General features: G+C 40.1%; 7 protein-coding genes across 11 annotated transcripts; 1 reads left to right on the top strand and 6 right to left on the bottom strand.

Annotated features, from left to right (window-relative positions):
• Positions 1–8,047: 8,047 nt before the first annotated feature.
• On the bottom strand, positions 8,048–20,731 carry LOC146670905 (SWI/SNF-related matrix-associated actin-dependent regulator of chromatin subfamily E member 1-like). Of its 2 annotated transcripts, none has more exons than XM_085403013.1 (11): positions 20,662–20,731; positions 20,079–20,136; positions 19,098–19,141; positions 18,353–18,451; positions 16,902–16,994; positions 16,186–16,317; positions 15,110–15,281; positions 14,802–14,974; positions 14,441–14,542; positions 13,988–14,225; positions 8,048–10,283 (listed from the first exon to the last, which is right to left on the bottom strand). In XM_085403013.1, the coding sequence occupies exons 2-11, from the start codon at positions 20,083–20,085 to the stop codon at positions 9,901–9,903; spliced, it is 1,443 nt and encodes a 480-aa protein (XP_085259139.1). In that variant the 5' UTR covers positions 20,086–20,136; positions 20,662–20,731; the 3' UTR covers positions 8,048–9,900. The 2 variants fall into 2 exon arrangements, with proteins under 2 accessions (XP_085259139.1, XP_085259140.1); XM_085403014.1 differs by having other exon boundaries at positions 16,914–16,994.
• Positions 20,732–33,006: 12,275 nt separating this feature from the next.
• LOC146670904 (all-trans-retinol 13,14-reductase-like) lies at positions 33,007–48,111 on the bottom strand. Its single transcript, XM_085405084.1, has 12 exons — positions 47,946–48,111; positions 47,073–47,255; positions 39,397–39,535; positions 39,138–39,240; positions 38,215–38,410; positions 37,931–38,128; positions 36,810–36,929; positions 36,560–36,698; positions 35,332–35,441; positions 35,057–35,223; positions 34,270–34,429; positions 33,007–33,366 (listed from the first exon to the last, which is right to left on the bottom strand). Exons 1-12 carry the CDS (start codon positions 48,109–48,111, stop codon positions 33,215–33,217), a joined length of 1,833 nt encoding a protein of 610 aa, XP_085261210.1. The 3' UTR covers positions 33,007–33,214.
• A 6,356-nt stretch (positions 48,112–54,467) lies between these two features.
• Positions 54,468–55,480, top strand: LOC146670903 (macrophage mannose receptor 1-like). The gene is made up of 3 exons (XM_085405083.1): positions 54,468–54,741; positions 54,923–55,206; positions 55,292–55,480. Exons 1-3 carry the CDS (start codon positions 54,468–54,470, stop codon positions 55,478–55,480), a joined length of 747 nt encoding a protein of 248 aa, XP_085261209.1.
• Positions 55,481–58,358: 2,878 nt separating this feature from the next.
• On the bottom strand, positions 58,359–74,861 carry mpp2a (MAGUK p55 scaffold protein 2a). Its single transcript, XM_085403012.1, has 14 exons — positions 74,782–74,861; positions 71,123–71,171; positions 69,751–69,851; positions 69,463–69,618; positions 69,173–69,340; positions 68,890–68,997; positions 67,450–67,569; positions 66,218–66,349; positions 66,015–66,117; positions 64,575–64,643; positions 64,321–64,482; positions 63,440–63,642; positions 62,249–62,377; positions 58,359–62,117 (listed from the first exon to the last, which is right to left on the bottom strand). Exons 2-14 carry the CDS (start codon positions 71,151–71,153, stop codon positions 61,941–61,943), a joined length of 1,659 nt encoding a protein of 552 aa, XP_085259138.1. The 5' UTR covers positions 71,154–71,171; positions 74,782–74,861; the 3' UTR covers positions 58,359–61,940.
• A 2,207-nt stretch (positions 74,862–77,068) lies between these two features.
• On the bottom strand, positions 77,069–85,536 carry pyya (peptide YYa). Its single transcript, XM_085405082.1, has 4 exons — positions 85,422–85,536; positions 82,982–83,169; positions 77,575–77,655; positions 77,069–77,472 (listed from the first exon to the last, which is right to left on the bottom strand). Exons 2-4 carry the CDS (start codon positions 83,167–83,169, stop codon positions 77,448–77,450), a joined length of 294 nt encoding a protein of 97 aa, XP_085261208.1. The 5' UTR covers positions 85,422–85,536; the 3' UTR covers positions 77,069–77,447.
• Positions 85,537–114,660: 29,124 nt separating this feature from the next.
• Positions 114,661–116,890, bottom strand: hspb9 (heat shock protein, alpha-crystallin-related, 9). The gene is made up of 2 exons (XM_085405081.1): positions 116,573–116,890; positions 114,661–116,038 (listed from the first exon to the last, which is right to left on the bottom strand). Exons 1-2 carry the CDS (start codon positions 116,791–116,793, stop codon positions 115,576–115,578), a joined length of 684 nt encoding a protein of 227 aa, XP_085261207.1. The 5' UTR covers positions 116,794–116,890; the 3' UTR covers positions 114,661–115,575.
• A 4,374-nt stretch (positions 116,891–121,264) lies between these two features.
• LOC146670899 (uncharacterized) lies at positions 121,265–132,576 on the bottom strand. Of its 4 annotated transcripts, none has more exons than XM_085403002.1 (9): positions 131,579–132,576; positions 131,374–131,412; positions 130,964–131,275; positions 130,364–130,678; positions 127,497–127,784; positions 127,093–127,380; positions 125,440–125,757; positions 124,583–124,717; positions 121,265–124,498 (listed from the first exon to the last, which is right to left on the bottom strand). In XM_085403002.1, the coding sequence occupies exons 1-9, from the start codon at positions 131,619–131,621 to the stop codon at positions 124,182–124,184; spliced, it is 2,055 nt and encodes a 684-aa protein (XP_085259128.1). In that variant the 5' UTR covers positions 131,622–132,576; the 3' UTR covers positions 121,265–124,181. The 4 variants fall into 4 exon arrangements, with proteins under 4 accessions (XP_085259128.1, XP_085259129.1, XP_085259127.1 ...); XM_085403003.1 differs by having other exon boundaries at positions 131,374–131,409; XM_085403001.1 differs by lacking the exon at positions 131,579–132,576 and having other exon boundaries at positions 131,374–131,556.
• Positions 132,577–144,179: the final 11,603 nt, after the last annotated feature.

Here is a 144,179-nt window from a genome sequence, read left to right as displayed (position 1 = left end):
GGCAGTGTGTAGTGTCAGGGCTATGGCATCATCAGTGGACCTGTTGTGGCGATATGCGAACTGTAGAGGGTCCAGTGAGTCGGGTAGTGCAGAGCAGATGAAGTCCCTGACCAGCTTCTCGAAGCATTTGCTTACGATGGGGGTCAGGGCTACAGGTCGCCAGTCGTTCATTGAGGAGATGGTGGAGGATTTGGGTACAGGGACGATGGTGGCCATTTTGAAGCAGGCTGGGACTACAGACAGAGAGAGGGAAAGGTTGAAGATAAACACTCCAGCCAGCCACGCATGACTTGAGGACGCAGCCGGGAATCCCGTCCGGACCAGTAGCTTTGCGTGCGTTCACCTTCTTGAAGCACCTCCACTCATCCTCCTCAGACACAGTGTGCGCACTGACGTCATCCACGGTGCGCCTAACAGCTTCCAGATCATTTACTCTGGCAATATGGCAAGAAGGCCATCACTGCTTCAAGCACTGCCTATATGATCTGGTCAGAGAGCAAGGACAGCAAGCAGTCCTCTGCCCTTGAAGAAAAGACATCTGCCCAAGATGAAGAAACTTCCTCTCCAGAAGATGAGGGGACAATCTCCAAAGAGGCTGACTGTATCACCACTGATGATGAGTACTAGCCAGTGCCTGAATCCTCTTCTTTGGGGGAGGACTGGGGTTGGGGGGCATGGAGGTGGAGGCCGAGCAGCTGATGGAAAAGAACATAGGAGCATTTTCTGAGACCGAGGAGCCGGTGACTGAGTGGATCCCTCATGAAAGGAAAACCATGTGGGTCCCACCACTGAAGAGAGACTGCTCTACAATCCAGTGCCCACTGGTATCAAACCAGGGCTCAGCCTGTATGCAGTTTCCTGCATTAGCAGCCTGAGATCTACTTTTTGATTTTTTATAACAAAGGAGATCTTTTAGCTGCTGTGCACCCTTACAAACCTGCACGGGAGGCGAAGGTGTGATGATTGGAGGATTATAGATGAAGTGGAGATGTGAGCCTAAACCAGAATAAAGCAATACATAGCATGTTGGATGACAACACTGGACGTTCTCAGGAAGTAAAAAAAGGCATGGGGTTCAGACTCCAACTGACGGAGGAGCTCCGAGGACGACGTCTTTCCTTTGGTCACCTTGGCAGAGGAACCCCTCAGATGAAAACTGGCACAGGGAAAACAACCCAGAGCTTCCTCCCCAGCTCCTCCAGTTGCAACAGAGGAAGATTTTGTTGTCTGTCTTTGGCTTCACCAAAACTACCACAGAAATATCCCACATCCCAAAGCAACGGAGGAATGTGCTTCTTTTGACAGCAACACACAAGGAACCAGCAGTCAGTGATGGGGAATAAAGGATGTGTGAAAGCAAGAAGCAATCCTGGACTACAATAGGCACAAATACAGCTTGGATAACTTAGAGGATGTTGGCACCTCGAGTTGTTGAAGGAAAACTAACTGATGGCTGATGGCTCTTTTCTCCAATTTCCTGGATGTTTTGGGATACGATGCTTTGTCCCGCCGGAAACAACTTCACTGAAGTGGGGGAGTCATCTACAACCTACAAATGAAGAGTGATGCTGGGAGAGTTGGGGCACATGCTGGTGACCTCAACAACTGCAAGACACCCTTCTCCTTAATTCTCAGCCACTTCTGCCATTGATCTCAAGATACAGTAGTCTGAACCAGAGTGTGACCCACACCCCACCAACGAAACGAGAAAGTGCAAAAGGTGCACCTCCAGGATTGGAACAGAAGCCCCTTGCACCAGGTGTAGAAAGTGTGCCTACAAAAACCACTCTAATGTGGTTACTACATCTTGCTGCTAATGAGGATGCACACAGAAGCACACACTGGAATATAAATTTCAATCATTTTATTGGTCATTTCAATGGTTATTGGGTCATTAAATTGCCTTTCTTGCCACTAACACACCATGTGTGATATTCTTTTTGGCCATTCATTCCCCCCCCCCCCCAAAGAAAAAATAAATAAATAAATAAATAAAGTGAAAATAAATCATTGTTACAGTTACTGTTACTGACCTGCAATGATGATAAAAAAAATATTAGGTTTCATCATTCATATGCTAAAAAATGTGAACTTTATTACTATTTTCCCCCAAAAGCGTAGTAATAATACATAATCTGACTGGTATTCAAAGGGTATAATATCTGAATTTGAATTATATTTTGGCTTTCATGACTAGGAGCGGTGCTAATTTAAAAAATCAAGTCAATGAAAGTTGAAAAATGTTTTAATATATATTAATTTTATAGCATTTTTAAACGTAAACAAGGGGGTGGCCATTTTTGGCCACGAACAAGCTGAGAGGGAGTTTTTATGTTTTTGCTCTCCCTGCACAAAAATAACAATGCATTATAATCAGTGTTGATGTGAATCAATTACTTATCCCAGACTCTACTATTAATAATACAAGAAATTTCAGTAGCAATGCAATTATATAAAATTGCGAGATTTGAGGTTGTCTTCCAGATAGTGCAGTGGACAAACAAACTGGTGTTTAAAGGGTTAAAAATTTAAAAAGTAATAATTATTTTATATTTATGAAAAGAACTGAACTTACTTAAAAGCTTTATGCAGAAAAAAATGGCAAAAAAACATAAAAATAATAAAAATTACAAACCTAATCTGTTGGTGGCCACTTTTGGCCACGAACAAGCTGAAAGGGTAGTGATTTTGAACAAGCCCAGATTAAATGACTTGGCAATATCAAGTAATTCTGTGACAGTACAGTTAGAAGGATCGCCAGTGTGTAAAGAACACTACCAAAATGATGTTGAATTTAACAGCAAAGAGCAGATTGAATTTATTACATGATTCAGGTAGAGTCATCATGTGCTAGAATTTAAGGTTCAATATCAATACCCAGGAAAATACCATCAATACCACAAGGCAAGGCAAGGCAAGGCAAATTTATTTGTATAGCACAATTCAACAACAAGGTGATTCAAAGTGCTTTACAGAGACATTAGAAACAAAAACAAATAAAAAGCATGATTTAAAATTGATTAAAACAAGCAAACAAACAAACTAACTAAACACACACATTTCACACCTGTTCGCGCGATCTGAACCCTTATCGTAAGGGGAGCTACCAGTCCTTCTGTGGACGAGCTACTTTCTATTTTAAATTCCCTGAATTTAAAATACTCTCTAGACCCAGTCTAGACCCAGCTGGGGAGCTACCCAGAGCTCTAAACCCACTTAACAAACAAACAAACAAACAAACAAACAAAACAGTATATAAAATCAAAACAGATAAAATCAGAACAGTAGATAAAATCAGTAGTTAATGTAAGTTTTGAAATTTAAGCTTAACAAACAAACAAAACAGTATATAAAATCAAAACAGATAAAATCAGAAATAGATAAGATCAGTAGTTAGTGTAAGTTTTGAAATTTAAGCTTAAAAGTGTGGATTTGGTGCTTTATTCAAATGCAGCTGAGAACAGGTGAGTCTTCAACCTGGATTTAAATAAACTGAGTGTTTCAGCTGATCTGAGGCTTTCTGGGAGTTTGTTCCAGATATAAGGAGCATAAAAGCTGAATGCAGCTTCTCCGTGTCTGGTTCTGACTCTGGGAACTGATAAAAGACCGGATCCAGATGACCTGAGGGATCTGGAAGGTTCATACTGGGTCAGGAGGTCACTGATGTATTTTGGTCCTAAACCATTCAGAGCTTTATAGACCAGCATCAGAACTAAAGTCTATCCTCTGACGGACAGGCAGCCAGTGTAAAGACCTCAGAGCTGGACTGATGTGGTCCACTTTTTTGGTCTTAGTGAGGACTCGAGCAGCAGAGTTCTGAATGAGCTGTAGTTGTCTGACTGATTTTTTAGGTAGACCTGTAAAGATGCTGTTACAGTAATCAAGCCTACTAAAAATGAATGCATGGACTAGTTTTTCCAGGTCCTGTTGAGACATCAGGTCTTTTATCCTTGAAATATTCTTGAGGTGATAGTAAGCTGACTTTGTTATTGTCTTAATGTGTTTTTCTAAGTTTAGGTCTGCATCCATCACTACACCCAAATTTCTCGCCTGGTTTGTGGTTTTTAGATGTATAGATTGAAGTTCTCTGGTGACCTGTAATCGTTTTTCTTTGGCGCCAAAGACTATTACCTCAGTTTTGTTTTTGTTTAGTTGGAGAAAATTGTGGCACAGCCAGTCATTAATTTCCTCAATGCATTTACCAAGAGCCTGTACAGGGCCTCGGGCTCCTGGTGACATTGTGATATATATTTGTGTGTCATCTGCATAGCTGTGGTAGTTTATTTTGTTGTTCTTTATAATCTGTGCCAGTGGGAGCATGTAAATGTTAAACAGAAGGGGTCCCAAGATGGAACCTTGGGGAACTCCACATGTGATACTTGTCTGCTCGGATGTGAAGTTACCTATTGATACAAAGTATTTCCTGTTTTCTAAGTATGTTTTGAACCAGTTTAGTACAGTTCCTGAAAGACATGCCCAGTTCTCCAGTCGTTTGAGTAATATGTTGTGGTCAACTGTATCAAATGCTGCACTGAGATCCAGTAAAACTAGGACTGACATTTTTCCACTGTCTGTATTCAGACATATGTCATTAAACACTTTTGTCAGAGCGGTTTCAGTGCTGTGGTTCTGTCTAAAACCTGACTGGAAGGCATCATAGCAGTTATTCTGTTTTAAGAAGTAATTGAGCTGTTGAGAAACTGCTTTTTCAATGATCTTACTTAAAAATGGGAGATTTGAGATCGGCCTGTAGTTTTTCATTTGTGTCTTGTCAAGATTGTCCTTTTTCAGTATAGGTTTGATTACAGCAGTTTTAGTGGTTCTGGAAACACACCTGACATTAAGGAAAAGTTGACGATCTGTAACAGGTCTGACTCTAAAGTCTTTGAGACCTTTTTGAAAAAACTTGTTGGCAGGACATCTAAACAGCAGGAGGAGGAGTTCAGTTGACCTAAGATGTCCTCCAGGTCTTTGCTGTTAATAGGGTGAAACTGTTTGATGGTGTTTAAACAGTTTTTCGGTGGACACAGTACATATCCTGAATCTGCTGTTGATGTACCAACTGCTTGTCTAATCTTTTGGATTTTGTCTGTGAAGAATTTGGCAAAGTCATTGCAGGCCATGGTTGAATGAAGTTCGGCTGCCACTGGCACAGGAGGGTTTGTTAGCCTGTCAACTGTAGAAAATAAGACCCGAGCATTATGGCTGTTTTTAGTGATGATGTCAGAGAAGTAGGACCTCCTTGCACTCCTCAGTTGTAAATTATAATTGTAAAGTTTCTCTTTATAAATGTCATAATGAACCTGGAGGTTTGTTTTTCTCCATCTGCGCTCAGCTTTCCTACACTCTCTTTTTTCATTTTTCACCAGTGTGGAGTTTCTCCATGGAGACTTTTTCCTTCCAGAGATAACCTTCACCTTAATGGGGGCAATAGTGTCCATTACATTTAACATGTTAGCATTGAAGCTATTGACGAGCTCATTGACTGACCCTCTGGGCAGGTCAGGTGTTAATGGGAAGACCTGGTTAAAGATCTCACTACTGTCTTCAGTTATACACCGTTTTGTGATCACTGCTGTTGATATATTTGTGTGGGCTGAGATTTTACTTTCAAAGAAAACACAGTAATGATCAGACAGGCCCACATCAGACACAGTAACCTTTGAAATGCTCAGGCCTTTGGAGATCAGTAGGTCGAGAGTGTGTCCTCTATTATGTGTGGCCTCTGTTACATGCTGAGTCAGCCCAAAGTTGCCCAGAGTGTTACTCAGGTCTTTAGTCCCTTTGTCCTGAGGGTTGTCCACATGGATGTTAAAATCCCCAACAATAATTACACAGTCGAAATCAACACAGATCACAGACAGCAGTTCACTGAGGTCATTAAAAAAGTCTGTGCAGTATTTGGGAGGCCTGTAAACATTAAGAAACACAACTTTGGATGGGGCCTTCAGCTGTAAAGCCACATATTCAAAAGACTGAAAACTTCCAGGAGATAGCTGCTTACATTGAAATGATTCATTAAATAAGACCGCAACCCCTCCTCCTCTCCTGCTCACCCTGGCCTCACTGATAAAACTGTAGTTAGGAGGGGTCGTCTCGATGAGAACAGCTCCACTGTTATTTTGGTCCAACCAAGTTTCAGTTAAAAACATAAAATCAAGGCTGTGCTCAGTGATTAAATCATTAATTAAAAATGTTTTCCCAGCTAAAGATCTAACGTTTAATAAAGCCAACTTAAGTGTTTTAGAGGCATTACTTGTCCCCTCGTGTTTGGGAGCAGTCTGTGGCACACAAGGTATGTTTACTATGTTTAAAGATCTTTTAGAGTGCAGCTCTCTGTGTTTTGACCAGGCCATATGTCTCCTTCTGTCACCTAAAAGTACAGAAATTTTAAAACCTTCTAGTAAACAGGGTCCCAGCTTCTCCTGGGAAAAGTCACCACTGCCATAATCCTCGCAGCCCGGACCCTCCACACATCACACATCAGACTGCGGAGACAAAGCATGAAGGTGGTAAGGAGGAACTAAGTGGGGCGAGGCTGGGCAATGTGACTTCGATTGCTCTGTTGAGGGTGGGGCTCGGTGGCGAACCTTTGGCTGCTTTGGTGGGGGGTTTATGGGGGACAAAGAGGGATTGGGCCGGGGGGTAGATCTGAGCCCAGCATTGACCCGCTCCATCATCTCTTCAGTGAATTTCAGGTGTGGGGAGGAGGGAGAAAGGGAGGGGGAGGAGGGTGATGGGGGTGATGGCCTGTCAGGGGTTTGGGGGACTGGGGAAGATCCTGGTCCTGGTCGTTGGTGTTCAGTTGTTTTGAAGGTTTGTTGTTAACCTTCCTATTCACGGTTGTCCAGTCCTGTTTCCTCTCGTATACAGGGGTAGAAGAGCTTCTCTGTCTCGTAGGAAGTGAAGGCCAGTTGGTTTCAGAGATTTCAGCTCGCTGTGCCCTGCCTGTGGTACGTCCTCCCCCTTCCAGGAGACATGATTTATGTCTTGGTTTTGCACCAAGACAGTCCAAGGGGGGATTATCGCTTGAGGAGCGAAGATCTCATCCTCCAACAGCTGAATGTGAGACTGGGAAGCTTGACATATAGATGGTATAACAGGTAAATGGTTAATTTGCAGTAAATGTAAGAAAACAGCTGTATGGAGTGTGAACTGAAAGATTTCTGGAGCATCATTCTATACATACATGTCTTGCAAGAGTAAGGTTATTTCAGTGGGCCTCATTTACTAACAGTGCATACACATAAATCTGTAATTTATCAATATTTTACTACTTTAGGATTACATTTACAATTCCTTCTTATGAACAAATGACAAAAATGACTTTGACCATCACTTGCAGTATAATTCCTTGGAAACTTTGGCAGTGGGTTTCTCACCTGAGGCTGACAGCTCCTTGTCCTCCACCTGTTTTCTTCTTTTTTCTTGTAATCTGACTTTTTTTTTTCACATCAGACTTTCTGATTCCAGGCTTTTAAAATGTTTGTCACTCCGTGGAAACTCTTTGGAAAGTTGAGCCTCAACAGTCAGACTTCCCCCTTATTTCCTGCGGTGGAGCTGCAGGCTTTGCTCTTATAAGTCTGTCCCCAATTTCTGTGCTTCAGCTGGAGATATTATATAATGTTTATTTATATAGCGAAATTGGGGGGAAATCCTCTTGCTTGAGGGTGTCAATGATGGCCTTCTGGAGAGCAGTCAGGTCGGCATGATTACCCATGATTGCGGTTTTGAGTAATGAACCAGGCTAGGAGTTTTTAAAAGCCTCCGGAATCTTTTGCAGGTGTTTAGAGTTAATTCGTTGATTCAGAGGATTAGGTTAATAGCACGTTTAGAGAACCTTTTCATGATATGCTAATTATTTGAGAAGGACCTGTATATGCTTTCGGTACCAGATTATATCAGTTGCTGAGCCCTCCTCTTAGCAAAACCCACTGGCTCACTCTTAACATCTTTCTCCGAGAGTGAAATTGTCACTAACCTCCTTATCCAGTCTTACTTTCGGGAGACAAACAAAAAAAACAAAAATACAAAAAAAAACCAGGTGTAGCAGAAAGACAAATCATCTTTATTTGGGTCAACAAGTTCAGACAGTAGAAAAGAAAAATGCAAAAAAAAAAGAAAAAAAAGACAGGCATACTACCAAAAAACAGTCCAAGTAAGAAAACAGTCCTTTGAATGCATAAGTGAGGTTACCTGTGCATTTCTCTGGTGAAGTTAGATGCATGTAGTGCCAGCAGGAATCTGTGGTCTAAACAAAAGCCTCGCCTCACAGAGAAGCTTTTACAGGTTAAATGAGCAAAAATTAAATTAACTGAGTACAAGTGTCAGTTCTTTCTACTTAGACTTCAATACAGGGGAACAAATATCCAAGTTAATGTTTTACACTCAAAGCAAGACATGTTATTCAGATTTTTTAAAAATACCCTGGAGATGATCCCATCATTATTTATTTGCTGGGATCTTCATGCGTTTTGTATTGAACTTTAATTTTCCTCATCTCCAGCTATACAAGACCTGCACTCAGATTCATACATGGGTAAGGTTAGTACATAGCCAAACATGCAGAATATGGAAAAATCAATTGATGCTGACTTTACAAGGGTGTGTGTTAAAATGGCATCTGATTCAAGAGTACAAATTACCAAGGTTGCCCTGGATTACACTCGTTTAATAAGGTTCACTAAATCACAAAAGACAAAAAAGTAACAGTAGTAGTTCTGCAAATGAAATTTATCTAGAAAATTGAGGTTTTTCAATAAGTGAGAGCCGAAAATATTGAGGTCCTTTTGTCAGAGCTGGCCCTTTAACATATGTCAGGTTTCTCAAAATGAATCGCAAAATAAAACTCTGCAGTGGTCCAAAAAATAAACAAACAAACATGGAGCGTAACAGCCACAGCATTGAAACCTCTGATGATCATCACAGTTGTGCTGGGAAAACTTGGCTACCAGCCTTCATCTGGTTGTTGAGATTCACCTACTCGCTGCTGCATACCAACAAGCTCAGCCGCTGCAGCACCACAACATCATAGATACACTCACACTGCAGTAATGAAGTGGACAACAGCAGGGAGGTGGTTTCAATGTTGTGACTGGTTGTTAATGTGCTTAATGCATGCAGATGTGTGTGTTTCAACCACATCCTGTCTATACAGTAAGCCTCATCTCAGGTGTTTATTTGAACCATAAGGGGCACGTGGCTGCTTTTTCTCGTTCATCTGAAGCCGTTTCACTCTGAAGTCAGTCGTGATTCAGGTTTGTTTTTGTTAAACCTTTTTATAGTCTTAAAAAAAAAAAAGAGAGAAAAAAAAGAAGAAGAAAACAGTCTCACTAACAGATTGATTCACTTCTGACCTCAGTGCTGGGGATACAAACCCTGATGATAAAAGTAAACGGACTTTCAGACTCGGTGGTGCGGTTTGTGCTGAGCAGTTGTTTCACAGCCCTGTGTTATCCTATTTCTGAGTGTGTATCTGATTACTTTAAAAAAAAATAACATCAAGTGACCTGATTAGAAAAGAGGAAATGCTCTCACAGTGCCTGGAGCACAAACTCAAAGAGGGCCAGGTGTTGTACTCTTTGGTGACGTTTCAATTAAGTCAGATTATCAGACCAGGCATGCTGAGTAAAGTTACAGGAGGCATACAGAGCTTTAAAGGAAATCCTACTTTCCCTGCGTTTGGTGCAGCTACATGAAGCTGGATGATGAAAATCTACGTCACTCTCGCACTATTTTTTTTTGTATTGACTTTACTTTTACACCTCTCAACCAATCAGTATTTCTCAGCTGTTACAGAGCCACTTCTTCTGCATCACTACAACACTGCTGCTCCATCCAGAGAGGGAGAGCTGCAGCACCAGGAGGACATCTACACCCATCACTGTACAGGCAGCACTACTACATATCGTACTGCTGGCTGCTCTGACTGGGGGTCAGTAGTGGTGGTGGTGGTGGTGGTGGAGGGGTTGCTTCTTCTGAGGGAGGGGCTGGTGCTGCGGCCTCATTAGGATTAGCTGTACTGAGGTTGGCTTCTTGGCCTACAGGTGGGTCTGGGAATGAGCCTGATGCTGCTGCTCCAGGTGGGATGTCTGAGGGTGGAGGAGGCATGCTGTTGCTGCTGCCCCCATCATCACTGGGGGCACTGCTGTTGGGAGTACTGCTCTCCCTGGGGAGCTCAGGGGGAGGTGTTGCTTTATCAGAGGAAGACGATGAAGTATCAGATGGTGGTGGTGGTGGAGCCACCTGGGGGTCTGAAAGCGGCTCTGCAGGTGCGGCCTCATCTAAAGAAAGGAATGGATGCAGATTTGGTATAAACACATCTGATTTAAAAAATAAGCCGTCTTTAAAGACACATGTCATTGACATTTAAAACCTGAATAATGAAGAATAGAATTAAACCACTCTTAAAAGTGCAATATTTGTATAAACGATGTTTAATGCTGTGTCCACTAAACTCTGCTCAGTTTTGATTAATTTTACTTGAGATGTTGCTAAAACTCAACTAAAACTAAAGTAATAGTAGCTGTACCTGACATTTACAGCAGTTTCAATCCAATCCAGTTTTATCGAAATCGAAAACAACAGTCACCTCAAAGCACTGTACAAGCACTAAAGCACTTTGAGAGGTCAGTAGAAGTATTGTGTCAACAACATCTACGTACTAAACAGTTTTCATAAATGTTAACCTATCATGCAGCACATTAGCTAGCTGTTTAACTATTAGTAATAAGCTGACAGCCATGTTAGCCATTAGCAACATTTACAATTTGGAGTAATTAAAAAAGCCTTTTCATTCATTCTGTTGGTCCCACAATTCAGTCAATACAAATAATGAAGGCATTATAGTACACATCAAAGGTGCGGAGTCATAACTGGGTAACGTCCCAGTAAATCTGATTTAAATGTTCATTGCTACTTGTGAGCTCTGCAAAATTAATAAAACAGTTAAAGAAAAAAATTAACTCCACTGACCAAACCTATCTACAGTGGGGCAAAAAAGTATTTAGTCAGCCAGCGATTGTGCAAGTTCCCCCACCTAAAATGATGACAGGGGTCAGTAATTTGCACCAGAGGTACACTTCAACTGTGAGAGACAGAATGTGAAAAAAAAAAAAAAAAATCCATGAATCCACATGGTAGGATTTGTAAAGAATTTATTCGTAAATTAGGGTGGAAAATAAGTATTTGGTCAATAACAAAAATACAACTCAATACTTTGTAACATAACCTTTGTTGGCAATAACAGAGGTCAAACGTTTACTATAGGTCTTTACCAGGTTTGCACACACAGTAGGGCTGCTCAATTAATCGAATTTTAATCACGATTACGATCTGGGCTTTCAACGATCATTAAAAATGACTGAGCCGATTATTAGCCCCTCCCTCATTTATCCGCGACACCTTAAAGGCCGGTCCGTGAAAATATTGTCGGGCATAAACCGGTCCGTGGCGCAAAAAAGGTTGAAGACCGCTGATTAAGAGGACCCGAGGGAAGCTTCAGTGAACTTCAGTGGTGTTGCACACTATTTTATATTATTTTTTTAAAGTCATTGTTAACCCTTTAAAGCCGGTCAGAGCAGCACGCTCCGTTTTGCGTAACTATTGTTAAATCCCTGTAGAACCTGAACCGTGTAAGCTAGCGCAATAATTTGTTTTGCATATGAAACCGGAGGAGTTGTACTTACATCTTATGCCATCAGCTTGTCCTCGGTCACGGTTTCGTTCCACATATAGCTTTGCAAAAATTGCATAAAAAGCGCTTGCAGGAACAAAAACATAATATTCCAGAAACACGCTTTGCCGATCCTATCAGCTGTTCATAACACTTCCCACAGTGAAATGATGCACATGCTGTTTTCTTTGCAAATTTGCATCATAGGATTGTTTTTTGTTTTTCCTGCAGTATATAAAAATTGCTGTATCTCCAAAATAAAACTATGAAGACACTCAAAATAAATTTCCTGTGGTGGGAAACTATTTTTTGCAACTTTATTGTATTTAAAGTTTTGAGGGATAAACCTCTTAAATTTCTCCAAGTAGAAATATATGTAAACAAAACAAAAGCGATTTTCAATTTTTTTTGTAGTTTATTGCACTTTTTTGCAATTTATGTAATTACTATGGACTTAATGCATACATATTATTAAAATATGGGCTATAACAGTTGTATTGATGTATAGCAACTTGAAATGCTCCCACAAATGGCACTACAGCATGTAAAAAAATAATATAAGCTCTGGTGGACTTGGTTCTATAGTAGGTCTTAAAGGGTTAAATAAATATCGTCAAATAATCAAGATCTCAATTTCAGTGAAAATAATCGTGATTATCATTTTTGCCATAATCGAGCAGCCCTAACACACAGTAGCTGGTATTTTGGCCCATTCCTCCATGCAGATCTTCTCGAGAGCAGTGATGTTTTGGGGCTGTCGCCGAGCAACACGGACTTTCAACTCCCGCCACAGATTTTCTATGGGGTTGAGGTCTGGAGACTGGCTAGGCCACTCCAGGACTTTCAAATGCTTCTTACGGAGCCACTCCTTTGTTGCCCGGGCGGTGTGCTTTGGATCATTGTCATGTTGGAAGACCCAGCCTCGTTTCATCTTCAAAGCTCTCACTGATGGAAGGAGGTTTTGGCTCAAAATCTCACGATACATGGCCCCATTCATTCTGTCCTTAACACGGATCAGTCGTCCTGTCCCCTTGGCAGAAAAACAGCCCCATAGCATGATGTTTCCACCCCCATGCTTCACAGTAGGTATGGTGTTCTTGGGATGCAACTCAGTATTCGTCTTCCTCCAAACACGACGAGTTGAGTTTATACCAAAAAGTTCTACTTTGGTTTCATCTGACCACATGACATTCTCCCAATCCTCTGCTGTATCATCCATGTGCTCTCTGGCAAACTTCAAATGGGCCTGGACATGCACTGGCTTCAGCAGCGGAACACGTCTGGCACTGCGGGATTTGATTCCCTGCCGTTGTAGTGTGTTACTGATGGTGACCTTTGTTACTTTGGTCCCAGCTCTCTGCAGGTCATTCACCAGGTCCCCCCGTGTGGTTCTGGGATCTTTGCTCACCGTTCTCATGATCATTTTGACCCCACGGGATGAGATCTTGCGTGGAGCCCCAGATCGAGGGAGATTATCAGTGGTCTTGTATGTCTTCCATTTTCTGATGATTGCTCCCACAGTTGATTTTTTCACACCAAGCTGCTTGCCTATTGTAGATTCACTCTTCCCAGTCTGGTGCAGGTCTACAATACTTTTCCTGGTGTCCTTCGAAAGCTCTTTGGTCTTGGCCATGGCGGAGTTTGGAGTCTGACTGTTTGAGGCTGTGGACAGGTGTCTTTTATACAGATGATGAGTTCAAACAGGTGCCATTCATACAGGTAACAAGTGGGGGACAGAAAAGCTTCTTACAGAAGACGTTACAGGTCTGTGAGAGCCAGAGATTTTCCTTGTTTGAGGTGACCAAATACTTATTTTCCACCCTAATTTACGAATAAATTCTTTACAAATCCTACCATGTGGATTCATGGATTTTTTTTTTTTCACATTCTGTCTCTCACAGTTGAAGTGTACCTCTGGTGCAAATTACTGACCTCTGTCATCATTTTAGGTGGGGGAACTTGCACAATCGGTGGCTGACTAAATACTTTTTTGCCCCACTGTATATACAGTGAAACTGCTTTGAACGACTCCTCCATCAACCCAGTGGCTATCAGGTGGATTATGATTGTACTTAAATCCAAACAAGTTTTAAGATTTAAAGCGTTTTATCCAACATGCCTTATTCACACAAGCACTTTCCATCTATATTTAAATATTTTCAAAAATTCTCACACATTGATGGATGAATCTTGGGGATTGTATTTTTCCCAAGGATATTTGGCTTGCAGAATGAAGCACCCAAGGATAGACTCACCAACCAGACACCCTCCCCACCCCCCTGTGTATGTCTTTGTGTCCCCCCCTACTGGTACCTGTCTCCATTGGTGTAGGTTTGTCCTCCTCCTTGGTCCCTGAGGTGGGGCTAGCATTAGTGCTGCTCTTCTCTGCAGCTTTGTTTCCAGCAGCCTCCTGTTGCTGTTGAGCAGCTTTCTCTGCCTGCTCAGCGGCCTCCCGCTCCCGCTCCTCTGCCCGGCGCCTTGCTGCCTCTTCAGCGGCAGCCATCTCTGCTGCTAGTTTCTCCATATCCACTTCCACCTTCTGACTGCACAGCTGGAAACACACAAGACTCAATTAAACAAAATGAATTTAAAAAGTTGCAAATGTCATAAGACTGAAGGCAAAGGGAAAGTAGTAGGCCTACACTTACAACACAACAGTCTGTGGTGACAAATTTCTATCTAAAGGGATATTTAGTCATCTAGAAATAAAGCTCTTCCTTCCTACACACTCAGCTCTCTCTAGGTAAATAAACAGTGCTGCTTTACCCGCTTCAGCTCAGTATTGAATGAGTCAGTGGTCTCCAGAAAACGTCTTTTCTTGTCTTGATGGCGGTCCTCGATCTGAAGAAGTTCAGCTTCAAGTTTCCTCTGAAATCACAAGCAATCAATCAGCAGGAATAGATCCTTCCTTTTAAATGTGAAACAGTTTATAAAACTAGTGCAACTACTTTTGGTTGTAAGCAAAAATCTTGTCACAAGGAAGCCAATCCCATTTGAGGAATGCACATTTATATTAAAGTGTAAACAATGCTTTTGAAGTCAGTTTGAGTAATATTAACACCACATTAGCTTTACAAGCTAAAAAACAAAGTAACAAAATGGAAGCAAAAATGTCCTGCTAACATACCTGGTGCACCATAAGAGACTGAACCTGCCTCTTGAGGACCTGCATGCGGGCTGTGGTGACCACAGAGCGGACGTCGGGCACCACAATCTCACTGAGGATGTCACTAATGAGCCGGTGGTTTCTCTGGAAGCGAGCTGCTGCTGTGTGCTTCACTGAGAAACCATCATCATAATCTAGGTGGAGCGAAAAGACAAGATGGGCAGAACCATGACGAGGACAGACAGACAGGTCAGTGTTTATTTTAAGCGCATTACATTACATTGTGAAGCCATGATTAAAAATCATAGATAGCTTCATAATTAACCTACCATCAGGATCTTCAGCAGGCTGAATGCTCATGTACGGCTCTCCTTTGTCCATACGTGACTGCCTCTGCCTGCTCTCCTCCTCCATTGCCGCCTCAGCCCGGTTCTTGGCGTTGATGTAGGCCAAGTAGGCAGGTGAGTTGTGGTAGGCCTTCAAAGAATCATTGTACTCAATCTAAGAGGAAGAGGGACAGGAAAAGAAAACAAGCCCTTTAAAACAACTCTGATCATTTCTTATTTTTCAATGCAGGGATTCTTTAGTTGTCACTTCTACAACTGCTGTTGAACTGCCAACATGTAAAGAAGGTATCCAAGAGCAACGGGTTACTTACAAAAGAAATTTAGGCTACGTTCACACTGCAGGTCTTAATGCTCAGTTCCGATTTTCTTGTCTGCTTGTTCACACTACAAATAAAATGTGACAGCAAACGTGCTCTAGTGTGAACCCTCAAAGCGGCCCGCATGCGCAAAAGAAGATGTCACACACAACGCGCGCTGTTTAGACCCAGACCAAACAGTATTGTTTGACTGATGGCCCTTAACATAAAGACTTGCTTCGGACTTTACGTTTCCCAATTTTGCTTTAAGTTATAAAGTTATTTTGTTATTTACATATGGCCTAATGATGACCCTTATTGCTGTTTTAGAGAGGAGCGGTGCTTCAAAGGATAGTTGCAGATTTCTGTCAGAATCTGCAGATTATACAGTACAAACAAAATGTTCAAGTTTCTCCAACGTTGACTTCCAAACAGTTTCACTAACATCTACACTGGATGACCAGGAAGCATTCACGATGTCTTCTCGGGCACGTCTCCGGCGCTGATAATTGGCGTCTGTCTTGTGTCAGTGATGCAAAAGGCGGATTTAATGTGACATGACCATTCAAACAACAGTCGCTTTCTAAAACATCAGATATGTATCGGATTCAGTACCACATACGAAAGTGACCCAGATCGGATTTGTGCTGTTCACGCTAGCATACCATGATAGGATATGGGTTGCATAGGGTCAAAAAAGTCGGATTTGATGCGCTTTCGCCTGCAGTGTGAACGTAGCCTTAGACTCTTGCTCCTCCTTACCTTCTCAGCCTCGTACTCATTAAGGTAGTCCTGCTTCTCTTCATCACTCAGGTCCCTCCACATGCCCCCAATAATCTTTCCAATCTCCCACAGCTTTAGGTCTGGGTTGGAGGCCTTTACTTGGTCCCATACCTTTCATATTCACATCAAAACACACACACACACACACACACACACACACACACACACAGAGGCAGGATCAAATGACATTGACTGTTACAATACAAAGGAAATACGGGAAGCAAAGTACAGAGGTAAGAAACAGTGGATGAAATTATTAGTAAGGAAAAGCATAACTACTTAAGTGCTGCAAGAAGGCATGATGGAAAATATTCACTTATATATGGAATTCAATTTTTTTCTAAATGCAGGATCCTTTAGATCACATTTTGTTTTTGAGCATACAGTGTTAAAATTACAGCTCTGAAACTAGAGAAAAGCAGGCAAGAGATGAGCCTATAAGGGGGAAAAATAGAGTGCCAGGGACAGATTATCCCCGTAAGAGGAAACATATGGAGATGTAGCAATTTTGCATGTTGACAAACACAGAAGGCTACTGTGAGTCAACGGAAACAAAGTGGAGAGCCTCCACTAGGTGGCTGAGGTGGTGGTGAGGCGTCATGGCTTGGCTGTTTCCCACCCTCAAACCCCTGCCAGCTTTTCAGGGGGATGGGAGGACAAGCAGTAAAAGCAGACACCGTGGATGGGTGTCTTACCTTCCTGCTTACCTTCCGGCTGTACCGCATGTATGGCATCAGTGGCTTGTCTGGTGGTTTGGGAGGCTTTGGGACGGTGATGCCCGAGGAGTTCTGTGGAAAGAAGGAGAGAGGGGGCACAAAGAAGAAGGAGGAAAAAGTATGAATGGAGAGATGGAAGGTATGAAGCCAAAGGGAAACAAACAAACAAGGGCCAGGTTTAGAGAGTGAACAGAAAAAACAAAAACTATCATAAAACATCTGCTGATTATGATCTGATATGGTTTGTGGAAAAGGTAAAACAACAGATGTGAATGTAAACATGACAATACACAATACTGAAATGTTCCTTAATGCTTTCATACAGTCAGATAAAAACAATTTTGATGTGTTAAGATGTTCTACAAGCCAAAGAATGGCTTTAAGTGTTTCAGAGCATCTCTGTAAGGCAAATGATGTTTAGATGTTTCACAGGCTGCTCATTTACATTACTATCACCCCCTAACTGGTGATGCAGAAAATGTTTTTTTTTGTTTTGGCTGTTCACTTTGGTTTTGTTACAAAAAAAATGAAATTCCAACATTGTCTTTATTTTGGGATTGGAATTCTAGAGGATTACGTGTGAACAAATCAAGCTGCCAGCTCTGATGTGTGTTAATGTTAGAAAACAGCACCACTGACTGAGTGCACAATGAGTGGGAAAATAAATAAATTTTCAAAGTGAACAGTTTCCTGTAGCATTGCTTTCTCGGTGTTTTGTTCTGCTGTAATATATCTTGTTTTATGCAAGTGCACTCAGAGCCTGAAGGAAAAAACCTTGTTTAACAAAAGGTTGGCAACTACTGTTGTGATACAAGTTATCTCAGATTCGGTTTTAGGTTGTGCTGAAAGAACTAGCAACGTTTGGCTAATTTGGCAAGGGCAAAACATCTTTTGAAGATAATTCAAACAATAAAGGAACACATTCACCACAAAGGTAGTGTTTTGCCTATGCCACCATGCACACCCACAGGAAGGCTTGTGTTCTAGTCCGACAAGAGCAGATCTACTTTCTATCTGACTTGATTACTGCTAACTGCAGTGCAGAAACTGTTGAGGCCGGATTGGTCACATTGAAAACGTTTTATTCCCCCCCCACAGGTCAATATGAAAATAAATCTTATTCCGTTTATATTTTTTTCCAAAAGCAGAGCTGTCATCAAATGTTACGTTCCAACTGACATCACATCTTACTTTTTTTTTTAATGCATTAATTTGTTTTTTCAACACACATTTATGCACGCAACTGAAGCTCTTTAAAGCTGCAAGTCATATATTCAGTTTCCCCACTTCAATATACAGTCTAAGCCTTTCTTACAATCCTATCATTCTTCTCATACCTGGGCCCTTTATTCAATCCAAAACATTTACTTGTGCTTTACACTTTCTGTTACATTTAATTTGTTTTTCAAATCGCTCCATCAATTCATTACCCTGCTGGAGCCTCCGGAGCTCCCTCCCAGTCGGAGGTTGTTGTAGGCCAGATGGCTGTAAGGGTTGTAGCCCACAAACCCTGGGGTGGAAGGCATTTGCTGATGGAAGACAAATGAGACAAAACACGAATGAGAAATGGCTCACACACAAGAGGAGGAAGAGGGATAAACATAAATAAGTGAAAAGGAGGGGGAAACATGAAAATACATGTATATATAGATATATATATGTTGACTTTTTGATTTGTTTGTTCCATGATCTTATCATGCAAGGCAAAAAAGGCAACTGGATGGCATTAAGAATTAGTGCACAACAAAAACTTATTTAACTGAGTGTGTATCAGCAGATTTCAGCTCTACACAGTGCTTTGCACTGCATCTGAATGTAAGGAAATGAAAAGCATCAAAACAAGCATGTATTCTGTTACTTCACATATGTCTACTAATAACATCAGCCAAGGTAGATTCTGCAAAGCTCTTCAGTCAAATAACAAACTAACTTGATCCCCATCAGTAATCTCAAACACCTTTGGTGCAAGACCTAAAAAAAAAAACGTGTGGCATGACAGGAAAAAGGGGTGAAAGCGATGATAGAGAACTGAAGAACAAGGTTTGTGGCAACCTTGGCACGTTCACACATTAAAGATTTAAAGGAAAGTAACAAAGAAAAGAAGCAAAAAAATAACATGGCCCTTGGCTGCTAAACCATGAACACTAAGACTGGTGCTAAAAGTGGGACACTTACTGTTGTTGGGGCAGGGGGAGGGGGAGGAGCGTAGGATGGTCGTTCTGTTCAAAGTTTAAAAAAAAAAAAAAAGAGAAAAAGAAAAAAATGTTAGTCAATCCTTGCATACCTGCTCTGTACAAATGACATGTTTTCCCTGCTGTTTACTTTTGCCTGACAATAATACCACTTGAGTGTGAACAGTGAGGGTTCTTCCTAACTGTCTACTGTGAAAGTACTTCAGCCCCATTTTTCACTCCTCTGCATCATGAATGTCTGAAAAGAGATGCACTTCTATATGAGGTAATCCAACTGACTGCTGCTGTCACCCAGGTACATTTTGCAATTCAGTATTACTTTCAGTTTTCAGCCATAGACAATTCCTTATTTTTACATTTCCATTAATGCCAAAAAACTAGATCTGTAGCATTTCACTTTATCGACCAGCCTGTGCTGGTCCTGAGTGTTACTCTGATGCTCTTCTGGGTCTTAACTGTCAGTTGTACATTTTCAAACTCCACCACTGTGTTCTGCATCTCAAGTCCAGAGTCCTCATTTCACTGCAACGTCAAACTCAATGTGACCGCAGAGCAGAACAAAGGCTACCATCACTATCTCCAGTTTGAATCAGTTGACTTTGAGTCTATACAAAACACGAGGAACTGACTAAAGAGGCAGATAGTACATATAGGACACAAATCTGATTCTATGAGAAATAGTGCAACTGTACACACTCTTCAATATTGTTTTTATTGAAAAGTCCACCGATCTAGACAGCATGACACTATGAAGCATGGCAACCTAAAGCTTAAAATTCTGCATGACGGCATCCTATGTGCAAAAACAGCACAAAAATGTGCTTTATGTTATCTGAGTCCCTTACTTAATGAAATAGTATTCCTACATATTTTCCCCAGTGTACTGGTCGCATATATATATGAACCATAGAATGAGACAGGTGTTGGCATATAAAGGATATCAATGACTGATTTATTTACTTACTTGACATCGCAGCTGAGGAGCGGCCTATGGAATGGAGGCTATTTTCATGCTGGTTAAGCTGAAGAGGGAAACATAAAGAGAAAGGAACTCAACTACAGTCCACTTTGTAGTTTTGGCGTAGAACGAGGAAGAAGAAAAAAGCACCGGTAAATGAGCGGATAACAACAACAATGGCTGACTGGGTTAGCATTAGCTTACAAGGCCTACTAGCTAAACTCGCCGACACCAAAACCTCTTTGTCCCATATTCGTACGAGTTATCCATCGAATTTAATGGCTCTAGGTCCAAACAATAAAAGTAAGCAAACACGAATATGCTTTCATTCAAAACTATGTGACACTTTTAAAGAGCAAAACGCTTAAGCGACGTCAGTATAAGCCTTGCTGTTAAAGCTAGGTTAACGAAGAAGTCACCAGCTCCCGCTATCAACCAACATCAATTAATCAACCAGCCCAAGTTTCCTCTGGCACATGAAAATGTTTTCCCGCTTCTTCCCCGAAGTTACAAAATGCAACAGTGACACTTTTAAAAATATAAATACGTGCATATATTTATATATACACGCATGCTGGGAACAACATACAGCAATTCACTTAACCGTCCTTTGTTCCCTCTGTAGGGCCGCTTGTTCCGCCTCTCACGCACACACCGGAAATGATATTTTTCAAGCAGGTCGTCCGACGGATAAGAAATGAGCATTTCATAATAAAAGTATATTTGTGTTAAAATACTTTTTTTTCATGTATTTAAAATATCCCAACATCCAAACTATTAATTTTTGTATTCCAAACCACTTAAAAGTATGTGTAAACCGTGGAAGATATTGATGTATCTTCTTGCCAGAAAAGCGAAACCATCAAATGCCTTAAGCCAGGATAAAGGCCAGCAGGGGGAGATTCCTGTGGTTGTAAGACAGAAGGATTTATTAGTCAATCCTTTAACCAGTGAGTCTGTGTTTAAAAGAGTTCTGTCATCCCTGTGATATTACCCTAAGTTGGGGAAGTCCTGTTGTGAAGCTAGTTGGTTTTCTGAAAATGGACTTGATCTCAGTGTGACACCTCATGCTCTTTGTTCTTCATGGCTGACAAGCCATTAGAGAGATAAGATAAGATAAGATAGAACTTTATTAATCCCTCGGGTGGGTTCCTCTGGGAAATTCGATTTCCAAAAAAAGCACAGCAACGACCGAAGTTACAGTTACAGAATTGTTATATATATATATATATATATATATACACACACACACACACACACACACACACACACACACACACACACACACACACACACACACACACACACACACACACACACACACATATAAATACAGAAACAAATATAAATAAAATATACAAAGGGGATAAATAGAATAAATAGGAATAAAAAATAAAAATACAAGTGAATTGCACATTTCAAGTATTGAGTCTATTGCACTGTTGACTATTTACAAAAAGTATTGCACAAGGTATTGTACAGTGAGGTGAAGAGGCACTACAGCTTAGTTGTTCCCCCCTCCTTTGTCCTCCTGTTTCCCCTCCCTCTCCCCTCCAGAGAGGAGTTAAACAGTTTGATGGCGTGTGGGACAAAGGAGTTTTTAAGTCTGTTAGTTCTTGTCTTTGGGAGAAGCAACCTGTCACTGAACAGACTCTTCTGGTTGTTTATGGCCGTGTGCAGAGGATGCCCAGCATTGTTCATAATGTCCATCAGTTTCTTTAGTGTCCTTTTCTCTGCCACTGTCACCAGAGTGTCCAGCTTCATGCCGACCACAGAGCTAGCCCTCCTGATCAGTTTCTCCAGCCTGGATGAGTCCTTCTTTGCTGTGCTGCTCCCCCAGCACACCACAGCATAGAAAAGTACTCCAGCAACCACCGACTGGTAAAACATCCTCAGGAGCTTCCTGCAGATGTTAAAAGACCTCAGCCTCCTGAGGAAGTACAGTCGGCTTTGGGCTTTTTTATACAGGTGCTCTGTGTTGCATGACCAGTCCAGTTTATTGTCCACCCACAGCCCGAGGTACTTGTACTTGTTGACCACCATTAGCCAGTGAATGTACTCTGGTTTAGCCATCTTTGTGACATCAAATAAATATTATAATTTACAAAATAAAATTAATGTCCCATTCAATAAGAGGTAACACCAGCAACAGAGCCAGTTATCAGGAAACTATCTCTTGACGTCATACAGTACACAACCTGCGAAACCAGAATCGATGCCCACTGTTGGTCATTAGAAAAAAACACATTCACTATTCAGATCTGGAAGCTACATCCATCCATTGAGTTCTGGTTACTGACTTTCCTGTTGCTTACCTAGATTTTTATGGCTCTTTCTTTGGCATTATATTTCACAGTAGTAAAACCTACAGACTTCATACTATGCTATTCTTAAAACGAAATAATTTTCCATGTTTGTTACAGTGGTCAGTTCCTCCCCATTTTTATTTCTCATACTCTCAGTCTGAAGTACGCTTTTCATACCAAATCATATTGGTCAGTTTTTAAAAAAGACATTTGTTGCCCTCTTTTGCTACTTTGATGACATGGTAGGGTTAAAAGAAATTCCATTGGCGCCATTTTTAGTGTTAATTCTGGTTGCAAAGACAATAGCAAGCCACAAGATGGCAGTAATGTAAAGGATGGATGCTAAGATATGAGCTCTTTGAAAACAACCTTATATCTTTCAATGTCTTTCACAATTCCACTGATATTTGTAAAAACCGCCAGTGTAGAAAAAATATCTACACTGTAATTCAACTGACATACAATTAGACATAGCTCTGGATTCCTCATCATGTTAACGTTCATTTAATAATAATAATACAAGTCTTGTAATCATTACAATCTTTTACTGGAATTTAACTTGCAGTGCAGGAAACACAGAAACACGAGAGAAATTGTTCTGCACTGCAGTGACTCTGAAAAATAAAATGACTGAAGTACAATGAAAAACTTTTGTAAAACTTTGAGCACATACTCGGAAGATGCCGGACATAAATATTCCAATAGATATTCCAAACGTTGTTCTGGAAAAATCATTTTATGATGTTATCAATGCACTTACTTTATGTGCACATGCAGTGTGCACATAAAGAATGAGTGTTCCACTTATTCCCTGTGTGACCCCTGGTGAGTTGTTAAAATTATAAAAAGTGCTGTACTTCAAATATTGTACTATTATTAAAACATGTTCTCATGGAGATGCATTTTCCCGTGTAGTGTGCGCAACAAAGAGTGCGCAACAAACACAAAAGTGTTCCATCATGGCCACAATATCAGACTGCAGCACACCTTGCATTAAGCACACAAACCATCATTGTGTGGTTTTAAAAAATGTATTCTGTTATAATAATTATGTTTCTCTTTCTTTAAGTAACCGATTTGGGGAGGTGGCTGTTTCTCATTTCACGCAAAAGGTGTGGCCGAGGGCTGAGAAAAACACAATAATGCCTGCTCAGCTGTACCAACCAAGTGCTTGTCAGAAACAGGGGTATTTTTGGTTTTGTTACGTTATTTTTTGTTTAGTTAGTAGTGGTGTTTCTTTCCCCCCCCCCCCCCCCCCTATTGTGTGTAAATGGTTTGGCCAAACCACTATAAAGGTTGTGCCTTTGTCTTTAGATCAGTTTGTGAGTTAAGTTGTGTCTGCTTTGTTTGGTTAAGTTTCTGTACTGTTTACATGTTGTCATGTAGATCTAATAAACAAGAATACCTTTATTATCGAAAAGTATAGGTTAATGTTATTGTAGTTACTATTCATTAGAAATATCAGTAGATATATGACTGTAAACTTTTTTAATTCAATTCACTTCACTTTTATTTATATAGTGCCAAATCACAACAGCGGTCAACTTAAAGTTCTTTATATTGTATTGTACTGAAACCCAACAATATTGCAAAGATAATTCGAACAGTCACACTTTATAACAATCAACAGTCTTAGAATGAACTGGCTTGAGATGACCAGCTCAGATTGAAGTCCTTTTTACTCACTGTGGTGCGGTTGAGCTGAGGTGGAGAAGGATGAGAGTCCTTGAACACATTTTTATTTTACTGATGAATTCATTGAAAGTCAGTGTCGGGTGTGTTATCAATACTGCCTGTCCCCACTTTAGTGCTCTCCCATGAAGCAAGGTCATCATGAAGCCAATCTTAGACCCTAGCTGAGACTCTGCTGAAGGAACACCAAAGAACATTGCATTAGGAAACCAACAGTTTTATTCAACTCATCTTAAAAAACTTCTGGTATAGGGAGTGACCTCTCCAGCGTCTTGGAAGGTTGTAACGAGTTGTCCAAGCCAAAAGTTTGTACCAGGTTCTGTGGAACAGGTGGGTTAAGCAGTGTGACTGGAGCTGGAGTGGGGACTGTATCTTTTATCTCAGCCGGGCATTAAAATACCAGCCCTAACTATATGCTTTAGCAAAAAGGAAAGTTTTCTTGAAAGTAGAGATAGTGTCTGTCTCCTGAATCCAAACTGGAAGCTGTTTCCACAGAAGAGGGGCCTGAAAACTGAAGGCTCTCCCTCCCATTCTACTTTTAAATACTCTAGGAACAACAAGTAAGCCTGCAGAGCGAGAGCGAAGTGCTCTAATAGGGTGATATGGTACTCTAAAAGTGCTCTAATAGACTTTAAGACCTTGTATGTGAGGAGCAGGATTTTGAATTCAATTCTGGATTTAACAGGAAGCCAATGAAGGGAACCCAAAACAGGAGAAATCTGCTCTCTCTTTCTAGTCCCCGTCAGGACTCTTGCTGCAGCATTTTGGATTAATTGAAGGCTTTTCAGGGAGTTTTTAGGACATCCTGATAATAATGAATTACAGTCGTCCAGCCTGGAAGTAATAAATTCAAATTCAAATTCAAATTTTATTTGTCACACACACACAACCATACACAGTATGACATGGGGGTGAAATGCTTGTAGCTGTACAATGCCCGACCATTAAATGACAGAAGAAAAGTTTTACAATATTTACAATTTACTACAAAAATTTACAAATTAACTTAAGAATTTACAGTAAAGAATGTGCAAATAGCAGAAGAGATTATAAAGATAAGGATTATAAATTATAGGAATTATAGGATTATAGGAAATGTGTGGTGGTGCGTGTGGTGACGTGTGTGAGAGTCCAGTCTTATAGTGACGTGTGTGGGAGAGTCCAGTCCTACACCTGGTTCAGGCCCCGAATAGCCTGGGGGAAGAAGCTCCTCTTCATTCTCTCTGTTTTGGCCTTAAGGGAGCGGAAGCGCTTCCCAGACCTCAACAGTGAGAAGAGTCCATTGTTGGGATGGGAGAGGTCCATCATAATCTTCCTAGCTTTGGACTTGCACCGCTTGGTGTAGATGGACAGCAGGTCAGGGAGCTCTGATTGAATGATGCGTTCGGCCGAGCGCACCACTCTTTGCAGATCTCGTCTGTCCTGCTTGGTGCTGTTCCCAAACCAGGTGCAGATGTTTGACGTCAGGACGCTCTCGATGGTGCAGGAGTAGAAGTTCTTGAGCACCTTCAGTGGCAGATGGAAGTCTCTAAGTCTTCTGAGGAAGAAGAGACGCTGACGGGCTTTCTTAACCAGGGTGTTGATGTGGCAGGACCATGACAGGTCCTGAGTGATGTGGACACCCAGGTATCGGAAACTGTCCACTCTCTCCACTGGCGTGCCACTGATGATGAGGGGTTTGTAATTCCTCGCCTGCTTTGTAGTGAAGTCCACGATCAGCTCCTTAGTCTTGCTGATGTTTAGGAGGAGGTTATTCTCCTGGCACCAGGTCTCCAGGTTCCTAATCTCCTCCAGGTAGGCCGTCTCGATGTTGTCGGAGATCAGGCCCACAACAGCAGTGTCGTCAGCAAACTTGACAATGGAGGTGGTGTCGGATGTGGCTACACAGTCATAAGTGTACAGTGAGTACAGCAGGGGGCTTAAAACACAGCCCTGAGGCACTCCAGTGCTGAGTGAGATGGAGGGGGAGACTTGTTTTCCTACCCTCACTGATTGGGGTCTGTCTGTGAGGAAGTTGAGGATCCACTGACACAGTGATGAGGTGAGTCCTAGATCCGTCAACTTGGTGAAAAGCTTAGAGGGAATTATTGTGTTGAATGCTGAACTGTAGTCCACGAACAGCATCCTAACATAATTCCCTCTGCCAGTGTCCAGGTGACACTGCATGAACTAGTTTTTCAGCGTCACTCTGAGACAGGATATTTCTAACGTTAGAGATGTTGCGCAAATGGAAGAACGCAGTCTTACATATTTGTTTAATCTGTGCGTTGAAGGACATGTCCTGGTCAAAAAAGATTCCAAGGTTCCTCACAGTGTTACTGGAGGCCAAGGTAATGCCATCCAGAGTAAGAGTGGTACATAGCCGATTATTAGAGATAAGTTGATCATATTTAAGATTGAAGCATTAATTAATGGCAGGACTGAACATCAATGGTACTAAGAGTAGCTGTAGATAATATTACATCTGTGGGATGATTATTGGTAATTTTTTCTCTAATGATTAAAATTTTATTTGTGAAGAAGTTCATGAAGTCATAACTAGTTAACATTAAAGGGATGGTTGGCTCAAAAGAGCTCTGACTTTTTGTCAGCCTGGCTACAGTGCTGAAGAGAAACCTGGGGTTGTTCTTATTTTCTTCAATCAGTGATGAATAGTAAGATGTTCTGGCTTTGCGGAGGGCTTTCTTATAAAGCAGCAAACTATTTCTCCAGGCTAAATGATGATCCTTTAAATTTGTGACACGCCATTTCCTCTCCAGATTACGAGTCATCTGCTTTAGGCTACGTGTTTGAGAATTATACCACAGAGTCAGTGCTTCTGATTTGAGACCTTAGTTTTCACAGGAGCTACAGTATCCAGAGTCGTACGTAGTGAGGAGGTAAAATTATAAACAAGATAATCGACCTCTGATGGTGTAGTGTTCAGGTAGCTGCTCTGCTCTATGGTACAGGGCATTGAAGATGATAACAGTGGGTGGATTATATTCTTAAACTTAGTTACAGCGCTTTCAGAAAGACATCTACTGTGATAAAGTCTACTCCCCACTGCTGTGTAATAATGTCAATAAAAACAAGACAGTGCTTCAGGAGCACTGTGTCGAGGCTTGGTTCATCTGGTCAGAGTCACGTGATCAGGCACATCCGAGCTTCATTCAGTACATCATTGCTTCAGTACCTGTTCAGTGGTTCATACAGAAGTAAATCACTGCCAGGATTTGTGGCGTGATGCGCGAAAATAGTGAACCAGTGTGCGATATAATGAGTCATGGAGCCCGTGAGGAAGAGAGGATGCTCTGCCTATTCCTAAATAAAAAACAAATACAATAATTTATGTGTAATGTTTTTATTTTATCTGTTTATAAGCAATTCTACCCCAGGGTAAAATCATACCTATAAGCTATAATATATTATATATAAATGAACATGTCCACTGATCAGTTACACAGCATGTAAGCATAAGCATTACTCCCAGCCTTTTAAAACAGCGTCTTATATATTTTTATATATAATGTATTTTTATCTATGAAGTTTATAAATGTTCAGAAGTCACAAGCAAAGGGAGCACACACTATGGCACATGTGTAAACAAGGATGGTTTATTCATCAAAATTCCAATCACACAGACATAACATTGCTTTTCTTCACCCCTACAAATACACATTCAAAGAACCACAATTGTAGCCTAATTTCACACAAAATCGTCACATGACATTAATGATAATAAAGCCGTTCATTTTAATTTGTAGAATTTAGCTGCTTTTCAGTTTTTAGCCAACAAAAGAGGACTGCGTTTAAATGTAATGAATGACTAATGATCCCTTTTTTTGATACATGCTTCAGTGCTTCAGAAAGCTTCATTTGGCCTTTACTAGTGAAAACGCAGTTGTTGTTTTTTTAGCTAAAACAAAAATGTCAAAGCAGCTGGAAGTTCAAGTCTCCGCAAAACTTTGCAATAAATGCAAACAATAAGAAAAGTAGGAGGAGCGCCTCTGCTTCCTTATGAAGCTGCCCAAATGAGATTATCCAGAACAGGCGTGTCATTCTCAGCACGTGTGTTAGCCTGAAGGTGGGAAACTCCACTGTTCCCAACAATGTGCATAGGCCAGCACATACACGTCCGCACACAAAGAGGGAAAATGGGAGAATGAAGACACAGACCAGTCCAGAACAACAGCTCAAAATCATCATCAATTTTAATTAGGTTACTGTGTCCATACTGTGTATAGTAAATAGCCTATATGACTATGGCTACTACTACTCCTACAACCGTCACCAAACAGTTATGTGTTATCTGAAAGTTGTGATATTTAAAAATTCTTATATTTTATACATAAAATAATAAAAAAGACTTTGAACATGCATACAGCTATTTATTAATCATTTTATACTGTTCAACTTTATCACCATTGTTTCTGTATTTTGCAAATATGTAAATCTCATATTTAACATGTTAGAAAAAAGATGGTTAAAAATATTTATATTTTAGGTATAGGTATAGATTAATATGTATTTTATATTTCTCACTAATTTTCTACTACCTCAGTTATTGTGCTGAAGTGTGGGAGAATACATATGCGAGTAATATAAAACCCCTATGCTTGCTACAGTAGAAAATGGTATGAATGGTTCATAATGTTAAATATAGAGAACATACAAATGATCTGTTTATAAAATTGAAATTGTTGCAATTAGAAGATTTAGTGACATTACAGATAATTACTCATGTTCAAGGCAAAAAAAAAATGCATTACCTCTTAAGCAGAGGTGGGACCAAGTCATTGTTTTGCAAGTCTCAAGTAAGTCTCAAGTCTTTATCCTCAAGTCTCAAGTCAAGTCTCAAGTAATGTCAGGCAAGTCAGAGTCGAGTCTCAAGTCACTGGTGTAAAAGTCCGAGTCAAGTCACAAGTCTGAAACTTTGAATTTCAAGTCCTTTCGAGTCTTTAAAAAAAAAACAACGAAAAAATAATGTTGCAGTTATATGCTAAATGTAAATATTAGACCATGTAATTTTAAAATCTGTGTTTTTCTCAACACATGACAAAATAGTGAACTTAGAAAATATACACAAATTGTGAAATTGCACCTCTATAAAATGCAGCTCAATTAAACCTAGCTCCAAGAATAATTTTCACCGACAGTTCTGAGATAAGCTGCATGTTATTCTTGGATGCGGTTGTAGGACCAGCTTTAAAATCGCATGACAAAAATATACACATTAAAAAAAACTGTATCACCAACGTAGCCTGGACAACATTTGCTAGTTAGATGAAGTCAGCTATCTCATCTTAGCATATTTATATGCATATTTATAATTATACGCTTCTTGGAGTGAGTGCATACACTCATGAAGTTTAGTAACTTCAGGTCACTGCAACAAGCCCAGGTACAGTTTACCGCCGGATGGGTGCAGGACCTTGAAATGCACCGTGTAGAACGAAAGACCATCGTACGTATCATAAGTTTACCAGTCTCACAAATTGTCGTCATAAATACACATTCCTTAACCGTTTATTAATAGGACCTTTGAGCTCAACGGTAATTAATTAGTAGTGGAAATAATTTCTGGTAGCATCACAGAAATGTAGCAGTGACAACAATATTGTATGCTGTAATCGTACTGGGCAATTAGTGATACAAAAAACCTGTTTTATCCTGTGAATAAAAGTATATGTTTTTGTCAATGTACCATAATAACAGAAGCGAAACGCAATATTGTGTCAGGACAATTCACTATTTATGCACAATAAATAAAGGAGCATAGCGCGACAATTTCTGTTCAGCGCCAGACTTGCTTGTAACCTATATCACCAATTATGTTATGAAAATGACGTATTAACTACTAAAAAACACTGACCTTCGTGTAAATGCTTGGAGCAGACTAACCTGTGAGCTGGAGTGTTCTGGGATGTTATATTTGATCTTTGAATGGCTGCAATCCAGGCCATCCGTCACGTCTTTGTTACTTCGGAAACATGGCTTGAACAATTTCTCTTCAACGACGTAATCCGATAACAACCGATCTCTTTACCCGTCGGCTTCCCGTGGCTGTCATGCGACCGGCTATTGCAGTTAATAATACAACGGCTTCTTGACATTTTTGTGTTTCTTTTTATCGCTGTATAACTGATTTTAATTGAAAGCCTGCGTGCGCTAGTACCGCTTGCCACGAGTTCCCAGAATCCTTTGCGGTTCTACCCGTGAATGACGTCACATTTTCAATCTCTATATAATATGCATGTTAGATTTTATATTTGGGGTAAAATATCAAGTCTTTTCAAGTAAACCGGTTCAAGTCCAATTCAAGTCCCAGGTCATTGGTGTAAAAGTCCAAGTCAAGTCACAAGTCTTAGAACATTTTTTCAAGTCAAGTCTAAAGTCATAAAATTAATGACTCGAGTCTGACTCGAGTCCAAGTCATGTGACTCGAGTCCACACCTCTGCTCTTAAGTTATAAAGGTTATTTGTCATGTGTTTAGGATGTGGGCATTGTAAAAGGAAATTTTACTTGTACTTGTACAGTATTATGTACTGGAATTTAACAAACACATTTTTCTTGCAGGAAACAGAAAAACATTTACCTAAAAATAAAAATGATGTGCAAGATAGAAATTTTTCTGTATGAGTTCAAGTTCCTGCAGATTACATATTAAATCAATGAATAAGTTCTCAGTAAGCTTTGATTCATTTTGCAGACCTTCTATTGTTTATCCATATGTTGACAGTTGGCTTTGCTCCAGATGGTGAATCATGTTACTGCTATAACTCGCCTTGCAGGCTTTTTCCGTGTCCTTATTTATTAGATGGTAGTCATTGTTTTGTCCTGTCAAATGGTATGCTACCAGGTAGCTCACATGCAAGCTAAACATCACTGCTTAAAGTATGTGCTAATAATAATGCAGTAATTATCTCTGATTATTGACAAACAATCAGAGATTATTACTGGAAGTGCCAAGGATGTTATAAGCTTGCTGGATGCTCGCACTCTCTCGCAGTACAAAGTGTAAAATGACATAAATATATTCATTAACACTCATCTAAAGTCATCATCTGCTTAAAGTAGTGTATTAAAGGCAATGGACTATGAACTCAGTCTTACACTGTCAATTAGGAAGAAAATAATAAGTGAAGGATTTTTTTTTTGACCAGGTAAACTGCAGAGATGGAAAATGTCGTAGATGCACCAGATATTATTGGGAATGTGTTTGGCATTGGTCAAGGTATTGCCGGGGCACTGCCAACAGATCGTGCATACACTGTACAGATAAAGAATGAGTGTTCCACTTATTCTCTTTGTAACCCCTGGTGAGTTGTTAAAAAGTGCTGGACTTCAAATATTGCCCTATTTTTAAAACATGTTCTCATGGAGATGTATTTTCCTGTGTAGTGTGCACACAAAGAGTGGATGCTACGCCATTCCCTTCCCACCTACCATTCAACTATCTGCTGAAGGGGAGGCTCAGTTTGTCAAGCGTCCATCCAGACTTAAAGGAGCAGTGAGCATCATCACTTATGATCTTTGCAATAGTTCTTCCAAAGAGGCAGCTGCAAAAATTGCCATCATGTCCAAGGTGCCATTAAAACAGAAGCCAAATCAATGTGGATTGGGAGTCTTTGATATTGGCACAGAGTGTAACCGAGATCTCTTTCATGAGATGTCCAAAAACTCAGGCACAACATTTGTCAGAGGCCCAGCCAAAGGCCCCAATCTCACATACAAAAGTGAAAGTGTTACCATCATGGCCACAATGTCAAAAGGCATCACAGCTTCAGTTAAGGTGCAAGTAAAGAAAAACTGCAAATAACTTTCCAGTGGTAAATCTACTTTTTCAGAGTGATTTTGTGCTAGTTGTCTAAGCTAGTTTGATTGTTCAGCTTCATGTGGTTAATCACTGATATTTGCTTTGAATGATGCTTCTCTGGCTTCTTGGAAAACCTGCACTGAACACAGATCTGTAAAATGTTAAATAAATTGGTAAAACCAGCAATTTATGCATCTCTCTGTGTGTTTGCTTGTACCCTTTACGCATTGTCATGTAGCTGTATTAACAGCTGTGCCCTTATTATAGAAAATCATCGGTTAATGTGCTTGTTGTATTTTACAAATATTAGTAGATATATGTAATATGACTGCAAGCTCTTTCAGTTTAAATCAATTCACTTTTATATAGCTCCAACAGCAATCCCCTCAAGATCCCAGGATGTTTTAGGGTTTTCTACACTCTGACATTGATAATTGAGGTACATTACAAACCTGAATTGCTAATAATTAATTCAATATCCTTTTAATGGTGCCACATGGGGGCATGTGGCACCATTAAAATGTGGTTCTAATAACATGTGGTGCTAATAACTTGATTAATGGCTCTGTGGCATTAATGTTCTTATTGCCATCAACCTTATTGTGTTTTTTACCCCTTCCAATTCAAGTACATAAACTTATAGTGCGGGCTGTAGATTTGATTTGTCCCACGAGGATAATATGATGAGTGACCAGGATGGATAAAAAATGAGTATTGAAGGAGCAGCTCTAGTTTTGTGGTTTGGAGATAAAGTTGGAGAGGAGAGGTTGCGATAGTCTGGACAACAGATTCTGAATGTGAAGTTTTCAGGTAAAGACCACAGAGAAGATTCATGGGTGTAGTAAAGGAGGACATGCAGAAGATTAATGTTTCAGAAGAGGATGTTAGAATAGATCAACTGTGGTGACCCCTAAAGGGAGCGGTCGGAAGAATCTGGTGATTCCTGGGAAGCTGCAGCATGTCAATAAAAAGACTTGTAAATGAATAGCTTAACTGTTTATTAAAGGTATCACTGTAATGGTTTATTGCAGGCATCTCACATGCAACTGGTGAGGTTTTCTTTAAATGAAAGCTCAATGAAAAGTGAATGAAGGTGACATTTGGCAGCAGGTTTAAAATGTCTTTATCACTTTTAAAGAATCCAAGAACAGCTACAGCAGAAGCAGTTATGGTGGTGGACGTGCAGATTTGTATTCATCACTCACACATTTGTTTACACATTTAATTCAGCTGACCTTACAGCATGACTGGAAACTATCCAAAGATATATATCATAAAAAGCATTAAATCTTATCTCGAGACGTGAAATTTTATGTACTCGAGAAGAACACAGACTCCACCACAGCTACCAGGTTAATTTGTGACTACTCTGATTACGTTTGAGGCGGGTCTTCAGGGCTAGAAGGTCAATGTAGAGGATCTGATTGAGGACAGCTGACGCACAAAGCAGTCCACCGTGAAGAGCTCCAGCCATGCCATTGCAAAATACGTCCTGACCTGAACACACACAGAAACATCAGGAAATCATTGCACTCAGAGTTTGCATATACTCAAAGAACTAGTTTGTAGTTGCCCATATGGAAAAGATATATATAAATCTTATAAAGTTTGTATCTGTCTTGTGTGAAACTTGTATGAAAAGCATACAAGAGTGAAAACAGATATAAGATCCCTTGAAAAATTATATAATGAAACTTGTATGTTTTGGATACTTACTAAAACAATGTATGAAAGTAATGGGAAAGTGGCCACTTTCATGAGTAAATCATATAAGTTTTTACTATTTCTTTTCCATATGGGTGAGTTTGTAGAGTAAGATTGTTGGGGCCATTTTTGTTAAATTCTTGGGAATCATACTTTTTTAGCCATTATTGTTATAGTAAGAATATACTTAAGCTAGTTTGCTTTTTAAATCTGTAATTACATTTTTAATTTTGGAAAAATTTTCATTACTGTGGTAACTTTTGGAACCTCCCATTAATTAAGAGCTTAAGAGAACACTGTGGGGTGCGGTGGAAATCTATTTTGTTTATCAAAGGTCCAGTAAGACGACAGGAGGGTTTTAAACGGCCTTTTTTTAACCACTTTTTGAACTTGTGGAATTATATTAAATAATTATATATATTAAAAGTGTAATTATAATAAACTTTCATTTACATCTAAGTTGTAAGAAATTATTTGGTTGATTTTTGGTTCATATTTATATAAGAAATAAACAACATATGTTTTTCAAAGAATCAAGGAAGTGCATTCAGAAACAAACTACCGGTTACCACCCATGGCCTTTTCTTGGAGTATTTTTCTTTTGTTTCTTAAAAGGCTGTGACAAAGATGAATTATTGTCACTGTGTGAGTGAGAATCTTAGTAAGTGTAGATATGGCTGGGGGAATGAGAATCACCTGTTAAATAGAGACCGCTGATGGGAGTCTGTGGTCGTGTCTTAGCAATCACTTCTGGCTTGAAGCGCTCCAGGTTGTGTTCAGCTCCATACATCTCACCTCTTGGAGCACCCAAATAGTGGACGTTTGTTAGAGGGGTTGCAGCATCTACCATTACTACCTGAAAAACATACACGTGTAAATTAATAGAGGATTTATCAATAGAGTTTGGGACTGTGAAATTTCAACTAGTTGTTGTACAAGTTGAGCGGATAATGAAATATACAGAGATGTTAGTGTTGCTTTTTGACAGTTAAATTGTGGACATTAAAAAAACTCAGAGCAGTTCTGTTGTAAAACGACAAAAGCATACATATGACAAGTGATGGAAGCCGGAACATTTTTGGACTTTCCAGCTTGAAAGGGATGACAATGAGCTGAGAACATGGAGCTAACAATGACAAAGTCTTTTTTTTTCTTTAAATTTCTTCAAAGCATAGATGAGAATTCTCCCATGAGGGGTTAGATGTCACAGGGTTCAAATTCAAGCCTTTTCAGTGATTTTCAGCACCTCTACAAGTCCATTTTTAACCCTAAACAGTTAAAAAAAAAAAAAACTAACCCTGACTAAAAAGCAACTTTTGAACAGAAAACTGTTGAGTAATGCACGTTAGCTTAGTTTGCAAACAGATTAAGTTAATTGCATAATTTGACTAAATGTGATAAATCAAATTTAGATCATTAATGAATCAATCAGAATACATTGTCTGTGCAGACCATGAACACATTCACAAGTATCTACACACACCTTGTCTCGCAGATGAGGGAAGATGGTTAGTGCCCATTCCAGCAGCTCTTGGGCCATACTGTTCTTCAGATCCACGTAGTCCTGTCCCCGTTTCCCAAGCTTGGTCCCCTCCCATTCCTCAAACCATTCATAGCGTGCCATGGTTAACAAAGTCATACAGGACTTACCTGTGAAGAGATAGGAAGAAGAATAAAGGGTACTGTACTACTGTCAAACAGTCAGAGTGGTGCATCAAAGATGCACAGGTGAATTTTGTCCATGCAAATGTGCATTACCTGGATGTCTGATGCTGGCTGTTGGATCTTTAGCAGACGGAAAAGTGATAAACATCATGGGAATGTTTCCCAAAACCTGCTCTCTGCTTAGAGATGAATACTGCTCCATGCTTCTCACACAATGTTTTGTACAAAGACACAAAAGAAAATTTGTTAATTCAATCCATTAAATGTTAAATACACTGCAATGGTGATAAGATAGGGTTGAATTATTATTATTATTATTATTATTATTATTATAAAACACATAAACATGGAAATATTTAGATGGAACACTAGAATGACAAAAAAGTATAGACCCAGATACAATTTTTGACTAGATTTTAGAAGAAATCGGATATGTCTGTGAAGGTTCTCAGTCATCCAGGTCATCGTAGTCAAAGGAGCTTGCAAAGAAAAGCGTCTGGACTTACAGCATACACCACATTGTTATGTTTGTGTTTTGGCGTTTTGTCTTTCGGGTGAACCAGTTTCTGTCTGAGCGTGTTGCTGGGTCTGAAACAATGTGGTGTATGCTGTACAGTGCAGCGAGGAATGCCCAGACCTCTACATTGGAGAGACCAAACAGCCACTTCACAAGCGCATGGCACAACACAGAAGAGCCACCTCCACAGGACAAGACTCAGCAGTCCATCTGCATCTTAAGGATAAAGGACACTCTTTCGAGGATGCCAATGTTCACATTTTGGACAGAGAGGACAGATGGTTTGAAAGAGGAGTGAAAGAAGCCATCTATGTCCACTGTGAGCGACCATCTTTGAACAGAGGCGGGGGTTTACGACACCAACTCTCTGCCATCTATAATCCAGTTTTGAGATCCCTTCCCAGACGCCTTAACGCCCACTCACATCCTGGGCCATCTGACCTCAGGAATTCGCATGATAAGGTGGGGCCAGGTTTCACAATGAACACACCCGAAACTCTGGCTGATTGGGACCCACACCCAGTTTCACACCTTGGCTCAGGCGATTAGAGGATCATCAGGGGGTCCTTTTGTCCCTCTGTGGGGGGTTACTCCCACTAGGTTTATATCTGGGACTCTCCACCATTTGACCTTAGAACTGAAGAAGCTTCTCGGATGAGAGGTGAAACGTCTTCAAGCAACTTAAAGAAGTCCAGACGCTTTTCTTTGCGAGCTCCTTTGACAAGAAATCAGATAGAAGTTACAAGTAGAAATAAAGATAAACTACAAAGAGATGAAGGAATGAAAGAAGAGAGGAAAACCTACAGTGAGTCCAAGTCATTGTCGTTATACATCCAGAAGTTATTGGAAACAATGCCTAGCTCCTCTTTGGTTCCATCCAGACCAACAAAGACCAAAAAGGAACCCATGCCATGATGTACCATACTCAACAATGACTGGATCTCTATACAACAGAAAACATATAGAATCTTTAGAGGGCAAAAGACACTTCAGGAAATGCATGACACTCATATCAAATTAAAATCAAAAACAAGTGCAACACATCGACTGTTACCTGGTTTTTCTTGTATATTGTGAGGTAGAAACTTCTGGAAGGTGTTGAAGATTCCAGCATTTGAAATTACAGCAGGGGCAAGAACCTCTATCTCTTCTTGTCCTTTAAGAACCACCACACCTGAAAGATACAAAGTGTTATCCTGATATTATTACTTGGTGGAGATATCGTTTTTGGACATTGGATCACACTTGCTCCTGTTTCTCAGATAATGTAGAGTTGCTTTGGAAAAACAGTAAATCCAAACTTCAGATAACCTGAGACATTAATTTCAAGACAAAGAAATTTCTCAATAAAGTTATCCAGTCTAAAACCATCATGACATTACAAATTTACTACCAATGACCTAATATCTAAGGTGACTAAAATTCTACCAGCAAAACATTTGCCACTAATTGCCACCTCATTTTACTATCTGTAACCACTAAGTAAACAGAGATAACTGCCTTACTTTTAATAATCTGGTCTGACAAATAAGTTTGTCTCACTGGTTGTTGCGGTTTTGTGCAGTAGGATTAAGAATGTGTTGTTCTGAAGAGCTCAGTGAATTAGAGCATGGTACTGTAATGGGATGCCAAGCCATTTCATGAAATTTCTTTCCTCCTAGATATTCCACAATCAACTGTACTTGGGATTTTTGCAAAGTGGAGGAGTTTTGGAACTACAGTAACTAAGCTATGAAGTGACCATATAAATTGTAGAGTATGGTCACTGAGATGTATAATAATGCATAAAACTCTGCTGAATTAGTCACTGCAAAGTTCTTCTGGCATTACAATCAACTCAGAAACTGTGCTTCAGGAGCTTCATGGCTTGAGTTTCCATAGGTGAGCTGCTGTGGGTTTAATGTGTAGATATCCCAGTACTTTTGCCCATATAGCATATACTGACAGGTTGACATTTAATATTGCAAAAGATCTGCTGTAGTTTGCAACAGAAAACATTCAGCAAACTTAGTATACTTTGAGTACATTGTGCAGTCATACAAGTTAGTAATTCAAGCTGTGTCCATTTGGACACTCGGCTAGACCCACAACAAGCCATCAGACTGTCCTCAAAGAATTTGTCAAGAAATTAAACATGAAATATGAAGTTATTTTCTCTCCCCCTGTCCCACTCACCATACGCCTTCCCCTGTTCGTTGACAAGGATGCGTTGCACTGGAGCCCTGACTAGGACTGCACCACCTGCTTGCTGAATGACTGGGATGATGTGAAAGGCAAATTCACTTGCGCCCCCGCGTGGATAGTATGCACCACGCTTGTAGTGGTGAAGGAGGAGGGCATTAATGAGAAAGCTGGAGTCTTTAGGAGGGACGCCTTCAAGAGAAGAAGATGAAACAGAACCATGAAGACAATGTACCGTCTGATCTGAGTGGCAATATGCCTTTGTGTGTGTCCAGCACCATAGAACAGGTATGCAGAAAGTGCCTGCAAGTCCTTGCTCTGTGTGAGGTGGGATATTAATTCTGAATGGCTGGTTGTTGCAAGACGAAACACTGAAGATATCCAATGTAATAGGCCAGTCCGGATGAGAAAGTTAACCAACCAGTACGGAACGATCTTCAACATGGCAATAAGTGGCGTCCTCTGTGAACCAAGCTGTAAGAGAGCACACAGTCATATTTATTAATGAGAGCCCTATCTACGCTTTACTTATCTGGCACCATTTATAATACAAGTGCAGTTCAACGGTTTTACTGTTAAGGTGCCAAAATCTATTGAGCAATTCTTCCAAGTTCATCTGGGAAGAGCAGAACTGGTCATCTGATAACAGATTGCTATACTGATTGTATTTCTGGAACTGGATCAGTTAATTGGTGATTTTTGGCTTCTAATAAGTATCCACTATTTTAAGCTACAACCCATTCTGTTTAGCTGATTCATCACATTGTTGGACATGTATACAGTTGCATGTGTGTAAACAAGTAAGTACTGCAAACAAAATAGAGCTCAATGGAAAAAACTCATGCTGGATTTTTGTATTGATATGGACAGGGTAAGTTGTTAGGAACTGAATGAAACAGATAAAACAGAAAAAATAGTAGTTTGAATTAGATTTCCTAGAGTCTCTTGTTCCTTTTTTGAGAAGTACATATCCAGTGGACAAGCAAGCATTTGATCCTCCTTGAAGCGGTGCCTGTAAAACAAGGTGATAGTCTTGATATCACAAGGAAAGCTAAAATTCCTGCTGCAAGATGTTTGAGGGTTTTTTTATTTTTTGCTTATGCCTTACATTTTAATATACTAGTCCATTGCATAATCCCTGCACCCTTCTTTTTGAGGCATCCACTTCCTTATGATTACCCTTGCTTCTGTCCCTTTTTACCTTCATCAGTCTCATTAATTCATCAATGGCTTCTTCTTCTCCTGGAAACTGATTCTTCAGGCTGACTGCCATTTCAGTCTTCCCTGCATGGACATGGTACTCCCTGAGAATGATGGGAGATTGGAAGATTTATGATGAAAGTGAGGAAAGATGTGGCACTAAAGGTGGGAAATCCAGTTTGTTTCATTTGCAATAGAAAGTTGGCAAAAAAGTTAACGAAAGTCAGGGATACTGAAACAAGTAACAAAATCTGATCTACCTGCGCTGGTCATGCTGACCTAGGATCACTGTATCAAAGTGCTGCTCCAGCCTTGCAAACTGCAGCTGTCCCTCTGTGATCTGATCCAAAGCAACCTTCAACAAGCTGTTCTCATGAAGCTGACCCAGGTAATGGATACCTGGTGGTAACATAATGGGTTTAAATTCACTTGTGCATTTTTTCAAAAATGTAAACAAACAAAAAAGAAAGAAAGCACAAGCAGTGAAACCAAATTAATCTCTCACATTTAGATGAACCAGTTTTTAAGGGTTTCTTAAGAATTTCACGATAAAGGAATCAAGTAACTGTGCAGTCATAAAATGGATAGTACTGCATAATGGGTTACATCACCCATACACAGTGTTGGGGAGTAACTTAATACATGTACCGCCGTTACGTATTTAAAATACAAAATATGAGTAACTGTATTCTGTTACAGTTAACGTTTAAAAAGGTGGTATTCAGAATACAGTTACTTTGTTGAAATAAATGGATTACACGGCGGTATTTTCCTGTTTCATATTGTCGCGGGTCAGGACTGTTTGGGTTTTGTTTGACAGCTATGTTCTGTTGTTCCAGGGGCAGTGTTACAGTTGCCATGGTTACAGGATGACACGCTCTCTCTGCAACTGTGTGTTTCCTGGGTGAGAGAGCGCCTTTTTGTTGTTGTTGTTGTTGTTGTTGTGCTAAGCCAGTGGTTCCCAAACTTTTTTTTGCTGGGCCCCCCTTGTTTTACAAGAAAAATGTTCGCGCCCCCCCCCTTCTCGCGCGCGCGCGCGCACGCACAAACACATCCTCCAACCACACACACCCATATTTAGCTCCATTTCGGTTTATTTCACACCTCAAACATTTCGTAAACAATTAAGCAAATACAAGTAATCTGCAAAAAATTACAGGTAGTAATAAAATAAACTACTAACTCTTTTACGCTACGTCCACACCTACATGGATATTTTTGAAAACGCAGCTGTTTCGTCCACACGTAAACGGCGTTTCGAATCACCGAAAACGGAGATTTTTTTAAACTCATTTTTTGCATTTACGTGTGGACGAGGAATACAGAGTTGGTCACTTAATGTCAAAGGTATGTGCCTTTCTCACGTCACGCTGTATGCACGTTATTTTTTTTACATGAGATAAATTGCAGAATAACAGATAGAGACAAACGACTGTTAATCTGACTATCTGCAGGTTTTACACGCTTACATACAGACGGCATGTTACTGTCCCTTCATTTAGAAAGGCAGAGGCCTCACGTGTAATTATTTTACATGTAGTTTTTTTTTTCATGTGTAATAATATTCAACATTGCTATCAATACATTTTTCAAAAAATGCCTCTCTGTGCAAAATGGGTTTAAAAACATAAACAACTGTAGGATCCTGTTTGTCCGCGATTTGAACAGCCCAGCGCTGCTGACACAGGGAAAACCAATTCTGCAGGGGAGACCTACCTTGGCACTTGTGCAGGTGAAACCAAAGGGCAGATATGCTTCACCATATTTTCTAGTCTTTGGCTTAGAATGAAGTTGGTTTGGAAACATATTCAGCGATGCTTCATCTCCTGCTTTGTGTTTCTGTGGGCACCCTGTGCTAGCAGTGTCTAAGCGTTTTGTTTTTTTCTCCCCCCTTTTCATTCTGCGCCCCCCCCTGCAATGGCTCTGCGCGCCCCCCCGGGGGCGGGCCCCACACTTTGGGAAGGTCTGTGCTAAGCCATGCCGAGCAGTTGGGTTATCGGCCGTGCGTTTCTGTTGGAAAATGAACGGCTGTGCTCCCTGGCAACTCGGGGAAGCAAGACTAAATGACACCTCTGTCTCCTCCTTGTCTGAGCTAGCCACAACATGTATAATACACAGAGGTATTTTCCTGTTTCATATGTTGGGCTACACCCTCTCTATTTTTGGTAATTCCACGCCAGTGGAAACCCCCAAAAAACACGCATTAAGAGGCTCTAATGCCTTTGTCTCAATCTTGTGTCTCATAATGATGTGAAGAAATATTTTTAAAAATGATTTAATATGAAGGCAATAGGCAGAACGCTACCCTAAAGAATGTAGCCTCAGTGTAGTCCGTGCTGCAGGGACTGCCATACCTGTTATTTGTCTGTGAGCCCGAGGAGGGAGAAAAATGAGAGTGGAAAAGTATGAGCTGTCACCGAGAAACAGGAGATGGAAGCATGTAAATATAATAATAACCACTGCAGCCAAGAAGAGTGCCTGACGAGCCTAGTTGTAAGTACGCTATTAAGACTCGACTGTACCCGTGTTCATGTTTTCTCCGAAACAATAAGTTCCGTTGGAGCAGTCTTTCAACGCCTCTCGCCGTCTCTCACCTCTCTCTGTCTCTCGCAAGCAAACTTGACCCAGACAACAAAGTAAAGATATTTTTCGGCTACGAGCCCGACACGGAACCCGACGTATTAGCCAGAGGTCCCTTTACTACGGTTCGGAGCTGTGGACCTTAAGTAACAGTAATAAATCACATTCATGTAGTTGTAAAAAGCATGACAATATATTAAGTAATCCAAAGTATTCAGAATACGTTACTCTCATTGAGTAACGTAACGGAATACGTTACAGAATACATTTAGGGGCATGTATTCTGTAATCTGTAATGGAATACATTTTAAAAGTAACCTTTCCCAACACTGCCCATACATTAAATAAACATGTTTAATCTACTTGGACTGAATTATGTGTCATGAATGTTTAAAGCAATTAAATATATTTTGACTAGTGCTGTCAGCGATAATCTCGTTAAAATGACGTTAACTCCATAACCATTAAAGCGGGGGCTGCACAGCGTTAACACGTGTAGAATGTTTAGCTTATTTTAGAGTTTAGAAATGTGTTAACCTAGAATGTAGAACTATTGTAGAGACACTGCCCTTAATATAATAAAGGCCTCACTGTGTCGTGAACTTAGGAGTAGATTGTAGGAGACCCCTCCCCTACTTGAACTGTGAAAGTAAAACAGAGAGGAGTTAATGCTGAGTGGAATTTCCCCAGAGGATGTTTGGGTGGGGGTCTCAACATTTGTAACTGGATAACTGTGGTCTGGAAGGGAGATGGGTTTTATGACCTCTAGGGAGTCACCTAAACCCACAGTGTTTTAACTGTCACGCACACACATCCACACGCACACTCACTCATGTGCACACACATACACACAGGTATGCGTACACAGTCACACACGAGCACTCACATAGACACGCGGGAACGCGCACATGTAGGCATTCATGTGCTCGTGCACATAGACACAGACACAGAGTTTGCAGCACACCGTGGGGGGTTTTATGATAGGGTCGCCCCTACAAAACTGTATTTCACAGACAAAGGAGTGTAGATTTTGCAGAGGGGCACTGGCCTGGCAAGTCTTCCCTTCTAGAAGATGCATGCTTAAATGAGGGTAAATGAAGATGAGTAAAGATGAGTAAAGATGAATAAAGATGAATAAAGGTTTTGTGAAAATGACTACTGAGTCCGGTGCCATCTCTGGATGCTCGAGGAATAAAAAGAACCGGGGTAAAACTGATTACGCAACACACATTAACAAGCTAACTGTGCTAACGCGTTGACGCAGTGCAGCTCCATGCACGGGGCGATCCGCGTTAACTAGCTAACGGAGATTTGCAGCATTAATGCAGTTATGGCATTAATGTCATTTTAACCAGATTAACGCTGACAGCACTAGTTTTGACATTTTTGGTCTCTATAACAAGATGAATTCTCAAATTGGGATCTCTATTATTATTTATTTCCATTCATTCACAACATGTAACAAGTTTCAGATAAATAATATTAAATTATGTAAACATCCCTGTGTGCATAATATACTTGGAAATTGTCAGGGTCCTGGGTGTGACCCAGTGTTTTGTGTGTTTGTAATCTATCCCAGTATTTATTGTTGTCTGTGTGTAGAAAAGCCTGTGTTAGTGTGAACTACATTACCCAGCAGCCTCTGGGCAGTGATGGGATTCATGGGACTTCTGAGCTAGATGGTCTTCGTTTGTTCCTGGGCTAACGATTGAGGAGAGAGCTGCTTGGAAGGGAAGCAAATAGCCCATCCTGTATTTGTTGGGAATGGTGTGCGTCACATAAACGTGAGTTAATGTTCCATGCTTAAGATGGTTACACTGCTACTTGTGTGTATTGGTTTTAGTTACCTTTAGTATATGTGCTAGTTAGTGTTAGCTATGGCAGCCCAGTTATTTGATTGTTTTGGGCTTGTTACAGCTTTGTTTGTTCCCTCTGTCAATTTATGTGAATTTGTATACTGTAATATCACTGTATTATGTAGTGGCTAAGTAGGGGCTGTTTACTAAGTGCATCAGTGTAAATAGGTCATCTCTTGTGTTGGAGTGCCCTCTTGTGGCGCCTTTTGGGTAGTGCCTTAGTAAACCTGAACCCTGTAAGAAGTGGTATCAGACTGATTTGTAGTGGAGGAATTTGTTGCCAGTTTTCTTAATCTTTAATCTGTATTCATGTTGTAATGCATACCCTGTTCTTAATCATAGAAACCACACCACATCACCTCTCCACATCCTCCTACTGTATGCCATACCTCCCTGTACCATCCATCTGACCGCCAATAAACTCCACCTGTGGTAATCTAATCCCTGGATGTCAGCCTCTCCTTCTGACCGAGGATAGTTACTATTGCAGCACCACCCAGCATTAAACTGACGTACACCATTCTGTACTAATCCCTGAACGATTACCGGCCAGTTGCACTGACCTCGGTAGTAATGAAGGTGTTTGAGAGGCTGCTGAAGAACATCATCTCCTCCTCCATCCCAGACACCACAGATCCGCTGCAGTTCGCCTACAGATCCAACAGATCCACAGAGGATGCCATCGCCCACGTCCTACACACCACTCTCAGCCACGTGGACAAGAAACAGGGTAACTATGTGCGAATGCTGTTTGTTGATTACAGTTCAGCGTTTAACACAATAGTGCCCTGCAGACTGTTCACAAAGCTCAGGGATCTGGGACTTAACAGCCGTCTGTGTGCATGGGTGTTGGACTTCCTCACTGGCAGAACTCAGGTGGTGAGGGTGGGCAGGTGCTTCTCCAACAGCATCACCATCAACACAGGAGCACCTCAGGGATGTGTCCTCTCGCCACTGCTCTACTCCCTCTACACTTCAGACTGTGTGGCCACCCATGGCTCCAACGCCATTGTGAAGTTTGCTGACGACACAGTGGTGTTGGGTGCCATCTCCAACAACGATGAGGCGGCCTACATGGATGAAGTGAAGAATCTGGCATTGTGGTGCCAGGACAACCACCTCCAGCTGAACGTCAGCAAGACCAAGGAGCTGGTGGTGGACTTCAGAAGGGGTCAGCACAGAGACTACAAGCCCATCATCATCAATGGAGCTCCAGTGGAGAGGGTGCAGTCCTTCAAGTATCTTGGTATCCACATCTCCTCAGACCTGACATGGGCTGCCCACATTCAGGTCCAGACCAAAAAGGCTAGGCAGCGCCTGTATCACCTACGACAACTGAAGAAGTTCAGGGTCTCTCCAAAGATCCTCAGGATTTTCTATACAGGCGCTGTGGAGAGCATCCTCACACAGAACATGACATCGTGGTTTGGGAACAGCTGTGTGAAGGACCAAAAAGCTCTCCAGAGAGTGATCCGTACAGCAGAACGCTGCTGCAGGATTGCTCTCCCCCCGCTTCAGGACACCTACACCAGGAGATGCCGGACTAGAGCAGCGCAGATACTGAAGGACCCGTCCCATCCTGGCAACAAACTGTTCCAACTTCTGCAACCTGGTAGAAGGTTCCGCATCTTCCGGGCAAGGACAGAGAGACTCAAGAGGAGCTTCTATCCCCAAGCCATCCGTGCCCTAAACACACACACCCGCCCTCTCACATCATCTATAATTGACTGAGTCAGGACTCTTCCAGACACTAAACCAAGGAACAATGTACATTTCAATTCCTTTAATTTTAAATATGTTTATATTGTCTATCCTGTAAAATAGTCAGATGTCTATTCATATTAATGTACAGAATTCACCTGCTTGCTGCTACTACTGCACATTCACCCAGTGTATATACTATATGTCTGTATATATATATATATATATATATATAATGTTCTTCCTCTACACCCCCCCCCCCCAATTTTTGCACATGTCGAGGAGCGTGTCAGGCTACATTTCACTGTGTGTTATACTTGTATAACTATGCATGTGACAAATAAAGAACCTTGAACCTTGAACCTTGTACGCTGTGCCTCCCTTATGTTTGGTCTCTGTGCTTCTCAGTTGCTCTGTCTCCCCTGTCAGTTGTATCCCCTAGTCAAGTCCGCATCTCATTGTTACAGTTCCTCTTTTACTTTGAAGGTCTGTGTCCTACATGAATGTATTGAATTTCACTTCTTGTCATGTCTGATTTCTCAAAGCTGTGCTCTCCTCCTGTGTCTCATTCCCCTCATTATTCCCCAGTGTATTTAAGCCCTGTGTTTCGCTGTGTCAGTGTTGCTTTTTCCCCTCATGGCTGTGTTTCTCTGTGTGTTTCCCGGCGAGTTTAGTTTATTCTTTCTCAGTTTAGTTTAGTTTTGTGTTGTATGCCTTTTCGTTTGCCTGCAATAAAGCTGTGGTTTTTGAGTTCATCCTTCATATCTGAGATTGCATTTTGGGTCTAACTCCTGCCTGCACACAGCCGAATGTTGACAGAAATATTCACCACTGACAAGTTCATGCCATAAACCCTGTTCTTGAAAAACATCCTATTAATGGTAATGTACTTAACTGAATAACAATCCTCATGGTTCTGATAGTAAATAAAATTTAATTTTTATAATCATTTTAAATTTGGATTTAAAAAAAATATATAAATGAATGTGAAATTTGACCATAGCTAATTTTAAGATGTGTTGAACTCAACAAGAGAGCATATGAGATTAGGCTTAAAACTCCAGCTATAAATTTGAGCATTTTAGCAGTTTGTCTTGTTGGTTTTTGTTAGGTGCGGCTGTGTGCAGACAGGAAAAGGACCCAAGGTGCAGACTCCAGAGACAGATGTAAACTCAAAAACCGTTTTAATGTTAAACTCAAATATAACATAACTGGAAACGATCAAAAAAATAAACTAATACCGGAGGACAGACAAAACACACAGCAAAGAAAACGGTAGATCGCGACACAGAGAAACACTGGGCTTAAATACACAGAGGGAGCAATCAGGAAATGAGTAACAGGAGGGAAACACAGCTGGGGCAAATCAGAACTGACGAGACCAAAGAAGCGTAACCTGAACACACTGAGAAAAGACGGAGACCTTCAAAGTAAAACAGGAAACACATAACACAGACTGAACAAAGACACAGACTCACATGCAGGCACTACAGAGGGAACAGAGACGTGGGAACAGGGCAGACACAAACACTGACTGAACACGGGGATATAGGAACTTAAGATACACATAGATGCGAACTAGACAAGGGGATGCAGGTGATAGGGGACACAGAGCAACTAAAGAAGACAGAGACATAAGCCATAAGACAGAACTCAAAGAAACCAAAAACTAGACAGTATAAATAATATCGTAAACTCAAAAACCCTGGGTCAACGACCCAGGCATCCTAACAGTTTTAAAGATATATTGTTGTGAGTTTTATTTTGTGGACTGGTGTGTGTTTCCTTCAGCAGCTTACCCACATCAAACTCAAATCCTTTATTTTGGAAGGTGTGTGTGCACCCTCCTGCTTGGTCATGCTGCTCCAGAACTACAACCTTCTTCCCAGCTTTGGACAAAAGTGCTGCTGCCGTCAAACCTCCTATGCCACTGCCAATCACCACTGCGTCCAGATCAGCAGGAACACGGTCCACACGAAATCCTGTGGGGAAAACATTTCAAATCAGCCTGATGGAGGATTGTGAGGGTTTCTAGACACACGAGACAGAAACAGAGGTTTCTGATGGCAATGCAACCTCCACAGAAAGATCCACTTCAGATGTTTGTATAGCTAGATCTAGAAAAACAAATAGGGGTTGACACAAAATTTCAATTTACATGTAAATATGAAATTCTTTATGAATAACAGCTATGAAGTTGTGTGTATTAAATTATTTATTTTCTATTCTAAAAATACATTTTCTTCAGAAGCTAAAAAATGACAAGAAAATGTAAGAAAACACTGGTGATTTGAGCTGTGGTAACTAAACGAAAAGCTTAATGTTTAGTGTAATTAACACTACAGCTGAGGTCAAAGGGAATGGCATTGTACTTGAGCTGTGGTAACGCACAAATTTCCTCGTCTTTGTTGATCCCACGATCAACAAAGTCTTATCTTAAATTTGCAGGTGTTGCTCATAAACCAAAATACTGACAAACTGATCCATTGACTATCAACATTAATAGGAAAATTAGTACTTCTTCTCAGTTTTAAGGATTTATTATGACTAGCACAAGTAAGAAGTCTTGATTAGCAGAGTTTTACAAATTCCTCATTCCTTAAATAAAAACTGAGTAAAAACTAAGCATCAAGTAGTCACCAAATTGAGCACTGCTCCCATGCATACATTACCTCTCTTCAGCCTGGCATCCCTGAGTTTGCTGTCAGTGACAAGGGGTCCGGGTGGTCTCAGGCACGACTCACTAAATACCTTGTAGCGTTGCCCCACTATCAAAAAGAAAATGACAATAACCGCCAGCAGCACGCAGCTGAATAGACCAAGCAGCCACCACCACATACTAGCTGAAGGGAGCTTTGCACCTTCTACACTGACAACAGGAGAGAGATCAGAGGTAAGAACGAAGCAGTGAGGAGATCAAATGGGAAGCTTTCCAACCGGGCTGTAGAGGAGAAGACCCAATGAAAAATGAAAACTTTGTTGTTTCTTATAGTCATGAAGTAACAAGCACATAACATGTGACATTATGTGAAATCATACCACAGAATTACAGGAGTGGGAAATGAATTTTCCACAGTAGGCGAGCACTGGCACAGAATAGAGGGCTGGTTGTATGTGTGTGATATCCACATCCAAAAAAGGACTTTTATTTACAGCTATGTGACTGTTTAGCTTAGATCACTGCAGTTCTGCTTTATGATTGTGAACAAAAACGCTTTGAGAGATAAAATGCAGTGACTGAAGTTCTTAGTCCTCTGGGAAATATGTAAAGGTTACAAATTCAGAGGGCAATATTATACACTGTGAATAGACCGCTGAGCAGCAAAGTTGCTCATACAGCAAAGTATGATACATGTGATGAACAAAATTGGAATTAGAAAACCAGTTATAATGTAACCAGGCAGAAATATAATTCATATATTAGATTTGTGTGCAGACTTTATTCCAGGATATTTTATTATTTGGAAGATTTTTTTATTTTGAAGGCTCTGCTGAGAAGTTCTGTTCTGGTTTCTTGTGACATTCTTGTATCTTTGGTTTCACTTTTTACTGAAAGTGGAGATAATTTATCTGAATTTCAGGAACAGGACCACACCTCATAAACTACTCTCACGGCTCTGCATCGATGCATGCCTCCTGAACCTTCATAACGCTCAATCATTACTACTTCACAAGGATCCCTTCTTTGAAGATCTACTCGGCCTCGGATCTGCTCCCAGGCCCCTCTGAGGCCTTCCTCAAACCACAGCATCAGTTTATGATTCTTCATTCACTATTGTCAAAACTAAATGTGGATGTGGTCCCAGCTAATGAAAGAGCAACACGTTTCTGTTTTGTGATTCTGTGTTTTGGTACTTGTTGGCTAAGTGCACAGTGGGGTTTTCCCTGACTGTTCTTTGTGCCAAAAGGCAGAAACACAGTTCAGAGTACTCACCTGGCCTTTTTGGAATCACTGGATGGGATGTGTGTGTGTGTGTATATGTGTGTGTGTGTGTGTGTGTGTGTGTGTGTGTGTGTGTATGTATGTATGTATGTATATATATATATACATATATATATATATATATATATATATATATATATATATATATATATGGAGCTTGGAACGCCATAACCAAGTGGCTGGCATAGTGTACAGGAACATCTGTGCCGAGTATAATCTGGAAGTCCCGAGGTCAAAATGGGAGATGCCCCCAAGCGTGGTGGAGAGTGACCGAGCTAAGATCCTGTGGGACTTCCAGATACAGACGAACAAAATGGTGGTGGCTAACCAACCGGACATAGTGGTGGTAGACAAACATGAGAAGACGGCCGTAGTGATCGATGTAGCGGTTCCGAATGACAGCAACATCAGGAAGAAGGAACACGAGAAGCTGGAGAAATACCAAGGGCTCAGAGAAGAGCTCGAGAGGATGTGGAGGGTGAAGGTGACTGTGGTCCCCGTGGTAATCAGAGCACTAGGTGCAGTGACTCCCAAGCTAGGCGAGTGGCTCCAGCAGATCCCGGGAACAACATCGGAGATCTCTGTCCAGAAGAGCGCAGTCCTGGGAACAGCTAAGATACTGCGCAGGACCTTCAAGCTCCCGGGCCTCTGGTAGAGGACCCGAGCTTGAAGGATAAACCGCCCACAGGGGCGAGCGGGGAATTTTTATTTTAATAAATACATGTGGCATTATAATGAATATCAAAGTCCAGACCATATTGAGAAAAGGCCTTCGGGCCAGCACTATATGGGGAGAAGCTCGCTAATTCATCTGCATATATCAAATGGTTAAATATGGTCTTATCAACTACACAACCTGTCACACAGTAATCTAACAGCTTTGAGAAATTATCCATATAAACATTAAAAAAAATAAAGATAAATACTCCCCTGTCTAACCCCATTCCCTGCATAAAATTTGGCAGACATGCAGTTACCTCATTTTATGCGCATAGACTGATGAGCATACCAGAAGGACAGAATTCTTACCCAAGATTTAGGAACCCCTCTGCTGTATAACTTATAAACTAGCTTTTCATGATTTACACCAGGGGTGTCAAACTCAAATACACAGTGGGCCAAAATTCAAAACTGGAACAAAGTCGCGGGCTAACGTTAATACTTATTGAAATATATTTATTCCTTCAGATATAAGAATGAATCTTTTCTTATGGACTCAAACACGTTTTGCTGAAAAACTGAATATGGAACAAGCAAAGCTTAATACTAAACAATATATATATTAGCTGTATAATACCAGTAGGCCAGCTCTAATAGTAATTTGGTATGGCTTCACGGGCCAAATGTAATTAGGCTGCGGGCCAGAGTTTGACACCTATGATTTACACGATCAATCACTTTACACGTCAATCACTAGGGGCATCAACTAAGCACATAATTATGTTCCCTCTAAGCAGTGCGCGTGAGCAATCACGCACTGCTGACACTGTCTCCCCACACAGAAAATCTGCGCTGCGCACACACACACACACACACACACACACACACACACACACACACACACACACACACACACACACACACAAAATCCAGCCTGAATTGGAATTAAAGTAAATACAAGTATTTATTTTATTTCGCTAATTTTCTGTGTGCAGCGACTGTGTCAGCAGTGCACGATTGCTCACACGCTCAGCTTGGAAGGAACAGATCCAGGATTTCCTTCAGGGCAAAAATACACATATCTGTACTTAGATTTAAACCCAAACTGTTATCGGACAAACTTTTACTTGTGTTTAAAATGATATTTTCAAGGACTTTGGATAACATGCTAGATAACGCTGTAGCTCGATAATTATTCTTGCTGTTTATTTTTCTAACATGACAGCAATAATTGAATCTGGGAGAATCACACGAACTATGAACCCTGTGAAACAAATAGCAAGCAAATGTTTCAAATGTTCAGCAGATATCTTGTCCACCCCACGTGCTTTACTGTCTTTTAATGTTCTAATTGCATCATAAATTTCTATTCATGACATTACATCTTCCTTATTATCGATTTCATCCACGGCAGAGATTGAACTTTTGGTTAATTAGAAAGAAGAGTTAAATAGATCACCGTAATGTTTCTGCCACATTCAAGTAATTTTCTCAGACCACCAACACCATCAATATTAGCTGGTAAGGAAGTCTTAACACTATTCATTGTTTTCATGTCTTTCCAGAATTCCTTTACCAAACGTATCTCCAATTTCTTAGCAAGGGAGTCTGCCCTCATTGTATCTTTATTCATTTTAATAAAACATAGCACATACTTAAATTTAGCATTTTCGCATTTCTTATGGTTAAATTTGAGGGCCAGAATGTTGCAGTCCTGACTCCATCCAAACTTTAGAGGACCTTACCTCAGCATGAAGCTCCTCACATCATAACTTGTATTATAATAATTTTTAGTGATTTTATCACTGAACTGTTTTCAGTTTGTCATTTATGGCATATTTGTTGTTGTTACTGAAATATAAGGAAAACAAATAGTTAGGAAAGCAGAATCAGTAGGAGCTTTTACCTTTTAAAAGCTGGCTTACAAAATTTAACTTTGCTTTTACAAGCCTCTACCAGCCAGTTTTGCACGTTGATGTATCCATATAGTCAAATACATCCATGCCTCAGTGACAGGCAAAACATGTGCTGCATCCTGTCATTCAGGATCAGTGACCTTCGAAAAAAATATTTTCATTTGAGTTTGTTTGTGAGATAATTAAATAAATAAATAAGATTTATTTAATAAATAATTAAGCTAATAAATAAGAAGGCTATTCCGTCAAGTAAAAACTGGAAATTTATTACATCATTTTAGATTTTATTAAATATGTTTTTAAAGAGTGGGCTTTATATTTAGACTGTAATGACCATCCTGGAACGTCAGCACCTGTTCTCTGGGAAGGAGGAAAAGCTGTGATGAGAGGTAAAATAACTATATTCTCACCAAAAAAGCCAGAACAAATGTATTCAGGAATTAGAAGGAACCATCAAAACCCTAGAAGCAGCCAACCAGCTGGCTGGAAATACTATTCCGAATTTCTGCTTCTACCCCACTGTAATATGGAAATATTAAATATTTAGGCATTAATGTTTGTCCTAGGCTTCCAGATTTAATTTAATTAAACCACATCCCACTTTTAAAGACAGTAGAAGATGATCTGGCAAGATGGAAGTCTCCATCCATATCACTGATGTCGCTTCAGTAAAATTGATGGTTTTACCAAGAATCAATTATTTATTCTCAATGATCCCGAGTAAAATATCACCGGACTGGTTTATGCTCCTAGGACCTGGTGTCCACATATGTGGACATCACATTTTGGGTTATGTCTTTCCAGAATTCCTTTACCAAACATATCTCCAATTTCTTAGCAAGGGAGTCTGCCCTCATTGTATCTTTATTCATTTTAATAAAACATAGCACATACTTAAATTTAGCATTTTCGCATTTCTTATGGTTAAATTTGAGGGCCAGAATGTTGCAGTCCTGACTCCATCCAAACTTTAGAGGACCTTACCTCAGCATGAAGCTCCTCACATCATAACTTGTATTATAATAATTTTTAGTGATTTTATCACTGAACTGTTTTCAGTTTGTCATTTATGGCATATTTGTTGTTGTTACTGAAATATAAGGAAAACAAATAGTTAGGAAAGCAGAATCAGTAGGAGCTTTTACCTTTTAAAAGCTGGCTTACAAAATTTAACTTTGCTTTTACAAGCCTCTACCAGCCAGTTTTGCATGTTGATGTATCCATATAGTCAAATACATCCATGCCTCAGTGACAGGCAAAACATGTGCTGCATCCTGTCATTCAGGATCAGTGACCTTTGATGAAAAGCCTTGATACAGCCTCTGCTGCCACAACAGATCAATCTCTCTGGGCTCCTTTGATCAGCTCCATCACCTAGTTGGGGTGGGGGTTGCCGCGGTTTTGTTCTGCTTGTTCATTGTTGTTGATGAGTGTTTTTTTTTTCTGTTGGTTGTTGCTGTGGTTTCTCTGCTGTGTTATTGTTTTTTTCAGCAGTGTTTGAAGCAGATTTTCAGTGTTTTTTTTTTCTCTCCCTTTCTGTATCCATCTCCTTCTGTTAACTTTCTCCCCAACTTCTGTTTCTTTCTTCTTTTTCTTTTCCATCCCCCGGTCTCGTCCACCGTGATTGTAATAACTCAGAATAAAATAAAAGTTCTAAATTGACTATCAAGTGGGGAAAGTAAATTTGTTGGGGATTAAATCTATGACAATTACCAGGAAATCACATACCAGCAATAACAACTTTTCAATATATTCTATTTTTTAAATGAGTTTAGCTGCTGCAGGTGGAGAAAACCAATGAAAGAGCGAAGTGAGTATAATAAGATTTGACAGGTTGGTTGGAACTTAGCAGAAAAGAGTGTTCTATAAACATAAATGTTTTTATAAATCCTTACATTACAGAGATGCAAAACGATTATTTCTCAAAGGATTGACAGCAAAAAGAGAAGTAGAAAGGACGAAGATCCCCAACACAAAACCACATTTGAATGCTGCTTAGCATCTTTTTGGAAATTCAGAAAGATTTAAATGAAATTGAGGATAGAAAGCCAGAGCTATTCAAATGCTTCAAACAAAGGCGGAGTCTATGCTAAAGAAAAGCTTTGACAAGTATCACAGTCCATGAGTATCTCACAGACTTGATAAAAAAAAAAGCATCATCAGGAGACCCTGAGCTTCAAAGGTTCCCCATTATCTGCTGTCAAGGTGAGTTCTGCTGTAGAAGCTGACACACAGTGCAATGAATGGTTTAACCTGCTGAGAGTATATAACCTATGCATGCCCCACTTCACTAGAAAAGACTGTTCAAGTTGTTAGCCATTTTTTTTTCTTTAAGTTAAAAGTTTACAAGATTTACAAAGTTTACTGTTTTAGTTATTTGTACCATACATGATTAATGTGAAAGTCTCGTAGGATGACATCAAACAAGTACATTAGGTAAAATATTGAGTTGATTAAGTAATATTACTGTGACTAAATGTCAGTTACATTTATACAGTTCTTGTTTAATCCAAGACTCATCCACATTTCCTAATGTCATCATCTGTCCTACATTGTCATTGCTCAGAGAGACATTTGACTACTTCATCGGTGAAACATGGCTGCGCAAAAAACTCCAATCTTCTTCTCTGCGACCCTTTTCCTTTTTGTTACAGTGTCAATGCATCCTAAGGAAGATGTGCCTTCTCATCCCTCTGCTGCTTTTTATTTCTCCTGTCTGTGGGGATCTGTTAAACTTTAAACGTTACTCTGGGTCTTACATTACAACTTGGACAAATGCCCAGACCTTCTGCAGGAAGTACCACACTGACCTGATCACAATCAGAAATGAACAAGAGAACACATTTTTCAAATCTGGAGGCTGGATCGGATTATATCGAGCTAATACAAATACATGGAAATGGTCCCGAGGAGATGAGATAGCTAGCTTCATCAAGTGGGATAGTTCTCGTAAGTAACATGTTTTAAAGCTCAAGTATTAATCTTAGAATAACACCTGGTGTGAGAGCAAATTATTGGTTCTTATTAGATTGTGCAAGATCACATTTGTTGATATTAACATTAGCGTGTTATTTGCTGTTGGGAACAGTAAATAACACAAATAACAGTGTCTCTTTGCTTCTTCTTTCAGAGCCAAGTCAAAATGGAGACTGTGTATATAAGCATGATGGTGTATGGTGGACTCACGGTTGCCATTACAATCGTTCTTTCATGTGTTATGATGAGAAACTGGTTTTGGTGAAGGAGAATAAGACGTGGGAGGAGGCATTAAACCACTGCAGGTCTCTGGGTGCAGTGGACACAAATGATCCCAACTCTCCCTACAGGAACCATCGCTACGACCTGGCCACACTGATCACTACTGATGACCACACCTATGCACGGGAGAGAGCACAACAAGCTAGCACTGATGAGGTTGGACAGTTTCCTACAGCTTATTCGTGTTGCTGAGAAACTCATACACCATGTTTACAATTGTCTCTCTGTTCAATGTTGTCAGGTGTGGACGGGCCTGTGTAACCTGGCTGGTGAGTGGCTGTGGGTGGGTGGAGGACAGATGCAATATGAAAATATTCCAAGCTGCCCGACTAATGGCTTCTGTGGCGTCCTCGAGAAGAGTGGGACTGCATCCTATGGCATAAGAAACTGTCAGCAGAGAAGGAACTTCTTCTGTTACATAAAGCCATAAAGCCACTTACTCAAGTTCTGTATGTTTGTATATAAGGATTTTCTTTGCAATGGCTCTTACTTAATTTTGACTACTTGTTTAAAGATATTTCTAAATTACTTCAAACTTTTGATCACTATTATATGCACTATTTTACTGGGAATGTTATACTAGTTACTGCAAGATGTGTGTTTATTATGTCATTACAATTTATTAGAAAGTTTAGCCAAGCAGCATTTCATCTGTAAACCTAATACATGTTGTGTAAACAATAAATTGTGTAAAAGTCTTGTGATTCTCTTTAATTGTATTGAGCTTATGACAGGTGATGGATAAATGGTGGACTACAAAAAATATATATTAGTTGTTTAGCGTGTCTGTACTTAGGAAGGTAAAGCTAGTGATCTTTTAATTAGAAGGTTGGTAGTACAGTGGACTGGTTCTAGACAGGCGTATGTGAGGTGGCAGACAGAAATGTAATGGGGGCACATGGTGGCAGATGGACAAAGGATTTTCTACTCACTGCCAAATACAGGTGATACTTTCGCCTCTCCTGTTACTGCCCTAGTATGGGCTCAAATTGTGGTCATAAATATTTTGTACTTGTAAATCAAGATATAAGATAAGATAAGATAAAAACTTTATTAATCCCTCGGGTGGGTCCTCTGGGAAATTCGGTTTCCAAAAGCACAGCACCGACAGAAGTTACAGAGTTACAGAATATTATATATATATACACACACACACACACACACACATATAAATACAGAGACATATATAAATAAAATATACGAAGGGGATAAATAGGAATAAAAATAAAAATACAAGTGAATTGCACATTTCAAGTATTGTATATGTATGTGTAAAAAGAATTTGTGTGTGGACTTAGCCAAAAAATAGGTGTGAAACTCTACACTCAAGTTTTAAGTTACAAGTACAAATTCTGACCCTATTTTTCTTCCTTTCATCTGATTGGCCAATGTCATGTCAATCACAAATTTAACTATCCAATCCGAGAACAGACTATGGTTATACATAGTTCTGCTATACGTCACACACAGTTTACTTAGTTCCACTTTTTCTGTTTGGTTTCCTGTGTTTTATTAATATGCTATGCAGCTCTGCACTAACTTCCTGTTCTCTGCACAAGACATGCAGTCTCCTAGTACTCTGTGACTTTTGGCACATATTCTAACTCACAAGGGCGATTTTCTACACTGGCCTCTATAAAACAATATAAACAGAAAATAAGGATTAATTATATATATATTGTAACAATATATATTGTCTTGTAACAATCCTTTAACCAAATGCCCTAGTCTAAACTTTTTCACTTGGCCGACAGCACACAATTACATTAAACACAGCACATCAACTTTAAACACACAACACATCAACTTTAAAATTCCCCCAACCCTGACAGGAATAAACTTTCATCAAATATTCCCCAGACTTTACTTTTTATTTGTCACAAATTACCCAAAATCACCATGGACATGTCACCAGAAATCTACTTAACAGATTTTCACCACTACTGAGCCAATTTAATGGTCAAGCTCATCAACTCGGCCAACAGATAATTTAGAATTCATCCAATCTGCACAATTTGCCTTTTTGAACAGGCTGTGCCTACCTTTAAATCTTTTTAGACCGGTCTCCTGTCCACCTCATTTCAGATCCGACCTTCGGCCACATTTGTCCTCTCAGCCGCAAAAGAATCGGGGTTCATGGCACCAATTATCAAAAAATGAATAATATACATATATATATATATATATATATATATATATATATATATATATATATATATAATCTCCAATTAACCTTTCAGAACACTGCACCGCTCTCTGGAGAGCTATCCAGTTGTAGGTGGTGCTGTTGCCATGCCAAGAAGTAATGCATCCGGTGAGGATGCTCTCAATGGCACAGCGGTAGAAGGTCCTGAGGATGTTGGGGCTCATGCCGAATCTCTTCAGTCTCCTGAGAAAGAAGACGCACTGCTGCACCTTCTTCACTGTTTTGTTCGTGTGAACTGACCATGTGAAATCCTACACCAGATGTGCACCTAGGAAACAGAGGCTGCTCACTCTCTCCACAGGAGCACTGTTGATGGTGATGGGGGTGTGTGTTCTTCTCTGCACCTCTGGAAGTAAATGCTAAATGGACTGGTTCTTATATAGCGCTTTTCTACTCTTCTGAGCACTCAAAGCACTTTACACAACTTGTGCACTCACCCATTCACACCCATTCGCACAAGCACATTTTTCTAGGTGCTTTCTAAGTAATATTCACACACACTCATACTCTTATGGATGCATCGGAGAGCAATTTGGGGTTAGTATCTTGCCCACGGATATTTGGCATGCAGCCTAGGGGAAACCAGAAATCGAACCACCAACCTTCCGATCAGTAGATGACCTGCTCTACCGCCTGAGCTACAGCCACGGTGGAAAAATGCTTTTCTTGGTTGAATGTTTTCAGAATGTCTGTGGTAAATAAAAATAAACACTGGCTTGCAGTGTCAAAGGTCGGTGCCATTATCCCCTTTATGATGTCAGACTGTGCAATAAATTGCTGGTAGGCTTCTAGTTGGCCAACATTTCTACATGGTTAGGGTTGACTTGGCGTGCTCTTGACAGTGCTGGACATTGTTTTTATGTTTTCATCTCTATGTGGAGGAAATGAGGAGCCAGAGAGACAAAAAAAAAGTAATGGTTTACACACGTTACATTAATTACCAATATCATTGGCTGGTTCCTGTTTAACTGTTTTGAGGGAAAAATGCCTTGCATCCATCATGCCACTCCAAAGTGTCTTTTATAATACTTAACTTATCAAATATAAAATTATTAAATATAAAAGTGCACATGAATAATTGAGGCAAAATAATCACAAATAATTATAATTGAATCATTTATTCTGTAGAGACAGAAGCATCACTAATAGCAGCCTTACAAAATAATTCCAAGGTTCAACACTGATTCACCGTCTAATTCAATGCATGACTGCAAAGATTTTGTTGTTTTGCCTTCAGGAAAGTCTATTATCGCAAGATCATCAAATCTTTTTGTGATTTGATGATCGTTACCGTTGCATTCATGACATTTCATTGAAAAAAGCACACAGTGAGGTTTTGGAATGTCCTCAAGAGTAATGATGGTTTTATTCCAGCATATTCAGACGTCACATGTATAGCTGCCAGGCAAAAATCTGCTTTTCTGAAGCCATCTTTAAAAACTAGAGCATAAATATAAATGTTATTTACAAAGACTGACTAAAAACTGCTCCCCTAACACAGCCTAAAGAACCAGACTCTGTTCACTGTTAAACACCAAATTTTCTTATATCGCTAAGCGATTGTGCATCAAAATACTGAGTAGCTGCCACAAAAAACACATGAAATTAAAAAATAAATACAATGATTTGTTTTACTTCAGTTGGCACTGTGGAAACTGTGACAAGTACGGTGGCCTGAGAGTGACACTACAACTGAAGGGCAAAAACAAAAAACAGACAAAAGACAACACACTGTGTTGACATCAAAATGGTGAAAATACTGTTTTACATTTATTTTGATGTAGGTCAGCTGCTGTGGTCTTCACTCTGAGGCTACCACTGACATGTCTCATACTGTAAATACGAGGGGGGAGCATCATTCCTTCTATATGATTGTGTATCTACATTCTATCTACAACCTTTTTACAGCTCACGCAAGAAATACAAAAAACAAAAACAAAAAAATCACAGACACATCAAAATGAAAAGTGCTAACTGAGAATGACAGGATGAGTGAAACAGAATAACTCATTCTGGTGAAAGAAAGCTTTGTACAATGACTTCAATGTACGGTTTCACAGCTTGTGTTTGTTTGATTTCTTCCTGATGTGTGCACTTTTATTCCATATTCTTGACACTCTGTATGTTTAGTTGAACTCTAGGTCTAGATCCACCTATAACAACCAAACATATTTGGTCCTAGAAGTTATCAGCATAAATGATGCACAGTTAAATATCAGTCATTCAGGACACAAGCATATCACTACATGTTCACTATATGTTGTACTGTGTATGTGACAAATAAAATTTGTATTTGTTTATCTCTATGACCAATAATTTCTATCATAGTTTTCCTAAAACATGATGACAACTAAATAAAAAAGAATGCTCGAGGAGAAAAACTATGACAAAGTGTATTGACACTGTTGTCATTGAATATATACTGGGCAGAAAGGAGGCGATCCAATTAGAAATAATCTCTCTCTTTTTTGGTCAGGTTAGTTGTGCGTATTTCATCTGCTGCTGACTAACAGGGTAAGTTGGAGGGAAGCTCCCTGTTTGTCATGAAAACAAAACAAAATGTCAACACTTGAGTAGAAGAGAAGATGAGACATAGACATAAAGTGGATATTGAGGAAAATAAGATGCTTTGTAACCATTTGGAGCAACTCTTACTGGTAAAATACTTTTACACTTTATATTTAAATGAAGTCACTCAACTTCAGGATTAGCCTACTGTACTCTTATGATACTTAGTCAACTAAAACTACACTAAAATTAAAAGAGGTTAGAAGCTTAAAATACATCTACAACTAAATGGTTAAAAGACTGAAACTCAAAATTAGCTGTCAAAATGTTACGGAGTGAGTTGACTGAATTCTTACAGGAATTTTTCAGTGTCTGCGAACAAATATTAAATTTGGAATATGATGAGAAACCTATACAGAAATCAAATAGAAAATCATCAAGTAAATGGTGATGTTTTAAATCAGGCCTGTAGGGTTTTAGACAACACCCTGGGTCAGCACACCTGAATCAAACGATTAGTTCATTACCAGGCCTCTGGAGAACTTCAAGACATGTTGATTTTAGCCATTTAAATCAGCGGTGTTGGATCAAGGACATCTAAAACCTGCAGGATACCGGCTCTTGAGGCCTGGAGTTCTGTTTTAAATGAACAGTGTATCTCCTAAGACTCATTCTATGATTTGCTCTTAATAGTGGCCACATTCACATTTAGACATGGAACTGAATTAAAGAGGCTTCAGGTTTAGTAACAGAACCATGAGAAGAGGCCAGCATTATGAGTAAATCATGATTTAAGAAAAACAGTTAACAGCTGAATGCAGAGCTCCAGACTTCTCATTTATTTCTTTGTCCTATTTTTTTCAGCACCTGCTCCATAGGATGAAGAGGATATTCGTTGATTCTTTTTTGTTCTCTAAATCATAGTTTAATCCATGTGACCCACCCAGTATGCTACTTATTGAAAAACTGTTAATGAAGCGACTGTGCCGCACACTGAAACAAAGTTAAAATGAGATTATAGTGAAATGTGACGAGCTGTTTTTTTATGATAGGTGAAGATATCTAGAAAAAATGTTTCTTTCTGTTTAAACCTGGCTGAGAGGTTTCATGCTAGGTTTTGATTGAGATCAGGGGTCTCAAACTCTAGTCCTTGAGGACTGAAGTGGCTATTCAGCTATTTGATTCACGTTACAGCAGCTCATGAGTGAATGAACATGGAGCAATAAAAGTACTTTTAGAAGTACATTTTTCCAAACAACATTACTCAAATTTAGTAGGGTTAGGGGTTGCATGCAGTCAAGTTCTATAGTCAAGTGCTATACTCTTGCTAATGACCTACTAATTGTATTCAGTTGTGTTGCAACAGGTATACGTGGTTCAGGACACCGGCCCTCGAGGACTGGAGTTTGAGACCCCTGGTCTGGATGTGATGTTAACTTTGACTTTTCAAACAAATTGAATCTGTTATTGCCACTGATGGTCATGTACCATTTAGATGCTATTGCTCAGTGATTAGTGTCTCTAACCAATAAAAGTTGAAATCAAATCTTTTTAAAAGCCTGAAAGAGATGTCCTTTCACTTTTCAACCAACTCCAGAACAAGAGACATTTTTTAAAGATTATGACGGCCTCACCAGACTTAACCTGAAAAAAGCTTTACCCATGGGTGTGAGGGGATTGATAGGAAACCTTATACAACTTAACCTTTATGCAAAACATCCACATTTACTGTAGAAGGCAGTGGGAAACTATTTTTGATTTCATGATGAGAAACTGTACACTTACAAAAGTGAAAGATGGAGCTTGCTTGTTCCTAATGGCACTGAGTTGCACTGAGATGGCACTGATTAAATGCAAAAAATGTAAACAATGACAATGTCTGATGATAATCATCAGTAATGGCACATGTCTTTGCTCTGAAGTCTCTATGTAAACAGGAACACACATGCATATGCACACTTTTTGAAATGAAGGGTTTTTTTCCACCTCCTCGTTCATCTCTTTCCTTCTTCAATTCCACGCTTTCTTTGCAGCACGGAAAATATATCCTGTTTAAATTATGGAAATTTGAGAAGTTATCCTGTAAAGTTATTACCCATCATTTATACTCAGTGGAATATTTTCAGTGCCTGCTTCCTTTCTTGTTCCCTCCCTCCTCAGTCCAGCACGTCTCTTTCTAGAACACCCAGGTGACCGGGACCCACTGGGGGTTTTTGGAAACCGTTTCCAGCGCTGCTTTGACGGTGCGGTATGTCTCGTCGAGGTTGTCGTTGACAATGCTGAGGTCAAAGTAGTGACCATAAGCTGTCTGGATTTTAGCACTCTCATCGCACGTCCTCTGCAGCTCTTCATCCTGTGAAGGAAAACAGATAGCAGGGCTGTTAATCACAGGACTTCTGCTTTGACTGATTTCTCATTATTTACTGCTTCCTGAGTTATTCATCTTCTTTATGTGCATATGGTTGTACTGTGAGCAATTCCTACCATCAGCGTCTTGGTGACGACCCCTGCCTCTGCAGCTGACTGATTTAGGGCCTTGAGCACCTCGAACTCTGGAGCTTGAAGGAACACGATGTAGGGCAAGAACTCAGAGGTCCGCAGAACTTTGAGAGACTAAAATTAAGACACGCAAGCAAAATCAACACAAGTACATTAGACTGAAAGAGTCTCTTGCAGGCTCTAAACTTTTTGACCCACTGGGCTAATCCACCACAAGTTACCGACTGACGAGAGTGAAAGACTGTTTTCTCTTATCAGTACTCTTAATAAGATGCCCTTGAGTGAGGCACATGACACTATGCTGACTGAATGGGACTGACTGTGTCAAACAGATTTAAGATAAAGTAGAGAAGTTGTCATGGGATTACGATGTGAGGAATGTGGAGGGTTTTATTTTGTGGACCCAAATGGATGCAGGAGATCAAAGTCTCTCTCCCACCCCATGCAGGAGACTCTGACAGCACTGAGCAGCTGCTTCAGTGGCTGCAGCACCCACCATGTGGGACAGAGAGATTTCACAGGTCTTTCCTTCCAACTGCTGTCAGATTCTACAACATGGTCTCTTCAGATGACACACACGCACACACACACACACACACACACACACACACACACACACACACACACACACACACACACACACACACACACACACACACATCCAATACACTGTGTTAACCTTCGCCCAGTCTCCCTTGTATGCAATATTATGCACAATGCTTATGTGCAATACCACGTGCAAATTTTTCTACTTTAAGGCCATGTACTGGTTAGTGATCACCATGTTTTATGTGGACGGAGCGGCCTTGACTTGATGGCGGGATCAGAAAAGCAGAGAAGATGAAGAAGAAGCGAAAAGCAAAGTCACAGAAAAAGATGAAAACTATCTAAAGTTTGTGACCATTTCAAACAAAGGAAAACCAAAAATGCTGTACAGTGTGTTCATGGTAAAACTGAATCAGCTTACCACAATAGCACAACGACATTGATTCAGCATCTCAAGCACAACGTAAGTTAGAGCATTTCACTTTAATAAACTGGCAATAGAAACTATTAGAAGCATGTGTGTAATGTATACAGGATTCTGCCAAATTAGCCCCTAATTTTCACACAAGACAGTAAAGGTGCTGCTGCTTATGATTACTGCTAAAACAGAAAAGTCTTGTATGTGCACACCTGAGGGTTGGCGTCCAGTATGCAGACCCGCCCTGCCTCCACCACCTCATGTATGGAGTCGATCTTCAAGCCGTACAGGTTGCCCTCATACTCTCCATGTTCTAGATAGCGCCCGTTCTTGATGTCTGTTTCCATTTTGCTGCGGGTAGTGAAAGCAAACATCCGACTCTCTCGCTCTCCCTTTTTGGGTTTTCTGGAGGTGTCTGCGCAAATACAAGGAAGGGAAGTTACTATGATCAGTTTATTAGCTCAAGCCAGCTAACATAGCTCTCCAACCCAAAATGTAAAAATTTTTAGATGGATGGTGGACATTTTAGTCAGTTTGTCTGCCACATTTGGTAGCAGACCCCACTCTGAAAAGTTGTTTTAATAAAATCTTCTGCTATTAAAGTCTAAACTGTGGCCATTCCTTTTTCAACCCTTTGAGAAACATTAAAGGTGAGTATTGATCTATATTAGTCCAAATAGCTCTAATAGGTTGCTCTAGCCTTTCCCAGTAATATCTTCCCTTGGGGCCTATTGTACAGGCCTCTGAAACCATCCCAGGATAACAAGTGCCACAACAGGTGCAATCAAAAAGGTTTGACCTGCAAAGTTAGTCAGCTTTTTTCCTATCAGGGGAAGCAGGGAAGACATCTGGACATGAAGGCAGTCAGGTTGAGCGAGTCCCCTCTGCACCATCTACTGGCTGAGACTCAGATGATGCAGAGGGGACTGATCAGAGGATCAGGGATCAAGATGTTTTTTAATCAGAGAGCCGAAATCAACTTCCTGCATAGGGGTTTGTGGGCCTACCGATCGACTCAATATAATAAAAAAACAATTCTAGCTACTTTAGCAATAAGAAGCAATAAGGCAATGGAATATATCAGACTTCATACATGGAATTATGGTCCCAAAGAGCTGTGGATCCCTCAGTAGAAGCTTATTCTTTAGTCTCCGCCTCCCCACACCTTGAGCACCTATCAGAATCAGAGTCTTCCTCTTGAAAGGTGGGACCTTGGCCACCTCCTCATAGAGCAGTATCTCATGTCTGTCAAACTCTGAGGGTGAACAAAGAGCAGAAAGTAAGGACAAAGCAGTAGGAATATTTTACCCCAGCAGAGCTAAACTGATCCTGGCCCTGTTTTATTACCTGCATTTTTGGTGGTCACATACATCATCTTCTTCTTCTTCTTTCCTCCAACACCAGTACACAGATTTCCTGTTGCATTGTTGGAGCACAGCATTAGTGTAGGCAGAGAACTGAAGCCAAACTTCAAACTAAAGTAATTTATGAGCATCAGTCATGTTTCACAACTACTAACTTGTACTCATTTGCCCACAAGCTGGCTTGTAATGATCAGTCATGTTCATGCATGTGTCTCTGCCAGATATTATGTCTCATACACATTTAATTTTTCCTCTTTAAGTTCTAATATTCATGTTTGTGCTTCTAAAAGGGGAATTAGATCTACTGGATCTACTGATAAGAGCTCCCTTACAGAACAAAACCCTTTCTGTGAACTCGAACTGAATTAGCAGTTGTTCGAATGCTTATGCAAATCTCACATTTACAGAAGTGTAAAAAATGACACATCATTGACTGGTAACGTTTAGCAAAGAAAACCTTTTTTCTTTTACAAAGGTTGGACATCAGAGAGCGATGGTTCTTATATGCCATAATAACTGGGGTAACTCCCACATATGAAAGTGGGAGTATGTTCAAACTTCTTTTCTTGTAATCTAATACAGGTTCATGCTATAATGCTCAATGTTATATTGAAAATATTTCTTATAAAAAGTTAAGTCTAAATATTCTTAAAACATTGTAGACCAGTGCACTGGCACATTGTGAAATTTAAACATGTGAGCAAACTTCATGTACCTGGCGTGTTTGTGCACCACCACACGGCAGTGACAAATAATCAATAAACCATGGGCTGCAGCAACACACACCAGACATGTGAACATAATGCCCTTCCTTAATGAACACCTACTTAATACTTAACACTTTCAGAAGTCTTTTTTTTTTTGCTGCCATATGTTTATTAACGATTTATATTTCTGTTTACAGTATAACATGCTAATATAGTTCAATACAAATGGGTCATATTCTGTTGTGTTCATGAAACATTTTTGGCTTTTACCCCAAAGCTGTAAAAGGCTGATGGAGTACTGTCGTCACCCTGCAGGGCAGCAGCTTGGACACTCACGTTTGTGAATGCTATAACTTCAAAATGTGCCAATGTGGGATTTTGAAATGTTTTGGATTTTGAAGGTGCAGCTACTAAAATTTCAGATGAGTTTGAATCTCAGCGACACTGACCTCAAGGTTTCTTCAAGTTTCCTGAAAATCTTGTGATGCAATAATTCAAGGAGGAAGTCACCTATGATTATCTAACTGATACCATCCACTAGGAGGCTGCAGAGCAACACTGGCAACCACCAGTATTTTAATAATATTTTACATCCATAGTGAGATGATTTCATTAAGGCCCAAAACACACACTGCGTCCATGCTTTGATTAGAATCCAGGCCCTCTGTTAAAATAAAGTCACCATCATCACAACCTTATTCGTTCTTTCATATTACCTGCAGGTGCCAGCTCCACATCTCTCTTGACAAAAGCTTTCCTTTTTTCCTCAAGCATCTGACTAGGGATTAACCCAGCACTCCCACCTTCCACATGACGTGCCTGCACAACAAATGAAGAAAAAATTAGCAAAGCAATCCAAAGATATGAAAATGTGCACACAGGAAGCTATAACATGTTCACATAAATACTATTCTGTCACCTGCCACCAGTTGACATCATCCTGATTGACTATTTGCAGGATATCCCCGGTCTCAAACCTTAACCCCGCCTCCTTGCAAGGAATCAGGTTGTCGTTGGCTGGGTCATAATCATAGTGACACTTAAAGAATACCTGGAGAAATACATAGAGGTACACATCTTTATTTCAGTGGTGCATCCCAAGTTAAAATCCCTTTAAGACTAGAACTGCTAGGAGGGGTTCATGTTACCACAGGTGCCATTACTGAGGTGCTGCTTGCAGTAATGGCAAAGATGCCATTTTTTAAGTTCACTTAAGTTGTTTATTTCATCAAATTTTTCTAATTTTAAGTCAGATTTGGCAAAACAAGGATTTAAGGTGAATTTTGAGGGATTTGAATGGTTTCATCAATGAGTTTTAAAATTTAATTGCAGGTTGTAAAGTTTAAAACACACTTTAGAATAAATAAACAAAGACTGGACAAAACTACCACAACAGCTTACACACTTAAAAAATATAATTAAGACCAAACCTGCACACTACCCTGCCTCAGTCCGCAGCTTCACCTGCTGAGGTGCTGCTCAGGCCTGAAAGTGAGCAGGGCGCTGTTCTCTTGATTTCACTCTTTAGTTATTTGGATTAGTTCCCCACACTCTGGAGTCTCTGTTCATTTCAGTTCCCTATGCTGCCCTACACAGCAAGTTACATACCTGGTTCTCCATGCCTTCGGTCCCACAGTCTGCCCAGCTCAATATCCCACCCTGAGCCCAGCAGCAATTACTCATGTTTCATCTAACTACATTCCCCTACATATTTATTTATCAATCACATATAGCTAGCTCTGACTCATGTAACAGCAGCATTTAAGTCAAAATGTGTGTAAACAATCGTATTGCTAGGCAGCCCAATGTGGCACAACAGTGATTTTACATCAGTTTCTATGCGGTCGAAATAACATCCTTGGTGGTTCTATGTAAAAATGGTTATACTTTCTTTTCTCTTTTGATCCCAAACACCCCAAAATTCAGTATTTGATGAAGAAATCCATTTTTAAAACGGCATGAAATATGAGATCACGTGGTTTTAATTTAACAGAGGTCAAAACAAGGTTCTAGTGTTAATGAAAATAAGTTTCTAACAATGAAATTCAGTTAATAACCAAAAAATAGATAAATAAATAGAAACCCTGACAAATAAGGAGAATAGATTTAGCCCCATGTGTCTATTCTGTGTGTGGTGTGTTTATGTGTCACCTGTACAGGTGGTATGGATTCATGATAACTTGGCAGTATCTTCAGAACCACAATTCCACTAGCTGCTTGCAGCTCTTCCTGTAAAACCCTGGGGTCCCTGCCCACTTCTCGTCCATTCGCCTGTCAGTAAAGTAGACAACAAGAGTAATGACAAAAAAGATTCCTTACATGTCTTAAAGGTTAAGCGAAAGGGTTTTAAACAGCTGACTAGAGTTTTACATTTAAATTTGCAAATTCGATCAGTTGGCTTAAATATTTACAGAACTTTGAAGCATGTAAAAATTAAAAGCCTCTTGTGGACTATGCAGATGACGGACAAATTGAACAACTGAAAATGTACTCTTAAGGTGTTAGCCCACTACAGAGCACCAGAACAGGTCCCAATAGCCCTGTCAGGAGGGATAGACCTGCCCAGTGCAAGCAAGCTACACCACAGAGTATTTAAACACAGGTAAGTATCTGCTCAAACATCCACTCAAATGAATAAAGTTCCACAGATTCCAGGAGTGAAACTCCAATAACTGCAGCACCAAAAACCCCTGAATAAAATGTCAAAAAAACAAACTTTCACTAGCAAATGATCCTTACTTTTGCTATTTTTTCCTGATCTATTCATTTGCACAGTATTGGGATTGAACTGCTGTGGGTTTCTGCCCCATGCTTTCATAAGAACACATAGTTTACCTCGCCATCTAGTGGTTAAACAATAGTATGGACACAGATTTATGCATTTAGACTTTCAGAATGCCGTGATCAATAAACAGCCGATAAACAACAGATTTTTTCTTATGGTAGTTGTGGAGGTACGCAAATAATCCGGGGCATTTCATGCTTGAGCCTGACCTTGAGTCATAGCGGTTAACAAGTTGACACTCAAGAAGAAATAAACACAAGAGAACAAGAGTCGATAAGTAAATGCTTAACGAGACGATTGATACGGTAATACGGTAATATCGGTAAGCTTCATATGTAAATCAGGCGGGAACTCAGAACAGCATAAAAAAAACTGGAGACATGTGAAACAGCTACTGCTGTAAAAATAGCTTCACTCCCAAGAATCACAGGGACAGTGGGCCAGGTGCACTGATTTCCTGGAGTCTCAGCTGGTCTCCTGTTAACCTCACAGTGAGACACATTTTAATGTAGATGAAACAATGGAAATATAATGCTTTACAAAGTGAGCTTTGGAGACGTTACCTCTGAACAGTCTGCAGTAGCTGTCTACATGTTTCTGTCGGCTCTTGCATTCATAGGACGGATAGTCTTAGCAGGAAACCAAAAAGTATATTCTTCATCAAATACTAACTTACTGAAAAAAGTAAACAACTATCCTATAGAACTAAAAATGCAAGGTTCCACCATAAACCAATAAATTAGAGGATAATTGAAAATGAAACTAAGGAAAACAAAAAACAAACAAAAAAGAAAAAAGCAACACACCTCTTTGATGATATCGCCGACGTGCAGCAGCCCTTGTTGGTCTATCATCCCACCATGAAGAATACGAGCTATCACCAGCTCCCCACCCTCCACCTTGAATGTCACACCCTGGAATACAGTTATTACTGGCTATTATCTCCATCATTAACACTAATAAAAATCTGCATCCATAACCCAAATGGCACCAGCATACAACCCACACAAGCATTTATTATTTCACAAACTGAATGTTTTTAAATGGGAAACACAAAAGGTGCAAACAGTCCAAATTCTAATAACCTACCAGATGCTCCCCGGCTATTTTGCGTATGCCCACCATGCGGATGGCATCAGGTGGAAGGTGGTTGTGTGCTTGGCTGTCTTCTGGTTCATGATCCACAAAGTCACATGGGCTGGGAGGTGGACTTTCACATGCTTGAGCTGCCACTGAATCATGTGTCTCCAGCAGAGACTGAGGCACAAAATATCATGCATGAAATATTCGTTTTCCTTCAATTAACCACCTCTGTGACTGGAATACAGTGAAAACACAAAGTGGGAAACACTGTGTGTGTGACTTTGTGTGTTCCACACCTGGAAGTGAGGCTGCGTGAGAATGCGAGCAAGCTCGGCTGCGGTATCAGAATGATTGGTGAATGGGTCCAGGTCTCTCAGGATCTCCTGCAGGAGCTCCACATTATTCTCCCTCACGGGTGACAACCGTGGCTCCTTCAGGCTCTCCTCTTGCTCCTTACGCACAAATACAAACACGGTTACAAAGATGAGAGCGTGCTGCAAGTGCAAGTATGAATGACAGAAGCGCAGCAAAATTTATTGAATTTAAAATATGTGTGTGCACGAGTGCATCTGTGTGAAGCCTACCAGAGGGCTTTCCATGATGCCTTTGAGGTAAATGAGGTCCAGGTCATTGGCTGTGGTGGAGCTGGCCGTGCTGTCGCTCATTGCGTCCAACACTTGGGGCACTGTGACACACACACACACACACACACACACACACACACACACACACACACACACACACACACACACACACACACACACAGTGAAGGGAAGAACAACATTAAGTAAGGGAAACATGGTAAATGAGACAGTAACAAATGACACAGAGCTTGTGTCTATAGTTGTAACTCTGCTTTAAACAAGCACCTGGCTTCCTGGTTTTAACAAAGCTGTGATGTAACTGTCTGAATTCTGCTCATTATAGGGAAATTCCTCATTGGAATTCAACATCCTTTTAGTTTCAAAAATAGATACTTACGCGAGTATGAGTTTATAACTCCATATTAATCTAATGGCATGGGTTAAAAAAGCTGCAGACTGTGTGTTGTGTCAGGTAGGGGATACTGTAGGGCTGACAAATCAATCAAAACCGACATTCAGGACCTCAAATTGACATTTTTTGTCTTTAAATTCAGTTAATACTCCCCCCAGTGTGTACTGTCTCCTTTAAAACATACTACCGAGTGTGGTGGCACACGGTCTGTTGTTTGGATGCATTTTTGGCTTTAGGAACGACAACATTGAACAAAGAGAAGAAAACAGAAAGCTGCAGGCTAAAATCATGTGCTAGAGAAATGAACTGTACATGTATTGCTTTGCTTTGCTTTGGGAGTTTGAGAAAATTTCAACTTGCCAGCACAGCTTGTTAGCCGGAATGCTGCCTTAAGGTTAAAGTTTAAAGTTGAAATTTAAAATGAAAGAAAACTAGATTATGACTCATAAATACAGCCTACAGCAGTGCTGTTATGTACAAAACTGCAGTGAATTTAAGAATTTCTATATTTAGTCATATTCAAGGGAAGTATGCTACAATGTAACAAGCTGCAATTATGTAATTTTTTCATTTTTATTTATTTTAGTATTTTCATATTATTGAATTTGATATTACCAGATGTAATCAAAGGCCACAGGTGTAAGCAAACCAGCATCATATATATATATATATATATATATATATACTACAGCGCTATCATAAATATTGGTATTTGGGGGCATCAGTCGTTTCCTGGAGGATATTCTACAGTGTAGCTGTAACTGTAAAACATCTGTTATCATTAATTAGCTTACAAAGAGCAAATACCACCATTTTTCAGATTAGTAACACATTCTCATATTTCTGGTTTTTAATCTTTTGTGAAACTGGATTTTAGGAGAGAGCTGTGAATAAAGAAAACAGAAAAAAACAATCATGTGGCGATGCTAAGCTGATGTGGAGTATAGTGTTTGGTCTCACCAGGCTCTGTCCTGGTGGAGGCCACGGGCATGGTAGAGCTGCAGTAAATCTGAGAAGGACAGAAAGAAAAAAAGGAAAGAATGATCAACAAAATAAATGTAAGTGCAGGTCTGAAAATAAGACACTGACAATAATGATAAAGACGTTCAATGAACACCAACATTTTAAAAAAGCTTGTTTCCTTCGCTGCTACATTCAGATGGGGATGATTTAGTACAAATGATGATGTCCTCTATTCATGCCGTGCAAACCACCTGCTTTTAAACTCACTGGGCAACTTGCAATACAAAGATAAACACTTTCACATGAATAAAAGCCTCAAGATTGGAACCAATTGGACAAGTTAACACTCTTAATATATAGGCCACTGCACCACTTACACGCAGTGCAGTACACCACTACAGCCTCAGTAATACACATTTTTTAAAAACAGCCTTTGAGCTTATATGATTTTACCAGGCTTTTTTACTCCTATAAATGGCTGCAGGAAGAAGAAAAAGGGGAGAGCACAATTGCAAGTAATGTACTGGCATAGAAACATAAACACTACAGCCAGGGTAGCTATTTATCCATTTAGGCCTGAAGCTAAATAGCTGAGCTGATATATCTCACATGCACTACAGCTCTGAGTTTTTTTAGTGATCATCTGACAGAAGTGGATATGAGACCAAAAAATTGGAGAGTTGTCAGTTATCATAGATATATGAAGAACCAAATCTGGGCTTTAACATGTTTTTCTGTTCAGTTCTGACATTTTAGTAATTATTTTTATAGCATGATTTAAAAAAGCAGATTCAGCAGTCTAAAATATTCATGTTAAACATTTTAATCATCCTTTTCTGTCGAGACTTATGCTGCCATCCTGCTGACTGAGAGTAACAACCGCGTGATAATAACTGATGACTGGGTTCAGTGTGTGCTATAAATTAGCATGAGATAAAACTGCACTGCTCAGTTGCTGCACGTGGGAATGTTTGCGGGTGTATACGGTATGCTCGTGTTTTTGAACCCCCTCCCCGCCATAACGCAGCACGACAAACACACAGGGTGCAGTGATGTCAGCGACTGAGGGTGGAGCTCCACTGATTGTTCTGGAATTGAACATGCCTGGCAAAAGGGGAGGGGGAGGGCATGTGGGTGTGACTAATCTATACACTGCCAAGACAGCACACACGATACAATGGCAATACAGAGAAAGTGAGAAGGGAACAAAGAGGCACACATCCCCTTTAATGCTTTCTATCTATCTATGCATTTATCTATGCTTGTTGCTATGACAAGCTGCTGTTGCAGTTTGTGGCTGCCATGGAAACTCATCTTCCCTCAGTTTTGCCTTCACACACACACCCTGCTGTTTATACTAGAGTAGGCATTACACAACACCTCAGGCAAAAGTGGATGACGTAAAAGGAGAAGCTGTAAGAGTGAGACGTGTGGAACGGGATGGACTGGATGTAAAGTATAATGTCTGAAAGATGAGATTCACATCATCATCCAGCTTTGATGCACATTTTATCCAAGCTGATGACAACAAATGTGAAAGAAAACATTACAAGATTTTAATCTTGGATACTACCCTGACCTGTTTGGGTCTAGACTGGCGACAGCAAAACTCCATGAATAATAATGAACACCATAAAAGAGAGAAACTGACTGAGCATAGGATGCTTCGGTGCTTAGCACTGTTGTCTCACAGTGAAACTTTTTAAAGTTCAAACCTGTGCCTTCCTTTTTCAATCTGTTCTTCCAGTTTCCTCCAGTAGCTCCAGTTTCTTCCCAAACTGAAAACACGTCAGGTTAATTCCCCTGACCAAGGGACTAGCCTACTGGCTGCCCACTGCTCTTAAAAGGGGCACCCCCAAATCATATTTACATATTTACATTTTACTCCAGTCTGTAGTACCATTTATCCAACTAAATTATTTTGGTTATGAGTCACCTAGTTTATTCCGTTTTAGAGCAGAATGTGTGTGTGTGTGTGTGTGTGTGTGTGTGTGTGTGTGTGTGTGTGTGTGTGTGTGTGTGTGTGTGTGTGTGTATATATATCCTCAGTGTGAAAAAAACAAAAAACAGATGTTGCAAATCTAAGTAGAACCACGGACGGTGCGCCTGAACTGAACTCACACTGTGTATGTATGACTCATCAAATAAATGCACATCGTGAGTAGCAGCATAACTTCACTGAGCTGTATGACAATGAGTATGGGAGTACAATAATTTTTCTCTTTTGTTGATATTACTGATGAGGACGTGGACTCATTCTATGTGGATGAAGTAGGCTGCTCAGCTACTGTACATGTCAACTACAATAACAGCCCAACACAGACACATTAATGACTGTGTTTAAAATGCTGTGAAGTCCATTTGCTTTCTGCTTCCTCACACGTTCCAACAAACACCCCTCCTCGTCCTCCTGCTTCATCGTCACTTTTTTTAACACTTCTTTCCCTCACAGCTTCCTCAGCTCTGCACTCTGTCCTGCTGTCTCACTCCCCTCTGCTTTTTTAATCCTTTTTTCTTGCTTGCAGATCCCCTTAATGATGTTCCCCTCCTTCTTACCTTCCTCCCATCCTTTCCTCTCTATTACTCCCTTATTTATGCAACATCCCTGCCCCTCCTCCATTCACCCCCCACCATCATCCATCTGCTTAGCTACACCAGGACAGGCCTGCTGTATGTAAAGAAACAATTGTAGAAAGCACATGCCGGCAAAAGCTGTTTGGCTGTGTGCTGTACTACATGCCAACATGGTTTAAACTGTGTCGTTATCCTGTATTTAGTAAAGCTGGTTATTTCAAACGATTTATTCCTTAGACTTGAGCTAAAGTGCTGTTTTATCCGCATTTTCTTTTGTACTATTTTACCATTTCAAAAGGAAAATCCCAACCAAGCAGATATAATAGCTGGACTACAACTTAACTGATGACAAATGTAGTGTGATTATTGTTTCTAATCATTATTATTATTTTGAGTCTCTGAGATGATAACAAACACACAAATCATGTCAGTTACTAAACTTCAACAGCAAGAGAATTACTCAGAATTGTTATTGAATTGTTAGAATACATAATAAAAAAGAAAAAACTTTAAGAGATTTATGGTATTTAATATTATGGCTTTATTAAGCAATTTTAAAAAAGCTATATTTGTCAAGTATTAGGACAGATGAGTCTAGCTTGACAAACTGTCATAAAATTGTCAGGGTGAGTGTGACTCTAAGTCTTAAACCAGTTTAACTGGTAGCCTAACTACACTACCATTAACATAACCAATGAATCCCTCAGCAAACACACAATAAACGACACAGGTGCAAATACACCAGTGCAAGCAGAGAAGTCTACTAATTAATCTCAGGAGTCATACATAACAAAGCACCACACACACAAACACAAAAGGAGAGGGGGACAGAAAGACATGCAGATAGCCTGTCTGACAAAGGAAGATGCTAACCAAACATCACAAATGAAATGTAGCGCTAGTGGCGCGCGGTTATTTAAATACACTGAGAGAACCGCGCGCACACGCGCGCACCTTTGTCAACCTAGCTTTAGTGTATCTGCTCCCTTAAATAAACAACCCTTTTATTAGGATACTTTAATGATAAGACGTCGTCTGTTAATAAAATGATATTTGCGACACATAAAAACAAACTCACCCACCTTTAAACACAACAAGAGACGCTTCCTGCCGTCTGTGATGTCTCGTGCGCTTTTTGTTGTCGTCTGGTTTCTCGGTTCCCTCTGTGACTGGAAGAGGCAGAAAAATACACAACTTCCGAGAAAACTTCAGAATAAAGGGCATTTAGCGAATAAAGCTACAATAAAATTGAATTATTAAAGCATTATATTTTTATATTTATATAAAAGTAAGAGTTGCCACTGAAATAAAAATTATAAAGCATGCAGGTAAACAAGAAGCGGGATGGGAATGTAATACTTTAACGCTTAGAATCAAGAGACTTCCGGTTGAATTGACCATATTCCCGGTGCTTTACGTAGAGGTGCATTAAAGGGCCAGTGCTTGTTTTGCTTTCACATTTTTTTCTATTGTTATAATTAATACATGAGCTATGAGAAGAATGTGTAAGTGTGAGAGCTTTTGTTTTTCCATCACAGTTTGTCCTAGAAATACTCAAATAAAATACATAAAAAGAAACATAATGATACCAGTGAGAAAGATACCTTTGACAATGTGATGTTGGTTTTCTCCCTGGTATTATTAGGCCATCTTTGCCTTCAGCATGACTGTGCTCTGGGATTAATTCTTCCTTTCTTTTGCTTCATGCCCCCCAAATTCAACAATAAAATAAGATCTGGTCTCTGAGGAAATTACCATTACTGCAGCTGTTTGTGTTTGTGTGTTTTAGCTCAATACTCCTAAATCTTCTGTCCCCACAGTAAACCCTCTTTCTTTTGTGCACTGCATATTAACCCTGTATGTTTCCCTAAGCATATAACCTGATAACTTTCATTTAAGCTTGATATTTTGTTACTGTCAGCATATCCTGTGACACATTGATGCATCTTATTCATCCACACCATAATGATCTTTTGTTGTCCAAGAACAATTAAACCCACACACACATTGCAGTTTGACTCAGTTCCACAAGGACTATTCAATTGCCAGAAACATTTCAGTATTACAGATTACAAAACATGACAGTATAAACCAGCTATAAATGTCTCAGAAAGCACCTCAGTCTTTATATAAATATAACACTATATAGTTGCATTTTCAGTGCATTATCTATTCTCACCCAGAGCAAGTGACACAGTAAGAGTAAGAGATATAGATTGTGTTAATATCAATAACTCTCCTCATTAGAGTTTTTAACACTCAGAAAAACTGAAAAAAAGAGAGAGGGGGGTGGGGTGGGGGGGTCTTATTAATTATTTTCCTTTTAAAATATTTCGGCCTAAAGCTAAACCTAATTTTCTGAGCTGTGTCCGCTGTTGCTGCGGGTTATTTATATTTATACTGTATTATTTATATCATTATTTTATATTAACTATTGTTTCAAATTTTCTGAGTTCAGAGTAATGTGCAAATCACACTTTCAAGATTAAAGCTATGTGTTTAACAATTTTCCTGATTTTGCTACTCTATCCTTGCCATTTTTTAGAAATGTCAGAAGAAAACTGATTGAAAGGTACTTTTTGTATTCACATATTGCAAACTTAACCCGAAGTTTCACCACCAGGAGGCAGTGTTTTACCAGAAAGTGTTAGTGTAGTTGCCAACTCCTTTAAAAAACAAATAATACAATATCTGTCCTGAGATCTGGGTGATGCCGTGGCTAATGTGGTCATCTTACTGTTCTGGAGTTTCTGGAGTTAAACGGTGTTTGGGCTTTTCTGCACTGTTAGCAGCTCCTAAAACCTTTAGATTAAAAGCTTTGTTCTTACCGATGTAGAAGAAACAATGTCAGTTTACCGCCAGAATCATCCTTTACTCTCCAAGAGCTGTCTACGAGTCGGACTTCAGTGCACATCCTCAATTTGCTCCTATTGTATAAATCTAAACGTGGTTTATTTCCCAAAGTTGGCGCTGGTGCTTCTTTGCTGTTTCATTCAGCAGAGCACCTATTCCTCCATATCTAAGCGTTCAGCAGCATTTCCCTTGCCATTAATTGGAGCCTGTGCAGAATGGACACTATACTGATTACTACTATCTTTTAAATATATCTCTTCAACACAATACATTGATGTTTTGGACAAAGCCATTGTTTTTTGTCAGTCTCTTAGTTAAGTTTAGAAATGTTTTTGGGGAGGACGTTAAAATACCTTATTGGAGACAAAGGATCAGTTGAGAGGCAAGTCCCACTGTAAGATCAATAAGAAGTCTGTTGAACTCTGAATCAGGCAAAGCTATAGTAGCGGGTAGAATTAAAATACGGAGTTATAAATGAACATAAAAGGCCACAAAAGAAAAGATCATGAGTCCTTGGGAACTTTTATTCTCACAGAAAACATTTGATTCACATATTATGATGTTACTTTTCACAATACAAACAGCAAAACAAGAATCTCCTCCAGTCTGATGGACAGTCGAAGGACACCAAAGCTCACACGCACACACACAGACACAGTTCCACCTTCTGTGATTTCATATACATATATATTTTATTTTAATAATAAATTATGTACAGTTTTGTTGGAGTGACAGAGATGTGAAACAACAACAGGAGAAACAGAGGGAGGTTGTGATCCGTCAGAGATGCTCTTTTGTTGGGTTTAGAGTACAGGGAAGAAGAGGCACATGTCGGCCCCTCCAGGTGCATTCTGGGATGTACCCGGAGGGAATGTCCGATGAGGAGGGAGGAGAATCACCACATGTAAGAGTCATCATATCTGTTGAAAGACAGAGAGAGGAAATAATGTGCCAATGAGAGAAGAGTGTAAATTCTTTAAGTTCATGTGACATCTTCAGTTTTTACATTTGAGGATCTTTACCTTGATCTCTGGTCTCTGTTGTTATCGCCACCAAACAGCAGCTCTGCGACCACGTCCTCCTGAGCTGAACGCTTTCCATACCTGAGAGTGAAGAAGACATTTTTTTTTATTGTAAATTGCAATTGTGATCATTTTCATGAAGTTAAAGCTCAGTCTTTATGCTTTAATGTTGGCATTATTTTGGAAAAATAGATATTCATGACAGTTTGCCTCTGTAAATGTTTCTGTTGTTTAATAATCATTGTTAGTGGAAAGGTTCACCATTCTCCCCCTCGACTCAGACCACCACAGTGCATTTTCTGTTCTCAAAACGACTGCTGATCCAAACACTTCCTAATGCTGCTGTTTCACTCTCCTTTACAAAAACAGATTTGCTTTTATTGTAAATCAGTCACACAAAGTGCAGCTCATTGGTATAGAGTCAAAATAGAAGCAGCAAGGATCCCTTATACACTGACCTTTAATCCTTCTATAAGACTGGATCCTAAATTACCCATGATACAACCATGAATGCCACATTGGTGGTTGCTACAGAGGTCTCTATATAATACATAATAATCCACGTTTTTTAACAGATTTTCAAGAATTTAGTTACAAATATGAAAACACACGCCCCTCAAAGCTTGATATGAAATGAGATCTGCAGATAAGGTGTTTAGTCTTTTCTCCTGCCTTTTGTAGCACACGATTGCATTCAGGTGGAATGATTCTACAGCATACATCTTTCATGACTGCACACATCCTCTATATTATTGTAGGGATTATTTATCTGACACAAGATAAAATTTAATCTCTAGAGCCACAGGAAAAAATATACAGCTGTTCGTACAGGCTGAAAATCACTGAGTTGGCTGTGGCTCAGGTGGTTGAGCAGATCAATTACTGACTGGAAGGTTGGTGGTTTGATCCTTGGCTTCCCCAGTCTGCATGCCAATTATCCTCGGGCAAGATACTAACCCCAAGTTGCCCTCTGATGCGTTCATCGGAGTGTGAATGTGTGTGAATGTTGGTTAGTTTGCTCTTGAGTTTAGAAGTGCTTGTATGAGTGGGTGTGAATGAGGTTGTTGTATATAGTCCTTTGAGTACTCTGGGAGAGTAGAAAAGTGCTATATAAGAATCAGTCCATTTACTCATGACTTAGAAACCATAATAAGTTTAACCTCATTTGGCTACCGATGAAACACGCACGTCTTTTGTTGAGATATACACTGTATATCTGTATATACACTAATACATTGTGCCGCACTGTGGTTTTAGTCCCCTTGCCACTGGTTTATAAAATCAAGCCTGTAGCCATGCAGTTTGCCTTTACAAACAACTAATAAGTCATTCTGCTGTTACTGTGATAGGATGTCACCATTGTCAGTTCATGAAATTTCTTCCCTCCTAGCTATTCCACAGTCAACTGTAAGTGGTATCATTGCAAAGTGTATGCATTTAGAAATCACAGCACCCATAAGTTAGATTGGAGCTGTCAAATCCTGAGGCGCATAATGTGTAAAAGTACACTAAAGTACCAACAATCATCTGACGTAAACATCAGCAGAATATGAGCACTGGGAACTTCATAGCATGAGTTTTCATGACCATGCCGCTCCTGTAACTGTTATATGGTATATTTAATATTGTAGGTGGTCCAAAGGTCTTAAGTCACCCCACATTTCTATATATGTGGTCATGAATAAGAGTTCTCCAGGCTTTCTGAAATATTTCTGAAGTTTTCCTTTGGCCATTGACTGCTTTTCATTCATTTATGTGTAAGTGAATGTTTACAGAGGAGTTTTTTTGTTTCTTTCTTTCATGTCTTGTGAAGACAACCAACACTGACCCATCAATGATTCAAGGATGATTCAAGTCACACAATTCAAGGGTTGGATTAGTTTTATCAAAACAGTTTGAATAGTATCTTTAGGTACTTTGTTACTAGCATTCTGTTGCATAAACATATATGTTTCCATTTCTTTAGTTGGATCTATGAATAATGCCAAAGATAACATTGTTTCACCAATAGCTGCTCCAAAAAAAGTGATTCCGAAAGAAAGAGTTATTAACGGAAAACTGGATATAATGTGCCCCACGTGCTTAAAAGTCTTTGGAAACTGGATAAGTGAAGAAAATAACAAAGCAGTGACAGGCCAAAAAATATACAGACAGCTAAACATGAAAGTGTGCTTTCATGATCTTAAGAAATAGAAAAACATCCAATGAAGACCTGTGAGATGCATGATCCATCTACTGTTTGCTGAAGCATTAGAAATGGTCTCAATGAAACGGTGGCTGTCAGGAAACCATGCTTAAGGAAGGGAAATGGGGACAAAGGTAGCCCAAATTATCAACCAGTGCCAGTAGGTCTTCTAGAGTGATAAACCAAATTTGAAAGTTCTGTATGAGTATGCACAGAAGAGCTCACGAGAGGTAAAACTGTGAATGTCTACAGCAATCTGTGTTATAGAATAAAGTTGGCCATACCAAATTTTGACTTTCAAGCTTGTTAAAATGTAGCTTTATACAATGCATTCTCATGTATGTATGTACACATTTTAATAAAACGCTGCACCTATTTTCCATTTGTGTAGAAAAATACTTTTTAAAAATGAGAAGTCAAGACTTTTGCACATCTCCACGACACTGTCTTTATGACAACACAGTTTCAATTGTCTGTCTCTAAATTTTCTCTTCCACTGCGCTTTTGAAAGTTCTCTTTGTGATTTTCTGCACCGCTTAGAGTTTAGAGTTCATTCTTAATCAACCTTACAATTTCCTGTTTTATTTTGAAAGTTATTTCCTTTTTTTCCTCACCCTTGTTAGTGTTTGATTCAGTTTGCCTGGGGTTTGTTATCCTGTTCCCTGGTGTGTGTTAAGTGTCTGTTCCCTAAGACTTTGTTAGGTTGTTTGTATGTTGTTTGCTTTTGTTGGTACTATATTTGTTTTTTTGAGATGTGCTTGTCATGCCGTCACTTTGGACACTTTGTGTTAATCAGGTTTTTTTTTTTGGTTTTTTTCTTATTGTTGGCAGGTTTCTGTCTGTGATTGTGTCCTTCCTTTCGAAATCATCAGCAGTGTGCAGCAACCTGATTCAAACCAGTGACCACATTTATTCCTCTCACAACAAACACATGACTTTTGGACTTTTGGTTCTGGTGCATCACACTTGTCCGTCAGTCTGTCACCTGTCTTCTCTTACCTCTACCTTTCCAAGCTGTTCCCTTTTGTTTGCTGCTAATGCTTTAATGTCACAGTCAGATTCAAATTCAAGAGTGTGTGTTTGTTTTAATGTGTGTACGAGGCTGTCATTTCCAAGTCTGGCTGGGTTTTTATCATTCCCTTGATGGGAAACCAGGGTTCCAAAAGAGCCTGCAAATGTAAAATCACAGAGCCGTTTAACTGAAAATTTACTTGGTAATGTGTGTGTGTGTGTGTGTGTTTATGTGTGCGAAACAATCATCTCAGGTCCCGCAGAGCGGCCTGCAGTTCTTCTGTTTTCCCATCAAACATCTGTTCCACCTCCCCTATGACCTCAGCACCCAATCTTATGCTCCGTTACTTCCTCAGTGTGTGCTTCCCTGCAGGTAAGCAATCAAGAAGCGCACATGTACTGTTTCAGCTGTCACACAGCTGGCAACATATCAGGATATAAAATGTTTTCACCGCTGGTTGATACCTCAATCTTCCTACCAATCTACCAATATTTTTTTCTTTAGCCTTAATGTGTCCTTTTGTGTCTTCTTCTCCCCAGTGGTGAAAGAAATGCTCGGATTTCTTACTTAAGGAAATGTAATAATATTATACTTTCAACATTTTCTGTTAATGCTGCACTGAAATGATCAAGCAGGTTCACAGGCTCACGCCTGCAATTCCTACAATTGTGGGACCTTAATTTAAATCTAAAGCTCAATCTAAGGATTGAGTGTTCTTTTGAATTAATTTTTAATTGATTAGTTGTATGGATATTTGTAAAAAAGAAAAAAAAAGACAAAAGTCACCAGAATTAAAATCCATCCTCTTTAACATCTTCACAGTCCTTCATGTGTTAAAACAGCTTTCTGTGAAATGTTTGAGCCAGTTGGGGATGAACGTGTCTTTGTTAGTTTTGGTATTTTTGATGTATTTGTGTATAATTTTCCATATAATTTGGAGTAGTAAGAAATGTTACTTACACTGAAAAGCGTGGCTACATGTGATGGTAACTGATAAATGCAATATTTAAATATTAACATTGTCACAATATAGCACATATGATATAATAACTATGCAAATTTTACTTTTGTTTTCTTTTGTTCATTTGTGGTTACACCTCATAGAGCTATCAGTTGTATCTAGTGTGTCTAAACCTAACAAACACTCACACCCACTGTGAAAACCATAATGTGCACCTCTCTAGTGAAATGCAAAAACTTTCTATAGCACTGGATGTATTTAAATACCAATGGCCTATTTGACTTTCATGAATGAGAACAGATAGCTCCCGAGTGTGACTGTTTCCAATGATGAAACACCCTCTGACAATTCCATACTGGTGATCTTTATACCTGAGAGCAGCAGGCTTTAGCTTGGGCCCTGCTAACTGAATTTGGGCTTCTTTCTTGGGTCGGTCTGCGCCGATTTTATTGCTCTGGTCCCGCTCATTTCGAGGCCTGGAGGTTTCGGAGAGTGGACAGTAATCTAATCTATAATCTCATTGTGTGAAGTGTTGGGGAGGAAGAGGGTGTACATCACACATTGACAGAGCTCCAGGCTTATGTATGAACCAGCTTGCTTTAATGACTCAAGGAAGATAAAATGAAGTCTGGACTAAAGTAAGATCGGCAGGAAAGAAGCAAGAAAAGGCTCAAGTTCCCCACTAACACATTTAGCTTAACACCTACAGTTGGCTCAGGGTCATTAATTTTGAGGGGATTTTTCAAGGGCTGTTTATGAGTGATTTAACTCACATACTTTCTTCATGCCCAGCTTCATGTGGATCATCCACAACAGTAAAAACAATACTTAAAGACTTGGGAAAGGTTATTAGTGTGGGACCATTAAATATTCATATTGGTGCCCTGCCTTGCAGGATTTTTTGGTGGAAGAAAACTGAACAAAAAAATTAATTCAAGCTTTTTTGTTTTTTCGTTCCACATTTTCAAATATGGCACACGTCATTTCATTGGTGATGAAGCAGATTGTGCTGTATCTTTTTTTCTTGTTTTTTACCTTGTTAAATTTACCTTGATATCCTTATTGAAATTTAATGCAGGAGATGAAAATGGTTTCTTTATTTGTTTGGAAATCACCATTTTCCTTCAAGTTCAGTCATTTTCTCATGGTACCAAATCTAAATGTCATTTGAGGACCACATTCATTTCAAGGCTGTCCTGAACAGCGGTGCCTGTTGGGCACACACTCGTGTATGTGTGTGTGGTCATACCTCTGCCTGGTGATCAGATTGATGTAGTGTCTCAGGGCAGTGTAGTATTTGGCCAGCTCTTCAGGAGGAGCATCCTCTCCTGGGTTCTCGGGTTTGGGGGGGTAGGCATCAGCCAGTGTTCCCAGACAGACCAGCACACACAGCACTAAGGCCACCAGCACTGTCCAAGGTTTCAGTATCACAACCATCTGTAACAAGGCACATAAATGCTATGGAAATCTAACCACTGTTGAAGTCTAATTTCCCATTGATTCATAATGAAAAATAACAAAAAAGAAGGAAATAATAAATAAATCCTAAATGAAATCTTACAAATAAATAAATACATTAAAAAAGATGCTTTGAGTCTAATAAAGGCTATTGCCCTTTCCTGTCTAATGACAAAACCTTCGACCCGTACCATACCTCTCCTGAGGGGTGCAAATGTCATCTGTTTTCATCTGTAATATCTGCTCAGGCTGATGAGTAAACGGAGGTGTGTAAAGCGGTTAAACAAGTCAATATATACCTTTAATGTTTTTTAGGGCTTTGGGCTGTGATTGATTTTTTGTCAGCTCTTCCCTGAAAGTTGTTGTCTTTTGAAAGAAGATGAAGAAAATGGATTTGTCTCTAGAGGAGGAAACTGATTTCACGCATCTTCACGGAGGCTGTGGGTTTAATGGAGTTTACAGAAAGGTTTAATTTGCATTAATAATAATAATAACTAGCATGCTGTGTGAGGAACTGGATTTCCACTGAAGTGTATCAGCTTTATGACGATTATTTCATTATCACATCATACCATTACCAAATCTGCTCCTGCTGTTACAATTATTAATTAGAATCCTGGATTAAAGCCTTTCAACAAAGAGAGAAATCTTGCTGTAACTTCTTGTTGATAACTAAACAAGTATTTTTTTTACAACAACAAACTATAAATCTGTGTATGTCTGGATTAACAGTCAGATAAAGTAACTGCATGTTCATTTTCCCCAGAAGTCACTGGTTTGCTCCATACCAGGTCTGCACAGATTTAAAAACTGCAAACTCGTAAATTTGCACAACTAACATAAAGCATAAAAAAAAATCCCTCTGTCCTCTGTCTGACTGTGGAGTCTGTGGTGGAAATGTCCAGAGGCTGTTGAAAATGGCAGTAAGGAGCTTAATTATCACTTGCATTAGTTTGGCCATTTCACTGTTTAATTTGTTTCACAATTAATTGAATTTTAAAAAAGAGATCTAAATTGAATTTCTTTTTTTTTTCCCATTCAGACTTACAGAAAACCATGAAACTAACAGACGCTCACATCTGACAAGCTGCACCAGCTGCTTCAGGATTTACCTTCTGGGTGTTTTGGTCTATATGCTGTGCCACATTTAGCAGCGGATCGCACACCCACACTATTTAATCAGGCCAGAACTAGCAGTCTACAATCTAATTGTCTTTTAAAACTCTGTATGTAAATCTTGTCTAACCAACAACTTAAAAACAAAAAAGAACCGCAATATTTTGTGAAATCCTTAAAATAAAATATTATTGTAGCATTTCATTTATTTGTTTGTTTATTTATTTATTTATTTATTTGCGTTTTGCGACTTTTTTCGCATTTTCCATTTGCAGCAGTAAATCTCCACCAAGACTCTTGGTAGAATAACTGTATTATGTGAATGTGGCCTTCACCTACCATGAGTACTATGTTGCTGGAGTGTGAACCTCTCCAGACCGTTTCCTATTCTCCGTGCATGTGTGGGAGCAGATGAAAGTGTGCCAGAAACCTCTGCTCTCTACCCCCACTCGCACCCTGCAGCCCGGCTATTTATTTATTTGCTTATTTGCTGTATTTTCCAGTCCTTTTCTAAATAATTGCATGGGGTGAATTATAGATTAAAGTCGGAGTTGCTTCAATAAATAAATAAGAAAAACGTATATCCTCCTTTTATGTATTTATTCATTTGAAAAATATAAAATATTATTTAAAAAAAAAATAGCAACTGAGGCCACTAGATTTTGTTCTAAGTCCTTTTCCTTCCTTCAGCAGGTCTTATAAAGCTGATCTTCAGAATTTAGAGCAGATCTGATCAAGTTCAGCAACAGTGACCTTTGCGCACATTTCTGCTGTAATCGGTTATATTGAAGTTCTGCTTTTAAAAAAAATACTTTTTAGACGAAACAGATGTGGATCCTGAGGCAAATCGATGGCATGTGTTGTGTGGTAAAACTAGGCTGAGCTGTCCGTGGTACTGAACGCGCTCCAGATGTCACCTCAGCCAAGCTACTGGACACCAATTAACGCTTAAAGGCAAGCGAGCAGAAGAAACCTTTTATTTTAAGTACGTTTTGCTCAGCAAAGTTGCGATTATTTTGATTTATTTATTTACCGGTATATAAACAAATCAACAAATCCCTATTGGAGTCAAAGAAAGTTAAAGCATGGGTTGTGTGAGAAGTGTGGAGACTTACTTTGAGAAGACTTTGGAGGTTACAGGTAGACGTGGCAGCCACAGGTGGTCTCTCGCAGCAGCAGAGGGTTTACTCTCTCTCCTCCTCGGTGTCTTGTTTTCACTCTGCAGGTCGCTGTACCTTGCTTCCAAACTCCGACAGAGGTTATTTATACAGTTTAGCAGCAGCGGAGAAGGGAGGGGTTACACCGCGTGAGTGTGTGAGGGAGACGGGTGGGAGTAGAGGCCGAATGAGTCAGATAGCGATGGTGATGATGATGATGAGACATTACTAAGGAGTCGGTCACGCAGTCAGTCTTGTGTTTCTGATGACATTTTCGGCCATGACACTCAAAAGCTGCATCAGTGCAAAAAGAAAAAAAAAAGAATGTTTAGTGAGTTTCCATCTGTTTACTCAAAGCTCTGCATAACCCAGACTGGGCTTATCTGGCCACCAGAAGTCCTGGCTCAACTATCCAGTAAAGCAACCTGTTACATTCGATATGTATCTCACGAGAAATCAGTCAAATATGATCCAACATGTCCAAATGGAAACCAGTAGTTGTCCAAACAAAGTGATTCGTTCTTGCTGGCTGAGGTTTCCGTGTATTCGGGGCAGCAGTGAATCAACTCTGGGTTATGGAATACATATTCCCAGTCAAACTGAAATCTTTGTGTTTTGGCTGATCTGTGGAGATTAACCACGTGCACACCACTGTGTCTGAAGTTTAGCTAAAAACGTTTATTGTGTTTCGTTGCACGTCAGTCTGCTCGGAATGCTTTCACTCTGTGACTCAAACTGTTGCGATTTCTGCCACCAGGCGGAGCCACGTGAGCAACTGTGAGGCTGACGGACAGACAGACGGACAAAAAGTCATTTCACCGTAAAGTAGTTGTGCCAGCGTCAATAAAGAAGCGTGATGACGCAGGTTCCCAGTAGTCCAAAGCTGTGACGTATGAGCACCTGAACGATATGGCTTTACGTGTCATGCATACCCACAGCCCTCTCCCCCATCGCCTTCACTCCCCTGTGAATTTTTCCCGTTTTATTGATGAAATCCATGTTTTGCTGCAGGCCTGAGTTGCTGCTTTGTTTTCTTTTCCTGGTTGAAGACCTGCTTCATCTTTACATCTGACATGTTTGCATGTAGTTCATTAAACAGTTGGTCATTGTCTCCTCACTGGTTAATCCATCACTTCTGTACTTTTTTAACATTTGAATTCATTTATTTGAGACCGTTGCAATAACCACGGAGAGGAAAAAACAAAAAGAAATATTCAAACATGGAATAAGCTGCACAGCCAGTAGTGAGGTTAGGCCTTCACAAGTGGAGTTTGAAGATTTCGATTAGAAAGAAATTCTCTGTAGCAGGTTTTAGTAGAACGCTAGAGGCATTTTATTTCTGTGTAAAACAGCTGAAGTTCACAGTCACGTGTTGTGAAATGTGCTTAAATATTCTTATGTGTATTAAATCTCTTAATATCCAACAAGTGATAACAAACATTCAGGCTTAGAGGCAGGGTTTCTATATTTCTAACAACAAAGCACAAAAACATTTAACAGAAAAACTGTAATGTCAAACACAATGCATGAGCCTTCAGTTTGTTTTGTTACCTGTGGCTAATTCAGTGAAACGGTCTATTTAAAGAAAGAAAAATAATTATTTTTTTCTCAGACAATTTGAGTGTTGAACCAACAGAGGTAAAATTATGGAACACGCTTTATATTTACACACATACATTCACAAAAGCCACATATGGAATATGGATCAGTATCTTGCCTGTACTTTAGCAGGCAGACTCAAGCAGCCAAGAATTGAACAACCAAACATCTAATCAGTAAATGACCTGCTCCACCTGATCCACAGCCACCCAAGGTAACAGCTATAGGTGACAAGTGGTATTTCTGCCATTTGCAGAATGTGACACATAATAATCGGTTTAGTTGAGTTCTCAATTTTTAGGCCAGATTTACTGACATTGGTGTCACTGATTCTGTGTTTCGTGGTAGTACTTTGTCTGTGCCATTTGGTTTGGATTGTGGAGCTTTTACTGACCAAATGTCAGGATGTTTTGCCAGGTTAAAAAAAAAAATAGCCAGAGACTTCAAGGGACCTGAAAACTAGATTTAACAGATTTTTTCAATAATAGATTTTAGTGAATATTAATAGTAATTTTAATTTTCTCAGTTCTTAGTACAACTGATCAACTTAACTTTTAAGCCAGATACCCAAATAAAAACATTTATATATATATTTATATTTTTATAAAGGTATTGCTTTGGTCACTCTTATTTCTTTCCTAATATCAGCACAAGCAAATAATGTGCATGTGATGGACCGAGTTGAAAAACAGGAGGAGCCCAGGAATTATTAGAAAAATATAGTTTCCATTTATTTAACCCCCAAAAATTATATTTACAAGACTAATAAATGTTGAGCTCATAAAAGAGGTCAAAGAAACAAAACTGAACTCAGGCAAAGACTGCAACCTTAACAAACCAAATGACTGCCCAAACATACATAATTGACCTAAACATGAAATGACATACAAGGGTATATATAATGGCTGATCAGACCATTGTGACACATGAGGGGTAACAAACAAAACACAATCATAAATCACAAACGATGCAGTACAATCTAGTTTGTTAATAAACTAAACACTAAAGAAGAAAATCAAAAAACCCCATTAAACCCTAAACTCAAATATTTAATTAAATACAAATACTTTGTTTTTAAAGTAAAGAAAACACACATTCCCCCTTGGGTCCCCTCCTTGAATCGCTACCTTATCGTGGTGGAGGGGTTTGTGTGTCCCAGGGATCCCAGGGGCTATGTTGTCTGGGGGCTTTTGCCCCCTGGTAGGGTCTCCCATGGCAAATTGGCCCTGGGTGAGGGACCAGACAAAGAGCGATTCATAAGACCCTTATGAAAAGGACACCGAGGAAACAGTTTACCCTGCCCGGGATAGGGTTACCGGGACCCCGCCCTGGAGCCAGGCCCGGGGAGGGTGCCCGAGGGCGAGCGTCTGGTGGCCGGGCCTTAGTCCATGGGGTCCAGCCGGGTACAGCCCGAAGAGGAAACATGGGCCCATCCTCCCGCAGGCCCACCACCCGCAGGAGGCGCCATAGGGGTCGGGTGGATTGTGTACCGTGTGGCGGCCAGGAGCAGAGGCACTGGCGGACTGACCCCCGGCTGCCAAGACTGGCAATAGGGAAATGGAATGTCACCTCTCTGGTGGGGAAGGAGCCTGAGTTAGTGCGTGAGGTTGAGAGGTACCGGCTAGATATAGTCGGGCTCACCTCTACACATGGCTTGGGCTCTGGAACCAGTCTCCTGGAGAGGGGCTGGACTCTGTCTCAGTCTGGAGTTGCCCCTTGTGAGAGGCAGCGGGCTGGGGTGGGTATCCTAATATCCCCTCGGCTTGCTTGCCGGTACGTTGGGGTTTTTCCCGGTGGACGAGAGGGTTTGTTCCCTGCGCCTTAGGGTCGGGGAACGGGTCCTGACTGTCATCTGCGCTTATGCGCCGAGTGGCAGTTCAGAGTACCCAGCCTTCTTAGAGTCCCTGGGGGGGGGGGGGGTGCTGGAGGGTGCTCCACCTGGAGACTCTGTTGTCCTACTGGGAGACTTCAATGCTCACGTGGGTAACGACAGCGAGACCTGGAGGGGCGTGATTGGGAGGAACGGCCTCCCTGATCTGAACCCGAGCGGTGCTTTGTTATTGGACTTCTGTGCTAATCACAGTTTGGCCATAACGAACACCCTGTTCGAACATAAGAGTGTCCATAAGTGCACGTGGCACCAGGACGCTCTAGGCCGTAGGTCGATGATCGATTTTGTAATCGTATCACCAGACCTGCGACCATATGTTCTGGACACTCGGGTAAAGAGAGGGGCTGAGCTGTCAACTGATCACCACCTGGTGGTGAGTTGGATCAGGTGGCGGGGGAGGACGCTGGACAGACCTGGTGCACCTAAACGCGTAGTGAGGGTGTGCTGGGAACGTCTAGCAGAGGCCCCAGTCCGCGAGATCTTCAACGCACACCTCCGGCAGAGCTTCAACAGCATTCCGAGGGAGACTGGGGACATTGAGTCCGAATGGACCATGTTCAGCGTCTCCATTGCCGAAGCTGCTGCATTGAGCTGCGGCCGCAAGGTGGTTGGTGCCTGCCGTGGTGGTAATCCCCGAACTAAATGGTGGACACCAGAGGTGAAGGGAGCCACCAGGCTGAAGAAGGAGTCCTATCGGGCTTGGTTAGCCTGTGGGACTCCGGAGGCAGCCGACAGGTATCGACAGGCTAAGCGGAATGCGGCTTGGGCAGTGGCTGAAGCAAAAACTCGGGTGTGGGAGGAGTTCGGAGAGGCCATGGAAAAAGACTTTCGGACTGCCTCGAAGAGATTCTGGCAAACCGTCAGACGTCTCAGGAGGGGAAAGCGGTGCTTTACCTGCACTGTGTATAGTGCTGGCGGAGCGCTGCTGACGTCGACTGAGAAAATTGTCAGGCGGTGGAAGGAATACTTCGAGGACCTCCTTAATCCCACTGACACGTCTTCCGAGGAGGAAGCAGAGTCTGGGGATGAGGGGAATGACCCGCCAATATCCGGGGGCGAGGTCACTGAGGCAGTTAAACAACTCCTTGGTGGCAGAGCCCCTGGTGTTGATGAGGTCCGCCCCGAGTTCCTGAAGGCTCTGGACGTTGTAGGGCTGTCCTGGTTGACACGCCTCTGCAATGTTGCGTGGAGATCAGGGGCAGTACCTGTGGACTGGCAGACCGGGGTGGTGGTCCCCATCTTTAAGAAAGGGGACCGGAGGGTGTGTTCCAACTACAGGGGGATCACACTCCTCAGCCTCCCTGGGAAAGTCTATGCCAGGGTGCTGGAAAGGAGAGTTCGTCCGTTAGTCGAACCTCGGATACAGGAGGAACAATGCGGTTTTCGTCCTGGTCGCGGAACACTGGACCAGCTCTTTATCCTCTCCAGGATACTTGAGGGTGCATGGGAGTTTGCCCAACCAGTCTACGTGTGTTTTGTGGACTTGGAGAAGGCATTCGACCGTGTCCCTCAGGGTGTCCTGTGGGAGGTGTTGCGGGAGTATGGGGTGTCTGGCCCATTGCTACGGGCCATTCGATCCCTATACAACCGTTGCAAGAGCTTGGTTCGCATTGCCGGCAATAAGTCGGACTCGTTCCCGGTGGGTGATGGGCTCCGCCAGGGCTGCCCTTTGTCTCCGGTTCTGTTCATAATTTTTATGGACAGGATTTCTAGGCGCAGCCAAGTGGCGGAGGGCTTTCGCTTTGGTGGCCTCAGAATCTCATCTCTGATTTTTGCAGATGATGTGGTTCTGTTGGCTTCATCGGGTGACGGCCTCCAGCTCGCACTGGAACGGTTCGCAGCCGAGTGTGAAGCAGCGGGAATGAGGATCAGCACCTCCAAATCTGAGGCCATGGTTCTCAGCCGGAAAAAGGTGGAGTGCCCACTCCGGGTCGGGGATGAGTTCCTGCCCCAAGTGGAGGAGTTCAAGTATCTCGGGGTCTTGTTCGCGAGTGATGGGAGAAGGGAGCCGGAGATTGACAGACGGATTGGGGCTGCAGCTGCAGTAATGCGGACGCTGCACCGGTCCGTCGTGGTGAAGAGGGAGCTGAGTGTAAAAGCGAAGCTCTCAATTTACCGGTCGATCTACGTCCCTACCCTCACCTATGGCCACGAGCTGTGGGTAGTGACCGAAAGAACGAGATCGCGGATACAAGCGGCAGAAATGAGCTTCCTCCGAAGGGTGGCTGGCCTCTCCCTTAGAGATAGGGTGAGAAGTTCGGCCATCCGGGAGGGGCTCAGAGTAGAGCAGCTGCTGCTCCACATCGAAAGGAGCCAGCTGAGGTGGTTCGGGCATCTGACAAGGATGCCCCCTGGGCGCCTCCTGGGTGAGGAGTTCCATGCATGTCCCACCGGGAGGAGGCCCCGGGGCAGACCCAGGACACGCTGGAGAGATTATATCTCTCGGCTGGCCTGGGAACGCCTTGGTATTCCCCCGGATAAGCTGGAGGAGGTGGCTGGGGAGAGGGAGGTCTGGGCCTCTTTGCTTAGGCTGCTGCCCCCGCGACCCGGCCCCGGACAAAGCGGATGAAGATGGATGGATGGATGGACATTCCCCCTTCAGCAGGAAGTGGTGGTGTGGTCCAGTTATCTTCTTCATATTTAATGGTTTCAAACCCTGGCTGCCATCTTTTGTCCAGCAACTCCCAGGGATGATGGCAGGTAAGAAATAAAAAGACAAAGGTTAGTCAGAAAGCAAAGAAATGAAGTAGTATGAATACATAAGTAAACTAAATGTGCGCGCTTACAAATAGAACAAATGTATCCAAACCAATCAATGAAATTATTGGCAACTAAAATGTATTACTATGTTCAAATGAAGAATGAAAATACAAAAGTTACCGAATTTAGAGTGTGGCCACGGGTTTGGCCATCACAGTGCATTTACCCTCATAATTATTTTATTCTTAAATAAAATGATCTTCTAGTGGAAATATGGACTAGAGTTACATTTACGTTCTTCCTAACCACTCAAAGTGCTTTAAAAAGGTTTCTATGAGCCTTGATACTTGTCCAAAACAGAGTGGACAGGATTTACTGAAAGCAAGAGAGGGTTTAAATTCAATAGATAAGCTTGAGTGGAGAACTTCCTCATATAGATCTATAGCACTTATTGATCGTCCTCTCTACAGAGCAGTTGGTTTGCAGTCATTATCGTACCAATTAAGAGGCCATGCACATGGGAGTGAAGAGAATTAAGTCAAAAATGTCATGGATGAGACATGGAGTGGGGCTCAAATGCTTGTAGCACTTTCACACATTGTGGACCTACTGGGCTAAATGAGCTTTCTGACAAGAACATTACCAGCATGCTTAAGAGAGACTTTCAGGCCTTACTGATCCCGCTGGTTGCATCTGCAAAGACAAAGGGGAATGTGAAGTAGCGTTTAGGAGGGGAAAAGGAGCTTGCTTGTCAAGGAAAAGAACTCTTTGCTTTGTTTGTTCTTCTAGAATGTATTCTATTCACATGATTCTCTAAACTGTACTCTTGTGGTTTGCACCTTAAGGACAACACTGTTGAATTTCTGATATAAATGTTATATCTTATTGTGAGACATGGTGCAAAACTAGGTGCATGGCTACTCAGTGTTTTATTGTGACTTTTGTTTTTCTTTGTTAGTTTTTTGTTTCTTACAATAATACAGAGAAAACCCCAACTATCAGATGACCCCCGAGCAAGCACCTGGCGACAGTGGGGAGGAAAAACAACTTTTTAACAGGAAGAAACCTCCAGCAGAACCAGGCTCAGGGAGGGGGAGCCATCTGCCATGATGAGTCATGTGGGTCTGAGGAGAGAGGACAACAGACACACTGTGAAGGAAAACCAGAGATTAATAATTAATAATAACTGTTTATTAAATGCAATGTGGTGTATAAACAGAGAATAAAAAGAGGCAAGTGAAGAAGAAACACTCACTGCATCGTGGGAAGCCCCCCAGCAACCTATTGCAGCTTTAGGATGGCTTAGTGTCACCTGATCCAGCCTGAACTATATGCTTTAGCAAAAAGCAAAGCTTTTTATCGTGAAAAGTAGAGATGGTGTCTGTCTCTTAAAACCAAACTGGTACCACAGAAGAGGGCCTGAAAGCTGAAGGCTCTGCCTCCCATTCTACTTAGAGGGATTGAAAATATTAATCTTGATTTAACAGAGAACCAGTGAAGAGAAACCAATATGGGATAAATATGCTCCCTCTTTCCAGTTTGTCAACATTCTCACTGCAGCATTTTGAGTGTAATTTAAGGCTTTTCAGGGAGTTTTTAGTGCATTTGCATAATAATGAATGGTGGTACAGCCTAGCATTAATAAATGCCTGAATTAGTTTTTCAGCGTCACTCTGTGACAGGCTAGGGGAGAAATCCAGTCCACAGATTTTTCAATTCAGCAGAGATGGAACTCAAAAGGATTTCCTCTGAAAGCCGTCCCACATAGGAACTGTCAGTAACTTGTGGTTCAGGATCTTTTGGTGACAATGAAGATTTGGTGGACTAAGATCTTCAAGTTTGTTCACTGATCAGAGCAACTTCAATGTGGAATGTCACTTTTATAAACACCTAATACTTTGAACTTGATTTGTAAAACAACAATGTGCCAAAAAGAGCCTAGATGTGGACTAGCATTGATGAAGGACTCTTGGTTTGGGGTAGATTTGTTTTCTAATAAGGCTCATTGTGGATAATGTTGCACAGAAATGAAATGAACAATCCACATTTCACATTTTTATATTAAGGAGGATTTTGTGAAAGCAGAGCGATATTACATATTACTGAAATATAACTAATTTGACAGATATCAGTTGTCAAACCCCACCACTTATTTATTATGCCGTGTGCCTTTTGTGTCCAGCTTGAATTACTCTGTTGAACTCACACTGAGGTGAGTAAGGTAAATGTAACACAATGCCACTGAAACATAAGAAGTGAAAAATACAATCAAACATTAGTTGTCAGTGCAAAGTGTGAAATCCATAAAAAATCAAATGTAATGAGTCTGCTGCATTATGACACAGCTTTGAGAGAATATAATAAATAAATAAAGATGTAACACTTTATGCAGGTTTTTGATTAATTTTCTTTTTTTCTTTGCTTGAAGTGAAACAAACGACTGCCTGGAAGGTAAGAAATTAATCTTGAAGGAAGTGTTTTATTTTCCAGGTGTAGGAATTGGAATGTAGTTGATTGTAATGTGTGCTAATTAATTTCTCAGTCACCTCTCAAATATAAATCTCTATATGTGTAAATAAACTTTACACATAAATCAAGGACATTTGTGTTTGGTTTGTAAAAATCCTTAACAAAATCCTATCAATACTGTGCAGTGTGCAAAAATTGCAAAAACAAGACAAGACGATACAGACACAAGACAGTGCAATGGAAATGTGCAAAACACTGAGTACTGTGCAAAAAGTAGCTTGGTGTCTGAAGGTGTGTGTGAGATACTACAGATAAGTTCTTGGTAGTGACGTATATGAAGGTGTGCGTGTGTGTGTGTGTGTCATTCCAGTCACTGAATGACTGGAACTCATTTCTCCAGCTTACTCGCCCGTCTCTCTGTTGTCTCTTTATCATTCACACAGAGTCAATGAAAGCTGTATAAACATCTTTGCACTCAACCCTTCTCTGTTCGCTGAGCAAACATAGTAGCTAATAGCTTACTCTGTGTGCACTTGATGGAGAATGTAGGTTTGTTTGGGGAAGCTAACATACCTTAGTTCCTTCCACAAATATTACCTGTGATAATGCATTGCTAAAAGGGCAAGGCAATTACTGACCACAGAGTGTGTGCGCGCGTGTGTGTAGGTGTCTACCCAGGAGGATATGTTTACACTGCCAGTGACCCTTATCACTAAGTTCCAACTTAATCTACGAAATGAGACATATGGGAAAAAAGGATAGAAGCTGATTTTATGACAGCATTAAAGACAAAGAATGAAACTGAAATGACCTGGAAAATTACATTGTCCTGAAGGAATGTACAGGCAGACTTCAAGATATTGACACAAACAGAAAGTGCCCATTGTATGGTGGGTGTAATATTGAGCTACCGTATAATATCTTTGGCCAGTATTGATTAGCAAGTTAACATTAAAGGTGTGGGGCTAGTTATTTGCTAATCAATCCTAATTAAAGAAGCTATAATAAATATTTTATATTACTAGTCGATTACAATGATATGTGTGGAGGGGCGTGGTTTGTGGCGCGGCTGCGGGGGAGGTGGACACACCTGAGCTTGATCAGCTCATCACACCTCCCCTATTAAACGTGCTGGGACCTAAGAAGCTTTGTTGTTGTATATGTGTGGCTGGCAGCTGAAAAGCTGCAGCCGAGGGTTTAAGGAGCAGCAACTGGGAATAAAAAGTGCTGAAAGAATGCAAATATATGATTGTGTTCGTCATTCTTTCCACAATATGTTAAAATTCTCTTACAATAACAAGCAGAGTTTGTGACTACTTCTAGAAAATCCCACTTTTCTCTTTTCAGTGCAGCCGATTTTTCTCAGCTTACTGCGGTCATTTACACAGATGGTTGGATACATTTTTTGTCCAACTACACCAGAGCATGGAATAGCTTGTTAAAATTGTACAGGTCTCAATAAAATAAGAAATGTGTCCCAGAGCAACAAGCGTAAACATAAGGTCCAATAATACAGTCTATGACAGTGATTAACTTAAAAAAAGTGCTTCCAAGTTTAATAGCCAAAGAACATTTTGGAGTTTTGTGCTTTGTTGCTGATTATTTCTTCAGTAGACCCAAGTGTTGAGACAATGACGTCTGGAAAAAGCAACAAAGATGCTGAAAGGCAGGAGCAGACTGACCAAGTTTACTGATAAAATCCAAAGGCAAGATAATCTAAAATGTCCAAAGAAAACAAAGACTAATGAAACAATTAAAAGAGACAAAAAGACAATAAACAATTTTTAACATAATAAGCAATAAAGACTGGCTGGAGGGGAAATTCTCATTTTCATATATTAACTTTGCAAATTAAAAAAAAAATACACTTACAGATAACCACTAAGTTTTAATGTGGTGACAGAGTCTGAACAACTTGGAAATGAAAAGAGTCTAACCACTGGTGTGTTCAGGTGAATCATCTTGAGCATAATCACATGTTTACTCTTTTTAACCAGAAGACAAGAGACAGCAAAGGCTCAGAGGAAAAACCTCAGCTTACCATCAATGTCAAAACAAATGACACCAGAGGAGTCGTGTGTGTCACAGTGCGTAGCCTTAAGTTCCTGACCAATGTCACTGTGTGATCACTTGCACTGATTCTCACAGCAGAAGATGAGGCAGTCCTTGTGAATCCCGACACAGTGTAGCAATACTTTAATGTGTCAGTCTGGTGTGGCAGCACCTGCTCTACATAAGTCAGTCACAGTGCCCTGACATGCAAGCACATACACACATGTTGCTTTCACAAACCTCTAATAGACCCCTGGTGACTAATAATTATAGATCTCTTTAGTCACTTATAATGCATGTATACGCTTTCATTATTGTTTATTTTGACCTGTATTAACTTAAATTTAACAGTATGGCTCTGTCCTGGGACCATCCTGCCCTTCCATGGATATATGTTAACAAAAAGCACATGTAAACTAAGGAAAAACTTTTTTCATCAGAAATCATTTTTGCAAAAAACATGATAGCAGCTTTGCCATCAGAAGACAGTATTGCCTTCTTTGCCTAGACATCATGACTTGGTGAAAGTTTGACCAATCGTGAAGACTTAATATTGCAGTTTTTTTCCTGTTTGTTTCAATTACAAATTATTGATGATTTAAAAATGCTAAAATATTCATTGGATTCATTGGTCAACTAGGACATACCTCAAGTACTTATGATCTTTTACATCTGATGTGTGTTTGAAAATGTGTCGTATTACTTTTTTGATGAACTTTGATTCATCTATCAAGAGAATATCATTCCAAAAAGTCTGGTCTTCAGAATCAGAATCAGTTTTATTGACCAAGTACATGTACACATATGAGGAATTGCACCGTGTGAAGCTCCAGAAGCTCTTTCCTTGTATTTTCATTGGCAAACTGTTGTCTTGCTCTAACGTTCTTTTTGGAGATCTTTCCGACAAATAATATATTCACACAGTCATTCTGAAATTAGATACATGCACTTCAATGACAGAATTACCTGTTGAAATTGATCAGATTTAGGTTTGTTAACTTCTTTTGACCCTTCGGGTGCTGGCAGCCTTTCGATTTAAAAAACACATTTTTTTGGTCCAATAAAATTTTGTATTTCACATCATTTGGAGCTTTGATTACATACTTCATCAGTTGTAAAACTTGGCAATACAGCTTCACACACTTCTATTCAAGAGGCTTTATTAGTAATTTTACAGGGATCTACTTATTTGATACCATGACTGTAAGATGCCCTGCTAATCATGTGGGATAACCATATAATGGAAGTTAATGGAAGTATATAAAATCGATTCATAAGGAAACAACAAGCTGAACAAAGAGCATGTGAGTCTGTCTGTGTCAGTGTATCTCTGTCTGATCGTATCAATAGCAGTCTTCTAAAGGTTAGAATCGCTACAAACGAGGAAGATGAGTGGCAGGAAACATTTAAACAGCGCTGATAAAACACAGTGCTGTCCAAGTTGATGCACATAACTCAGCCCCCCAACACACACACACACACACACACACACACACACACACACACACACACACACACACACACACACACACACACACACACACACACACACACATAGATTGAAAATGAAATTTCGAAATACTTTTAAAAATTTTTTACAGCCTTTTCTGCTGTTTCGAGCCAATAGGTGCTACAAATACAGATGTTTTAGGATTGTTGTGAAGCACACACACACAGATAGACACATACAGACACACACAAAGAGACCCACACAGATACAGAATTGCATTTAAAGCGAGTCTGATTGATATTCAGGAGCCTTTCAGTGTTTCTTTAAGCCTGTATCTCTGCTCTGTCGAGACGATGACAGGCAGACTTTACTGATAAGCAGCTGTATCAGCACCAGGAACAACACATCAGTCTAACGCAACTGCTGTGGTGAGCTTGTGTGTGTGTGTTTCTCGATTAGGGACAGATTTACTGATTTAAGTGGGGCAAACAAGTATGAGGCTGTATTCCCAAAAACACACTGATAGAAGTGATGGGAAGTTCTGAGTGTAATGTGCTAATAGAGCAGTACAGTAAACACAGAAGCAGCTAGTTGAGTTTAGATAATGGCCAACATGCTACCAAGATCAGTGCAGATTAGCAGGTGAAAAATGAACCCACTTGATGACTTTTTCAGCAACATTACATGTGAGGCTGCAGGTATTCATGACAGTCAATAAATAACAAATAATTGTTAGATTCAGGCATTAATCTGATTGCTTCACATGCGCCCTGTAAACTTTTACATTTTGACAGATATTTCAATGTGTTATATGTAACAGATCTGAAAATAGCAAGCTCTGCATGTGCTTCTGATAATAGGTGCAATTTGCAGTATGTATGATTTATTTAAATACTCTTCAGTGAAACCTTTTCATGTTGTGTTCTCCTAAAATATACAATGAGCCTAGCTGCAAAGACAACAATCTTTCATCTGTAAAATTGATGTTGCACCTCTTCGGGGCGACCGTGGCTCAGGGGGTTGGGAAGCCGGTTCGATCCCCAGCTCTTTCTGTCTCGGTCGTTGTGTCCTTGGGCAAGACACTTTACCCTGCCGCCTACTGGTGTTGGCCAGAGGGGCCGGTGGTGCGATATGGCAGCCTCACTTCTGTCAGTCTGCCCCAGGGCATCTGTGGCTACAACTGGAGCTGCCTCCACCAGTGTGTGAATGAATAGTGGAATTGTAAAGTGGTTTGAGGGCCCCAAAAAGCGCTATATAAATGCAATCCATTATTATTTATTAAATGATGACAGTAGGTTTATGAATTTTCAGCTCAGTTCAGTTTTATTTATATTCCAAATCACAACAACAGCCGCCTCAAAGCACTTTCGATTGTACAGCAAAGATCCTACAAAAGCACTAAAAGTCAAAAACAGGTTTGGGGCCAGCACATGTGGGCCTTAGCTGCTTGTGTAATTTTAAGTGACTGTGATTGTCTGATGTGTATCTGTGCCTCACACTGCTTCATTCTCCTCAAATGGCCTGTTTCACGGCCATTAGAGTGTATTCAAATTATAAATCTTAATGCTGTGTTGGAAACATTTCTACCTCTTTATTTAATATAACTAAAGATAATATGATCGTGGAGAGTAATGAGCTCAAGTTTCATAGCAATCTTATTATGGCCGTTGTGTTTTTCTTCTCACCATGCAGTAAATGTATTTCATTCCACTGCTAACTTCATCATCTGTTGCTGTTCATTAAAAACATGATATGATCACTATCTCATACCAGCTTTTAATATCAGCGTCTGAACAATAAGCAACACATTGTCATGATTAAATGAACTATAAAGTATATATAATAAAACCAAAAGAAAGCATTAACTGCTTTTTAATACAATGCACATTCATTCCACTCAGTCAAGGTTTTCATTAGATGTTAAACTTAAAGAGGTTATTTGTGATTTATTCAAATAGTTGTTTCAAACTTGTGCTTGTTGAAATCTCTAGATAGGGGCCTGCATACATGTATTTTTCTTTTTTTGGCCAGTAGTTACATTTCGAAGGCCTAAGAATTCAAGCTACATAGTGCTTTTTTGAGAATGAATGCAGATATCTGATTAATATTCATGCTGGTTGTAATAAAAGATTATTTCACCTTTATTAATGCAGCAGACAGTGTTTGGCACACTAACAGAGTTTTGTTTGCTTTCCAGTTGTTAAAACACCCACCAATTTTCCTCCCCAGTGCGTGGTAGGACCACAATGTGGCAATTCCATTTTATTTCTCTGGTCTAAGTCCAACATGTTGCCATGGATATGTGTCCCAGCCACTGGGGACGCATGTCGAAGCTCACTTTCATGGTTGATTCCAGCAGGTGGCTATGACTTGTGCTAATCGAGACTGCTTCATCCGAGATATACCTCACACTGGGTGAATTAGCAAAAAAGGAAATGCAAAGGTATTTTGAGATCAATCTAATAAATAATTATTATTTTTGCTTCTTTTGTAGTTGCATGAGATTTATTAACTTTGTGTTCTTTTTGAGCATTTAGTCCCTTCAGCCTCAGTATTACAGGCCTAGCTGGTCACCCTCTGGTCACTAGGAACAAATATTCCTAGCCCCTAATTCATTGCAAAGAAAGTGCTGCAATAAAACCTCCAGAAATAATTATTTATTTGATTTGATTTGCAAATGTTTTTGTCATGGGTATTGGGTTTCACCCCTGTATAATGCAGGGTACTCTTGTATGTTTTATGATGTGCCAGAAACGGCTTGATGGACGATCTCATGTAACTCCTCCCACTTAGTGCTGGATTGAAAAGTCCCAAGGGTCCTTACAGGTTGTGAGGGGGGATGTTGTCAGACATATCTGTACATACAAAAATAGAAAGGGGAAAATAGGTTAAGAAAGGCACATGGATTAAAAAAACACTGAAAAGAAAAAGAAACCAAACAAGAAATGAGAGAAGGTTAAAGAAGTGGTCAAAAAGCCTCAGGGCTTTTGGTAGCCTTTCCTTCAATCAATAAAGCTCATTTGAGCCATTGATCCCCCTATTTCCTGCACACACACCTGCTACCCTCTATGAGAGAAGAGGCAGAAAAATGGCAATAACAACATTTTACAGACAATGACAGCAGTGCAGTTCAATATTTTTGATGGTGGTGGAGTAAAACAGAGTTAGTAGAAGAAAGAAAAAGGGATATTTCTGTGCTGGGACAGAGATAGTGAGATGAAATTGGGCATTGGTCCTATCCTTAAATAAGTATGCTGATCCCTTTTACTGTCACAACTGGAACCAAGAAGAATTGGTAATGGAATAGACTTGTTGTTGCATGTTCTGTCTAGGAGACCCTTTGTGAATCTTAACTCATTAAATAAAAAAAAATACTACATGGTTCCCTGATGAGAAGAATAGTACTTTTAAAGTGTTTACATTCAATCATTTTCATACGTGGCACTAAAGTCAAAGATTAAACCCCACCAGAGCCACAGATGTACAGTTATAACTGTGGCCCAATGATCAGGTATAGGAGAAGATGCTTGCCTTCAACTTCAACTTAGCTAAGCACAATTAGAGTGCCAGCAACACCAGCAGTTAGTGTGGGTCTTTCTCAATGACCAGGTTCACTTCATATTGTATAATAAATAACTTCAGCCTCCCTTCATCCGTCTGCTGAAATTAAATTCATCATTTCACTTAGTTGCCATTATGAACCAATTGTGTGTTACTAACAATAATGACTATTATTCATCTTTATTTAGCAGAAAACACAAGCATTTCACATCCTCATCCTAGTGCATGAAAAACTCCCATTCCCCCTTATGAGGTGTCCCTTGGAGGCAGGCATAGCAATATTGCACTCTTGGATATAACACCCCACTTAAGCTGCCAGGTCTGCTGTAGGAGGCTTGAGGCAAGGCAGTGATGTAAGTCACTGTAATTATAATATCAGCCAAGAGACCTTTGTATTTTGCACGCTGATAAGCTTTTTTTTTAACTCACTAATTTGTTTCCCTTTTTTATGATTTGTATATTTCAGTTTTACTCGTTGATGTAATCACAAAACTCACTTGGTCAGATTTAGGTGTTAAATTTAATTTGATTACATATAGTTAAAGAGAAAAAACACGTTTCCTCAAACATTAAACATTTATGTTGTAATATGTCAAAAACATGCAGAGTGCATTGAAACGCGATGCTAAAGGGCATCACATTTCATTGCTGAGCATTTCTTGCACCCTCTGTATGTTATCCTCAGTCAGACATATTAATCTAGTAAAGTGTAACTTTGTGCATCAGGGAGGCAGGACAATATATGTCATGGAAGGTTTTTTTTAACATATATTAAACACCTGATGAGCAGGCATTTAACTGAGTTTAACAGAGAGAACAGTTTGGTCAGGCGCCCCGAGCTGTTGTCTCTGACGATGGGCGCGGCAGTCGCTGTCTTATACACAGAGTGAGAAACACAGAGACAAAGAACATTCCACAGCACTTACCCACTGCCACATATCATGTGGGGGCGAGAGAGTTACAACCTTGTTTTTCTCTTAACAGAGTCAGGCTCACCTACTCTACACTGCTGTATTGTGGTATTTCAAAGAAATAGTTTTGTATCAATTGAAGTCATAGTTTACATTTGATGACTGTTTCACAGCCATTTTATGGGGATATGCAAATTTGTGTTCAGAACTACAGGGAGTGCAGAATTATTGGGCAAATGAGTATTTTGTCCACATCATCCTCTTCGTGCATGTTGTCTTACTCCAAGCTGTATAGGCTCGAAAGCCTACTACCAATTAAGCATATTAGGTGATGTGCATCTCTGTAATGAGAAGGGGTGTGGTCTAATGACATCAACACCCTATATCAGGTGTGCATAATTATTAGGCAACTTCCTTTCCTTTGGCAAAATGGGTCAAAAGAAGGACTTGACAGGCTCAGAAAAGTCAAAAATAGTGAGATATCTTGCAGAGGGATGCAGCAGTCTCAAAATTGCAAAGCTTCTGAAGCGTGATCATCGAACAATCAAGCGTTTCATTCAAAATAGTCAACAGGGTCGCAAGAAGCGTGTGGAAAAACCAAGGCGCAAAATAACTGCCCATGAACTGAGAAAAGTCAAGCGTGCAGCTGCCAAGATGCCACTTGCCACCAGTTTGGCCATATTTCAGAGCTGCAACATCACTGGAGTGCCCAAAAGCACAAGGTGTGCAATACTCAGAGACATGGCCAAGGTAAGAAAGGCTGAAAGACGACCACCACTGAACAAGATACACAAGCTGAAACGTCAAGACTGGGCCAAGAAATATCTCAAGACTGATTTTTCTAAGGTTTTATGGACTGATGAAATGAGAGTGAGTCTTGATGGGCCAGATGGATGGGCCCGTGGCTGGATTGGTAAAGGGCAGAGAGCTCCAGTCCCACTCAGACGCCAGCAAGGTGGAGGTGGAGTACTGGTTTGGGCTGGTATCATCAAAGATGAGCTTGTGGGGCCTTTTCGGGTTGAGGATGGAGTCAAGCTCAACTCCCAGTCCTACTGCCAGTTTCTGGAAGACACCTTCTTCAAGCAGTGGTACAGGAAGAAGTCTGCATCCTTCAAGAAAAACATGATTTTCATGCAGGACAATGCTCCATCACACGCGTCCAAGTACTCCACAGCGTGGCTGGCAAGAAAGGGTATAAAAGAAGAAAAACTAATGACATGGCCTCCTTGTTCACCTGATCTGAACCCCATTGAGAACCTGTGGTCCATCATCAAATGTGAGATTTACAAGGAGGGAAAACAGTACACCTCTCTGAACAGTGTCTGGGAGGCTGTGGTTGCTGCTGCACGCAATGTTGATGGTGAACAGATCAAAACACTGACAGAATCCATGGATGGCAGGCTTTTGAGTGTCCTTGCAAAGAAAGGTGGCTATATTGGTCGCTGATTTGTTTTTGTTTTGTTTTTGAATGTCAGAAATGTATATTTGTGAATGTGGAGATGTTATATTGGTTTCACTGGTAAAAATAAATAATTGAAATGGGTATATATTTGTTTTTTGTTAAGTTGCCTAATAATTATGCACAGTAATAGTCACCTGCACACACAGATATCCCCCTAAAATAGCTAAAACTAAAAACAAACTAAGAACTACTTCCAAAAACATTCAGCTTTGATATTAATGAGTTTTTTGGGTTCATTGAGAACATGGTTGTTGTTCAATAATAAATTTATTCCTCAAAAATACAACTTGCCTAATAATTCTGCACTCCCTGTAGAATGCTCTTTGCAAAAGAGGAAAAAGAAACTCTCCTAATAGATGCGTCACATCACTGCTGCACAGTAAAGCATGAATAAATCATTTATATTAAAGCTACCTGAACATGCTAATAAAAATAGTATAGTAAGAATAGTAAGTTTTTGCTAGCATGTGCTAATACTAAAAAGTTTTGGTTTTTCTGCTTTTTTAGGAGAGGCTTCAATTTCTAAAACTTTATTTGTATTGCACAATTAAACCTACTATAGCTGACCGAAGTGCTTTATAGGTTCAGCTAGAAATAAAACAATGATAAAGGACAATAAAAACAATAAAATACACTAAAATAAAATAATATAAAATACAATAAAGCAGGCTGAGACTTACATGTCTGTGCACATATTAAAAGTCGGGGAAAGCAGGTGAGATTTGAGGCCGGATGAAGGTCTGTTAATTATTATAAAGATGTGATTAGCCCTTTCAGCATGAATTATGACAACCTCAATCAGCCTCAATCAAGCATGAAAAAATTATTTTTGAACTTCATTTTTTAAACATGTATTTTTCAAATAGTACATGTCCACTTATGTGGACGACATCACCTTTGGAGTGGGTGACAGGGTATGGAGTGACACATCAGTGTCCAATGTAGTGGTTTATGTGCAAGTAATACCATCAACACTGACACAAACACAAGAAAACAGCCTTTGAATAGCTGTCCACTGTAGTGACCACTATGCGTGAAAGGGTTCAGCAGGCGTTTCCACAGGTCACGTCCTAAAACTGGAAAAAGACCAGTTCCATATATCTTTTGTCCAGAGAACATTCAGAATCATCCGATTAGCAGACCTCAGTGTCCTTGATGAGTTGTGGATACTTAAAAGCACAGATAAATAAGGAGGGGCGAGTTCATTTAAAGCCTAAAAACAAGCAACATAATCTTAAAATCTGAAAGGAACTAGAAGCCAGCGGAAGAGGATGAAACTGGGGTGATGTGCTCTCGCAGTGGCATTTCACACTAACTACTGAATAAACTACTGAGTTCAGTATCGGGTTCTCTTGAACCCGATACTGAACACAACATATGAAATGCAGCTTTGTAGTCAACAGAGGTGTTTGTTTACATTTCTTCTACTACTGTGGAAAAAGTGTCAGTACATGATAATTCCACATTTGTCAAGTATGATGAATCAGTTGGCCACATGTCATAACAGTAATGCCATTTGGTGCACATCTTGAGCCAAGATGACTCACAATAAGAGTCCATCCACTTTTAGCATGGGAATCAAAAGCAAAACCAAAGCAGCATTTGGAAATTTTATATGAGCCTAAGTAAGGGTCAGAAACATGAAATGCTATGAAATGTAAACTAATTTGATTTTAAATTATCATTATAATTGTTTAGGGAGAATAGCTTTGCTGCTTGTGTTTACAAAATCATAAATTTCAGGAAGTATTATGACAGAAAATCCAGAGCTCTATAATATAAAATGTAACCAGCATTATTTCTGCTTTTAGACTATTATGAGTGAGCAAGTCATGAAGTGTTTCCTCCAGGTTAAGCACATCTAATTTTTATTTAAGTCATCAGTCACATTTTGGCAGTTTGTAGTAGAGCACACACTGATGCTAGAGCTGGCTTGGGTACAAAATTGAGCCTGCAGGACAAAACTCTCGCTGGTGCTGCTTACACCAGTGCTACTGTAACATTAGTAGATTAATCAGAGAGGATCTACCTTCGAACAGTGCTGAGACATTAAAATGTAACAGCCCAAAGCTACACATTTTGTCACCTCACTTAGGATTTCAAATACAATTTTACTTATACTTTTTTTTTGTTTCAGAATCAGAAATAAGTCAATTATTTACCTCAGGATATTTAATGCCATGTTCTTTTCTCTTTGATGAGATTTTATCACCAAGCTAATGTCTGAAAAAGCTACATGCTGGAGCTAACTGTAGCTGAGGTGGTGCTTGAGACTCCAGATAAATGTTAAATGATAAATGATACACTTTCTTTTCCTGGGGGTAGGTTTGAATCCATACTGTAATATATACTTTAATATGCATTCATACTGTAATATGAGTAATATATGCTGCTGTATATAGCAGCATATATTACTCATACACATATATATGCATACACATATATGAAATATATGTGCTATATATTTTTTTTAAGCTGAGCCAGCAGAAAAAAGGCATAAATGAATGTGCTCGCTATACATTAACCCATCCAGTCAGTTTGTGGTGACCTGTGATTAATAGGCTTCTCTTGTTTGTTCCATTCTCATACACATTACACATATCTAATAAGGTTAAATCTGTTTGGGGCTTGTGGTAGCTGATATGATGCTAGTGCCGTGCTCCTGTGTCTTCAACTAAGTGTTTTGAGTTGTGATCTCTTTTTTAGTTACGAGTATTTTTAGTTTTGTGTTCTTGTTTTTACTTTTTGTAAGGATTCCTGTTTAGAATAGAATAGAATAGAATAGAATTCAACTTTATTGTCATTGCACATGCACAGGTACAGGGCAACGAAATGCAGTTTGCATCCATCCAGAAGTGCTTTAGTGATATAGATATATTACAATATATATTAGCAATAATATAGATATGTGAGTATATTACAGAAATGGGTCTATTATGGTATGTTATAATGTACACGGTATGAAGTATGTTGTGAATATTCTATAACTATAAGTATGTACAGGCTGTAGTGAGTACAAGCTATGTACAGGCTATGAACAGGATATAAATATGAAAAACTATACAGAATATGAAATAAATAACTTTACAGAATCTGAGATATACAGCTATACAGAAATGGGAACTATGCAAGTTGTAAACAGTTGTAGGATTAAAGATTATCGAATGTACAGAATGATTATTTACACAGAGCTATACAGTAGTGCAGTTAAGATAAGTGAGGGTGTAGATAGTTTCTACAGAGGCTATATAAAGTGCTAGTGGTTGTGAGTGGTGGTTCAGTCCATGTTATTATTGTGTGTTTGAGGGTACAGTTGTCCATTGTGGGTGTGTGTATGTTCAGTCCATGTGTTAACGTGGGTCAGATGTCAGCAGGCAGAGTTCAGGAGTCTGACAGCTGTGGGGAAGAAGCTGTTCCGGTACCTGGTGGTCTTAGTCCGGAGGCTCCTGTAGCGCCTCCCAGAGGGCAGGAGGGTGAAGAGTCCATGTGATGGGTGACTGGGGTCTTTGATGATTTTCCCAGCCCTTTTCAGACACCGCTTCCTGTAGATGTCTTTTATGGCAGGAAGTGGTGCTCCGGCGATGCGCTGGGCAGTTTTCACAACCCTCTGCAACGCCTTCCGGTCCGAGGCAGAGCAGTTCCTGTACCAGACTGTTATACAGTTGGTCAGGATGCTCTCGATGGTGCAATGATAGAAGTTCACCAGGATGTCTGAGGACAGGTGGTTCTTCCTCAGAGTCCTCAAGAAGAAGAGGCACTGGTGAGCCTTCTTGACCAGCTTGGAGCAGTTGGTCGTCCAGGTGAGATCCTCGGAGATGTGGACTCCCAGGAACTTGAAGCTGCTCACACGCTCCACAGCCGTCCCCTTAATGTGGATGGGTGGATGTGGGTCAGCATTCCTCCTGTAGTCCACGGTGAGCTCCTTGGTCTTCTCGGTGTTAAGCAGCAGGTTGTTTCTGTCGCACCACTCAGCCAGACGATCCACCTCCTCCCTGTAGGCGGCCTCATCGTTGTCACTGATGAGGCCAATCACCGTGGTGTCATCTGCAAACTTAATGATGGTGTTGGAACCATCAGCAGGTCTGCAGTCGTGGGTGAAGAGGGAGTAGAGGAAAGGGCTCATCACACAGCCTTGTGGTACACCGGTGTTCATCGTGATTGTAGATGAGCAGTGGTTATCCAGCCGGACATGTTGGTCAGGAAGTCCAGTAACCATTTGCAGATGAGGGAACTGATGCCCAGGTCTGTCAGTTTACTGATGAGTTGTGAGGGGTGGATTGTATTGAACGCTGAACTGAAGTCTATAAACAGCATTCTGGCGTAGGTGTTGTTGTTGTCCAGGTGTGAGAGGACAGAGTGCATTGCGATGGAGACTGCATCCTCTGTGCTCCTGTTCTGGCAGTATGCGAATTGGTGGGGGTCCAGGGTGGGGGGGAGACAGGATTTGAAGTGTGCTAGGACCAGTCGCTCTAAGCACTTAGTGATGATGGGGGTGAGTGCTACTGGGCGGTAATCATTGAGGCAAGATGGGTTGGAGTTTTTGGGTATCGGGACGATGGAGGTGGATTTGAAGCAGGCCGGTACCACAGCGTGGGCCAAGGACAGATTGAATATGTCTGTGAGCACTCCTGCAAGCTCCCCAGAACACGCTCTGAGAACACGCCCGGGGATGCCATCAGGGCCTGCAGCCTTGTGGACATTGATCCTGCTCAGCACCGCTCCTACATCGGTGGGGGAGAGAGTCAGAGGTTGGTGGTCTGGCGTCATGTCTGCTTTGGTTGTGGTTGTGGGGTTCCCTCGCTCAAAACGAGCATAAAAGTTGTTGAGCTCGTTGAGGAAGGAGACATCAGAGGATGCGGGGGAGGGTTTGGTGGTCCTGTAGTCTGTAATGGTCTGGAGTCCTTGCCACATGCGTCGGGGGTTGGAGTTGGAGAAGTGTTCTTCTACCTTCTTTTTGTAATGGTGTTTGGCTTTTTTGATGCCCTTCTTTAGATTAGCCCTGGCTGTACTGTAGGCGTGTGCATCTCCTGAACTAAAGGCGGTGTTGCGGGCCTTCAGGAGGAGACGAACATCCCGGTTCATCCAAGGCTTCTGGTTGGGGTACATGGTGATCCGTTTCTGGGTGATGACACTGTCTGTGGTTTCGGAGATGTAATCCAGTACAGATGAGGCGTACTGGTCCAGGTCTGTGTGGGTGAACATATTCCAGTCTGTGTTTTTAAATCTGTCCTGGAGCACTGCGTCTGTCCCCTCTGGCCACACTTTAATTGTCCTCACAGCAGGTTTCACACGTTGGATGAGTGGTGAATACCGAGGTGTGAGGAACAGGGAGAGATGGTCCGATTGTCCAATGTGGGGGAGGGGTGTGGCTTTGTAGGCTCCAGCCTACTTTGAAGTCTTTTGGTGATTTTGGTGATTTCATGTCTCTGTTTATTCTCCCTTTGTCTTTGTCAAATTTGTAATTCTCAGGCTCAGTGCTAGTTTCCTTTTTTATTTTGATAGTCTCTTTTGCTGCATGCAGTGTTGGGGAGTAACAGAATACATGTACCGGTGTTACGTATTTAAAATACAAAATATGAGTAACTGTATTCCGTTACAGTTACGGTTTAAAAAGGTGGTATTTAGAATACAGTTACTTTGTTGAAATAAATGGATTACACGGCGCTCTTTTCCTGCTTCATATGTTAGGCTATGCCCTCTCTATTTTTGGTAATTCCATGTTGGTGGAAACCCAAACAAAACACACATTAAGAGGCTCTAATGCCTGGGCCTCAGTCTCGCGGCCCATGTCACCCCTACTTGCAGCCCACATGATGATGTGAAGAAATATTTTTCAGTGTACTCGGGCAGTGTACTCTGTGCTGCAGGGAGAATGGACTGCCATACCCGTGATGTGTGTGTGAGCGCGAGGAGGGAGAAAAAGGAGACTGGAAAAGTACGAGTTGTCATCGAGCAGAAACAGGATCTGTTCGTGTTTTCCTCTGAAACAATAAGTTCCGTTGGAGCAGCCTTTCAACGCCTCTCTCTCTCTCTTGCTAGCAAAATTGACCCAGACAACAAAGTAAAGCTAGTTTTTGGCTAAGAGCCCGACACGGAACCCGATGTATTAGCCAGAGGTCCCTTTACTACAGTTCGGAGCCGCGGACCTGTTTTATATACGTGGAATAGTTCTCTATACGAGATGTCTACACCCTAAAATACACAGCAATAGTACATTCATGTAGTTGTAAATAGCATGATAATATATTAAGTAATCCAACGTATTCAGAATACGTGACTCTCATTGAGTAACGTAACGGAATATATTACAAAATACATTTTGGCGCATGTATTCTGTATTCTGTAATCTGTAGTGGAATACATTTTAAAAGTAACCTTCCCAACACTGCCGTTATGTTCAGTTTTGTGTCCCATGTCATCGTTCTGACTTTGTTCACCTGTGCCTTGTTTTCCCCAGCTGTGTTCCAAAGTTTCACTTTGTTCTTTGTCATGTCCCTTCATGCTGTTTGCCTGCCAGTCTATCAGTCTGCTCCAGTTAATACTGCTGTTTTTTCAAAAGCTTGCTGATGCTAGCTAGTAAAACTACATTTTAAATGTATGTTTTTCTGAGGAGTCCTGCATTCTGGATCAGCTCTCCACCACCTGCACAGCACATCGTGACAGTGAGTTTATAATATAATATTAAATAACTGTGTTTCCTCCACTAACCTCTGACAGCTCACCTAGCAAATATCCCTTTAGGTTTCATGCGGGGTCACTATGGACAGACATGGCCCACAGTGGGCAGTCCACTGCCACAAGATGGCAGTACATTACAAGATTGATGAAAATACTCTTTAAATAAGACAAAATTGGTTTAAGAAGTCTCTCTCATCTGTATTTTGATGTTTATTTATTTGTTTTTGGCGTTTTTTCCAGTTTGGAAGTTCTGTGGAACATTTCTTCTCACAGGACAATAACATCACAGGAGGAAATAACTGATGATGTGATAATTGTAACTCCCTTTGGGTAAAATGAACAGGTATCTGCCTTTTTGTTCTTACATATTTTGACTTATTGCTGTACCAGAGATGGGTTTTTACATTTTTTGGGAATTCAGCCAAAGAACTGCAAGAAAATTCACACATGCACAAAGCAGATTATTGAGATGACTTGTGCATAGAGAGAAGTGTCTGCCAGTTTTAACAGCATCCTCCGGTGAGGGAGTCCTTCTCCAGGAGAAAGTGAGTTTGCCGCCTTATTGGACTGTAAAATCCATCATTATTACGACCTTATAACTGTCTGCAAGGAAAATGTGCAGACATTTCCTGCAAACGTATATATGCGAGGGCAAAGTCTTGCTATTCATTGCAACCCTCATTGCACTGCAGCCATTTTCAACCCTTTGATTCTTTTCTTCTCACCTCCAAAAATAACTGTGACCCTGACATTAAAACCACATTTTGAGCCTCAAAAATGTCTTCAAACTAGTGGGGATGGGCATTTTGTCCCCATTAGGGACTCTTGGTCCCCACAAGTATAGTGGCATGCCAATTTCTGTCCTCACAAAGATGTCTAAACATGTACACACACATACATCTGTATTACTCCAATGGCAGAGAAGAGCCCTCACTCTGGATGACATCATTCTTCATGTGTGAGCACGTTTAGTTTTAGAAAGGCAAGAACTTACGCACATACAAACACTTAGACACAAATCTATGCATAGTCACAATCACGCACACCTACACACTATGAACCCCTGCAGGTCCCGTGAAGACATTTCTGGGAGGACATGAAAAATTAGAGGGAGAGAGACAAGTTTGTCACAACTGTTTGAAATCATTGATACAAGGAGAATGCAAGAGTTGTGACATAAACAATCTCATATATGTACTATTATTCTGTTTTTATGTACCTCCTCCACACCTGTAAACATATTATAGAAACAGTGTGATGAACCTTTCAATCCACGGAGTGCAAGTCACACTAACATGAAATGCTGATATTTTGTCTTTGGCTGAAAACAATAAAATGCTACTGTTAACTGATTTTAGCAAAATAAAATTTAAAGGAAGAAAAGAAAAGAAAAGAAAAGAAAATATATTTTGACCCCTCATCTTTGTCAAAATGGCCTAAATGGGGGAAAGTACTAATAAGGATGACCGCTCTTCTTGTTCAGTTTCGGTTAAATTGGTTTGTATGAATTGGAACTGAACGGTGTGACTTATTCCCTTTATCACCTTTCACATCTTTTCTGTTTCCTTCAGCACTCAGCATTATGTATGCTCTGCCTCAATGCTGCTGTTTACCACAGAAACATACAGCACAGTCACAGACATACCAACCACACACACACTAACATGCAGCCATACAAGACAGACAGATAAACACACAGTTTTGGTGTAAATTCTACTCTCCACCATGACCACACTGAGGTTCGTCACATGGAATTACGTGGAATTGATTCCAGGAAAAAGAGGCTCAAAATGACTAATCAGTTAAATGACTTACCACCATATACTGTCTTTCTACAGGAGACTCATATGACCAAAACTCACCTCTCCATATTTCCTTCACACATTCTCAGCCCGCTACTCAAAACAAAGAAGTTTAGCCATATTAATTAACAGAAAAATGAACTGCACTGTCAGCAGCAGGTCCACAAGGCAGATTAATAATACTTTATCTATGTATTCAAAATATGGATCTGTGTATCACTAGTATATGGACCAAATGTTGATGACCCCTCCTTTGTTTATACCTTCTTTTTTCACTCTCAGTCCCATCCAACTTTATTTATAAAGCACTTTATAACAGCCAGCACAGGACCAAAGTACGGGAAATAAGTAAAGAACAATAGAGAAAACAAAACAGAGTAAATAAAAAATAAAAACAGTATAAAAAACATACAATGAACTAATAAAATAAAATAATCTTTAAAAAACCCCACATCTCACAAGGTGTCAAAAGGCAGGGTGAAGACATGGGTTTTCCTTCAGATCACTCTAACACCACACTTATAATAGGAGGAAACTTCAACCTGTCTCAGTACAGCAGTGAGTCAAAGGATGTGGCTGCGAGTTTGGTCTTTGTGATGCCACTCTCAGTATTACACCTTCTTTTCACCAGTACACCACTCACACTGTCGCTCAGACTACTTTTTAGTTCCAGCTCCGTTATTAAAAACACTCATTCTATCACTATCAGTGATCATACACTAGTATTTATCTGTCTGACACAGAAAAGAGTCACACCACTAATTAGGAGCTGGAGATTTAATACATCACTATTTAAAGAACAAGACAAGATTATTTCAAAATGGAATGGGCAATACATTTAGATAATAATGACCTAGCAGGGACATCAACACATGTTCTATGGGAAACAGGACAGGTAGTAATGAGGGGCAAAATATTATCTTACTGTTCACATAAGAACAACAAGGAGAAAGTGCTTTCTAAACGTATTAGAACTAGAACAAAAAATGAAATCATTAGAATCTGCCTGTGCTGCCTCACCACAAGAGCATATAATTACCAACCTGACAAAACGAGAAGTAGAACTAAATAAAACAATTAAGGCAAAGGCTGGGTTTGAAAAACTTACTAACCAGTTAAAGCTAAATAAAAAAACAACAACAAGTATTTATTCTTTAAAGGATTCCACTGGGATCCTTGCTCATGACCAACAACATATAAATATACAAATAAATATTTGAAAGATTTTTATAAGCTTTAAACTCATCACAGATTAATCCTTCCGACGCTGACATTGCAGAATTCCTTAACAAGATAAAGCCCCAGCACCAGATGGTTTTACAAAGAGTTTTGGTCTATGCTAGCCGCTACCACTCAAATTCAGAGCGATCATTCTCTATGCCTAAACATGAACTCAACCCTCTTCTGGGTGGCTCTGCGAGTGGGGCATGGGGATCTGGTGCCTGGGTTCGCCTGGTCTCTGGCTGGGTGCTTCCTTGCACTGGGCTGGTCTGCGCCCTCTTTGTTGCCTTGCTGCATAGGGCAGTTTGGCCCATGCTGGGAAGTCCAGTCTGCCTATAGAGAATTTACAGAGCTGATCTTGGAAAAGCAAAATGTGTTTGGCACAACAGCACAATCAGATCTTAATACTGATTGCAAAAGCTGCTAGAGAGGAGAGGATTAAAAAAAAGAAATAAAGAATTTTGAACTGTGGAAATTCAAATGTCAAATTTCATGTCTTCTGACATTCTGTCATTAAACGTCTCTGTTTGTCAGCAATGGGAGTTCATGTGCTCCCAGTGTGCATGTACTTTGTTTTGTTATGTTTGTTATCTGTTTGTATTAGATGCCAAGTGGTCTTTTACAAGAGTCAAATATGTGAAGAGCTGGAATGAGAGACCTATCTCACTACTGCTATGACCTGGTACGTATCTGTCGATCTGTGAGAGTCAGCTTCAATAAAACAGAGAAAAAGCTGTTTTTATACTCAGTAATCCATTAGTCTATGTAAGACCTTTCATCCACTTTGAAGATGTCCCTACAACAACCTTAAATATGTTGGATTGGTCTCTACAGCCTCTTTCGTCCAAGATTTGAAAAGTTTGCCCCATTTTGTGACCTTTAATCAGGGTAAAAAGGCACCATTTGTGAAGCGTCATTTGCAGATCTTTTCACAGATACTTAATGAGGTCAATTCAGTATGGTTTGGTGAAGGACATAGTTATTCCTGAATTCTGTTTTTTTCTGTTTTTACAAAGGCTTGATTTAGTCCTCATAGTCATTCGTCTGGTTATTTCTTCTATCGAGGTTAAACTTAGCTCTACAGAGCACTAATATTTTTTATTTTAGAATTATCAAGAGCACCATGCTTCAGGAAACACTTAAGGGTGCAGAAATAGATCTTAACCCTCGACCTGATCTATACCTCACTACAGATAATTGCAGAAGTCTTCAGGGAGTGCTTTGGACTTTGTGGATTGATTTTCATCCTGGCATGCAGTGCAATTGTTTGACCTTTCATACACAAATGTGTGTGTCTTTGTTGGCAATGTCAACAACTACAAGAATAATTAAACCAAAGAAGACCAAATTTTAGAATAGCACATCAAAGCATAAAGAAACTTTTCTTAAAGATTTCCTGATTTTTAATAAATTTGCAACATTCTGATAAAGTCTCATTGACTCATGTGGTACAATTGTTAATAATAGTAATCTAATAATGTTATCTTCTTATTTTCGTTATGTCTGGTAGGGTGTTGGCGAAGATATTACCTTTTGTGCAGTTTTCCTAAAGCCCAAGTTAGTATCATTAAGTAAATTTAGTTATCTTATTTGCATTGGCAGCAGATCTTTAAGAAAAAAACAAATTAAAGGTATTGTCATAGAAAAGAAAAAGTAAGGTTAGGATTTGGTTAAACTAATCCCTCAGAAACTGCCAATGTTTCTGTTCCCTTTCACTCTATTCTGTTCACCTTTTCTAATAATGCCTTTATTTCTTCTCTTCTCTATCATGACACCCTCAGGGTAGGACTCATAAAATGTTAAACTGCTCCTTTTGTTTGTCACCAGCTTCAGCACGCCGGCAAATAACTTCGCCCCAGGAAACCAAATGTCACTTGAACCTTTTAAGGGTACTAATTCAGCCACCTTAGGGGAGTTAATGCCAGCTTTTAGGATTCTTCTTGTTCTCTTCCTCCATCTGTGTCTGCTGACTTCTTTTTACTCCTTCATTCTCCTCGTGTGAGTAGGCTGTTGGCACCATCATGTGGTCACAGTAGTCCTCAGCAAAGGCCAATTTTACATGATATTATTTTCCATTTGACACTTTATTTCATTTTTACAGTTGAAAAAACAAATTGCACATTGTTATAAAATAAAAAGTTGTCTTTATCTAATAATTGTAAACATTACTCATTGTAGAGTCTTTTTGTTGTGGAAGGCTGTATATAAATAAACTCATCAAAAATGTGCGTGCGTGTGTGTGTGTGTGTGTGTGTGTGTGTGTGTGTGTGTGTGTGTGTGTGTGTGTGTGTGTGTGTTTTGGGGGCCACATATGCACTAGTCTCTTTGTTCTTCCTCTGTGTCGTCCTTTTTGATGGGAAACTCCAGCGATGTCCTGAAACGAATGGGTACCTGGCGTTCCTCTCCAGCTGTTTGCTTAGCCACAGGGGCATGGATACGCAGCTGTCCGTTATCCATCAGGGAACAGGAGAGGCCGGACAGATCCAGGTGAGGAGGCAGGTCGATCTTCTGGGCGAACCCTGCCTGAGAAGATGCAGAGGAGCAGAAGGACGCACAGGAGGATGAGGAAGAGCAGGACTGGCTCTCTTCTGCTCCGGCCTCCTTCATGGCTACGACCGCCAGACACCGGCCTTCCAGCTTGACAGTGATGTCACTGGGGGCATAACCGCGAGCATCTAGTGTCACCAGGAGGTCACCGTTGTTTTCTTTAGCTGGCTGGACTTCCTTGTGGGTCTCTGTAGTGGAAAGCTCTCTCTGCTGCTCTTCATCATCACTCAGCCTGAAAGTGAATCAGTATTAGAAATAATTTCTCCATCATTGCTCCGGACCCACAAGAGCTGTTAACCTTTTTATAGTTGTGTTTGGGGTAGGGTTTGGATTCTGCTAAAGCTTTCCTTATTTATTATTATCATCATCATCGTATCTTTTCTTTTTTTTTCTTTTCTTTACAGAATTTTAAATTTTTTATAAAACCCCAAATGTTTGAATGTCTAAACTGATCATTGACAATCCAAAAAAGCTTAAGCTTAAGATAGGAGTAGATCTTAGGTAGCATTCTACCCTTTTAATAGATTCTTTACCTGTTTAGAAAAGCCAAATAAAATATCTTTTAGTAGAAAATCTGATGCCAAAAATGTATAAGACTTCATTACCACTTTTAGCATTTTAGTATTTAGCATGTGGCTAAAACATGCCATAACTCTAGGCAGATCAGTGGTGATCTTATGGATGGTTAAGTTAAAACCAAATCTGTAGGTTTGAACAAACCCCAAATCAGGTATATCCACTAGTAAAATTGGGCTACTGTACATACCGCTTCAATGTGTTAGACATTAGGGGCATCTGGTTGAAGTTGAGCAGCTGGGGCCCATCATAGAGCTGGCTCAGGAGGCTGTCAGCTAGTTTGGCTCTCCGGTTAAAGAAGTCTCGCTGGAGAGAAGACAGGGCTTCAATATTGAGAGGCCACAGCACCTGTTCATGACTGAAGAAAGGGTCATCGCCAAACAAGCTGGTCAAGGCTGCGTGCTGGGACATGATGTCAGTGTTGTTTTGATTGCAGGTTCCTGCCTCTGACTAGATATCTTCAGGGTCCAGTGAGAACTGAAAGCTTCCTCAGTTTTTCCGTATTGACTCTTCTCTTAGTTTGGGAATCTACACAGCAGTCCTTTATATACCCCAGCTGCTCTGTCCCGGCCCTCCCACCGTGCTATTTAAGCTCTATGAGCTCAGTGCTGCTTGCTAACATGTGCCAGTGAAGTCAGGAATACTCTGCCATTAATCAAAAAGCTAAAGACAACACATGGTCATAGCCTGTTTGGGTTTGTATGCACAAGGCCATGATACTGCTGGAGAAAATATGCTGATTTGTCATTCCTCATAAGTGACCCAGGCTGGGACTTTGAAAGTGTGCTGTCTCACTGAGAGTATGTGGGATGAAGTAAATAATGACACAACACCTTTTAAAAGACTTTATTCACCTCTATGTTAAAAGCAAACACAAAATTCTAATATTTCTTTTTTACTATAACCAAAATGAATTTCTGCCTAGTAACTAAATTAACTTAAAGTTACTATTTTCTAAAAGCACTACAGTGTGCTGGATTTTGAACACTTGTTAAGGAATCAGAGTAAACTGAATAGCATGCCATTAGCTGCATTTAACTGACTTAGCTTGTAAATTACAGTTACACAGTCACACATTCAAACATTTAATGTTTGAATGTGTGACTGTGGACATATTTAATGTTTGAATGTGGCCAATAACACCAGCAAAGACCTTCACGTGGCTTGGCTGGCAGAGGTGATCAGTGAACAGACACCATAGGAACTTTGGATTCATGAATTGTGGTTGACAGAAAACATTCCTGCATAAACATTTTCTAAATTGTTCCTGAATATCAACAAAGCAAAACTTTAACTCCATTCTCTGCACCCAATGCTCACCTAAATCTAAAGCTGTGTTGTTAGGCCATGTCATTAATGGTATATGAGAGCTGTATGAGGGAGACAGGATTTTGACCAGAACTGTGTAAGGGGAGTAAGACTCTCAAGAGACAAGCCAATCCGGTTGTTCAGTGATGAAGCGACGAATCCTACTTCCGGGTCTAAAGTAGTCTGCGTTTAATATGGCTTTTGTGTTGTTAACATGTTTAATGTTTTGTATTTTCTTCTATTTGATCTCAAAAAGCTCCTAAAACAGTCAGTGATCACTGTTGACCTCCCTCGGTTTTTATTACCACTAATCATTTATTTAAGCTCAGTTTTTAAAACCTTAGGATGTAACTACAGCCCAGCCCATGCAGCAGTATATGAATGACGAACCTCGTATTGTGGATGGATTATCTCAGTTGTTCTCCTGGCTGAAGTTTGGTCCTTTTACAGCATCCTGCCATGCGATTACATTTGTTTCTGACCACCGAGAACACTCACGTTAACTTTTATCGAGTGGAAAAAAAGTTAGCTTGTTTATATTATGCTAACATAGCTGTGTCGCTAGCGGTCACGTAGCACATCATTATATACCAGCTAGCCCAACTTCAGTAACCTTACAAACGTCACTGCTGTTTAGTTTTCTGTCTTCATTTATGCTGGAAGTGATAACAGAGCTGTACGTTTTAATTTGTTTCCAAAACCCCGCAGTCAGGACATGCTATATTATATTTAGATAGAAGCTAGCGAGCTAACTCCCTGCTAACTTCTAACTCCGTTAAATGTCATAAATCCCGTTTTCATGGATGCCTGGATGTTAAACTCAATTGTTACACCTGGTAGAGCAGAACGCTGATCATTTTATTAAAGATGAAAGACTTTAGACAGTTTTTCAACTCTCAGTAATGCCATAGTGATCGTTTGATAAATGGACCTGCAGCGGAGTTTAGACCCAGACACGGCTAGTGACGTCAGACTGAACAACCGGATAGAGGGCCAGACATTTGAGCTAGAAGATGAAAGCTATATCAGTCTTTGAGGAGCCAAAACTAGGGCAAAATGACAACATCAAAAGTTCGTTATGGATAAGAAGTATTGCGTAAGTTAAGGCTCTGAAGCTGTGGGATTTGGTTTCTCAACTGCTAAACAGGACACCCACCAGTTACAGTAATCCTCTGTCCACGGCCACAGCAGACTGAGGCAGCCTTGTTATGTTTTGTTTAAGAGAGTTCTCACCTTCCAAATAGATTTATTCTTCTCCCACTTAGAGACATCATGATCATTTCTTACTTTGATCGACTGCCTAATCTTGAAGAATCAGTCTTGATCTAACCGACCAAAACTAGAATGTGGACTCGAGGTTATCTGAACATATCTTGAAGAGTATTTTCATCTCCAGAATATTTTCAGTTTTAATGCTAAGTTCAAAGATGAGCACATCCATCTGACATCTCTTCTCCTCAAACCTGGTTTGCTATCTGTTTGACGTAATCAGTGGACTAGCTGTTTTGGTGGTTGCCCTGTTTTCTTATTTCATGCTGAAAAAACAATTTTAATCATTTCAACCCATTTTCATTATAGCTGAAATTGAACTGATAAAGAAATGACAGATTATTGGTTTTTAGTGATACATTATTGTAATATGGTTCTCTCCTGATCACTAAAGAAAGGTTTGTGTGACATGGAAGTTAAACTGCATGTCTGCTTCACAGCACAACCACTGTGAGCAAAAAGTGTTTAAACCTGGCAACACAGTAAGGGCTGTTCCCCTTAAAGCTTTTAGCTTTTTGGGATTAAAATGTTCTCTAAATAAGGAGAGGTCACATTTCCCAGAGTGTCACTTCTCATGTGGGTGATGTACTTTACAGGAAGGTTAATTACCAATGTAATGGTGAATTAGACAAACAAATCCAAAACATCCCATACAAGTCATGCAAAGTATATCTATACATACTTATCCTATGAAATAGTCTTGCTGAAATATTTTAGCAAAAATGTAAATATTTTAAAATCTGAAATATTCTTGTAGCAGTTTGTGGACTTCTGTGCACAGAAGGCCCACCCACCTGCTGTTCGTGAGAAGTAGCTCATCAGAAGAAAGCTGGTTTAACAGGACAGGAGCTAAAGTGGCTCGTTTCAGAATGAAGGGCTGCCCCAGTAAATCAAAAGAGGTTTAGCCTAATGTTTACCTTTTAGCACATTATACAATCTCTTCTTTTACATTAAACCACAATCATGGTCCAATCATAGCTATTAGTTTAAAATAAATTCCTTTAATAATAGTATATCTATATATACTTATATAATCACCTTGTTTGCTGTCCTGCTAGTTTTCTTCTTCTTCCTCTCTGGGAAAATAGCAGCTTGTTAGCAATTTTTCATTTCCTCTTTATTTACTGTAAATAAAAAACTAAGGTCAAGGTTTACATAATTAATACCATGTAAAATAATGGGAAAAAAATCCTTCCTGTTACTTTTATTTTGTACATAGTCAGGTTAATATAAGATCACATGTTTTTATTTGCTTCTTTGACAATTTGTTAGGAGTTTAAAGTGTTCATCTCATTTTATGACACATGGTGAAGAAGAACCCTACACTGTGTGCTCAGTGCTCTTTTAAGTTGAACAGGGATAAGTAGACGTGAACAATTCACTGTGACAAAAGAATGATTAGTATGATCCTGGACAGGTCGCAGGGTTAACGCAGGGAGACAGATAACCATTCGCATACACACCTATGGGTAATTTAGGATCACCAGTTAACCTAACCTCACTAACCACGTGTCTTTGGACTGTGGGAGGAAGCTCGAGTACCCACGACAAGGAGAACATGCAAACTCCACATAGATGGTGAAATTGAACCCAGGACCTACTTGTTGTGAGGTAACAGTGACAGTCACCGCACCATCGTGCTGCAAATGAAAAGCTATATCATCTAAACACAGACAGACGGCCTCAAACAGAATTCAGTTACAAATGGAAGCCACAAACCTTATAGTGCAAAAATGTAAACTCCTTTTAGCAGTGTTGAACCTCTTTCTATTAGATACAAAATGAAACTTAACTGGAATGAAAAGACCAGTAATTACAAGTGAGGAAATAAATGATCACTAAAGCAAATAAAACATTATCTTATTGAATTGTGTTTTTGTACTTGACAAACGTTGGATCATCTCTAGGCCAAAATGGCTTCTCTTTAATTAAAGTACTTATGTGCTCAAAATCTGTAACTTCTTTAAATGGTGCCAGTAAATGTCAAAAAACTAAAACTGCACAAATGCGTTTTGCGCAACATTTTACTTCCATCACTCAGAACTGACTAATGGAAATAGTGCTCTTTATTTGTCCAAACTTCACAAATAGCAGTCAGCTGAAAAGTTATGATTTGTTGACTCGATATAACTGTGATCTAAATTATGGCAAATTCAACACATTTTACTAAAGTAAGTATCATAGCAGTATGTAAGAAAAAAAGAGGCAATAACAAGCTCAGATTTCAGTGCCTAGATATCTTTATTTTGACTGAAGTAAAGACAGCAAAGGTCATCCTCCAATGCTTCTCCTTACAGGTGGATGGTGCAAAAATAAACTCCAAAATACAAAAAAAAGCCCCAAAACAAAACATGAAGCAAATATGCATACAAACAGGTTGTATGAAGTGCATATAAACACTTTAATTTTAAGATATGTTATAACACAGTGAAAGGCACTGTTAATAATATTTAATAATTTCACATGAACATGTTACATTATTAGGTAACGTCTGAACATTGATTCATTAGCGTTAGTCATGTGTGACGAGGGATCAGTAATGCATTATTTTGTGCCTACAGACAGTAGATGAAGACTTAGTTGCATGTTAATGTAAAAGTAATGCTTACTGCATCTCAATGTGCCTTCACTGTGAAGTCAAACTTCACAGTGTTGAAACGTTTAACAATATTGTTTAATAAAGCTTCATCCCCTCGACTGTGGGTGGAAGCTGGAGTACCCAGAGAGACCCTGAGTACACGTCTATACTCGTACTTATATATATCTATTACTCGGGTATTTAGTAATAATAGTAGTGGTAAGTAGTTACATTTATTTTTTGTATATTTCCACAACCCTCTATCCATAATCACATACTGTGTATGCTGCTGTTGTATATCGTGTATTATCTTATTTATTTTGTATTTGTTTGCTTATTTTTCTTCTGCTATCTGTACCTGAGCTGAGGTAATGAACAAATTTCCCCGCCGTGGGATCAATAAAGTCTTAGCTTATCTTAAACCATACAAGCACAACATGGAGAGTCCACACACAAAGACTGCCTGCTGGTGGATTCAAACCTTCCCGATATGAGACAGCAGTGCTAATCAATGCACCAGTGCGCTGCCATTTTAAACTGTTATAGTTTAATATATTGAATCCTATTTTTTTAATCATCTTTCTCTGTAGTAACTGGTGGGTAAAGTTAGACTACTTTTCAATATATCCAGCGTTTCCTTCCTTTATGCTATGCTAAGCTAACTAGCATATGCTACATGAGTATCTTGGAATTTTTCTTTCTAAATATCTTTTATGTGTCAGGCTGTGTGCTCTGTGTACATTTTAATTTATCAGACATTAAATGACAGCCAACAAGTGACCTCAGCAGTTGCTCAGAGCTGAGCTTGTATTATAAACAGAGTCTGTCTTGTCTCAGGTTACAGGGCCTCATCACTGAGGATGAGCTCAGAGTGCTAACATTTCCACACTGTGTGTATGTGAGCGCTGCTTGTGAACATTACAAGGACCCTGTGTCATATGTATTTGTGGCTTTGTAGGCATCAGACTGTCAGATCATTGGTTCAAACCAGAAACAAGTTTGAATGTGATTGGTTGGTACTCTTGGTACAGTCTGCTGATACAAAATGCCAACTAATTATCTTGATGTGTGTAATGGCTGTAAAAGGTTTTATGGAGTTAAGTATTCTGTCATTTTAAAAAAAGTTATTTAAATTCAGCTCTCTGGTAACTTTAGGCATTGTGCCCGATTATAATGAAGCCAAAAGATCTGTTCACAAGAACAAAGATATACAGAAGAACACATATGGAATAATGTTCAAGTCAGCTTTGAATCATCGGGGCTGCTGCATAAATAAAGAAGTATGTCAGTAAACCAAAGGATGCCAAGGCCAGAAATAGAAGTGGAGACTCTGGATAGCTGCTGTATCTGCATCTCCAAATGACTAAGATATTATTACACCACCCAGATCAGCCTGCTTATTATTCATGGCTCTACAAGAACATCCAAATTAAGACCAGTCAAGGTTATATTAATGTGAGTGTCTGCAATAACATCCTGATGAAACTAAATATTTTGTAAGAATTTATTCAAAGTACTTGCAGGGTGTTTATAACTTTACCAAAATATCAATACATAACTTCTGGTTTGCCTTGGAAAAGTATTTGAGTATCATGCACAGAGTATAATGTAATGTTGACATGTACAGTAGCATGCAACATAAAAAGTTTTTTTTTTTTAGATATATACACCAAGAAAATAGAATAATATATGAAGATAAAAACAAAAAGCATTGAAAAACAATAATTCAGGCTCAGACTTGTACATTTTAAAATGAAGCCAACCCAGATTCACGTCCAAGATCAAATATAAAATACAGTATGACTCAATAAAATGAAAAAAAAAGTAAAGGTTCAAAGGAAAGGTTGTTTAAAAGAATGTTTCCATCCATTACTGATGCACTCTTTGTAAGATTATAAAGGGTGAAAAAAAGTCAAACAGTTTTTTGAACCTAAATTGTTCAGTGGTGTTTGTCAAAGGCTACTTGGAATAAGAGGATTTCAATATGTAGGGTAAAAAACTAATATTTTCTTACAGTGTAAAGAAAATGTTTTAATGTTAGAGGAAAGGATAACCTTAGAACGGTTGACATCACCCATTGGTTTTAGTCCCACTATAAAGCTTCAAGATGAGCAATTTTGCCAATTTTCTCCTGATATTTTGAAACTGGGTGTCATGAACAAGGAGCAGACATGACAAGAACCTCAGGGGACAAAGCCCAATTTTAACGATACACTTCGATAAACAGTTTTACAATCATTTGAGCCTCCCCCCACACACCCTTCACATTTAGCTTTGACATGCAGCCTGCAGAGATCCAGAAGGGGAACCTTTAAATAAGAACCGATATCAAACTCACAGATCAGGACATTGTGAAGTCAGGTGACCACCAAAGGCATTGGGCCGAAGATGATTCCTTTAACTTTCATGCCACAAGGAATCGAAAATAACTGTAATTTAAAAGTACTTATAGTACTTCAGTTTGGACCACATAATACAAGATTAATTGCTAAATACCATTCATTATATCAGGGAAATATTGTTACAAAGAATGGTATATTGAAGAAATAGAACCCATACGACACTGGTGAACATTTATTGGCCTGCAGGTATTTTCGGTGTGGTTGTATTTTGGATGTTTATGCGATTCAGGTCATTATGAATGTTAATAAACTGGTGATGGAGGGGATACATTCTCAAAGACATCTTCTGCATGACTAGTTTTCTCTTCATCATCATCTTCTTCCCTGTGATTGTCTACAAACATACAGGCCTCTTTTGGACATCTGTAATAGTCACTGGGATCTGTTTCCTTAAAATCACAGTCGCCATCATTCACTGGCTCCTCATAGTCATCGCTCAAGTCTCCATCCTCTCCTGTAGCTTCACCTTTTATTTTTTGATGGATATCAACATTCACATAGACCTCCTCATCGCCCTCATTGTCTCCCCACGTGTAGTCATTCCCAACTTGGACAACCACTGAAACACACGTAAAGGAAAACAATGTGAATATATAGTTAAACTTGTAATCATTTAAAATTGTGTCTCTTGGTGAGTACACACTTTGAGTTTGGATGAGAGCTGCAGGCTGCTTGTGTTGTCGTTTTCTTCTGAGGATCAGCCACACCGCTAAGAGCAGCAGCAGGAGCAGCAGCAGGATTACAACAGATACAGAGGACACCAGCGGCATCAAAGACACTAGGAGGACAGCATTTGTCTATTAGAACACATTCTGTCCCACTGAAATGAACTGCTTCTCATTTAGGTTGTTAATGCAGAGCAGGGATGTCAAACCCATTTTACAGCGGAAGCCAAATACAGCCCACACTCATCTTAAGTGGGTTGAAACAGTGTACAAAAGTTATAGCACATTTAATACCTGCATTTTTTCAATATAAGAAAAAGAAGTGCAAGTTCAACATATGTCTCAGTTTTTCTGTTGTGCAAAACCCAAACTTTTTTATTTAATTGTTTCTGTTACTTAATTACTTTGATGTAGTAATGAATGACTGTGGGTGAGATCTTTGTCAGTAGGACAAGCTAAAAAGTCTATGAAAATTCAGATAAAGTCTAAAATTTATGCCAGATTGGAGTCTTTCCCATGTCGATTTGTTTGACATCTCTGGTCCAGAGCATGTATAAGCAAATACAAATATATCCTAGCAAAGGATTGCTTTGCTAGGATATATTATCAGTTGTGTTTGTTCCTATTTCTGTTCAGCTTTGTTTCTATATCAGAACTGCCTTCTGACTTATACCTGCTTCTCCTTTTCTTTCTTTTTAAATGCATACAAATTTAGAAATTAACAGAATGAGAGACGTCTGAGGGAAAAATACTGCCCAGTAGAATTGCCAGTGATATTTATGATTCTTCTTTCTTAGTAAAAAATAAAAATACATATATTTAACAGTGTACTTACATTTAATGATGACAGTAATCGGTGCTGTTGCAGCAGATCTGAATGTCCGTGTGGACACTGTGACCTCGTACACACAGCTGTAGTTGCCCTGCTGTTCATACTCAGCTACAGGGAAACTAAAGGAGGCTGAGTTGTTGACTGCTGGCTCTGTGAGGTTGGAGCCAGAGAAGCTCAGAATAAAATGTCCACTGGAAAATGTGGAGTTAATGGAACAGGTGAGGATGAAGCTGTAACCCCTGGTGATCTGTGCACCTTCAGGACCCCAGACAAGTCCTGCATTAGGAGACGTCAAGGAGATGCTGGGCCTCTGCAGTCTCACTGTGTGAAAACGGATTGAGATTAAGATCATGATTTTCTTTACTTTGTAATGTTTAAGACATTTAAGTGCAGCATTAGTAACGTATTACTCAATGCTTTTAAAGATGAACTGAACTGTTTGTGAGTGTGTTAACAGACACTTTATTATCATACTGTAATTCATGGTTAATTCAGACAGTTACTAGTTGTTAAGTATTTTGTGTGACGAGTAAAGGGACGACTTGCCTTATAAAGCATTTAGAAAAAAAATGAAAGTAGCTGAAGACTCGAACAAGTCTCAGCTATCTTCACAACAGATAAATGACACAGACAAAGAACAAAGACATACAGGACATGTAAATATTTATTGCCAGTTACAAACATAATCCCCCCGAGGTTTGCAAAATACTGACATGTAGTTAAGACCAGAGTCTAAACCATAGTTTATAAGGTGGATTTAGGAATAAAAGATACACTGGACAGCTGGAGCCACAGGGTAGCTTTGCCTCATTATACTAAGACTAGTAAGGTGATCACAAGGCAATAGTGAGTTTTTCAAAGAGCTTCACAAATATCAAGTATCCCTCATGATACACTGATACTGCAAGGAAACCAGGAGGAACCAAACATGCAGGGAGAACATGCAAACTCCACAAATAAAGGGTGTGCTAGATGTTGGGGTCAAACTCAGGACCTTCCCACTGTGAGGCAACAGTGCTAACCACTGCACCACTATCCTCACTTTAGAGAAGACCACACAAAATACTTAAAATACACACAAAACTAACAACTAGCAACTACCTTAATTTACAATAAAAAAAATAACCACAATTAATACACTCACAAAAATCGTAATCATATATATACATATATGTATATATTTGTGTGTGTGTGTCTCTAAATAATAATAATAATACTTAGAATTTCTGAATTAATCATGAATAAAAATTTAAATCTGTATTTATAAGTTACATACTAATGAGGAGTAGTGCTTTATAAATGATGAGTTACGCACTTACTAATACTTTACTAACAGTGTGACATTATTTTCAAGTGTTACTGTTTTTTGTGACCTGGTGAATGAAATTCCACCATTGACTCTTTTAGGCCTCAACTTAACATTTAGCTCTTTTTAGCTGCTAAATGCTCCACAGTGTGTAATAGTTTGTTTCCAGTAGTCTGTGTTTAGTCCTCAGTACTGTGGGCTTGAGAGCATTTTGTCAGGCAGTCAGAAACTTTATAAAACAGCAACTGCTGTTATAAATACTAGAAATAACTACTGCAGTATCCTCTTATATACATTGCTATTAATTATTGACTATCATACATACTACATGCTATCATTTGTTTTCTTACCTGTAACAGAGAGCCTAACAGAGTCACTTGTTGGGGAGTAAAATTGTTGACTTGGGCTGCTTTCCTGATACTGACACTGATACAATCCCTCATCATCAAAGTCTACTTCAGGAATATTGAAGGTAGCAGAGTTTGTGTTTGAGTTTTGGGTCCTGTTGAATGAATCTGATGTTTTCATAAGAATGAACGTTCCACCTAAAGTTTGAGTTGAGAATGAACAAGTGATTCCAATGTTTTGACCCCAGGTCACCACACCAGCAGGACTGATGGAGATATTGGGTTTGCTTACTGAAAAGAAAAAAACCCAAACAATATTAAATATATTGGTAGTTGAGTGACTACCCTTTGATTATTTATAGAAAACAAATGCAACATGGTGTTCAGGAAAGTGTATTTCTTCTTACCAGTAACAGAGATTCTGACAGAGTCACTGAGGGGGGAGCTGAATGTGTTACTTGAAATGCGTTTCTCATACTGACACTGGTACAGTCCCTTATCACTGAAGTCCACTCTGTGGATATTGAAGGTAGCAGATCGGGATCCTGTTTCAGTCTGACTGAAATTACTTGAGGTTTTCTTGAGGGTGAAAGTTCCATCTAAGAACTCAGATGAGACGGAACAAGTGATGCTGATATTCTGACCCCAACGAACCTGACCTTCATTTACAGAGATGCTGGGTTTTGGGAGACTCGCTGAAAAGTCCAAACAAAAAGAATAGTGTGAGTTTTAACAGATCACAAAGTCAAGCTACACCGATGTCCTCAGCTAATCCCAATAACAATCCATATGGCTCAACTAATACCAGTTTACATATCCAACTAGCAATTCTCTTTACAAATGGTAAATGGCCTGTATTTGTATATTGTTTACAAGTCCAGTCATCCACCCATTCACACACTGATGATGGCAAGCTACATTGTAGCCACAGCCGCCCTGGGGTGCACTGACAGAGGCGAGGCTGCCGGACACTCGTGCCACCAGTAGGCAATGGGTGAAGTGTCTTGCCCAAGGACACAACGACCGAGACTATGCAAGTCTGGGCTCGAACCGGCAACCTTCCGATTACAAAACTCTTGAGCCACGATCGCCCCACAGTAACATTTAGTGACATTCTCACTGCAAGCCACTTTGCAACCCACTATCACATCCACTTTATTTTTTCAAGCTTTCTTTCAAGAATCAATATCATGCCTGCTGGCATTGTAGGCTGTTCTGTTTTGTTCTACAATGGGCTGATATTGCTGCTTTCCCCACATCTAGTTTTAAAAACGTGCAGGGAAGGTGTCAATTGCTGGAATTGAGCCAAATTAACAAATCACTGCAGGATTACATAACAGTTATTCTTTTGAGTGTCCTCGATAGAAATTAGGTCTAGATGCTAAATTTACAGTCGAAGCTTTGACCTAACTCGAACATCTTGTTTTGAAACTTCACAAACTTCAGTGAATGAAATGAGAAAATCACCATGATCAATGACAGAATTTGCACCGGCAATCAAATATGTGTGTGTGTGTGTGTGTGTGTGTGTGTGTGTGTGTATACATATATATATATACACACACATGTAAATGTTAACTGCAAAAAGTCACTAATGATTACACAGTCTTTAAAATAATTTGGAGATGGTGTTTTTTTCTAGTGGAGCAGCAGAAGGATTGACTGTATTAAAACAGCAGCAGCAAGGACACTAAAACAGAATGAACACGTTCCATTTTTCCTTAAAATAAATTTCTGACCATCGGTGTGATGTATTTCATCTTATTTAGTTTGTCAGTCTAGAACATGTAGTTTTCACCCAAATCAGCTTTAGTTCCTCTTTTGCAAAAACCCTTCGGTTTCTCTTACCACCAAAAATCTGCAGCACTGATGAACTTTGACTTAGAATATTTGGCATTGTTGCTACATACACACGTGCACACACACATATTTATATATATTCTGATAAACAAAGAAAGGTAAAGGGCAGCTTATGACAGCATAGAGTATAAATTTGTTAGAGCTGCTTGTTTTCATCGTCCATATTGACAAGCTTTGAAATCCACTCTGTTCATGTTTTAACCTCTGTTATATTATCTTAAGGAAAATGCAGAGCACACAAAGAGGCATGCATGCATGTATTAAAAATAAAAAGAGGGAAATACAAATGCAAAATACAAAATTAAGGCAAGGGGGAAATGAGAGGTGAGCAGGAAGAAAAATCTAAAATCTGAAAAAATGTTAAGACATAAACATAAGTGACAGCCTTAGCAATGTTTTCAGTTTTTGAGACATCTTACTCCAAAAGGTCACAGACTTTAATAAGCAGCCCACTCTTCTACTTCTTCTTCTTCTCATCATCATTATTATCATCATCATTATTATTATTATTAACTATTAGATATCTTTTGCTTTGAAGAGATGCAGGGCAGTTAATATAATCATATTCCACTGATCCCAATATAATCAGTTAGGATTACCAATTAACTCAATATACATGTCTTTGGGAGGAAGCCAGAGTAGCAAGAAACAGCCCACACTATCACTGGAAGAACATGTAAGCTGTGCAGCATCAAAGTGACACTTTCAAGTAGTAATCACATGTTGACATTCTCTACAAAAAAGGATGTAAAAAAACAAGTATGTCAAACCCCATTATAATGAGATCTCCAAATGCTAACCTTAGCCGAGCCTTAGCTAATTCACAAATCAAAACTGAAGGAGTGAGGCTGTACTACGCTGATCTATCAAATAAAATTAATCTTGAGTTTATCACCTACAAGAAGCATCTGAAATCTCAGACATACCATCATGAGTTAGCATGAAGCTGGAAAAGTAACCTGATAGATGTTAGACATTCATCTGCTATAATAACTGTCTTTAAATAAAGGGATGTCAACATTATACTAGTTAGAGGAAAGTTAAAAGACTAAAAATAAAGCACAAGTAAAGAACAACTGCATGTCAGTTCATGTGTAAAAATTTAATTAATTGAAGGAGTTTGTCCAGCAGAAGGAACTGAAACCAAGTGTGCACAAATGAGGGCCAGACTTTAAGTTAACTAACATGGTGATGGATGACCTGATGAGATCTGCTGGTGCTGACCACTCGACTGCTCCAGCTCCACCAGATTATGGTGGAGCTGTGAAGAAGACTGTTCACAAAGCTGTTGCTATGTGAACGTACTTATTTTTAAGCTTTACTCGAGAGTTCATTTATTTTCCATAAACACTAAAAATGTTTAATGAGTAATAACAAAGAAAACAAATATTATAATTTCAGTGTTTCTGCTCACCTGAACAGACGACACCCGCATCTTCACCATGGTTACAGTCGTGTGTCCCGAATCCTCTGTGCTGACACTCAGTTAGAGAACTTTCACTCCCTGAACAGGCCACATCATCAAGCAAGATCTGTCCACTTCCTTGACCAAAAAGGGCAGATGAAGTGGCACTCTGGGCTGTACCACAGTCTAAGGATCTGCAGACCACTTCAGCATCCTTTAAGTCCCAGCCATCATCACAGACTGTTCCCCATGCACTACTGTGGTAGATTTCTACTCTTCCAAAGCACTGACTCAACCCAGACTCAGATAATCTGATATGGGCACCTAGTCACAGGAACATTTGTTTAAAAAGTGTTAGTGTTTTCTTTTTACTGTTTGGTCATGCAACCATCACACACACTTACCAACAATAATGATTATGAAAGATAACATACTTTGTATCATTTAAATTCTGAAGAAACCAAAAGAAAGCCAAAAGCCAATAACCCAGCCCAACTTTCCTTCTTGCCATTCAGTTTAGCCAAGTTATAGTGACTGGGTCACAGAGTTGTTCATCTAAACAGAGAAAGATACATTTATTCAGCACAATTTATTAGAACATTATCTCACCTAAACAGACAACACCAGCGTCCTCGCCATGTCCACAGTTATGTGTCCCAAATCCACTGTGTCCACACTCAGTTATAGAGCTTTCAGTTCCTGAACAGGCCACATTATCAAGCCAGATTTTCCCACTTCCTGGACCAAAGTCAGCAGATGAAGTGACCTTCACCGCTTTCCGACAGCCCAGCTGTCTACAGACCACGTTGGCATCATTTAAGTCCCAGTCATCATCACAGACTGTTCCCCAGGAGCCACTGTGATAGACTTCAACCCTTCCAGAGCACCGAGTGGACCCAGACCCAGCTAGTCTGATCTGACCTATCAGCACATAATATAAACTGTATATAATATTGTCCTTTAAAAATAATTTTTTTTATATTTAAGCATGTATGTATAACACATGAGAAGACACTGACCTGCTGCAGGTGCGAGAAAGGCAAAGATGCAAGAAACTACTGAAGAAGAAAACGTGAGATTACACAGGACAAAGGTTGGCAAAAAAATAAATAAAACAAATATAATGATGAATGTTTGCATTGAAAACTGAGACTTAAAGACTGTCTCATGCTATCTCCGTACAAATTAAAGAAATGTTTATACATTATGGAAATTACTGCTTACCAAGCATCAGAAAGTGAAGACCGTTCTGCTGTGTGCCTGCCATGACTGACCACAAAAAGCTGCTTCATGTCATTTATGAGAGCCAGGCGACAGTAAAACGAACTTCCCCTTCAGATTTCCGGTGGATTGCTGAATACCATTTGCAAACATAATCCTAATTTCTAATTTAGTCTCTTAGTTGTTGCAAATCATCACAGTTTGAATAGGACTGGAAACAAATTTGCAACAGGTCTTCAACACGTTATCCATGAGAACAGACACTGTCTCCATCTGGTGGTCACACTGTAGTATTAACCTAAATTTCAAGTTACCTCGATCGCTTTGATTTTCCTCACACCAGACTGTGTTTTCTGAAGTGTGTAATGTACAGTTTAGCAGAGGTAGAGCTTTTGTTTATTGCCGGTGTCGTGCCAAGGTTGGTATCCCCGACAAAATTTGTTTCCCCTGCGTGGCAAGCACGCAATGGAAAGAATTTCCAAATCACTGACAAACAGTATCACTCATTCTTGATTTTTAGTTCAGATGCACTTCTTATTATGACTTATTACTCCGAAATGTTTGAGTTGTAGCTCTTTGAAGTGAAGTTACACTAGGAAAAAAAGTAATTATCGGGCAAAATTTCTTTGATTTGTCAAAAATAATCCTGTCCGATAAATGAACAATAAATGTATCATTTTCTGATTGTAACTCACAAACTGAACGGTAATGTAACGACGCTCATCTTTCAATTTTTACTAAAGTAAACATCACTACTTCATCTAGTTGGTTGTAATGCAGGCAGAGTCAACCAGACATACTCCCTACGCAGGGGAAGCAAATTCTGTCGCTGATCCCTACCTTGCCACGACACAGGCAAACTGGTGTTGTGGCGAAAAGTGAATTCCGGGAATTTAAACGGTTATGAATGACATGTTAGCCTATAATCTGCCAAACATAAATCTAATGAATCATAAAAAGTCATTTTGAGCCAGGAAGAATATTCTCAAGGTACTGAACACCGCCACTGGTGCTCAGTACCTTGAGAATATTCGGGGGGTGGCATACTGGGCTTAAACCCGGGTTGTTTTTTCAGAAGCCCGTGGTCTTTTGGAGTATAATTTTTTTTCATAGTTAGATGCCTGGCTGACAACTGTATAAAGCAAAAAACTACACACAATATTCGAAGCACATAGTGCACACTGTGGGAATTTATGACTGTGCGTAAACCCCCCCCTAATATTGGTATGATCCAAGCTCAGGCACTAAGCGGGGCAGGGCAGCTGCTGCTGTGGCACACCTGTGGATGCATATAAGGCAAAACACAGAGCCTGTTTCTTTGACATGGGAAAATCAAGAGATGTCAACCAAAACACCAGGAAAAGAACTGTGGAGCTCCATAAGTGTGGCACAAGTTTGAATACAATTTGGTGCCATTTGCAATTAAGAAATGCAGATAGTTTCTCTCTTTACCCTAAAGTTAACAAATATTTATCATGTACTAGGATATTTATCAATCTAAAAAAATAAACATTTAGTCTGATTTGATGTTACAATTAAAAAAGTGTTTTTATCTGAAGAGCGTGTAAATATCTGATCTACAATACGGCAGCAGTGATCAGTGAGATGCTTGGCTACAAGTTGAACAGCCACAAGGGGCAGTACCCTCCATGGAGAAGGAGGCTAGAGGGCAAGATCAAAGTAGCACGGAGAGAGGTTAGCCAACTAACGGAGTTGCAGAAAGGTGCGACGAATAAGGTGCCTAAGAAATACAGCAAGCTGTCCATACCTGAGGCCTTGGAAACTGCCATGCTGCTCACCATCGCTGGCACAGAAGCAATAGAGGTCTTCAACACTTTTGTGTTTGCTCAGCCCGAGGACAAAGATAACTTTGATGAAGTCATGAAGAAATTTGACGAGCACTGTCTGTCAAAGAAAAATAAAACATACAAGAGATACGTCTTTCGCTCACGCTTACAGCATCAGGGTGAGTCATTTGATACTTTTCTCACAGACCTCAAGATCAAAGCTCCGTCCTGCAATTTTGGTGATCTCAGAGACTCTATGATACGAGATCAAATAGTGTTTGGAACTAATGAGAAGAAGCTCCGAGAGAAACTGTTGAGAGAAACAAAACTAACGCTGGAAAGTGCTATAAAGATAAGTCAAGCCAGTGAGCTAGCACGACAACATGTACTGACTTTTAGAGAGCCTGTTCAAAGAGCAGCGCAACAAGAAAATGAGGCAGTGAACGCAGTGTCGATTAAAAGAAAGCCATGGATTAAATTCAAAAACAACGACAACAAAAACAAAACATTGTCACGGTCTGGCTGGCAGACCGTGGGGATGTGGGGAAAGGAGGACCCAAAACGCAGACTCTGCGATGCAAACAGTGCTCTTTATTTACAGTGAAAAGCTGTAAACACAATAACTCCCCGTTGCTCCCTCGAACCCCGTGTGCATGCTTCCCTCCGACGTCTGTGCTCGTGCTCCCCGCTGTTGTGTTTCCGCACTCCCTGTGCGTGCTGCCTTTCTCGACCACTCTTCCTCCTGCAGGGAAACCATAGAAGCAGCCGTCAACACTAACCCTCAGCGGGCATATACGAACGGCACAGACATATGCTGACACACTAACTTGGTACGATAACTCAATGATCCCGCGCCGGTGGGAGCTCCAACACTCTCCTAAGTAGCTCCCCCGACGAGCCTGATCACCAACAGGTGTGGCAGGAACTTCAGGTGTGGCCCGTCCTCCCGCAGGGCCACACCCATCAGGCCTGCAGGTGGCTGTGCTCCATCCTCCAGCCACACCCGCAGACATAGACACGTGCACAACCACACCCTGTCTATACATACGAGTGGGACACAGACTAACACAGCATTGTGGAGAAAAAACACACATCACCAAATAATAATCATACTAGCAACAACAACAGTCAAAACTGCTCACGGACCCCCGAGTCCTCCAGAGCCGGGTCCGTGACAAACATGTGACAATGAAATGTTCACTTGCAAGAGATGTGGAGAGAAACACAGACCAAAACAATGTCCCGCATATGGAAAAAAATGTGCAAAATGTAAAGGACAAAACCATTATGCAAAAATGTGTCTCTCCAAAAACAAGGGACAAAAAGTACACACTGTGCAGGACGACACAGATGACAGTGATGATCTAAGTGAAACATTTTTCATTAAGATGGTGTCACATGAAGAAGATGTCAATGCACAGTCTTCAAGACATAACACTGGCCAAAGTGTTAGTTCAGTCACAGATGATAAATGGACTGCTCCACTGTTAGTCAATGGCCATTGGTAACATTTAAAATTGACACAGGGGCCAAAGCTAACTTGATCAACGAGAAGGATTTCAAGGCACTGACTGAGAAGCCAAGAAGATTTACAGAGAAAGTCACGCCGCTGAGGGCCTACAATAACCAGCCAATACAAACAAAAGGTGGATGCAGACTTAAAGTGACAGCAAAAGGCAAACAGCATAACATTTTGTTCACCATCGTGCCTGATGGACACGAGTCACTTTTAGGAGATAAAACATCTGAGGACTTGGGACTAGTAAAGAGGATCTATCAGATTAATACTGACGCCATGAAAGAAGCCTAACAAGGCAAAAGACTGGAACACCAAGGGCATGAAGGAAGTTCAGACATTATCAGTAAATTTCCTTCAGTCTTCAAAGGACATGGAACATTGCCTTACACCTACAAAATCCAGCTCAAGGATGATGCCGTGCCTGTGGTGCATGCCCCAAGGAGAGTGCCTGCTCCATTACGGACAAGTTTGAAAAAAGAGCTTGAAAGAATGACTCAAATGGGTGTCATTGAACAAGTGGAAGAGCCCACAGACTGGGTGAACTCTTGTGTCAAGAAAAAGAATACAGGTGCCTTAAGAGTCTGCCTTGATCCCAAAGATCTAAATGAAAACATTAAAAGAGAGCATTATCAGATCCCTAAGAGAGAGGAAATAGAGGAAATAATGAGTGAAATGGCAGGAGCTAAGCTTTTTAGCAAACTGGATGCATCACATGGATTTTGGCAGCTGAGGCTAGACCCAGAAAGCAGCCGGTACACTACCTTTAACACACCATTTGGGCATTACTGTTTCTCGAGGCTCCCATTTGGAATTAAATCAGCACCAGAGATCTTCCACAGGGCAATGGAGTCCATGATTGAAGGGCTGGAAGGCACCAGAGTCTACATAGATGACCTTGTAGTCTGGGGAAATACAAGGCAACAACATGATGAAAGGCTGGAGAAACTTTTGTGGAGAGTTAACAAGAATGGACTTAAACTGAATAGAGACAAGTGCCTCTTTGGTGTTTCAGAGATGACCTTCTTGGGAGATAAGGTTACAAGTGAATGGGTGGAACCTGATCAGTCAAAGGTACAAGCCATATTGGATATGCCAGCACCCACTGACAAAAAAGAGACTTTGGGCTTAGTGTTTGGGTGTGGAAAATTTCACAGCTATGTATATGGATTACCAACCTTTACAGCAGAAACTGATCACAAACCTCTCATCTCGATCAGAAAAAAGAACCTCAATGACATGTCACCCAGAATTCAGCGCATGATGATGGTGTTGCAGCACTATGATTTTGAGCTGATCTACACGCCTGGGAAATATATCGTACTCGCATTATCCCGAGCGCCAGCACCAAGTGGTGACAGGTTAGTCAGCACTACAGCCGAGGAGGCTGAAACACATGTAAACATGGTAACTGCCTCACTCCCAGCATCAGATGTCATGTTGCAGCAAATTGTACAGGAGACAACAAAAGATCCAGTGCTGCAGAAAGTATCCCACCTTATACAGAATGGGTGGTCAAAAGGAGTCTGTCCAGGGTTCTACTCTGTGCGAGCTGATTTATGCATGGCTAATGGGCTGGTGCTGAGACAAAACCAGATTGTCATCCCTCAATCCATGCGGAAGGACATGCTTCAGCGTATCCATGAAAGACATCTTGGAGTGGAGAAATGTAAAAGGAGAGCAAGAGGAGCAGTTTACTGGCCAGGCATCAACAGGGATATTGAGGAGATGATACAGAAATGTGAAACATGTCTCAAACATCACTACAAACAAACAAAAGAGCCAATGCTGGCAGCAGATCTACCCACTGCACCATGGCAAAAGGTAGGCACGGATTTATTTCATCTGGATGGCAAGGACTATGTTTTGGTGATTGACTACTATTCTAATTATCCAGAAGTGGCACAGCTTTCCAGTACATCAGTACAGTCAGTCATCACACACATGAAGGGCTTTTTTGCCAGACATGGAATTCCACAGTGTGTCATCAGTGACAATGGTCCACAATATGACTGTAGAGAATTCAGTGACTTTGCAAAACAATATGGATTTCAACATATCACCTCTAGTCCCTTGTATCCCCAAGCGAATGGACAGGCAGAAAAAGGAGCCCAAATAGTAAAGAGATTGTTCAAAAAAGCAAGTGACAGTAAGACCGACCCTTACCTGGCTCTGCTAAGCTACAGAGCTTCATCCCTGGAGTGTGGGGCATCACCTGCTGAGCTACTCATGCATCGCAAGCTCCGCACCACACTTCCACACATTTCCAAGGAAAATGACAATGCACATGACAACAAGCTGACTGACAAAAGGATGAAACTCAAGCACAGACAGAAAAGGAACTATGACAAAACTGCAAGTTGTCTGGAACCGCTTCAGGAAAGAAATGTTGTGAGGATTGCAGGTCCAGATTTCTGGGACAAAAAAGCAACAGTTCTCAGCGAAGTAGGGCCCAGATCGTTTGCTGTTCAGACAGAGAATGGACAAGTGTTAAGAAGAAACCGGAGAAGTCTGTTAAAGACACAGGATGTTAAACATCAGGACACAGAGACTGGAACTGAACAACGAGGTGCTAACCCTGTTGAGCACCACAGTGACCTTCCCCAATGTCTGAGATACTGAGAAGGTCTACCAGACCTAAGAAACCTACAGAGAGGCTCATAGAAAAAGTGTGAACTGTTGTGGTAAAGAATTGTTAAAAAATAATAATAATAAATCACAAGTAAATAACAGATAATAATTCATTTAGAATAGTAATTGTTCACACTTACTTGCGACCTGCTGAGTTATAATGTATTATTGACTGTTCAAGTTGTCAAAGGTGAAGAGTTCTAATGTGCTTGAAGGCTGTATGGGATTCATTTGGTTCATTCTGGAAGATGTAATGCATACATTTGGATTTATTTTGTTTGACTTGTGCTCCAACTTTTGGTTATAAAAAAAACACTACTGAATGTAATTTGTTGCACAATTTATAACATGTTGAATGTTAGACAAGAATGTTCAGATGTTACAGAGTAACAGTTCTCTTTGGAAATGTGCTTATTATAACACCAACCTGTTTGGAAAGGGGATGTAATGATAGCTGCTATTGTTGAAGCTACCCACAGGGGGCGCTCTGGAATCAATAAGATATACAGAATAGAAGAAGTGATCGTTGTAGAAAAAAAACAATAAACAGCTAGCTGAAGCTAGCACCAGGAGCAATTCTTGATGTTTTATTCATAGAGGAATAAGAACATTACAAATATGACAGTGTATCACGAAAGATTGATATCAAACTGATCACTTGACCCATATTACGTTACTTGCTATTCAAGTGAATCAACAAATAGCGAAATGAAAAGCCGATCAACAACAATGCTGTTTCTTTAGAGAGTCTTAGCTTACATGTGTGTTTATTTCATATTTTCAGTTGTTACCCTCCACGGCTAAATAAATTGGTTTCAGTAATGCACTGATATACAAGAATGGAAATAAGGGGCTTCTTTCAAAGAAAAAACTCTGGTAGTATTTTATATATTATGCTTTGTATGTTATTCAGTAGGGGAGACCAGGGATAGTTGTAACGTGGGTCAGTTGTAACACTTCCAATTTCTCCAATCAGGGCTAAGTTTCAAATGATGTGACTCATCCTGTGCATGCCCAATTCAGTTCTGCTATCACATGTGAAAAATCAGCACATTTTGTCAAACACAGACAATTTAACATGAAAAAAAGTAATTTGTATGCCAAAAAGTAAGTTTTTCTACTTTATTTCAATGTTTAATAGCATTATCTGCTTTGCAGTTAAACTCATCAAACTTAAATTGTGTTATTTGTATGTCTATGGGGATATATTCTGTGTAAGTCTTTAGTGCTAATGTTTTAGCCGTTGGCTGTAATGTTAGCTAGTTCATGGCTATAGGAGTCTGGGTCAGTTGTAACAGCAACAGTCTGGGTTAGTTGTAACAATAATGCAGATGTTACAACTTACCACACTATTACTTTAACTTATATTAAACAAGTTGGGGAAACAACATCAGCAGAGAGAGGTGTTGTGATATTTTGATACCATGGTAGCATTTACAGGATATTGTTTTATTGTGATATTATACAGAAAAGAGTTACTCAATAAGGCCCATTTAATAGTTGTTTTTCTCTTTCTCTGTGACCCAAGAATTAATGTGTAAGACTCACAGGCTGGTACCCCAAGGTCGAAAACACCACAGAGACGAGACCACTTCCTTACTCCCATCCTCCCTTTTTCTTTATCTCTTAGAAAAAGGCTCGTTAAAGGCCAGGTGGTTTGTTTCAGAATTCACTAATGAAAGAACTCTGTATTCTATGTCTAGGAGTGTATTTTGCTGGGATGATCATAAATTGTAGCTGAACTGATAAACTACACACAGGATACTTCTTTGCTCACAAGGCAGGAAGACGTTTCCTTATTTGGTCTGTACCTGTTTGAACTGAGAACTTGCTGACACACGAACCTTTTTTTCCTCTATATAAGCTGTTATGTACTAAATAAACCTTTGAGTCGATTGGGAAGGCAACCTAAAGCAGTCTCTGTTTTCTTGTTCTCCCAAGCTGCTCCCGAGCTCGTACTAACACGCTGAATGGCATATCTGAGTGTTACTTTGAATAATTAGGAATCTTAGAAGGAAAGGACAGAACTCTGCTTATCGCTCGTGCCTTGGAGGGAAAACCGGGATGGACATTTTTTCCTTCAAGAGGTTCACTGGTCGCTTTTGTATATGCGGTTAATGCCATTGGCAACACAATTCCTCCACTGTTTGTGTTCCCACACATACATTATGCTGACCACTGTGTCAGAGATGGACCAGTAGGAAGTATTGATAGTGGAAATAAATCAGGATGGGTGCAAGAAACAGATTTCCTCATCTTTCTGAAGCACTCTGCAAACCACACCAAGGTAAGCCATGATAAAAAGTAATGGAATTGCGATGCTGGAATTGCGATGCTTCATTGTTATGTTCAAAATTGGTGCAAGAGTTGTAGGTTATAATGCCCACTGAGCCAATGAGGCCAAACGCAAGGAAGACCAACCAAAATTAATGAAATATTCAGTTGCAGAAAATTCCATAATTTGTCTTTTTTGGGGGGTTGGAATATGTTCAAAAGCTAGATTTCTGCATTCTGTCACACACACACACACACACACACACACACACACACACACACACACACACACACACACACACACACAGAGCTACATAAATGGATGTAAGTGCATTCATGTGTTGAATAAACAAAGATTACATGTTAATGTTTTGTTGGTACCCTTATTTCATTGTGTTACATTTCACCCCAGGATATGTTACAACTAACCCAGACTATGGGGTTAATTGTAACATTTCACTCTTTGTGTTTGAGACCATACCATGCAATGGGTAATTGTGCTGCAGAGAAAATAGCTGCACTATTTAATAGCATTACATTTTGAATCCACTACCTTAAAAGAGCTTCAATTTACAGACAGAAATGTCAAAAATGTTACAACTATCCCCGGTCTCCCCTATATTTCTATGCAAAACAAGAGGAATTTCAATACACAGTTTAAACCAGATATTTACATACACCTTATTTTTTTTACAATAACATTTTTTTACTGTACAACATCAATTTAGAGTAAACTTGTTTTGTTTTGGATAAATAAATATTGAAATATCTTTTGAATTAGTTAAGTGTCAGAATAAAGAGAGACAGAGCTGTCTATTTTTTTTATCACTTTGATCAAATTTAGGAGTACATATACGCTAAGTTTATTGTTAATTAATAACAAAACTCCAGACGATTCCATTCTGGGCTGAAGAAGCTTCTGATAGGTTAGTAGAGTCCATGTGAGTAAATTGGTGGCACAGCTGTGGATGCATATAAGGCAAAACACAGAGCCTGTTTCTCTAAAATCAAGAGATGTCAACCAAAACACCAGGAAAAGAATTGTGGAGCTCCATAAGTGTGGCTCAATTTTGAATACAATTTGGTGCCATTTGCAATTAAGAAATACAGACAATTTCTCTCTTTACTCTTAAAGTTAACAAATGTTTTTTATATTTATCAATCTAAAAAAATAAACATTTAGTCTGATTTGATGTTACAATTTAAAAAAAAGTGTTTGTGTTTTGATCTGAAGAGTTTGTAAATATCTGGTTTCAACTGTATATTTGATGATTGTCAGCACAAAGAGGGAGAGAGAGGAGAATGAGGACAGAACAGAGATGGAACAAGAGCAGGTGAGACACACATGTTAGTCAAATGGTTGTTTACCAAAAGTATCACCGTATCATAGGTCCTCATGTATCTCGTACCTAGTGTTTCTTTTTAGGTTTGCTATTTTTCAAATTCTACATTTATTAAGTTATGCAGGCTTGTTTGCACAACAAGATAAGATAAGATAAGATAAGATAAGATAACCTTTATTAGTCCCACACGTGGGAAATTTGTTTTGTCACAGCAGGAGTGGACAGTGCAAAAGTTATGAGGCAAAAATTAGAATACAATAAGAATAAATACAGTACACAACTGTACAGAATAGAATAAAATAAAATACTATATACAGTAGAATAGAATAAAATAAAATAAATATACAATAAGATAAAAATAGAATACAAATACAAATACTATATACAACTGAGTAAAAATACAACGATGACAGAAAGGATTATTGCACTTAGTATTATTGCATATGTATGGATGTGTGTGCTTGATCAGTTAAAGTCTTTATTATGGAGTCTGACAGCAGTGGGGAGGAAAGACCTGCGAAATCTCTCCGTCCCACACCGTGGGTGCCGCAGTCTCCCACTGAAGGAGCTGCTCAGTGCTGTCACAGTCTGCTGCATGGGGTGGGAGATGTTGTCCAACAGGGATGACAGCTTAGCCGCCGTTCTCCTGTCACTCACCACCTCCACTGGGTCCAGAGGGCATCCTAGAACAGAGCTGGCCCTTCGGATCACCCTGTTCAGTCTCTTCCTGTCCCCAGCAGAGATGCTGCCGCCCCAGCAGACCACACCATAAAAGATAGCAGAAGCCACAACAGAGTCATAGAAGGTCTTCAGGAGTGGGCCCTCCACTCCAAACGACCTGAGTCTCCGCAGCAGGTACAGCCTGCTCTGCCCTTTCCTGTAGAGGGCGTCTGAGTTATGAGTCCAGTCCAGTCTATTGTTCAGATGAACACCAAGGTACCTGTAGCTGTCCACAGCCTCAATGTCCATACCTTGGATGTTCAGTGGTTGCAGTGGAGAATGCTTGTGCCTGCGGAAGTCTACCACCAGTTCCTTGGTTTTACTGGCGTTGATCTGGAGCTAGTTCAGCTGGCACCAGTCCACAAAGTCTTGGGTCAGACCTCTGTACTCCTTGTCGTCCCCATCAGTGATGAGGCCGACTATTGCAGAGTCATCAGAGAACTTCTGCAGGAAGCACTGGGTGGAATTGTGGGAGAAGTCTGCAGTGTAGATGGTGAAGAGGAACGGAGCCAGAACCGTTCCCTGTGGGGCCCCCGTACTGCAGACGACCCTGTCCGACACACAGCCCTGAGTCCTCACATACTGTGGTCGGTCGGTGAGGTAGTCCAGGATCCAGGTAGTGAGGTGATGGTCCACTCCAGAGTTCACCAGCTTGTCCTTTAGAACCGAGGGAAGAATGGTGTTGAAGGCACTGGAGAAATCAAAGAACATGATTCTCACAGTGCTCCAGCGGTCTCCAGGTGAGCGAGGGAACGATGTAGGAGGTGAATGACGGCATCATCCGCTCCAATGCCAGGCTGGTAGGCAAACTGAAGTGGGTCCAGTGATGAGCTTATTAGGCGCCGAAGCTGAGCCAGGACCAACCGCTCCAGGGTCTTCATCAGGTGGGATGTCAGAGCCACCGGCCTGTAGCTGTTGAGGTCCTTGGGGCGTGAAGTCTTTGGCACTGGTACAACACAGGAGGTTTTCCAGAGCTGTGGGACTCTTCCCAACCTCAGGCTCAGGTTGAAGAGGTGCTCCATCACCCCACACAGTTGGTCCGCGCAGGACCTGACGACCCTCGAGCTGATGCCATCTGGACCCGCTGCCTTCTTGCCATTAAGCAAAGGTATTACACATAGAACACAAAGTAACATTGTAAATCAGTCTTTGGCACAATATCGGGATTATTTCGTTATTTATTTATTTATTTTTGTGTTTATGCGAACAATATGCCTGATTTGCGACTTTCTGCACTTCTATTGGTTGTGCGAACAAACGTCACGTCACTCCGAGGTCAAAGTTCAACACGGCAGCGCTCCTCAGCCAGCACTTTTTATTTTATTGTTCTATAAAAAAAAAATCAAATACTGTATTAAGTTTATTTTTTACCGGTAGTTAACTGTAGTGTAGCCTACCATTTCCACACGTAGGCGTTAAGTGCACTGAGCAGCTCAGAGTATAAGATATGATTTCCTTCTTGAGCTGACATACATTACACAGTGCAGGAGAACGATGATGTCATTCTGACATTATAAACAGTTAACAGTTTGCTTATTTCTTCCGACACTGTACCACTAACGTATACACAGTTACATGCACTACATTAGTTTGTGTTAGCTAACATGTTGTGAGGGGATCGTCAGTCGGCCACCGTCAGAACAACAACCGGGGCTGTGTCGGTGGCTGTGTATGAACGCCACCCATTTTTCTGAGTGAAATATCCGCATAAACATTCATTACAGCTTCTCTTCTCCGCTGTACTAAGTGTAACTTACTTGTACACATCAAATATATCAGTGATATTGGCAGGCGGCTAGCATCTGTAACACAGCTCTGCTTAACTGCCTTGAAAAACTCTGAAATAGTAGAACAATAAAATAAAATGCAACGAACCCATCTGGGATGATCCTGCGATCAACAACAGTTAAAACGTCAATTCACCTAGTATACTGTAACATTGTGAAACACGTTCATTCCTATATAACATTATAAGCTAACAAGCATGCTAACAGCTAACCGTAACTGTACCGTAACTGTTTTCCTGTAAAAATAGGAGACACCAAACTATTTCTCTTTTTTTGTTACTCACCTTCTGCTCTTCCATTAATAAAATAGCATCTTCGGGGACTCCTCGGCCACGCAAAAAGTCACTTATATCCACCATATTTAGTGAATTAGTTCTCCACCTGCCAAACTGGACACATCGCTGTCACTGAAGCTGGAAGCCTGCAGGTGCCCACCTCAAAATTCTGAGATTAAAGTCAGAATTCTGAGATTAAAGTCAGAATTCTGAGAAAAAAGTCAGAATTCTGAGATTAAAGTCAGAATTCTGAGAAAAAAGTCAGAATTCT

This window comes from Rhamphochromis longiceps, linkage group LG4, assembly GCF_057381845.1.
Source record: "Rhamphochromis longiceps isolate RC_006_pf linkage group LG4, R_longiceps_female_GT1.1, whole genome shotgun sequence".
Lineage (NCBI taxonomy): Eukaryota > Metazoa > Chordata > Actinopteri > Cichliformes > Cichlidae > Rhamphochromis > Rhamphochromis longiceps.
This window is presented reverse-complemented; position numbering and strand designations above follow the sequence as displayed.

Excerpts from the sequence above, each read along its gene's own strand:
- LOC146670905 (XM_085403013.1), bottom strand. Across the intron at positions 14,975-15,109 it reads GCCTGCTGAAGATCCTGATG|ATTATGATGATGGTTTCTCA; the intron begins GTAGGTTAATTA and ends CGCTCCACCTAG. Across the intron at positions 14,543-14,801 it reads AGTCTCTTATGGTGCACCAG|AGGAAACTTGAAGCTGAACT; the intron begins GTATGTTAGCAG and ends TTGTGATTTCAG.
- LOC146670904 (XM_085405084.1), bottom strand. The coding sequence starts at position 48,111 with ATGTGGTGGTGGCTGCTTGGTCTATTCAGCTGCGTGCTGCTGGCGGTT. Across the intron at positions 38,411-39,137 it reads AATTAATGAGACTGATGAAG|CTTGGTTCACAGAGGACGCC; the intron begins GTAAAAAGGGAC and ends GCTCTCTTACAG. Across the intron at positions 35,442-36,559 it reads GACAATGACTTGGACTCACT|CATGGAGCAGTATTCATCTC; the intron begins GTAGGTTTTCCT and ends TTGTGTGAGAAG.
- LOC146670903 (XM_085405083.1), top strand. The coding sequence starts at position 54,468 with ATGTGCCTTCTCATCCCTCTGCTGCTTTTTATTTCTCCTGTCTGTGGG. Across the intron at positions 54,742-54,922 it reads CATCAAGTGGGATAGTTCTC|AGCCAAGTCAAAATGGAGAC; the intron begins GTAAGTAACATG and ends TTCTTCTTTCAG. Across the intron at positions 55,207-55,291 it reads AACAAGCTAGCACTGATGAG|GTGTGGACGGGCCTGTGTAA; the intron begins GTTGGACAGTTT and ends CAATGTTGTCAG.
- mpp2a (XM_085403012.1), bottom strand. The coding sequence starts at position 71,153 with ATGCCCGTGGCCTCCACCAGGACAGAGCCTG. Across the intron at positions 69,619-69,750 it reads GCATCATGGAAAGCCCTCTG|GAGCAAGAGGAGAGCCTGAA; the intron begins GTAGGCTTCACA and ends TTTGTGCGTAAG. Across the intron at positions 68,998-69,172 it reads AAATAGCCGGGGAGCATCTG|GGTGTGACATTCAAGGTGGA; the intron begins GTAGGTTATTAG and ends ACTGTATTCCAG.
- pyya (XM_085405082.1), bottom strand. The coding sequence starts at position 83,169 with ATGGTTGTGATACTGAAACCTTGGACAGTGCTGGTGGCCTTAGTGCTG. Across the intron at positions 77,656-82,981 it reads AATCTGATCACCAGGCAGAG|GTATGGAAAGCGTTCAGCTC; the intron begins GTATGACCACAC and ends CTTCACTCTCAG. Across the intron at positions 77,473-77,574 it reads AACAGAGACCAGAGATCAAG|ATATGATGACTCTTACATGT; the intron begins GTAAAGATCCTC and ends GTCTTTCAACAG.
- hspb9 (XM_085405081.1), bottom strand. The coding sequence starts at position 116,793 with ATGTCCCAGCACGCAGCCTTGACCAGCTTGTTTGGCGATGACCCTTTC. Across the intron at positions 116,039-116,572 it reads ATGTCTAACACATTGAAGCG|GCTGAGTGATGATGAAGAGC; the intron begins GTATGTACAGTA and ends ATTCACTTTCAG.
- LOC146670899 (XM_085403001.1), bottom strand. The coding sequence starts at position 131,494 with ATGCAAACATTCATCATTATATTTGTTTTATTTATTTTTTTGCCAACC. Across the intron at positions 127,381-127,496 it reads TGTCAGAATCTCTGTTACTG|TAAGCAAACCCAATATCTCC; the intron begins GTAAGAAGAAAT and ends TTTTCTTTTCAG. Across the intron at positions 124,718-125,439 it reads GATTACTGTCATCATTAAAT|TGTCTTTGATGCCGCTGGTG; the intron begins GTAAGTACACTG and ends CTGTCCTCCTAG.